Source organism: Rattus rattus, chromosome 9, assembly GCF_011064425.1.
Source record: "Rattus rattus isolate New Zealand chromosome 9, Rrattus_CSIRO_v1, whole genome shotgun sequence".
In the NCBI taxonomy this organism is placed as follows: Eukaryota; Metazoa; Chordata; class Mammalia; order Rodentia; family Muridae; genus Rattus; species Rattus rattus.
The window spans coordinates 60543378-60681344 of NC_046162.1; the positions used below are offsets into that span (position 1 = coordinate 60543378).

At 48.0% G+C, this 137967-nt stretch overlaps 10 protein-coding genes and 1 long non-coding RNA gene across 18 annotated transcripts; 9 read left to right on the forward strand and 2 right to left on the reverse strand.

Moving 5' to 3' along the window:
- Positions 1-7594: 7594 nt before the first annotated feature.
- Positions 7595-9769, forward strand: Ramp2 (receptor activity modifying protein 2). Its single transcript, XM_032913959.1, has 4 exons — positions 7595-8114; positions 8596-8661; positions 9100-9202; positions 9331-9769. The coding sequence occupies exons 1-4, from the start codon at positions 7739-7741 to the stop codon at positions 9584-9586; spliced, it is 801 nt and encodes a 266-aa protein (XP_032769850.1). The 5' UTR covers positions 7595-7738; the 3' UTR covers positions 9587-9769.
- A 5227-nt stretch (positions 9770-14996) lies between these two features.
- On the forward strand, positions 14997-20367 carry Vps25 (vacuolar protein sorting 25 homolog). Its single transcript, XM_032913178.1, has 6 exons — positions 14997-15091; positions 15314-15459; positions 16240-16293; positions 17057-17145; positions 17924-17999; positions 19725-20367. Exons 1-6 carry the CDS (start codon positions 15039-15041, stop codon positions 19835-19837), a joined length of 531 nt encoding a protein of 176 aa, XP_032769069.1. The 5' UTR covers positions 14997-15038; the 3' UTR covers positions 19838-20367.
- Positions 18006-18872, forward strand: LOC116909561. Its single transcript, XR_004389081.1, has 2 exons — positions 18006-18277; positions 18720-18872. It is a non-coding gene; the product is annotated as an uncharacterized LOC116909561 (long non-coding RNA).
- Positions 20368-21345: 978 nt separating the features above from the next.
- On the forward strand, positions 21346-38049 carry Wnk4 (WNK lysine deficient protein kinase 4). Its single transcript, XM_032912317.1, is given in 19 exon segments — positions 21346-22081; positions 23525-23697; positions 24549-24769; positions 25056-25213; positions 25766-25854; positions 25934-26066; positions 26068-26151; positions 29352-29616; positions 29832-29953; positions 30191-30249; positions 30346-30460; positions 30718-30834; positions 34991-35128; positions 35644-35686; positions 35790-36364; positions 36444-36504; positions 36598-37003; positions 37091-37290; positions 37457-38049. Coding segments are annotated over 19 exon segments (3858 nt in total). The 5' UTR covers positions 21346-21472; the 3' UTR covers positions 37747-38049.
- A 529-nt stretch (positions 38050-38578) lies between these two features.
- LOC116908872 (cytochrome c oxidase assembly factor 3 homolog, mitochondrial) lies at positions 38579-39578 on the reverse strand. The gene is made up of 2 exons (XM_032912316.1): positions 39327-39578; positions 38579-39060 (listed from the first exon to the last, which is right to left on the reverse strand). Exons 1-2 carry the CDS (start codon positions 39538-39540, stop codon positions 38948-38950), a joined length of 327 nt encoding a protein of 108 aa, XP_032768207.1. The 5' UTR covers positions 39541-39578; the 3' UTR covers positions 38579-38947.
- A 136-nt stretch (positions 39579-39714) lies between these two features.
- On the forward strand, positions 39715-48910 carry Cntd1 (cyclin N-terminal domain containing 1). 2 transcript variants are annotated; one of them, XM_032914037.1, is made up of 7 exons: positions 39715-40094; positions 44671-44746; positions 44999-45170; positions 46004-46166; positions 46984-47128; positions 47781-47877; positions 48350-48910. In XM_032914037.1, the coding sequence occupies exons 1-7, from the start codon at positions 39926-39928 to the stop codon at positions 48515-48517; spliced, it is 990 nt and encodes a 329-aa protein (XP_032769928.1). In that variant the 5' UTR covers positions 39715-39925; the 3' UTR covers positions 48518-48910. The 2 variants fall into 2 exon arrangements, with proteins under 2 accessions (XP_032769928.1, XP_032769927.1); XM_032914036.1 differs by lacking the exon at positions 39715-40094 and adding an exon at positions 42827-42907.
- Positions 48911-49401: 491 nt separating this feature from the next.
- On the reverse strand, positions 49402-64675 carry Becn1 (beclin 1). 5 transcript variants are annotated; one of them, XM_032914491.1, is made up of 12 exons: positions 64481-64675; positions 64078-64206; positions 60654-60721; positions 57179-57237; positions 56447-56537; positions 56208-56344; positions 55905-56099; positions 54944-55090; positions 52487-52636; positions 51508-51568; positions 50857-50999; positions 49402-50110 (listed from the first exon to the last, which is right to left on the reverse strand). In XM_032914491.1, exons 2-12 carry the CDS (start codon positions 64202-64204, stop codon positions 49942-49944), a joined length of 1347 nt encoding a protein of 448 aa, XP_032770382.1. In that variant the 5' UTR covers positions 64205-64206; positions 64481-64675; the 3' UTR covers positions 49402-49941. The 5 variants fall into 5 exon arrangements, with proteins under 5 accessions (XP_032770382.1, XP_032770383.1, XP_032770384.1 ...); XM_032914492.1 differs by having other exon boundaries at positions 64459-64675; XM_032914493.1 differs by having other exon boundaries at positions 56447-56757; positions 64459-64601.
- Positions 64676-75493: 10818 nt separating this feature from the next.
- Psme3 (proteasome activator subunit 3) lies at positions 75494-83220 on the forward strand. Its single transcript, XM_032914497.1, has 11 exons — positions 75494-75766; positions 76462-76494; positions 76603-76665; positions 76901-77005; positions 78977-79025; positions 79394-79506; positions 79895-79963; positions 80077-80144; positions 80282-80336; positions 80450-80536; positions 81502-83220. The coding sequence occupies exons 1-11, from the start codon at positions 75725-75727 to the stop codon at positions 81580-81582; spliced, it is 765 nt and encodes a 254-aa protein (XP_032770388.1). The 5' UTR covers positions 75494-75724; the 3' UTR covers positions 81583-83220.
- A 319-nt stretch (positions 83221-83539) lies between these two features.
- Aoc2 (amine oxidase copper containing 2) lies at positions 83540-89161 on the forward strand. The gene is given in 17 exon segments (XM_032914498.1): positions 83540-84700; positions 84703-85089; positions 85092-85153; positions 85155-85524; positions 85527-85612; positions 85615-85858; positions 85861-85935; positions 85938-86037; positions 86039-86235; positions 88054-88101; positions 88104-88155; positions 88157-88216; positions 88218-88285; positions 88457-88481; positions 88483-88585; positions 88852-88931; positions 88933-89161. Coding segments are annotated over 17 exon segments (2163 nt in total). The 5' UTR covers positions 83540-84672; the 3' UTR covers positions 89111-89161.
- Positions 89162-90129: 968 nt separating this feature from the next.
- Positions 90130-97520, forward strand: Aoc3 (amine oxidase copper containing 3). Of its 2 annotated transcripts, none has more exons than XM_032914489.1 (4): positions 90130-91808; positions 94053-94338; positions 94663-94792; positions 95669-97520. In XM_032914489.1, the coding sequence occupies exons 1-4, from the start codon at positions 90209-90211 to the stop codon at positions 96095-96097; spliced, it is 2445 nt and encodes an 814-aa protein (XP_032770380.1). In that variant the 5' UTR covers positions 90130-90208; the 3' UTR covers positions 96098-97520. The 2 variants fall into 2 exon arrangements, with proteins under 2 accessions (XP_032770380.1, XP_032770381.1); XM_032914490.1 differs by having other exon boundaries at positions 94053-94264; positions 94670-94792; positions 95669-96272.
- Positions 97521-122322: 24802 nt separating this feature from the next.
- Positions 122323-133763, forward strand: G6pc (glucose-6-phosphatase catalytic subunit). Of its 2 annotated transcripts, none has more exons than XM_032912858.1 (5): positions 122323-122630; positions 125329-125438; positions 127956-128061; positions 130364-130479; positions 132111-133763. In XM_032912858.1, exons 1-5 carry the CDS (start codon positions 122401-122403, stop codon positions 132620-132622), a joined length of 1074 nt encoding a protein of 357 aa, XP_032768749.1. In that variant the 5' UTR covers positions 122323-122400; the 3' UTR covers positions 132623-133763. The 2 variants fall into 2 exon arrangements, with proteins under 2 accessions (XP_032768749.1, XP_032768750.1); XM_032912859.1 differs by lacking the exon at positions 127956-128061 and adding an exon at positions 126762-126790 and having other exon boundaries at positions 122401-122630; positions 132111-132126.
- Positions 133764-137967: the final 4204 nt, after the last annotated feature.

Here is a 137967-nt window from a genome sequence, read left to right on the forward strand (position 1 = left end):
CAAGATCCCAGTGGGTAGCCTTGGTTGGCTGGGAACTTTCTTCGTAGACCAGGTTGGCCTTGAACTCTCAAGAGGTACACCTGCCTCTGCCTCTGAAATGCTGGGATTAAATGCCTGCGTCATGACACCTAACCACGGATGACTTTAATAGGATGCCCTTTGTGGCAATTCCTCAAAGAAATCAAATAAAAAAATGTGACTACCATATAATCCAGCTATATCACTCCTGGGAATATCCCAAAAAGATTCTGTCACATTAGCACAGTCATATTTGCACATCCATGTTTATTGCTGCACTGTTCGCAATAGCCAAGAAATGGAACCAGCTTTGGCTTTCGTCATATAAATGGATTTTTAAAAAATGATGTAAGTGTTGGCAAAATGGTAAAGCCCTCGCTACACAACCCTGACTTCAATCTTCTGAACCCAAGTAAAGGTGTAAAGAGAGAACCGACTCCCCAAAACTGTCTTCTGGCTTCCACATCTGTGCTGTAATAGGAATGGGCCTATAACCCCTGCCCCAATGATTTAATCAATGAAAGAAAAGAAAATGTCATGCCATGGCCACTCCTGAGTGACACCCTATCTCTAAAACAGCAACAAAACAAACAATAAAATAGAAGAAAAAAAATAATAAACAAGGAAATGTGATGCAATCACAGGGGAGTTTTATTTGGCCATGAAGAAAATGAAGGAACTTGTGTCACTTCCAGGGAATTGGAGATCATCAGGTAAAGCAAAATAAACCAAACTCAAAAAGACAAATTGTGGAATTGGGGATTTAGCTCAGTGGTAGAGCGCTTGCCTAGCAAGCAAAAGGCCCTGGGTTCGGACCCCAGCTCCGAAAAAAAGAAAAGAAAAAAAAAAAAGACAAATTGCATGTTTTCTCTCATTTATAGTATCTAGATTTAAACACACAGAGAGACAGAGAGACAGAGACAGGGAAACAGAAACAGCGAGACAGAGAGATAGAAGGAGGCAGAGAAGAGAGCAGGAGGGTTATGAAATTAGAAGGGAGACTTAGTTTTCTATGGCTGTGATAAAACGCCACAGCCAAAACACGTTATAAAAAGAAGCCTTTAATTTGGCTTATAATTGCAGAGGGATGGAGTCCATGATATCACAGTGAAGGAACAGGTCACATTCTGATTCACAACCCAGGGAGAACACACTGGGGATGGCATCTGTGGTGGTTTGAATACACTTGGCTCGGGGCTGGAGAGATGGCTCAGCGGTTAAGAGCACCCGACTGCTCTTCTAGAGGTCCTGAGTTCAAATCCCAGCAACCACATGGTGGCTCACAACCATCTGTAATGGGATCCAATGCCCTTTTCTGTGTCTGAAGACAGCGACAGTGTACTCATATAAATAAAGAAATAAATCTACACTTGGCTCATGGAAAATGGTACTACCAGGGGGTGTGGCCTGGTTGGAGGAAGTGTGTCACTGCGTAGGTGGGCTTTGAGGTCTCTGTGCTCATGCTCTGCCCAATGTGGACGAGAGTCTCTTCCTGGCTACCTGCTGAAAAGAGTCTCCTGAAGGACTCTCAGGTTCTCCAGCACCAAGTCTGTCCACATGCTGCCATGCTTCTCACCATGAGGATAGTGGACTGAGCCTCTGAACTGTGAGCCAGCCCCAATTAAATGTTTTCATTTGTAAGAGTTACCTTGGTCATGGTGCCTCTTCACAGCCATAAACTCCTAAGACGGCATGAGTATTTTGAAACCTCAAAGCCTCCCCTGACATTCCAGTGAGACACCTCCTCCAAAATGTCCACACCTCCTAATCCTTCCTAAACAGTTCCACCAACTAGTGACCAAGAATTCAAACATGTGAGTCTACAGGGGCCGTTCCTGTTCAGTCCACCACAGGGACTATTAGGGGGAGGAAGGGGATAAATGAAATGGAAGAAAGAAAGGAGATTAGATAATGGAGAAAAGTTAAAAATACACATTTTCAGGGGCTGGAAAGACTACTCTTGGTTTAGAGTACTTGTTGCTCTTGCAGAGGACCTGGGTTCAGTTCCCAGTACCCACATGGTGGCTCTCAACCATCTGTACCTCCAGTTCCAAGAGCTGAGACACCCTTTTCTGCTCTCTGTGGGCCCTGGGCACATACATTGTGCACCTATGTACATGTAGACAAAATGTTCCTACACATAAATCATAAAATAAGTAAATCTACATTTTTAAAAAATACTTCGGGGTTGGGGATTTAGCTCAGTGGTAGAGCGCTTGCCTAGCAAGCGCAAGGCCCTGGGTTTGGTCCCCAGCTCCGAAAAAAAAGAAAAAAGAAAAAAAAAATACTTCTTTTTGTGTGTTTTGTTCCTTGGTCACCATTTTTTAAGAGAGGGTTTGGCTAAGTAGTTCTGCTGGTCAGGGACATGTAGATCAGGCTAGCCTTGAACATGCATCCATCTTCCTTCCTCTGCCTTCTGAGTAAAAAATGACTGGCATGCACTATTGACATTTTGTCTACGTTCTGCCCCAACTGGGCAACTGCCAGGTATGCCTGACTCACTGTAAAAAGGACTGCTTGCGGGGTTGTGGATTTGGCTCAGTGGTAGAGCGCTTGCCTAGGAAGCTCAAGGCCCTGTCTCGGGTCCCCAGCTCGGGGGGACGGATTGATTGCCCTCTCCTCATTCACTTGCTCTTCTCCTGCCCCTTCTCCCCCTCTCTCTCTCCCTCTCTCTCTCTCTCTCTCTCTCTCTCTCTCTTCCTAGCTCTTCTCCTCTACCCCTCAACTCCTCTCCCATGCCCTAAATAAACTCTATTCTATACTATACCATCATCTCGTGTGGCTGGTCCCTCATGGGGAAGGGGTGCCTCAGCATGGGCCAGCAGAGGCACCCGCTTTCCTCCACACCACATGACACTTCCACCAAATGTATCCCTGACTTTCTCTCTCCCTTTCTCCTTCTCTCTGTTATAAAACACAGCATGCACCACCATGCCTAGCCTATAAAGTCATGTTTTTCTTTATTTAAGAATCTAAAGGTTGGGGATTTGGCTCAGGGGTAGAGCGCTTGCCTCGAAAAAAAAAAAAAAAGAAAAAAAAGAAAAAAAAAAAAAAAAAGAATCTAAAGGTTGGCAAGGTCCTGGGTTCGACCCCCAGCCCAAAAAGAAAAGAAAAAAAAAAGGTTGAAAAAAAAAAAGAATCTAAAAGCTGAGTGGTGGTCACATGCACTCTTTATCCTAGCGCTTGGGAGGCAGAGGCAGGTGGATCCCTTTGAGTTCCAGGACAGCCAGGGATACACAGTGAAACCCTGTCTTTGAAACAAAGCCAAAAAGATGCACAAGCAACCAATGAACCAACCAAACAAACAAAAAGGATGTGGATCTAGGTTGAATTGGAGACAGCTCAGCAGTTAAGAACACTTAACTGCCGTTGCCTGGTGTCTTTAATCCCTGCAGAGGTGGGTGGATCTCTGGGTTCAAGGCCAGCCTGGTCCACAGAGTGAATTCCAAGGCAGTCAGGGCTATACAGGGAGACCCTGTTTCTGCCCCTGCCCCCCCCAAAAAATTAAAAAAATAAAATTTAGATTTAACTCTGTATATAGGTGTTTGACATGCAAAGAATAGGATGGGGGAACCAAATGAAAAGGTGGCGGGGGACACAGTGTGAGCGAAAATAAATAAGGTATGACAGTATTTATTTATTTTAAAGTTATTTACTTATTTTATGTATGAGTTCACTGTCACTGTCCTCAGACACACCAGAAGAGGGCATCAGACCCCATTACAAATGGTTGTGAGCCACCATGTGGTCGCTGAGAATTGAATCAGGACCTCTGGAAGAGCAGTCAGTGCTCTTAACCACTGAGCCATCTCTCCAGGCCCAGGACAATATTTATAAAGCCCATTATTTTTTATGCTAACTTAAGTCTTTAATTTAAAAAAAAAGAAAAAAGAAAAAAAAGACAGTGGTGGTGCACTCCTTTGATCCCAGCTCTCGGGAGACAAAGGTAGTCAGATCTTTGTGAGTTCAAGGCCAGCCTGGTCTACATAGGGAGATTCAGGACTGTGTAGACAGACCCTGTCTCAGAAACAAACCCATCTCTCTTGCTCCCCCTTGCTGCTCTCTCTTATCCCTTCTCTCCCCATTCCCCTCCCCATGCTCATGGCCGGCCTCTACTCTTCCTCCCCCAGCCCCTCTGACCTACTACCCTCTTAACTCCCCTCCCCATGGCCTGAATAAACTCTATTCTATACTATATGTCGTGTGGCTGGTCCCTCAGGGGGAAGGGATGTCTCAGCATGGGCTGCTGAAGCACCTCCTCTCCTCAGAGCTCCATACAACATACCTCCCCTCTCTTTAAAAAAAAAAAAAAAAGTGAACTGTGGAGATATCTTAATCACAATGCAGATTTAACTCCAAGTCCCAGTGACCTTTAATACCAAGCTACCTATATTTTGACCCCTTTAGCTCTAAGATCATTTTACTAATGAAGGTGCTGAGCTCTAGTGATAGGAAAATATGTTGTTGTAAAAATATAAAAATAAATGGGGGCTGGAGAGATGGCTCAGAGGTTAAGAGCACTGTCTGCTCTTCTAGAGGTCCTGAGTTCAATTCCCAGCAACCACATGATGGCTCACAACCATCTATAATCAGGTCTGGTGCCCTCTTCTGGCCTGCAGGCATACATGCAGGCAGAAAGCTGTATGATGTATACATAATAAATAAATAAATAAATGTTAAAAATAAATGAGTATAGTTGTCTTTTACCCCGCTAGGTCTGCACCGTGGTGCCCCAAGATATCTGCTAGATATCTTGGTGGAAACACATCCCCACTCCTCAGCGCTAGATATCTTGGTGGAAACACATCCCCACTCCTCAGCGGCCCAGTGTCTCTTGCCGCCACACACTTTCCTATACTCAAACCCTCACATAAAAGAACACACAACACAATAATCTTTGACCCAATTGGTAAGATATAATTGCCCAGTTAAACATACAAAGCCCGGTACCATCCATCCCTTAGGAACATTGATAACAACCTGTAAATACACAGAGCAGAATCTTAACATCACCTGCCATGGCTTCTCCCCTCTCTCCTCTCTGTCTCCTCCTTCTCTCTCCTCCTCTCCTCTTTTTTCTTCAAACTTCTTTCCAGCCCATCCTTCCTCTCCTCCAATGACAGGCCTCCTTCTATCCGGTACCTGCCCCTCACCTGTACTTTACAAATTCAATGGGGAGAAGGTTCTGGTGAAGTCACCTGAGTTCTGAGTACTGATTAGGCAGCTGTCCTTGGGGCAGTGGAATTAGCATCAAAATACAGATAACTTCAGGGCAAACCACAACACTAAAGAAGGTGCTGAGCTCTAGTGATAGGAAAATGATATGTCTAAGACTCCACAGAGAGACAGAGGCTGGACCTGGTCAGTGTCCTCCTCCGTGTTCGTTGTTTTATCCATTACCCAAGCTACTCCATTTAAGATCACATTTGCTTTTGTCCCCTTTAACTTTGGCCCTGACTGCAGCCCCAGCACACAGTGGGGTCTGGTGCTTCTGGTCCCTCGGGGTGGAAATGTCTTCTATTTCCTTTCCGCTTCCCCTGACTCACCTCTCAACCTTTCTTCCTTTCTTCCTTCCTCTCAATCTCATGACCTGGACACCTCCTCCTTGGCCAAATGTCCTTCTTGACAAGGGCAGTGCGGGGCTGGGAAGGAGCTCAGTGGATAGAGGGCTTGCCTGGCACGCTTAAGGCCCTGCGTTTTATCCTCAGCATAGCATCAACTGGGTGTGGCTGTGAATTCTTGTGATCCCAATACTCAAAAAGTGGAGCGGGTAGATCACAAATTCAAGGTCTTCCCTGGCTATGTTGAGGCAAACTGGAGCTTCGTGAGATACTGATCCAGAAGGATGGAAGAAGGAAGGGAGGAGAAAGGAAGAAAGGAAGAAGGGAAGGAGAGAGGAAGGAAAGAGGGAGGGAGGGCAGAAGGAGGAAGGAGGGAGGAAGGAAGGAAGGCAAGCAGCTAGGGAGATCACTTATCGGTTAAGAGCATTTTCTGCTCCTGCACAGGAAGACGTTCAGTTCCCAGCACTCATATCATGTGGTTCCCACTCCTTTGTAACTTCAGCTCCATAGGACCCCCACCTCCCAATACTCTACTCTGGCTTCTTCAGGCACCTGCACACATGTACATACATACATGCGCCCCCCCACACACATATGTACATTGAAAAGCATTTAAGATCTAAAGAAGGAAAGGGCGATTCTTTGAAGAATGGGAGATATAAAGTTTGGTCCCCAGTTTGAAGCGTCTTGGAGGCTACTTGGCTCTCTGCACCTTTGAAGGAACGACTCTTACCAACAGAACTCTGAGGCGTTCAAAGGGCCACCACCACCCCTTATGCTGCCTATAATTAATTAATTCCAGCTGCCTGTCGCCATGATGCAGCTGAAGTCCTGAGATGCTTTTTCTTTTTCTTTCTTTTTTTTTTTTTTTGGTTCTTTTTTTCGGAGCTGGGAACCAAACCCAGTGCCTTGCGTTTGCTAGGCAAAGGCTCTACCACTGAGCTAAATCCCCAACCCCCTCTCTCTTTTTTTTTTTTTTTTTTTTTAAGAGACCATAAAAGATAACTTTGGTGGGCTGAGATCAGTAAACTGGGACAACAGCAACAGCTGAGTTCAAGGGTCAATGTCTGGGAGTAATTGGGAAAGTTTTGTGCTGACAGCTGTGTGCCTGGAATTGAAAAGTGCGATCAAACAAGCCCCTGGGCTAGTTCAGGCTAATGGATAGCTGGCCCAATATACAGCAACAGCTGAGTTGTGATAGCTGGCAGGATCCCTGGGGGCCCAGACTGAGCCTCGGGGCTTCCCAGTAAAATTCGACCTTAGCCAAGTCACTCAGGAAAGGGAAAAAAGAAAACCCGCTTCTGTGGAGTGAGTGCAGTCTCTTTCCACAAAGGAGGAGATTCCTCCAGAGCAGGAGGAGAACAAGGTCCTAATGGTGCATGAGAAACCGATGGCAACTGTAGCGTCCAAGGCCGGGGAGTGGGAAAATAGATTTAGGAACAGAACTTTTCAGTTCTAGCTGCCTCCTCCTCTATAAAACTGGTGGTGGTAAAAATATGCTTGCCTTGGGGCTGGGTTCCACCACCAGCAGCAGCAGCTCACCTCAAACACTAAGTGGCACATTGAAAGTTCTAGTATCAGGGGTTGGGGATTTAGCTCAGTGGTAGAGCGCTTGCCTAGCTAGCGCAAAGCCCTGGGTTCGGTCCTCAGCTCCGAAAAAGAGAAAAAAAGAAAAGAAAAAAAAAGTTCTAGTGTCTCCCTTCGTTCTAGCAACCTGGGTGGCCATTTTCCTGGAAATGTAGTCATCTTTCTTTTTGCACTCCAATATCAGGTTTGTGGGTGAAGGACCCAGAATTTACATTGAAGGAGGGTTATTTAGATATTACTACCTCCCTACCCTGCTTCCCTGACCGTCTTCTCCCTTTCTCAGTAGGGCCAGGCCCCTCTCCTATCCTGATTTTGGCAGACATCAGTGGGTGTTCCCTGGGAAAAGAAAGTGGGGCGGGCGCAGCTCTTGCCGCCACTTCCCACCCAAACCCCCTGCCTCAGACACCAAGGCATCGGAGGCCTTTGGAGCTCCCAACCGCCTCCTTCTTCCCCAGGTCTGGGACAGCAGCGGGTCCCCACCCCTCCGGTGCGAGAAGGAGGAAGCGACTGGAATCCCTCGGCTGATGCTGGCAGACTTGAGCTAGTCCGGGACGGGAAGTGGATCCCGGTTCATGGGGTACAGGGGGAGCTGTCCAGCCCCGCGGTCCGAGCTGGAAGCGAGAGTGGGCCAAGGCAATCCAGGCCGAGTGAAGCACGGGTGCGGCAGTGACTCCCACTGCAGCCCGCCCCCCACGTGGCCGCCGCCGTGCCAGCCCCTCCGAGGAAGCGGCGCGGCTTCCTGCGGCTCGGGCCGGGGATATAGGCGCCCCCGCCCGGGCCAGCTCAGCTCCGCCGCCCCTCCTCGCCATCTCGCCCAAGGCGTGATGGCTCCGCTCCGGGTAGAGCGCGCCCCGGGTGGATCACAGCTCGCTGTGACCAGCGCCCAGCGGCCGGCAGCGCTCCGCCTCCCTCCGCTGTTACTGCTGCTGTTGCTGCTGCTGCTGGGCGGTGAGCACAGCGTTGGGGCCCGGGTGGGAGATGAGGGAGGTCCGGGAGGGGAAGGGGCCTGGGCCATCGAGGCCAGCACAGGACCACCCTGCGAGTGCCAACCGACGTGAGGAGCAGCTCTGACCTGCACATGGGTCCTGAACACATCTCTGGTTTGGCGCAGGCCAGCTACTTCCCACTTAAGCTGCTTCGTATTTAAGAAAAGCTGGGGTGCCTGCTCCGACCGGGCGGAGAAGTCTTAGGAGGTTCAGGACTGACAAAGAGGGAGAGGGCTTTGGACTCGGGTGTGATTGGGACGCATCTGGTACCAGCCGTTCCCTTCCCTCAATAGGACAATCCCATGGGGGAGGAGGAGAGATTATTCTTTTTGTTCCAAAGCAGTGCTGACTTCCCAGGGCCTTGCTCGCTACCCATAGACAGGTACCACTGTTCAGACCTCTCCCCATATCACCCCACCCTTCTGGTTCATTTCTTTATACAGCTGTCTCAACCTCTCCGGAGTCCCTGAATCAATCTCATCCTACTGAGGACAGCCTTCTGTCAAAAGGTGAGTGCCTAAGTCTGCAGGAGAACGATCTAGTGGGAAAGATAAACCCAGCACAGGGGAGGAGTCCTTTCACAAGACAATCCTAGAACCAACTGATGCCCGATAACCTCTCTGGTGTCTCTTGGGGTTCCTATGGTCTTTCTCCCTATCATCCCACGAAGCCACAGTCCAGTGCCTTGGCCCAGTTGGCTAGGTAGAGCAAGACTAGGTCTATGTGAATATCTTGCGGGGCTAGACAATATAATTGCCATTGCAGGATTCCCGAGCCACAGAGTTCGGGGAGAGAATGCTCCTCTCGGCCACAAGTGTCCTGCTAGGGAGATTTTCAGAGGGATTCCCTTCTCTAAAGGCAGAGGACTGTACTCTGGAAATACCTGGATCAGAAGGCTCGGGGGGAGGGCCAGGGGTGTGGTCATTGTGAAGCCTCTGTCCCCACAGGGAAGATGGAGGACTACGAAACAAATGTCCTACCTTGCTGGTATTATTACAAGACTTCCATGGACTCTGTCAAGGACTGGTGCAACTGGACTTTGATTAGCAGGTAGGGGCAGTGTTGAAGGAGGATGGCTCAGGCCAGGAGTTGGATCTGTCCTTTGTGGGTGGGTGGGGGGGTCATCCTTCTCCCTGGACCCAATCCTTCCCTCACTCGAATCCCCTACTGCTCTCCAGGTATTACAGCAACCTGCGGTATTGCTTGGAGTACGAGGCAGAGAAGTTTGGCCTGGGCTTCCCAAATCCCTTGGCAGAAAATATCATCCTTGAGGCTCACCTGATACACTTTGCCAACTGCTCCTTGGTGCAGCCTACCTTCTCCGATCCCCCAGAGGATGTGCTCCTGGCCATGATCATAGCCCCCATCTGCCTCATCCCTTTCCTCGTTACGCTTGTGGTGTGGAGGAGTAAAGACGGCGATGCGCAGGCGTAGGGTCCGCCTCTCAGCAGCCATCTTTTCCCTGTGCCCTGCTGGAACCAGGATCTCTCCTCCCCTCCCTACCCACTTACTCCCATCCTTCCCACAGACCTTCGGATTGGTGGAAATGGAAGAAAGGGGAACTGATAGCACAATGTCCGTCGTCTTTAAAATAAAATATGTTTTTGTACAATAGTCCCTTCCTAGCGGGGTCTGTGTAGATGATAGTCCTACGGGGCATCATTACTGGGCAACGGAGCTTGAAGACGACCCTGCTGTTCAGTTCATTTCACCTGCCCTCCGCTTCCACATGAAGGCCATGTTCCTATACTCTTTCCTCTCAGGGAGAGGCCTTTCCTGCAGCTATCCAAACCCAGCTCCAGGAAATGAGCAGGAAGAGACTCCCTTCCGGTCTGGACAACAGCTGGGGGCCTGTGGTTGGGAAGGTGTGGGAGGAGGGGCAAGAAACCTCTACAATAACCCCTTCAAGGAAAAAAGGCTACCCAGGAGCCCAGCTTTGCCTTCTTCATGCCTCAGTTTACTCTACAGCCAAAAAGAAGAAATATGATTACCAATAGGAATTTGTCCATCAGCGTCTCAGGCTTGAGGCCAAGGCAACGGGGGCTTCCTTTACCGGATTCTACTGTTCTCCTTTATGTTCCTGGCCTTCATCCCACATTGTCTAAGAGATCCATCATGGCCACACACTGCCCCCTGGTGTCCACTAAAACCAACAACCAGACAATGTATAAAACCTGGAACAGGTTCCAGGCTGACGTTATCTCCATTGCAACCTAGTTGTGAGCCAGGCTCTTCTATTAGCTTTTTTGAGAAATATGGCTATGATATTCTATTAACGTATCTGCTTCTCTGCAACTCACCATTTCCGTGTATGAATTGTGTTTCCCGGACAGGGAAGATTAGTTCTCCTCACTGGGGAACTCTCATGTCCAATACTTCCTGGGCTACACTTGTCGGGTCCTCCCACACACAGGCAAAGCAACTTTGCTCTCTGTGAAAACACCTGATTACCTTCTGCACCCTCTTTTTTTTTCGGAGCTGGGGACCGAACCCAGGGCCTTATGCTTGCTAGGCAAGCGCTCTACCACTGAGCTAAATCCCCAACCCCTTTTGCAGCCCTCTTAACCTCTTCAGAGGCTTCTGTTCTCCCTGCTGAAATATCTGCTTGCCAAATATGTGCCTGTCTCTTCCCTGGCACATGCTTATCTGTCTTGTAGATAGATGTCTGCATTTCTTGGAACCTTCCTATTTGTTGTCAAAGATATACTCCTCTCAGGCCATATCTGTCACCAAAGGGATTTCGTTTTGTTTTTTGCAGACAAGGTTTCTCTGTGTAGCCCTGGCTATCCCGAAACCCAGAGATCTTCCTGTGTCTGCCTCCCAAGGGCTAGGATTAAATGCATATGCCATTACCAACCAGTAACCTAAGGATGGTTTCTCTGTGTAGCCCTGGCTGTCCCAGAATTCACTCTGTAGACCAGGCTGGCCTCAAACTCAGAGATCCACCTGTGTCTGCCTCCCAAATGTTGGGATTACAAGTGAGCACAACCACTGCCCAGCAACCTTAGCATATTTTAACATTTCAGCCAAGATAGATATCTGCTCTATTTCCAGGAATGCATGTGTGTCTTTATTTGTTTTACTAATATGTAGCAGGGACCTGCTGGTATAAAATACTGTGTACAGGATAGTGTTGGAAAAGAGCAATTCTGGTTTCTACCCTCAATGGCGTTCATCCCCTTAGAAACTTGACATGTGCGAATAAATTTAAAAAAAAAATAGAACAGACAATGGCAGTTATACAAAGGAGAAAGCCCAAATTAATATTCAAGAGGAGGGAGGAAGGGAATCATGCCTGGCCGAGATGATCACAGGAATGTGCTATTAGCCTTTCTGTAGCTTGTGATAAAATGAGGAGTAGTCAAAAGCAACTTAAGTGAGCAAAATTTTATTTTTTGCTTAATGTTCCGGAGCACCGCTATTGAGTTTCGTTGTTTCTAGGGTCATGGTAGGGTAAGAACATCATGGCAGGGAACACGTGGCCAAACAGAAGCCTCATGGCAACTGAGGAGCACAATCTAGCAGAGACCAGGGGCAAGGTATTGCTTTCCAGGGCATGTCCCTGGTAACCTATTGCTTCCCACCAGTTTCTCACTTTTAATAGTCCACTCAACTATGAATTTGTTAATGAATTACCTGTCGATAAAGTTAGATTCCTTGGGAGCTGAGCACCCAAACCATAGCAAACATAGGTAGAGCCCAAGCCTTCAACACATAAACCTTCAGAAGAAACATTGCACATCCAAACCATAGCATGTAACAGGAGAGGATGACTGCAGAGTTGGCGCACGGCAAGGCCTTCGTGCTCCCCTAGAGCAGACACTGTGAGTGAGCGTGAACTAGGAAGTCATTGCAAGACTCCAGGAGTAAAGACTGGTTTTGTGGCTCACACCTTTGACCCTAACACTTGGGGCAGAGGTAAGTCGATCTCTGAGTTTGAGGCTGCCCTGATCTATGTAGCAAGTTCCCGACCAGCCAGGCTTACATACTGAGATCCTGTCCCAATAAACAACAATGACAAAGGAATCCAGGAGTGAGAAGATCAAGATTTAGCCAAACTGTTGAGTGAAGAGGTAAAACTAATTATAAGCAAGAATTATGATTAAAATCAATAAAGAGAATCTATAGGATCATCCGTCATGAGGGGGTAAAGGAGAGGTGTTAGAGATAAGTCAGACTTTGACCTTCAGAGCTGACCTAAGGGGAAAATATGTAGGGGGGGGTGTAAAAAGATATCTCAGAGGTTAAGATTGATCAAAAAGTTCTATTCCAAGCATCCATGTCAGGCAAACTCACAATCACCTGTAATAACAGATCCAGGGGTCCTCTTCTTGTCTCCGTGGACACTCGCATAAATGCATATATACATGTAAATAAAAAGAAACGAAGGGGTTGGGGATTTAGCTCAGTGGTAGAGCACTTACCTAGCAAGTGCAAGGCCCTGGGTTCGGCCCCCAGCTCCGAAAAAAAAAAAAAAAAAAAAAAAAAAAAAAAAAGAAACGAATGCCTTCTTTAAAAAAGAAAGATGATACCAGGTGCAGTAGTGGACACCTCTAATCTCTGCAATCAAGAGGTGGAGGCAGGAGGATCAGAAGTTTAACACCATCATTTCTTGCTACATAGAGAATTCCAGAAGAGTTTGGGATACATGAGACCCTGTCTGGAATTTAAAAAGGAAGAAAGAAGAAGAAAAGAAACAAAGAAGAAAAGAAACAAAGTGATGGGAGCTGGAGAGATGGCTCAGCGGTTAAGAGCACCCGACTACTCTTCCAGAGGTCCTGAGTTAATTCCCAGCAACCACATGGTGGCTCACAACCATCTGTAAAGAGATCCGATGCCCTCTTCTGGTGTATCTGAAGACAGCTACAGTGTACTTATATATAAAAATGAATAAATCTTAAAAAAAAAAAAAAAAAGAAAGAAAGAAAGAAACAAAGTGATGTATAACATGAGGTTACAATGAGACAAGTCATTATGCCCCACAGAGAATCAAAAAGGGGATGGGGGAAGAAAAAGCAGGTGGATGTAGAAATATCATTTGGGGATTATTTCTGCCCTGAACTACACTATGAACCCATAGAATGTATAAGAGCTTTAAAAATGTATTGAAAAGAAGATAGTTGAGGTTTGACTTTAGGAAAATACTCACCTTTGGAGAATGTGAGAGAGCCAGGCAGTGGTGGCTCTCACCCCTTTAAATACCAGCATTCAGGAGGTGGAGTCAAGCAGATCTTGGAGTTCACTGCTAACCTGGTCTACAGAGGGAGTTCCGGGATAGCCAGGGTTACACAGAGAAACCCTGTCTTGAAAAGCAAAACAAAGCAAAAACATAAGAATGAGAGAAAACTAGGTGTGGTGGAACACACTTATAAACCCATCACTGGAAAAATTGAGACAGGGGAATAAGAATTCAAGGCCAGTCTGGTCACCCAATAGGACCTCATGATTTTTTGTTTGTTTGTGGGTTTTTGTTTTTGTTTTTGTTTTTTTTTTTTAAGACCACAGACACGTCACACATATATAATCTCAGTTCTCAGAAGGTTGAGACAGTAGGATTAAAGGTTGAGCCCTGGGATTAAAAGCATGCTCAACTAACATTGCTTTTAAATAGGAATAAACGGAGCTACAAAGAAAGGGAGAGAGGCATGAAGACAGTGATGTCCTGAAGAAAATGGAAATAGAGGCATAAGTGATGGCATCATGTTACAAAGTCTCTTTTCTTTTCTTTTTTCGGAGCTGGGGACCGAACCCAGGGCCTTGCGCTTCCTAGGCAAGGGTTCTACCACTGAGCTAAATCCCCAACCCCATTACAAAGTTTTATAAAGGAAGAATGACGCTTCTGAGTCCAAAGAAAAGGGAAGGATAATGGGAAGGAACTTTGCAGCTATGAATTAAACATCCTGACAGAGAGATTAAGGGAGTCTCTTAATCATTCTGCAGGGAGCAGAAAGATAGACACAGACAGACTATCTTGAATGAGGATAACAGGGAATCAATGAAAACAGCCCAGTTTCCCCTTACTCTTTAAAGGTGAGCATTTCCTAGCAGCACAAGGTCAGCCTTCTTTTCAATACACCTTTTGTTTAGCGCTCTCATCCCTCAAATGGGTTCATATTGCAGATCAGGTCAAAAGACTCCCAAACTTGTATTTCTAGATCCAACAAAGCTCCCCTGAGAGTCCAGTAGTGAGATTAGTCAGCAAGTCTGGGTCTCAGTAAACATGTGCTGGTCTTCAGCAATTTTCCATAGCACAGCAGTGGAAGTACTCAGGAGAATGGAAACAGTAGTTCTGGTTTGCGAACTGACCGGTAGTTTAGGCAGGCAAAGAGACAGACAAAGGCTGGGTATGAGTCAGATGAAGCCAAAGGGATTCCACATCTGGGGGTCTAGAAAGGTGAGATTGTGGGAGAGGTTAAGAACTAAATGTTAGTTTTGATTCTTTGGGGAAAAAACCCAGAAGTTTTGATCCTTTGAAAATCACGTATAGTGATGCAAACCACACAATAGGCTCCTGTGGTTCTACAGGAGTGAGGCCAATCTGGGTGGGAATGCAGGAGATTTTGGAATCGTGAGTTTAAACTGATAATTGACAGGAAGGTAAAGAAGCCTCCAGATGTGGATTCTACTTGCATTCGGCTGACCTCGCAGTTTGCATTAGTCACTATTTTTTCCTTTGTTTAACCAAAAGACCCCAGAGCTCTTTCTGCGTTTCATGGTGAAGTTTTTCTTTAGACAGCAGCAGATTGACTAGTGACAAGGACCACTCTCATCCTGCTGTGCTCCTCCCGAGAAGAGTCCGGAACCTTTCTGCTGTGCTGGCGGCCCGGACGTGCTGAGGCGGAGACCGGAAACCCCTTGTCGGTTCCGGGTTTTGTGGGCTACTACGATGGCGATGAGTTTCGAGTGGCCGTGGCAGTACCGCTTCCCGCCCTTCTTTACGTGAGGCTCAGACCCTGAGAAGCTCAGTATAGCTCCCTCCCCATCCCCGGGGCCCAGGGCTCATCCCTGATGATTCTCTTGGGGTTCCGGGGGAGAAAGGAGCCGCCGGCCGCCTTCCGTCCAGCCAGCCCATCACTTTCTTCCCTAATGTGCTGCTGGGCTGGTGCTGCTTCCGCCGTTTTACACTCTCTAATTCTGCGTCCCACTCCCTTCACCCGGCAGGTTACAGCCGAACGTGGACACCCGGCAGAAGCAGCTGGCCGCCTGGTGCTCTCTGGTTCTGTCCTTCTGCCGCCTGCACAAACAGTCCAGCATGACGGTGATGGAAGCCCAGGAGAGCCCGCTCTTCAACAACGTCAAGCTACAGCGTATCCTCCCTCAGGCTCTTCCATAGCCCACACGCACTCACTCCCACACTTTTCTACATGCCTGGACTGCATCTCCCTCCTCCCTTTACCCACAGTAGGCAGGTTCCTATTCAAACTGGACTTGGGAAAGAGCTATAATACATGGCAGACAATCATTTTTATATGCACTCTTGCAAACAGTCCCCCCCCCAACCCCACCCTAGTCAATGAGGCTGGGGTCTTTTAAGTCAAGTCCCATGCTTTACAAACTCGACCCTTTAAAACTATTTGTGTCTCCTCTCTGTGAGGCTCAAATCCCAAACCACCTTTAATAACCTTGTGCACTCAACCCCACCTCTCCCAGGAAGTGAGGGTCATTTATTTTTGCAGTCTGATTCATAGGTAAAATTTGTGGAGAAAAGGGCAGAGAGTGAAGGAAAGGGTAACACCCTTTATTTTCTAAAACTCTTGTTCTTTTTCGAGACCTGATCTCTACAGCCCAGCCCATCCTTGGGCTGGTGATTCTCCTCTGTCCATCCCATAAGAGCTGGTATTACAGGCCTATGGCTCCATACTTTGCTAGAACTCTTAGTTCTTTTTACTCTCCTTTCCAGAATACTGAGGAAATGCAAACTTCTGTCTTCTTCAAGAATTTCTTCAAAAAAAAAAAAAAAAAAAAGAATTGCATGTATGTATAGCAGGGAAAGGAGGGGCCTAGATGACTCTTCATCATGAGCCTAACTCTGAAATTTTTTTATTTAACCCAATTCACATGTAGCCATCCCCTTAACCTTAAACCAGGGAAACTTCCTGTGGAGTCGATTCAGATTGTGTTAGAAGAACTGAGGAAGAAAGGTGGGTTCAGTTCCTCAGAGACCTGTCTTTTTTTTTTTTAACACTATTTTTTTAAAAAAATTCATTTATTTATTTTTAATATATATGAGTACACTGTGGCTGTCTTAGACACACCAGAAGAGGGCTTCGGATCTCATTACAGATGGTTGTGAGCCACCATGTGGTTGCTGGGATTTGAACTCAGGACCTCTGGAAGAGCAGTCAGTGCTCTTAACCACTGAGCCATCTCTCTAGCCCAACCCTATTTTTTAAATGTGCAGTGGTATTGGCCTTCATATATATCTGTATGAAGGTATCAGATCTCTTGGAACTAGAGTTACAGTTGTGAGCTGACACATGAGTGCTGGGATGTGAAGCCAGGTTGTCTGGAAAAACAGTGTCCTTAACCACTGAGCCATCTATCCAGCTCTTTCCTTCCCCCTTCCCCCCATTTTTTTCTTCCTACTTGGGAGAGGTTACAGCAGGGCAACTCTCCATTTTAATGACTTGTTTTGTGTGTTTTCCCCCAGCTTGAAACCCCAAGTATTCTGAGATGGTGAGATGGCCCAGTTATTCCCCACTCCCTTAGTATACAAAATTAAAATCCCTCTGTGGCCTAAGAGAGATAGACTAAGGAGAGCAGGATGCCGTATAAATAAGAATGGTAAAATAAATATGGTATCTCTTGTTCTGAAAGCAGAGCCCTGTCCACCCTGTCCAATGTTGGCATTTGCCTCTGTGCCTTTTGAAGAGCATGATTCCTTCATAGGTATCTGTTTTGCAGGGAACCTCGAGTGGTTGGATAAGAATAAGTCTAGCTTCCTGATCATGTGGCGGAGGCCAGAAGAATGGGGGAAACTCATTTATCAATGGGTGAGGCCGCCCTGCTAAACACTGAGCAATGACCCATGGCAACGAAGAATTGTTGCCTGTGCCCAACAGAGAACGGGCGTTCTTAGATGCTGACCTGGCAAAGTGGGGAGTGGGCAAGAGGGGAAGCATGGGCCCCGCTGGCAACCGTCCTTCAGTGACGCAATGTCTCTCCTGCACAGAATCTCTCTTTCTTTGCCTGTAGGAGGCCAGAGGCTGCGTGAGGCCATGTTTGGAGAATGCAATACTGGGAACCATGAGTGCTATTGTTGGCCGGAGCCTCTGGCCACAGGAGATAAATGGGGAAAGGAAGGGAGGAAAAAAAAAAAAAAACCTGGGTTCCCTCTCCCACTGTGCGCTCATGGCGTTGTCCACATGAATGAGACCTTCTGAACCAGTGTGGGTGTGACGACAGAATACTCTGTCCCTCAAATTCCTACTTACCACCAGCTCCAAACATTCCCAAGAGAGGAGGAGGGGAGGAAGCATCAGCGGCCTAAATATAACAAATACACACCACCCATTCCTGAACAGAAAATAACCAGAGTGAGAGGTCACTTTGGAGACACGTGAAAGGCTGTGGTTTAGTGGTTCTGAATGTGTCTACACACATACGGATATAGCGCCTGTAGGGTTTACGGGCCTAGGACCCAGCAGAGGGGACAGTCCTGATTTGGGTACAGGCACCATTCCTGGAGAAGAAAAACAGGTAGAGCTGAAGGTCACCCTCTCCCAGGAGACTCTTGGTCCTTGCTTAGCCCTCATTTCTTTGTGCCCCCAGGTTTCCAGGAGTGGCCAGAATAACTCTGTGTTCACCCTGTATGAACTGACCAGTGGGGAAGACACAGAGGAGGAAGGTAATGCCTTTTTCTTCTTCCAGTTCTCTCATCAGAACCCTCTTTTTCTCCAGTGTCTTGTTTATTAAAGATAGGGTTTCTCTGTGTAGCCCTGGCTGTTCTGAAACTTGCTGTGTAGACCAGGCAGGCCCTGCTGGCAACCATCCTTCAGTGATCTGCCTGCCTCTGCCTCCCAAGTTCTGGGATGAAAGTGCCACCACCTCCCAACCAGTATCGGATTAAGGCACCTTCAGACTAACCATTTCTGTCTCGGAATTCCATAGTGCAAAAGTTCTAAGGTTTTTTTTTTTTTTTTTTTTTTTTTTTATTTTAAGATTTATTTTTTTACGTTATGTGCGTGTTTACCTGGATGTCTGTTTATGCACTACATATATGCCTGGTGCCTATCCATAGGGGCCAGAAGGGGTCATTGAGCATCCGCTGTCATGTAGGTGCTGAGAACTGAACCCTTTACCTGTGTAAGAGCAGCAAGTATTCTAACCACTGAGCCATTTCTCCAGCCCAGTGCAAAACTTTTAAACTCTCATCTAAACATTTCATACCACTTGAATGCACAAGCAGAACAACTCTGTGTTGGATGTTTGTGCGTTTTATACGATGTTTCAGGGGAAGGTTCAGAGTTGTTGCTGTAGAAGCCACTTGAGGAACCAGTGTGGGGGATTAAGCTTGGAATTTCATTCCTTGCTGACTCAAGCTCTCTTTCACTGTTCCTTCTTATAGAGAGCTCAAGATTTTTGGGTGTCAGCTGAAGGTATTGGGCCAACACCCCCAGCCCCACCCCCAACCCATTTAAAAACTTTGGGTTTGTGCCAGGCAAGGATTTGTGTGGCCTTTGATTTTTTGCATAGAGTAAACACCTTCTTAGCCCCTTTCTCTGTGACTCTTTATTCTGATCCCCAGGATCACCAAAGGTTTCAGTCTTTGCCAGGGTAAGGGGGTGGGGGTTTCTGCCAGGCTGTGACTGCTCCATCCAGCACTTTATACCTCTTGGCTGTCTCCCCTCCCTGCAGGCCTCTGCTTGCTGTTCCCACCAGCAAGCACCCCGTGAGTTCAGCATTACAGCTTGGCCCAGCCCACCACTCAGCCTGTGCAAAGCTGGAGGCTTCCCCAGAATGCTCACTCCCTGACTTGAGCTGGGCTCCCTCAGGGGCCGAAGTGAGCAAGCCTGTTAAGACTTGTCTGCTGCCTCTTGCATCTCCCAAAAGTATCATCCCATACCTCTGGTCTAGATACTCTGCTGGCCTTTGGCACCCTTACAATTAGGAAAGGGCAGGTGTTAGCTCTGAATTTCAGCAGACTCCTGGCTAGGGGTACCAACCACACGTCTGTGTATTAGGGTGGATCCTCCTGGTTTGTACAAGTATGTTTGGATAGGGTCCCTGTCCAGTGCATAGACACCGGCTTAGTTCTGATTATCAGGGTACTTTGTGTCCTAAAGGCAAAGGTGTCCCTGGCACATCAGATGTTTGGTGGGAGCAAAGGGAAAGGGGGCTCAGGGGGCAGGTCCTTCAGAATTGAGAAGGGTGACATAAGTCTGATTCATGCCATGCTGACACAGGCTGCCTTCTCCTCTGTGCTCCCCAGGAGTGCCCAGAAGTTGTGAGGTACAGCTGCAGCTGTGCAGATAGCATACACATAGAGTATCCTGGCCTTGGAAGGTCTCAGCTCCTAGCTCGACCACGGTGAGGACCGAGCATCCCTGACTGACCGTCTCTTCCTGTCTAGAGTTCCATGGGCTGGATGAGGCGACCCTGCTGCGTGCTCTGCAGGCCCTACAGCAGGAGCACAAGGCTGAGATTATCACTGTCAGCGATGGCCGAGGAGTCAAGTTCTTCTAGCAGAGACCTGTCTCCCTTTACTTCTTACCTCCCACCTTTCCAGGGCTTTCAAAAGGAGACAGACCTAGTGTCCCCACAGACTGGATCTGTCACTCCACCAGACTCAAAGGGCTCAAGTCCTGAAAGCTCAGACTTAGGGATGTTTCCCACATAACCCGTTCTATCTGTCCCTGGGATAGGGTAGCCCACAGTGCCACAGAGAAAGGATGTGTTGCCTGCCCTACCTCCTTTCCTATCCTGTACTGTCCCTGAGCCAGGGTCTATAAACCTGACACTTTACATGTGTTCTCACACATAAGTACACACCCACCTACATGCGCCTGCACAAGCTTCTTTCTCCTCCTCCTCCCACTCCTGTAGCTGCTGTTGCCTCCCTTCTCAGGCTGGTGCTGGATCCTTCCTAGGGATGGGGGAAGCCCTGGCTGCAGGCAGCCTTCCAGGCAATATAAAGATAGGAAGCCCCAGAAGGGGCCTGGCAGTGAGAGGCGGGCCCACTGATTTATGATATTAAAATCTCTACTCCCACTGTCTGCCTGTTACTACTGCTGGATTGGGACTAGGGAGGGCGGTGCAGAGTTCCACCTGATTGAGTCCCAGCCAAGGAAATAGAAGAATCTTTGGCCTTTGTACGGAAGGGCCTGGGGGGCTCCAGTGAGCCTGTGGTTTGCCATGTGCTGGGTGAGTTGTGTGGAGGAGTGCGGGTAGAACACAGCTTGGGGACAGACTGCTTGCTCTCTAAACTGGAGTCACTTCATTGCTCCCCCATGGAAGTCCTATTCTAAAGCCCCTCCCTCCACCCATGATGGTCTGGGTGGGGTAGTTGTGGCCAAGGGGAGCTGGTGGGGTAAACCGGATGTGGACTTTGGTTTATTGAAGACTTTGGCAAACACGAGGGGAGGAAAGAAAGCCCACAGCAAAAAACAGCCTTTCTGGCCAGGGGCAGGCTCCGGCCAAGGTGGGGTGGAGCTGATGGGTGACCAGTTCTTGGTTGGGGCCTGATGGTAGGGAGGGGCTTGTCTGGAGTAAACACAACCCATCCTAGTGCAGACCAGGGGGCTAGCTAAGTGAAGAAAACCTTACCTTTCCAACACCGATGTTAGGCCTGGGGCTACTTCTTCTGATTAGGACCGAGTAGTACTGCCTTATCAAGGGTGCGCAGGCTGGTGGTGCCCCTCCCCCTCACTGAAGCAAAGGAGTGGCGGTCACTTTTCATCTTCTGTTCCAGTGTTCTCCAACTCCCCCACGCCAAACATGTTTGCCCTCTCCTAGTGCAGGAGTATACCCGCTGCCGCCTCCCACTCACTCAGCTCTTGCTGGGAAGAAGGTTTAAAGGCCGGGACTCTGGAAAGCAGGGCACGCAGCCGGGGGCTAAGCACAGGTTTAGATGAGGGGCAGTACCCTACCTATCCCCACTCGGTAACACGTCAGGTTCACAAGGGGGCGGCCCTGGGGGGTGAGGACCGGTCTCGGCTGGGGGCGGGTTGTGGGGCGGAGCCGGGGGCGGGTCGCCGGGCAGGCCAGCCGGGGGCTGGGGCCCCAGCAGCTCAACCGGAGCGCTGCGTATCCAGCCGGTCTGCCTGTCAGGCTGCTGCCTCCAGCCGCCGGCTTTCCGTTCTGCGGCGCCCGGCCTTTCCCATGCTAGCACCTCGAAATACAGAGACCGGGGTCCCCATGTCCCAAACAGAGGCCGACCTGGCTTTGCGGCCATCTCCGTCTCTCACCTCCATGGGGCCGACCCGCCTGGGGCCACCTCCTCGCCGAGTGCGCCGCTTCTCTGGGAAGGCTGAGCCCCGGCCGCGCTCTTCGAGACCGAGCCGCCGCAGCTCAGTCGATCTGGGACTGTTGAGCTCCTGGTCTCAACCAGCCTCACTCCTTCCGGAACCTCCTGATCCTCCGGACTCCGCTGGTCCCATGAGGAGCCCACCTTCAAACTCTAAAGAACACCCCGAGGGCACATGGACCGGGGCAGCCCCGGTGAAGGCTGCAGACTCTGCCTGTCCTGAGCTTACAGTATCTTCCGGAGGTCCGGGGTCCCGGGAGCCACCAAGGGTTCCTGATGCTGCAGCCCGGGAACGGCGGCGGGAGCAGGAAGAAAAAGAGGACACAGAGACCCAGGCTGTGGCAACGTCTCCGGACGGCCGATACCTCAAGTTTGACATTGAGATTGGAAGAGGTTCCTTCAAGACCGTGTATCGAGGGCTAGACACGGACACCACGGTAGAGGTGGCCTGGTGTGAGCTGCAGGTGTGCCTGGGCACCCCATAGGTGGGATGGGCCCCTTTGGTGGTCTTAGGTTGGGGAAACAGGGAGGACAGCATCAAAGGAAGGATCACTTTTTTGTCAGATGTCCAGGCACTCTTGCTTTCCTTGGCGGCATGGTTTTACTGACTCTGGGTGGTTTCAGGAGAAACTGAGGCAGATGGTATCCAGTGGCTCCCAATGAGCATAGACAACTTCACTTTCAAACCTTCATACAAATCTGAGGGTTGGAAAACTGAGTTGCAGCGGGTAGCACTCCAGTCTCCTGCCTGGGGTATCACTGCCCCTTCCTCTCTTGCTCCTCCAAGTCCTGAAACCTTCTGCTGTGTCTCCTCCTCCTCCTCCTCCTCCTCCTCCTCCTCCTCCTCCTCCTCCTCCTCCTCCTCCTCCTCCTCCTCCTCCTCCTCCTCCTCCTCCTCCTCCTCCTCCCCTCCTCCTCCCTCTTACAAACTTAGAAATAATATGTGGGAGTTCAGGAGCTGAGGACAAGACCCTCTCCACCTCCAGAAGGGGATTCTCCAGGCCGTTTCTGGAGTTGTGGGTTTTACAGACTTCTCAACAGCCTCAAGGAGTGGGACAGGAAGCTCTAGTTCTAGCTGGAGTCCAGTTCAGTTTCTCATCCCTATGCATACCTGGAATCTCCTTTTCCATTGCCAAAGGAGCTGAGCTCTTGCAACCTTTGGACTTCAGGAGGATGTTGATTGGCAGTTTCTTCCTCCCGTGTCTCCCACTGTTAAGTGTGAGTGGTCCCGGAAATTTTTAGGGTATAAAACCAGGAGGAAGGGTCCTTCCACTTCGGCCCTGGCATAGGGCTCTCCGCTAGTGACTGCTAGTGCCGCACCCCAGGCTCTAAGCCAGGCCAGGAGAATCAGCCAGACTCAGGGGAAGGAGAGGGAGAGGGAGAAAATAGGGGTAGGGCAGCTCCAGCCATGGGGGGTGGGGGGGTGGTCTCCTGGCCCTGGATCTTTTCTTTCTTGGTGCCTTCCTCTGACTCTGTCTAGATTCTGCAGTTCCTAGTTTTTAGGGCCAACCTCTTGTCGGCCCCAATTCCCTGCCCGTGGTCTGCCGTCTGCCTGCTGCCTGCCGGCTGCCACCCCCCCTCACCCCACCCCACCCCTTCCACGGTCGGCTCTGGCGGCCACAAAGGCGCTATTGAGTGCATAGCTCCCAGACCTGGTTGCATAAAGGCGCTTGTGTCCAGCAGGGGGTCCGGAGTGCTGCCCCAGGCCCAGGGTGGGTGTGTTTTGGAGCAATAAGAAGGGATCAACCAAAAGTTGGGGGTCTACAGCCCTTCTGCTAGAGGTCTCGCCAACTATACCCTCCCTCATTTCTCCCCCCACCATACCCTAGATGTCCCATGTCCTTCTTGGAGGGAGGGGTTGGTCTGGATCTGATGTAAACCCCCCCCCCGTCACCCCCATCCCACAGACTCGGAAACTCTCTCGGGCTGAACGGCAGCGTTTCTCCGAGGAAGTTGAGATGCTCAAGGGGCTGCAGCACCCCAACATCGTCCGCTTCTATGACTCCTGGAAATCGGTGCTGAGGGGTCAGGTTTGCATCGTGCTGGTCACAGAACTCATGACCTCGGGCACGCTCAAGACGTGAGCTCTGGCCTGGGCGGGAGGGGGGGTGGAACGTCACCCGTCACTCCAAGGCTCTGGGAACTTCTCCCAGTCACTTCAAACTTCCACACTTAAACCAGGCTCTCTCCCACTTACCAGACTGTGTGAATGCCAGTGTACACCAAGCACACCAGTCAGAACTTTAGGTATCTTTACTGCAATGTACTCTCTTTCTCAACAGTGGGGTCACTTAAATCCTTGTTTAACATCCTCCCACTGCACCCCCCCATCTTTTCCTCTACCTTGCTGCTATACCACTGACCCCCTCCCAACTCCCAGAAGCCCTCCTAAAGGGCCTTTCCCAATCTGCCCTCCCTTCAAGTTATCCTATCTTCCTGCAACCCAGGGGAAGCCTGACTTGCTCTTTTAAACCCCTTCAGGATTTCCCACTCCCCTGGGGGTAAAGTGCGTTCACTCCCTCAGACACTCTCTTCTTGAGCTGAAGTTACAAACAACCCCAATTCTGTGATCCCTCCCATTCTGAACTGTCACTCCTGTGGCTCTCCAGCCTGGGAAATCTCCATCCCTCCCCATTTTCACCCTTGAATTTATATTTCTTCAAGACAAAAGTTATTCCTTCCCAACCCTTGGACCGTTAGTCATCCCTTCCGGTGCTCCCGGGCACGGGCCCTATCTTCGAAGTTACCATCAGAATTTTTTTGTAACCTGTTTACCTCACTCATTGACTCAGTTTCTTTCTCGCCCAGACTGGTCTAAATTAAAATAATGCTGGCTGGGGACAGCGGAGGTGTTGGCAAGGGTGGGATAAGGAATTTTCCAGCCTGGAATAGATATCCCCGCCCTGACCACGGTTATACACCCTCTCCCAGGTACCTGAGGAGATTCCGCGAAATGAAGCCCCGAGTCCTTCAGCGCTGGAGTCGCCAGATCCTACGGGGACTTCATTTCTTACATTCCCGAGTGCCCCCCATCCTGCACCGAGATCTCAAATGTGACAATGTCTTCATTACCGGCCCTTCAGGCTCTGTCAAAATCGGAGATCTCGGACTGGCCACGCTCAAGCGCGCCTCCTTTGCCAAGAGCGTCATTGGTGCGTCTCTCCAGCAGGACCCTGGCCATTGTTAGCTCCCTTGCATCAGAAAAGAGCACGGGACCCCTCACTCCGCTCCATCAGGGCTTTGGAGAGCTAGCGTACTAGGGCGACCCATTTTTCCTGCCCCCAGCACAGGCTTTGGGCAAGAGTTGGTCACCAGCACTCCAGAACTCCTGGGGTTGCTCTTGGGCTATTAAAGCTACCCCCAACCCCCGTGCGATATACCTAAGTGGAGGGGGGAGACCAGGAGAAAGAAGCCTGATCCTTTCTGTGGGTCCAATAGGGACCCCGGAATTCATGGCCCCTGAGATGTATGAGGAAAAGTACGACGAGGCTGTGGATGTGTACGCCTTTGGCATGTGCATGCTGGAGATGGCTACGTCTGAGTATCCCTACTCGGAGTGTCAGAACGCAGCACAAATCTACCGAAAGGTCACTTCGGTGAGAAGGGTGGGGTTTGGGGAAGAAGGGATCCCCAGTGGCCCTCCCTTTCTTCTACCCTCTAACTAGCCTGCTAATACGTAACATTAGCATACATTATATCAACATATGTGAAGGGTAGATATTATACATGTATCAAATTATATGTGTGTATATGTAACACACACACACACACACACACACACACACACACACACTTATCCTTAATAAAGCCAGGCCAGACAAAAAGATGCCCTAGAGAAACAGAAATATATATTGTATGTACATAAACCCTTCACACAAGCTGGTAAGACGATGTGTATGCTTACAGACAACTTCACATCCAATCTCAGTAGATCTTTCTAGTTGCCCTACCAGAAGAGCCAGGCAAACTTTCTACCCTCAGGCAAGGTCACACCAACAGAGGTGGAGGGAATGGGATCTGAAATCAAGTCTTTCCGTACCAGTATCTTCCCCCAACCTGAGCCCGGGCGCCTGCCTGCACTGCAGACTTGCTGAGCGAGGGGGGCGTGGGCAACGGGGGGGGGGGGCTCATGAGATCCCTTCTCTCAGGGCACAAAGCCCAACAGCTTCTACAAAGTGAAGATGCCAGAGGTGAAGGAGATCATTGAAGGCTGCATCCGCACGGATAAGAACGAGAGGTGGGGTCCGGGACAGAGACGGGATGAAGATGACGGGGCAGTGGCAGCGGGCTCCGCTCACTGCCCCCACGCTCCCCAGGTTCACCATCCAGGATCTCCTGACCCACGCGTTCTTCCGCGAGGAACGTGGTGTGCATGTGGAGCTGGCAGAGGAAGATGATGGAGAGAAGCCGGGTCTCAAACTCTGGCTGCGCATGGAGGACGCACGACGCGGGGGGGCGCCCAAGGGACAACCAGGCCATCGAGTTCCTGTTCCAGCTCGGTCGGGATGCGGCGGAGGAGGTGGCTCAGGAGATGGTGAGGAGAGTATAGATAATCCTACTTGGGTGGAGTGTGTAAAGGGTTCAGCCAGCCTGCCATCAGTCAACAGGAGGGGTCAAGGTGCAGCGCTAGAGTAGCGAGGGGAGGCTCCTACCCAGAGCTGCAGCTCCAACAGTGGTCTCTCCACCTCTTCCGCCCTAATCCACCAGCGCACGCCAGGGTTCTCCCCCCTCCCCCAGAACAAATCCTGGAAACCCTAACGTCACTTCTTTGCACGCAGATTCATTTTTCATTTATCACGGGAATGCCCTTCTTGGCAACTTATCTATTTATTTTTCCCTCTCCCCCTTCTTTGTCTCTATGCTTAGCACCATCCGTTCCAGGACGCTCACTCCTCCGGTGTAAACGCTGAATGCTTCTTTTCAAATCTGGGGGCGGGGGCGGCTCGAAACCACCTCAAACCTTGGGCTTTGTTTTATACCTGAATACATTTCCCGTCTCGCTCCTCTGCTAGACTAGAAACTATCTGTGGCCAGACAGTATTTTATTGATTTTTTTTTCCCCTCAGTCCTTTACTGTTTGGTAATTAGCAGATGCTTCTTTTTTTTTTTTTTTTTTTTTTTTTGGAGTTGGGAACCGAACCTAGGGCCTTGCGCTTGCTAGGCAAGCGCTCTACCACTGAGCTAAATCCCCAACCCCCCAGCAGATGCTTCTTAACATTATATGTGGCTTAAAAAAGAAAGCATTTTTCACGTGACCTTCTTTGGAGGGCTATGGAATGCATGCTCAGAGAGAGTGACTGTCTTGTCTAGAGTCCCAAGAAAACAAATGACAAAGAGGGATGTAATCTCAAGCTGTTCAGATTTGAAATCAGTTGGCCCTGCCACATTTCTTTTACTCACCCGGCAAAGCCCACGGCTAAATTGATTTGAAAAGGAGAGGGGGAGGTTAGGAGCAGAGATTCGTGGAAGAGAAAGTACTGTGGAGATAGAAGATGCCAGAGCACAACCTTGAAAGCTTATGAGGAGAACCTGAATGGGCAGAGGGTGAGAATATGGGATTCTCAATAGAGAAATGGCAGTTTCAAGGTCAAGGGTCATCTGTGATGAGTCAAGAAGCTGAGACCATGCTGGCTTAGTGGGGCACTTTTTTTTTTTAAAGATTTACTTACTTATTTTATGTATATGAGTGCAGTGTTGCTGTCTTCAGACACACCAGAAGAGGGCATCAGATCTCATTACAGATGGTTGTGAGCCACCATGTGGTTGCTGGGAATTGAACTCAGGACCTCTGGAAGAACAGTCAGTGTTCTTTTTTTTTTTTTTTTTTTTTTTTTTTTTTTTTTTTTAAAGCCTACCATTTATTTATTATTATATGAGTACACTGTCACTGTCTTCAGACACACCAGAAGAGGGCATCGGATCCTATTACAGATGGTTGTGAGCCACCATGTGGTTGCTGGGACTTGAACTCAGGACCTCTGGAAGAGAGCAGTTGGTGCTCTTAACCACTGAGCCATCTCTCCAGCCCCTTTTTTTCATTTTTTTTTTTTCTGGTTCTTTTTTCGGAGCTGGGGACCGAACCCAGGGCCTTGTGCTTCCTAGGCAAGCGCTCTACCACTGAGCCAAATCCCCAACCCCACAGTCAGTGTTCTTAACCACTGAGCCATCTCTCCAGCCCTGGGGCTCTTTTTTTTTTTTTTTTTTTTTTTTTTTTTTAAATCCTAGCACCCAGGAGGCAGAGGTAAATGAATCACTTATGAATCCAGCCAGTGAGCTCCAGGCCAGCCAGGCATACACAGCGAGACCCTTTGGCACAAAAGCAATCTCCAGAGCACTGCCCAGCTCGACTCAAGATTCAGTCCTTTAAGAGTGACATCTTGTTTATGTTGTGTGTGACCGTGCATGTATATGTGGGGTCACATGTGCCACAGCATGCGTGTAGAAGTCAGAGGACAACTAGTGGGAGTCAGTTCTCTCCTGCCATCATGTGGGTCCTGGGGGTTAAACTCAAGCCATCAGGCTTGATGGTAGGCACCTTTAAACACAGAGACATTTTGCTGCCCTCAAGATCAAGTCTTGATCTATTATCTGTGAGGCAGCAAGGGATTCCTGTGTGTGTGTGATGTACCTTTTATGCATGTGGGTATGCACATGAATGCATGTGTACACATGCTTTTGCATGGGTACTGGAGGCTGGAAATCAGGTCTTTCTGATTGCAGTATTATATCCAAAACAACAATGGCAAAGTTTATCTCATAATGTTATTGAGAAGACTTAAGGATGATGATGAATTCAGTTAACACACATGGTCATTAATCAATAAGTAGTTCCCTCCTGGGCTGGAGAGATGGCTTAGAGGTTAAGAGCACTGACTGCTCTTCCAGAGGTCCTGAGTTCAAATCCCAGCAACCACGTGGTGGCTCATAAACCATCTGTAATGGGATCTGATGCCCTCTTGTGTCTAAAGACAGGTACAGTGTACTTATATATAATAAATGAATTAACTCTTTCAGACACACCAGAAAAAAAATAGTTCCTCCTTATTCCTAAGAGGCCCTCTTAAAAAAAGGTGTCCTAGAGGGGGTTGGGGGGGATTTAGCTCAGCAGAAGAGCACTTGCCTATGAGCGCAAGGCCCTGGGTTGGTCCCCAGCTCTGGAAAAAAAAAAAAAAGGTGTCCTGATAGATAACTCCCCAAGTATGGATGTGTGTGTGCATATTTGTAAAGTCAGTTAAAGGTGTCCAGATGAATCTATCCACCCCCTCCTCCCTCCTCCCTTCTCTCTCTCTCTCTCTCTCTCCCCATGTACAGATGTGTAAGTATATGTATGTTGAAGCCAGAAGTTAACTTTGGGTGTCATGTCTCTGGAAGGAGCAACCTTGTTTTTTGAGACAGGGTTTCTCTGTAGTCCTGGCTGGCCTAGAACTCAGAGACTGCCTGCCTGTGCCTCCAGAGTTCTGGGATTAATGGCCAGACAGGGTTTCTTACTGGAATCTGGGGCTTGCTAAGGCTAGACTGACTGGCCAGCAAGCTCCGGGACTCTGCCTTTCTCTGCCTCCCCAGCACTGGGGTTTCAGGCGTGCATACCTGAAGCTTTGTGCGAGCATTGGGGACAGACTCATGCTTTATGCCTAATGCAGCAAACATCATACTAACGTAGACAGCGCCCACGTCCCTGCTCGGTCTTTGGTCTTTAAAAATTTAAAGCCGTCTCCCTAAATATCCTGACTCCAGGTAGCCTTGGGCTTAGTCTGCGAAGCGGACTACCAGCCAGTGGCCCGTGCAGTTCGAGAACGGGTCGCTGCCATCCAGCGGAAGCGGGAGAAGCTAAGAAAAGCCAGGGAATTGGAGGTTCTCCCACCGGACTCAGGACCTCCTCCAGCGACTGTGTCTATGACTCCTGGTCCCCCCAGTGCCTTCCCCCCAGAGCCCGAGGAGCCAGAGGCTGACCAGCACCAATCCTTCCTCTTCCGCCATGCCAGCTACTCATCCACGACATGTAAGTCACCCCAACTTTGAGTTCTAGGTCCCAGAAGTCCAGCCCAACCCAGCTTTTTAACTGGGTTAGAAGCCATGTACCTTCCTTCGGGGACAAACACTCCCACAATTCCCTCCTGGCTCCAGGCCCCTCTTTGCTCAGACAGGTCCCCCTCCCCTCCCACCACAGTCCTTTATTATTTTTCTTATTTTTTGATCCACTCCCTCCCCTACCAGCTGATTGCGAGACTGATGGCTACCTCAGCTCCTCCGGCTTCCTGGATGCCTCAGACCCTGCCCTTCAGCCCCCCGGGGGGATGCCATCCAGCCCCGCTGAGCCCAATCTCTGCTTGCCCTCGGTGAGAGGGGGTCACCCCAGAGCCTTCCAGCCATTCAAAGCCCATGACCTGTCCCTCTCTCCTCACTCCCAACCCCCTTCCCCGTTCCCTGGGTTCCTGGAACACACCATTCTTGTCCTTATGTCTCCAATTCTGTTTCCCTAGTATTCTCCCCACATCCTGACACCATTTCCCCCGGGTCTCTATCACCATCAGCAGCTATTATCCCCTGACCTCATGAATTCTATCATCTTTCAGGGTTTTGCCTTGTCCATTCCACGGTCTGGCCCTGGCAGTGACTTTTCTCCTGGGGACAGGTATGTTCTGGTTTCAGTCAGATGGCAGGGTGAGACACAGAATGTTCTGGGTCCCCATTGTCTACTTAAACCCTCTGTCTCCCTTCCCCTGTCCAGCTACGCCTCAGATGCAGCCTCAGGCCTCAGTGACATGGGAGAAGGGGGGCAAATGAGGAAAAATCCAGTGAAGACTCTGCGACGGAGACCTCGATCCCGGCTTCGGGTCACGAGTGTAAGGAGGACCCAGGAGCTGGAGAATAACCCACAGGACCAGTAGGGGACTGCCAGGGAGATGGGGGTGGGGCAGGGCAGAAAAGCAGAGTTGTGTGACTGGTGATGCTTTGAGGCATCTAGTCTACTTTCAATGCCAGACTCTGGGCCTAGGATCCGTTCTCAACGTCCACCCTGGCCAGCCTCTAGCAGGGTGGAAACACATGGCCGAGGCAGAGGCATTGACTTCTTCCCTTCTGCTGATTTTGAATCTGAAAGGTCTCAGACCAGAGCGACAGAGTCGTGGAGTGCCAGCTGCAGACTCACAACAGCAAGATGGTGACGTTCCGATTTGATCTGGATGGGGACAGCCCAGAAGAAATCGCAGCTGCCATGGTGAGGGGGAGAGAGATAAGGACTGAGCGTTTGGATTCATAGCCCGACCCTGCAACGAGGGTGTATAAACCCTGGTTGGCAGGGCGACTGTGAAGATGCTTTGGCCTTTGTGCGGGGGAGATTTCTGTGTATCCAGTCAGAGCACTCTGATATCAATATGGACTAGGAAGATAAGAGTGATGTGACTTCCTGCTAGAGAAGGTGACTGGAAGTAAAGGACGGACTGGAGCAGGGTGGGAAGGAGTGGGATTTACCCAGGCCGAGCAGATGAGTAGCAGTGGCCGGGAAGCGGGGAAAGGGCATGTCCTTTTGGAAGCATGGCATGAGTAACGCCATTAGTGCTGAGTGCTGGGAGGACTTTGTGTAGAGACCACTGTCCCTGGAGAAAGGGGATCCTACAGGAGTGTCCTGGGAAGCGGAATTCAGCACATATCATAAGAGCTAAAGAAGGGCAGCTGTGGGCAGTGCGTGCCTGCAATCTGAGCTCTTGGGAGGAGTTAGCCGGAAGATCAATGATTGGGGTCATCCTGGGCTGCACAGCAGTTCAGGGCCAACCCAGGCTACATACATGAGACTCTGTGAAGCAAACAAAGGAAGTTAGGCAGAGAAGGACATGATGAGAATGGTTTTTTTTGTTGTTGTTGATGGTGTTCGGTTTTTTTTAGATTTTTTTTTAAATTAGCTTTTTATTTTATGTATGAGTACACTGTCACTGTCTTCAGACACACCAGAGGGCTTCGGATCCCATTACAGATGGTTGTGAGCCACCATGTGGGTGCTGGGGGTTGAACCCAGGACCTTTGGAAGGACAGCTAGTGTTCTTAATCACAGAGCCATCTCTCCAGCCCGAGAATGGATTTTTAAGAAGACTGATCTGCTGTGGGATAGGGGAAGGTATTAGGAGTAAAGACTCTGATCAGGAGGTAGACACAAGAAACCAGATAGGCAGGAAGCAGAAATGAAATACGGGAAGAGAAGAAAGGCCGAAGCTAAGGGTTGTTCAGGAAAATCGCTATGTAGTCCAGGAAGCTCTTGACGTCATACAGTGTGGGTAGTGGATGCCCAATAAATATTTGCTGAGTTGATAGGCTAGGGAGGCAGGGGGAAGGGATATCAAGGACAGCCTGTATCAGAGGACCAAAGAGGAGCAGGCTACTCAAAGAGAGAAGTTGGAAATGAGAGCAGGGTTTTGTTTTTTTTTTTAAGAGTCATGGTGAGCTTGAGTGATAGATAGCTGAGTCAAGGTTCTCCATGGCAACAGGAAATGGCCAGGCCGAACTGGAGAGGGATGAGTTTGGGAGTCCTCAGTCTAGAGCTGAGGGTGAAAATAGACCTGTGAGGAAGGTGAGAGACAGGGAAGCTTTGAGGGTGTCTCTTGAAAACTTCCTGTTCTAGAACAGGAAGTGGGAGACAAGGTCCTGAGAGACAGGAAGTTGGAGCCAAAGAAGCAGAGGGATATTGGTGAGAACAGAATGAGTTCCAAGCAGGTGCCACAGAGCGAATCCTGAGGCAAGACCACTGGCTTTTGTTAGAAGTCTTGGTAGGAGACCGTTTGGACAGAGCTGGGTGGCAGGTGCCAGATGGTGGGGAAATATCCGCCTTTAGGAACTCTTCCCTAAAGCCTCCTTGATGCCATTCACCTAGTCTCCAGAACAAAGAAAAGTGTCATCCGGCCTCTGAGGCTTGTCATCTTCACTCAAGTCTCCTGACCCTTCCAGAGTCTTTATTAAGCTATACAAATCTCTGTGTAGTTCCTTGCAATGTCTGGGCACCTTCCTGCTTCTGCTTCTTCTATCTACCTGGGGGTCTGTAGGTCTGAATAACCTTTCCCCATGGTTTTCATGCCCACCCAGAAGTCACACAATCCAAGCGACCCACCTCTGAACCAGATCCATTTTCTTTTCTCTCCCCACTAGTTTACTCCCCTGGAGCAGGGTTTGAGACTTGGGTCTGATCTTGCTGCTTTTCATCGTTATTGGATATTTGTGACTCTAAAACTACGTGGCCTTTACACCACAGTCCACACACCTGCATCAGGGTCCGGTCTTCAGACTGTTCTGCCTTCCGTAAGGCTATTTTCTTGGCCCCAGCTGTCCTCCCTTCTCTTCTGATGGCTAGCTTGGGTCCAATGGAAGAAAGACTTGCCTAGCTGTGGCCCTTAACCTTCCTAATGCAGTTCCTTCTGTTACGGTACCTCCCCACCCCCCGGCCACACAAGTATTTTGTTGTTACTCATAACTGTAATTCTACTACTGTTTTGAATGTCGCTATCTGCCATAGAGGATACCTGATATAGGACCCTGAAGGGGTCAAGACCTGAAGGTTGAGAACTACCTGGTCCCTGGGCTTTTCTCTAGCACCCGAGTTCAAGTTTCATGTGTTGAAATTTGGTGAACTTGGCCAGGTTTCGTTTCTCTTCTATTCTTTCCCCTTCCCTTCCTTCTCCTCCTTCAGTTGTGCTGCAGATCAAATCCAGGGTCTTGTGGCAAGCGCTGCCTCACTGAGCTTACCCTAGCCTCTTGGGCAGGTTTCTTCACCTCTCTGAACCTCAGCTGTTCAGTGATTACTGTGTGGTTTTCAAAGACGTGATCTAAGACGGTAAAGCATGGAAGTGGCCGTCGACCCTCGGTGAAAGGTTGCTTTTCTTACTCCACATCTGTAAGGTTCTGCATCAAATATTCGTGGTACGATGCCATCCCAGCTGTTCCCATCCCCAGAAGTGCATGATCTGTTTCTCCACTGGAATAGCACTGGGGAGTGTGATGACAGACTTTTATTACATTCATTGTGTGCGGCGGGCATAAGAAAGCCAGTGAGAGTCATTTTTCTCCTCTCACCTTATGGTCACGTGATTGAGCTCATACAGTTGAGCGTGGTGACAAGCAGCTCTACCCATCTTGCTGCCCCAAGTACAGGTTTTTTTTTTTTTTTTTGCTCTTTTTTTTTTTTTTTTTTTTAAATTCTTTTTTTCAGAGCTGGGGACCGAACCCAGGGCCTTGCGCTTGCTAGGCAAGTGTTCTACCACTGAGCTAAATCCCCAACCCCGCCAAGTACAGATTATTAGCACTTTCTAAATTGTGGAGTTTTCTGTTGTTGGTGGTGGGTTGGTTTTTTGTTGTTGTTGTTGCTGTTTTTTTTTTGTTGTGATTTTCAAGACAGGGTCTCATTGTGTAGTTTTAGCTGTCCTAGAACTCACTTTGTAGACCCTGCTTGACTCCAGCTCAGAGATCTGCCTGCCTCTGTCTCCCATGGGACTGGGATTAAAGGTGTGCAGTACTATGCCTGGCTAAATTGTGGTTAAAAAAAAAAAAAGAATCCAAGCACATTGTAAGTGGGGCATAGTGGCATATACTTGTAGTCCCAGCCCTAAGGAAGATTTGGAAGGAGGATTGCCACCAGTTCAAAGCCCTGGGTTACGTAATGAGACCCTGGCTCCCAACCTCAGGTACTCAATGTTTATGGAGTGGAAAGTGACATTCATCACGGATGCATGGGCTTAACCTTGCCAGGTGTGAATGGGATCCCATGTGGTGTACTTTATAATCTTAATGTGAGTTCAGAAACTATGTTCAGATGCATGCAACCAGGGAAAGAACTGGGGCTCTTTCAGTGGACCTGAGATCAAATAGTGTAGCATTGGGGCAGCTGAACTTTTTCAAATAATAGTTTCAAATTACTAATTTGTTTCTTTTATGTGTAGTACTGTTTTGTCGGCATTTATGTCTGAGGATGTCAGGTCCTTTGGAACTACAGTATGGACGGTTGTGAGCTGCCATATGGGTCCTAGGAACTGAACTCTCAGGTCTTCTGCAAGAGCAGCCACTGCTCTTCACTGCTGAGCCATGTCTCCAGCCCTGGGCCACCTGAGCTTCACCTGAGCATTAGTTCTCTTCGCTGCAATGGGGGGATATTAATAGACCATAGCTGGTTATTGGTGTTAAACGTTATGAAAGACGAAAGTATTGGTGTATACAACACATGCATCCTAAGAATGCTAACTCCTTTCCTCCTTTCCTTTTCCTCATTGACCGTAAGTGCTGGCACATGATACACACTGACCACCTGATGCAGTGGTCTCACCAGTTGGGTTTAAATGTTGGGGGCAGGGCAGTATTGGTGAGATGACACCCTTCTGTCATCCCATAATCCCCGCCAGGTTTATAATGAATTCATTCTGCCCTCGGAGCGAGACGGATTCCTGAGCCGGATCCGGGAGATTATCCAGCGAGTGGAGACCCTGCTGAAGAGAGATGCTGGTCCCTCGGAGGCCACTGAAGATGCGCTGAGCCCTCAGGTCAGGCCTCTAGACATCTCCAATGGGGCCAGACTCTGCCCTCAGAGTTCTGCTTGGATTAACTTCTCTTGAGTTTGAGGACCTTAGAAATGCCTCTTACTTTGTTTGCGAGTGTAATGAAAGCCACAGACTTGTTCTAGAAAACTGTGAAGACTTTCAACTTGCTATTTTGAAATAAGTGCAGACTCACAGAGAGAAGTCACAAGAACTGTAGAGCACATTCCTAGATGCTGTTAGCCCAGATTTGTTGGTTGCTAATATTTTTTTTTTAAACTAGCTTTCCCATCCTTCCTCTGTTATGTTACGTTCTTTTGAACCACTTGAGAACATGTTGGAAGATCTCATACCTCTTTATCGCCAGATATTTTATTTAGCACATACACTTTTGAATCCCAAGAAGCACGTGTCTTGATTCCTAGAGGCTCATGGGTTGTAGCTTAAGAACCGCAAGTCTGCAACTTCCCAGCTGTGACTTGGCTTTCCACACTGTGACTAAGGGCCCCTTTCTCCCTCAGGAAGAGCCAGCAGACATGCCTGCCCTCCCAGGCCCATCCGATGGTAGGTTGTGTCTGTACCTGCTCACCCCAACCTCTGGGTTGACCTTGTGGAGGGTGGAGGGTATAGGGCTTGGTGGTCTCGAATCTCAACCCTTCCTCTTCAGCAGAGCTCCAGAGAAGCATCTCCCCGGAACAGAGGAGCTGGGCAGCCTTCTCTACATCTCCGTCTTCTCCTGGCACCCCCTTGTCCCCTGGAACCCCCTTTTCCCCTGGGACCCCTCCTGTCTTCCCATGCCCCATCTTCCCTATCACTTCACCCTCATGCCATCCCTACCCGTTCTCACAGGTCTCTTCAAACCCCTGTCCACAGGCCCCCAGCTCCCTACTTCCCTCCTCCTCCGGTGCTTCTCAGGTTCCATTCCCATCCTCTTCCCTTCCCACCAGCTCTCCCCTCCCATTCTCCCCTAGTTATTCCCAAGTCCCTCTTCACCCTGCTTCTCTTCCCACCTGCCCCTCCCCTCCCCCCCTCCCCTCCACCACAGCAGCCCCTCTCCTCTCTCTGGCTAGTGCCTTCTCTCTGGCTGTGATGACTGTGGCCCAGTCCCTGCTGTCCCCATCCCCTGGGCTTCTCTCTCAGTCTCCTCCAGCCCCTCCAGGTCCTCTGCCTAGCCTGCCCCTTCCCCTTGCTTCTTGTGACCAGGAGAGCCTTTCAGCCCAAACAGCTGAGACAGAGAATGAGGTGAGTGGGGTATGAAGAGGGATAAATAACAAGGTGGGCTTCTGGATCCTTCCCTTCCTCATGGTTCCACACTTCGTAGGCTTCCCGAAATCCTGCTCAGCCACTACTGGGTGATGCTAGACTGGCACCCATATCTGAAGGTGAGGCCGCTAATCCCTGACCTTCCCCTGCCCCAGTTCTTTACATCCTGCTAGATTTCTTTTATCCTCCTCACCTCCCTCATCTTCCCACAGAGGGGAAACCCCAGCTGGTTGGCCGATTCCAAGTGACTTCATCCAAGGACCCAGCAGAGCCTCCCCTGCAACCAGCATCTCCAACTCTCTCCAGATCCCTAAAGCTTCCAACCCCGCAGCTGACCTCAGAGAGCTCAGACACAGAGGACAGTGCTGTAGGAGGACCAGAGACCAGGGAGGCTCTGGCAGAGAGTGACCGTGCAGCCGAGGGCCTGGGGGTCGCCATCGATGAGGAAAAGGATGAAGGGAAGGAACCCCAAATTGGGGGCAGTTCCCCAATCTTGAGCCAGCCCAGCCCAGTGTGGATGAACTACTCCTACAGCAGCCTGTGTCTGAGCAGTGAGGAGTCAGAGAGCAGCGGGGAGGACGAGGAGTTCTGGGCTGAGCTGCAGAACCTTCGGCAGAAGTGAGTCTGGGGAAGATGGCAGAACTAGAGGTGAACTTGGGAGAACAGTATCTGACCAGCCCTTTCCCGCCCTCGGTGCATCCTCAGGCACTTGTCGGAAGTGGAAGCACTACAGACGCTACAGAAGAAGGAAATCGAGGACTTGTACAGCCGGCTTGGGAAGCAACCCCCACCTGGTATTGTAGCTCCAGCGGCTATGCTGTCCTGCCGCCAGCGCCGCCTCTCCAAGGGAAGCTTTCCCACCTCCCGCCGCAACAGCCTGCAGCGCTCTGATCTCCCTGGCCCTGGTGAGATGACAGCCACCCAGCTTTCATCTTTCCCTTGAGACTCCTTCCCCATTGGCACTGTCTTCTTGCAGGCCCTGGTGGTCTACCCTTGGTTCTGGGGGACTAGCCCCGCTCCTCGCTGCCCCTCCCTCCACTTAGTGCTCTCCCTCCCTCATCCTGCTCCCAGGCATCATGCGAAGGAACTCCCTGAGTGGCAGCAGCACCGGCTCCCAGGAGCAGCGGACAAGCAAGGGGGTGACATTCGCCGGGGATGTTGGCAGGATGGTGAGGGGCGGGCCCAAGGGAGGGAGAGCTGAGGGAATGGTGGCTGGCAGCAGCTCTGCCTTCCTCTTCTTTGGACATTTCTTTAGCACTTTTCTTTTCCCCTCCAGTGAATTCAGACCAGAAGTCCTATGTCTCCCCAACACCAGGGCCCCACCATGGCCCGTGGCCTCTCAGAATCTGATGTTTTTGTGACCATCTCAACTCAGCACAGAACACCCCAGCACTGAGGGGGTAGAAGGCCAGTGGGCATGGAGAGTGCGTTGTGTTATCCTGAAGAGTCAAACTCGAGGGTGCTCTTTGCTGTGTGGAAATCTCATTTCCGTACCTACCCCGCCTTCATTTTCTGTTCCTCCCCAGGCAAGGGCGGACCACTAAGCAATCAAAGTCAAGTCCTCATGCTTGTAGAAGGCCAGCTTCCAGCTGGGAGAGTGTAGGGGCTGTGTTCATGCTACCAAAGTTAACAGCAACCAATAAAAATACTGAGGAGAAGAAAGACTGTCTGTATCCGTCATGCCTTAGGGACGGGGGGGCAAGGACTTGTGAGAAGGGTGAGAAGGGTGAGGAACTGTTCCTCTCTCACAATGGGAGGCAGGATGGAAGTGGCCCAGTTCTCTGGCTTCTTGCCACCAGGTCATGAGGAAACTACATGACCAATGATCCAACGACCATGCTATGATCCCTCCAGGCTCCACCCGAGGCCTGTATAGGCAGGTACCAGTAAACGTTAAAGGAATGAAATTACTCGTTGCCCATCTTTTACCACAGGAAAAGGCTGTGACAGTAAGAGTCTGTTCTTGAAGGCAGAGAGCAGAAGAATGACCTTCTTCCCCCTGAGACCTGGTTCAGTCTCAAACAGTCCAGTAATCTCTCCCTTAAATCAGGTGGAAGGATCTCACGGAAAAAGTAATTCTAGTTAAACATTTACAGCTCCCTGGGGCAATGCCACTGCTGCAGCTCCTGCCAGAGAGCTTTGCAGTGTGAAGTGCCATGTGTCCCTCTCAGCCCCCAAACACTAGCTTGGCTAGGGAGAGATGACTCATTTTATTACTCTTTACTTGACCCTGTCTTTCCCACTTTAGGTTCCAACTCTGCAGTTAGGCCACACCCTCCCCCTTAACAGTTGGGCCTCTGGGAGGTGAAGAGGTAAACCACAGAGTTTGGGGAAAGGCAAGGTCGCGCATACCTCTCAAACAAGGAAATAAAAAGGGGTTGAGTAAATGTACAAACTGCATGTGATGTGAGCAATCTCCCCTTGGCAGTAGCCAAATGCATAGTCTGTGGCTTCTTGGGTTCAATCATAGTCCGAAGTTACTATGCCAGTGATGCTGTGAGACCACCAGGCATCATTCAACATGTACGGGGGGCTCCAGCAGTTTGAAGATGGTCCGTACAGTTAGGGTCCCGATGCTCGCTCTCTCTCAAGAGCGCGGGCTCGGGCAGCTTTGGCTTCGTCTTCCAGCTCATCAAGGAAACGCTCCTGGGCCACTGAGTAGAAGGTGTAACCATCTGGCGGGGTGGGTTCAGGAAACCACAAAGCATATGGGCATTCCTTTCTTCTGTCACTCTTGCTATTTTCCCCAAATTAATGATTCTGGAAAGCCACCCTTTTGCTCTTTTTGAACCCTTAACCAACTGTTATTACTAAGCCATTAAGCGCGGCGTAGATATAGTAAGATTAGGTATGAACTCTATTTTACCCGCACATTAAAATCTACACATCCTTTTCCCTTTTCCCTAACCCCATATGCGGTATACAAATATAGGACGGATACAAATAGCTAACACCAGGGCTCCGATGCCCAGGCCGGTCACGATGTTCCGGGTCCGCCGTTGTGGCAGGGTTTTCTGCCACTGGGCTAGTTGTACCTGGCGCATAAACTGCAGCTGCGCAGGGGTCAATTTCTCCCGCGATGGGTCAATGCGCTGAGCGAATGGGGCATTTCCACTCTTAGCATCCAGAGGGTCACCAGCTCCGGGGGCCGCCATGTTGCTGCTCCGCCCTAAGCCGAAGAGCGCGGAACTCGCCGGGAATTGTAGTCTTTGACTTCCGCGAGGAATTCTGGGAGTTGTAGTCCACATGGATTTTTTTCTGGGTAGAGGTAGGGTCTCTCCGCCCTAGGGGAGGGACAGGAAAGGTGAGAAGTGCCCTGTTTTCTGATTGGCTGAGCGTTCCGTGGCAGTTGGGGCGCGAAAAGCTGTTGACAGTTCGAGGCCGTGGTGGACATTTCGTTTTCTTCAGGTTCGAGGCGAGGACAGACTTATAGGAAGGGAAGGAAGAATCCAAGGTGTGACAGAAGATTCTGGAAATAAGCTAAAGAAGCCAGTTTATAGATCCCGTGAACTGTGCAAGTGCTCCAAAAGAGTTCTGAATATGGAAGGACCCTTGAGGCCAAGACTGGTTAACTGCAGTGACTTTCAGTTTGGAGTGGTTGCCACAGAGACCATCGAAAATGCTCTGCTTCACTTGGCCCAGCAGAATGAGCAAGCAGTGAAGGAGGCTGCGGGACGGTCAGGCAGCTTCAGGGAGACCCGGATCGTTGGTGTGGATGCAGAGCGGGGAGTCGGGTTTACGGGAGTCTTGGGAGCACTGACCTTTGTTTTTCACTCAAATATTTTGTTAGTACTCTTGTTATGCCAGCTCATAGGGCTTTAAGTGATGACGAGGCTTACCAGCAATCTTACTCTTGATTTCTCTCCCTCTCTTCACTGCCCCCAACTTTGCCTTTATTTATTTATAATTTTTTTTCTTTTTTCTTTTTTTCGGAGCTGGGGACCGAACCCAGGGCCTTGCGCTTGCTAGGCAAGCGCTCTACCACTGAGCTAAATCCCCAACCCCGCCTTTTTTTTTTTTTTTTTTAAAGACAAAGTCTCACTGTGGAGCCGCCCTGCCTGGAACACCCTCTGTAGCCTAGGCCCGCCTGGAATTCACAGGGATATGGCTGCCTCTGGCTCCCAAATGCTGGGATTAAAAGCACATGGCATCATGGGAGTCGTCCCCGCCTCCCCTTTTAATAAATGTATGTCTGTGTGACAATACATTTGTCACATATGTCTGGGTGCCCAGTACCTGGAACTGAGGTTGTAGACAACTGTGAGCTGCCATTTGGGTGCTGGGAATTGAACCCTGGTCTTCTAGAAGAGCAGTCAGTGCTCCTAACTGCTCCAGCCATTTCTGCACCTTTCTGTAAACGTGTTTAGAATGCTCATCGTTATCACTGGTGTAGACAGAGCTGCAGTCTAGCCATTGCTCTCAAACTATGCAGTCTTTAGGTGGGAATAGTTAACATATGAGCAACCAGGCAGAAACATGGCTGGAGTAATTGACATCAAGAATACAGGCTAGTATGAGAATTTAAAGGGGTGATAAGATGAGGTCCAGGGATTGAATGATACCATGAATAAAGCTTTGGAAGACAGGAGGGAGGAGGGGAGTGTAGGGTACAGTTGTGTAGCCCAGTGTGGCCAGAGCATATGAAAAAGCAATAGAGGGTTGGGGATTTAGCTCAGTGGTAGCTTGCCTAGCAAGCACAAGGCCCTGGGTTCGGTCCCCAGCTCCAGAAGAAAAAAAAAAAAAAAGCAATAGAAATTAAGACCAGGAAAGTAGTTTGGAGACATTCCAAGCAGAAGCTCGAATGTCTGTCAGTGGGGAGGACTTTTACTTCGTTTAGTAGGAAAATAAGAAGATACTAAAATTTGTTATTTTTTTTAAAACTATTTAGTATGTGTCTGGGTATTTTGCCCAAATGTATGTCTGTGTACCGCATGTATGGTTGGTGCTAGAAGAAGCCCCTAGAAGAGGGTGTCAAATCTCCACAAACTGGAATTATAGGTAGCTGTGAGCCACCCAATGCGGGTGCTGGGAATTGAACCCAGGTTTTCTGGAAGAGCCACCAGTGCTCTCAACTGCTAAGCCATCTCTCCAGAGTGAAGAAGACACTGAAATTTAAATGAGGAAACAGTGTGATTATAATTTTCCCCTGGTAAAAATTATTTCGTATGTGGCCTAAAGGATGGAGTAGAGGAGGTATAGCCAGGGGAGCCTGTGTGTAGTCAGAGTGATAACACAGTGGATTTAAAACAGCTCAGAAGCAAAATGTAGAAACTCGGGTTTTTCATTTAAGAGATAAAGACAGGAAAGATGACTGTCAAAGGACTGCACCTCAGAGGCTGACAGCATAATGGTGCCATTTGGAACAACCCACACAATGCAAAAAATAAGAAAATGTGATGTTTGTTTGGGAGGCAGTTGTTTTGATTTGGCTTTACTGAGTTTAAGATCTTTGAAGAACATCCAGAGAAAAGTTAATAGCAGACTGTTTTTTAAAGGATTAGAACTAGAAATAAAGGTTTTTAAATTATTCCCATGATCGTCCTAGAAGGAGAGAAGAGAAGCAAGTCAGTGGCATTTCCTTGGGAAACATTTTGTGCTCAGGGAATTGTAACAAGGAAGAGTCAATACAATGAGCTGCATGTGGTGGCTCACGCAGCAATCCCAGGGCTGGAAAGATGGCTCAGCACTTAAATGCACTTGCTACTTGTTCAGAGGACCCAGGGTTAGTTTCCAGCATCCACACAGGCAGGCCCACAACCACCTGTAACCCCAGTTCCAGAGGACCCAATGTGCTCTTTTTGATCTCTACAGACACTTGCAAGAATGTAGTTCATTCTCTCTCTCTCTCTCTGTCTCTCTCTCTCTCTGTCTGTCTCTCTCTCTCTCTCTCTCTCTCTCTCTCTCTCTCTCCCTCTCCCTCTCCCTCTCCCCCTCTCTCTCTCTCTCTGTCTCTCTCTCTCTTTCTCTCTCTCCCTTCCTTCCTCCTGCTCCCCCTCCCCCCCACACAAAATAAGGGTCTGGAGAGAAGGCTCAGTAGTTGAGAGCTCATGGTGCTCTTCCAGGGGACCCAGGTTCAGTTCCCTGCACCCACAGGGGGCAGCTCACAATTGCCTCTGAACTCCAGCTCCAGGGGTTCCAACAGTTACCAAAAGTGCTGCACTCATACACACATACACGATTTAAAAAAAATATTTTAAAAAGTAAACTAAGGGCTAGAGAGATGGCTCAGCGGTTAAGAGCACTGTCTGCTCTTCCAGAGGTCCTGAGTTCAATTCCCAGCAACCACATGGTGACTCACAGCCATCTGTAATGGGATCTGGGTGTGTGTGTAGATAGCTACAGAGTGCTCATATAAAAATAAATAAATAAATTTTAAAAAAGTAAACTAATAAAACCCCACCACCAACAAAAAATGCACCAATAAACAGTAGTTGGGGAGACATTTTTGAAGGCAACAGGAGAGTTTTGGAAGGACTGTGGTCAGCAGCTTCCGATGCTTCCAGGGTATCCACAGAAGTGAAGGTTGGAAGAAGACTGTGCTATTTAACAGTCTGCGATAGTCTCTGTCTTTGACGTAATCGTCTTCGCAAACTAGGAGCAGCAGAAGGCAAACTTCGGGAATGTCAGGGAGAGGGGTGGAATGGGAGCAGGAGTGAAGGCGGTGATGAGGTGGAGGGGGAGCTGTGTCTCAGAAGCTGAGATCTGGTATGCAGTTGTCCATTTTTGTATGCAGCCGAGCATGTAGTAGCAGAGGGGAGGCTAAGAGCAGGGCGTGACCATAATCCCTTCTTCCTAACCCAAATTCAGGTTCCTAGAGAAACTAAAAACTGAGTAAGTCTTAACAAATCCAAAAAGAAAATCCAGGATCTGGGGTTGGGGGAAGCTCAGTGGTGCATCCCTGGACGAGGGGGTCCCCAGCTCCGAAAAAAAAGAACCAAAAAAAAAAAAAAAAAAAAAAAAAAAAAAAATCCAGGATCTGGGAACATGCATCCCTGGACGAGGGGGATAAAGAAATAAAGCCTGTGGTCCAGCAAATAAAAAGGTCAAAGGTCTGGCCCATAAACACAGAGTTTCGTTTAATTCTCTTCCTCGATGGAAATGATCAGCCAGGGCCGAGGTCTTTGTAAGAAGACTCTGTGTATAGAACTATTTGTAATTCGTGTAAGTGTATTGCTAAGCTGTCTTGTGATAGCTTGATTTTAGCTTTTTTGTAGATTTAAAAAAAAAATATTTTTGAGACCGGGTCTCATGTAGCCCAAGCAGATCTTCAGTTATCATGTGAGGATGTCCTTGAACTCCTCATCCTCCTGCCTCCACTTGCTGAAATTATAGGCATTGCCAGTTACAGGCAATCCTGATAATTCGTTTTTTGTTTTTTTTTTCTAAGAAAGTCCAGTTTTTTCTCAGAAGACATATGACAGTATGATTATGTGCATACAGCCTGGGGTAGTTCTTTGCTGATCAATGATAAAGGTTCTTTGGTCTTTGGTTTTCTTTACTGAGAACTGACATTTACCCTTGTTTCCACCCTCTAATGATATTGCAAGCTAAATAGAATTTTATCTGGGGCTGTTCTTTCAAAGGGAAACAGAAGCAGGATAAAATCTTGCCAAGGTATCTTACACTCCCCACCTCCTAAGGATTCTTTCCCTCTAAACTGGGCTATGTTCTTTGAGTTAGGGGGTGTTCCTTCCAAACAAGTCAGTCCACAGTAACACTAGAGATTTACCCAACAAACTGGTGGTGGCGAGCTGGTGACCAGCTGCAAGGTGAATTGTGTTTGGAAAGCAATGGGAGTTCTGCAGAGGGTGGTTACTAAACAAACAGTGTCATAAAGACTATGGACACCCCAGGAGGGACCTTTCTGTTCCTGCCAACATTCCGCTGAAAATAGAATATAGGGGTCAGGGATTTTATCCATCCAAGAATCCTCTTGGAGCTAGGGGTTCCCAGCATGAGGTGGAGACCAACTAGGCCAGCTGGTATATGTTTGTGTGTAACCGACCAAACCTCTTGTCAGCCGAGACTCAAAGGAAGGCTCAAGGGTCCCAGAGGGGCTTGGTAAGGCCTTGACTTTGGCACAGAGTCAGCCTCCTTTCCATGCCTCTGATCTGCCTATTGGCAGCCAAGGCAGCTAAGCTCAGCTTCCCTTGCCCGGGGCTCATCTTTCCCACCTCTTGACCCTCCTCCCTCTGCTCCATCATGGCTTTTACACGATGCCAAGAGTTCACAGAGTGGCTTGGGTTGCATCTTGTGAACTAAGCTCTTCTTTCCTGTTTTGGCAGAGTTTGTCTTTCTCCTGTCTGAACAATGGTGTCTGGAGAAATCGGTGAGCTACCAGGCCGTAGAAATCCTAGAAAGGTAAAGCTCTTGCATGAGGCCTTTGTGCTGGCCCCCCTCAGAATGGCCGGCAGCCCTAGATCATCACACAGCACTGGTCACCTCTTTACCTAGAGGCTGGCTGGGCCTGCACTCTCCTTTTTACTTGCAAATGTAGTTCTCCTAGCCAGGATTTGATACCCAACAGGATAAGATGTGGCATGTCCACCACACAAAGTCCCGGTAGTGGGTGCCACTGTGAGCTACCCTCTTCTTTTTATTTCCCTCTTACAGGTTTATGGTGAAGCAGGCAGAGAACATCTGTCGGCAAGCCACACTCCAGCTGAGAAGTAACGAGACCGAGCTGCAGAGCTGGAGGGCTCTGAAAGAGCAGCTCTCCAACAAGTTTATCCTCCGTCTGGTGTCGTGTGTGCAGCTGGCCAGCAAACTGTCTTTCCACTACAAAGTAAGGAGCTGGGTGGCTCGTGGGCACCCGAGTGTCAGCGAGAAAGCAGCTCATTGAGGGTGCCTGTGGGGAACCCACTGCTAAGCGAGGTGGCACTACTCGTGTGGGAATTCCAGAGTGTAATTACGCCTCCTGAGCACACACCCAGTCACACACAGGCAGTTATTAAATAGCCCGGAGTTCTGTTCCCAAAGTATAATTGCTGGACAGGTGCCATCATTCATACAGGTCACCTTTCCTCCCCTTGGACTTAAGGACAGTTTACATAAGGTACCTGAACTACCAACACGACTATCAGCATCAAAGGCCAATGGTTACGCCTAAAAAAGGATAAAATGTATCCAGTGCCTGTGCAGTAAAATCATTCATTCAGCAAGTATTTACTGAGTCTCTTCCATGGTCTGGTGCTTCAGTGGATACCATAGCTTGGCTACCACAGTAAGAAGCATTGTCTGTGCTCTCAAGGGATCCCTTACCTAGTGGGAAAAGGCAGAGGTGTAAACAGGGTGGAAAGTAAATAAATAAAAATAGTGTAAACAGAGGGTAAGAATGGATCACATCAGCCTTGCTGAGTCAAGGAAGTTAAAGAGAATGAATTGGAATTGGTGGGTGGGATCTGATGGCTACAAAGAAAATCGAAACAAAAAGAGAGGGCAGGAAGAAAGGACCAGACAGAAGGGAAGGCAAGGGAAGCCAGCACTCGCCATGACTTGAAGGCAGAACTGGAGTTTAACAGCAAGTAATCCTGCTGGCATAACTCAGTGGGCTTGAAGTGCTTTGCTGCGAGGACACATGACCTGCATCCTGACCGCTCTCCCTCCGTCTTTGCTCAGATTGTCAGCAACATCACAGTCCTCAATTTCCTCCAGGCCCTTGGTTATGGATACACCAAAGAAGAGCTGCTAGAATCGGAGCTTGATATTTTGAAGTCCCTGAACTTCCAAATAAATCTGCCCACACCGCTGGCATATGTGGAGATGCTCCTTGAAGTTCTAGGTACTTTATTAAATGTGTCAGATGTAGGCTGGAGACTGCCATAGCGGGCAAGAAAACAAATATGCCCAGGGATTTGGGAACAGGGGACACAACCCTGAGGAACAGTGGGAAGGAAGCCTATGTTTCTGGACCACTGGAGATGTTCCCACCAGCACTAGTCAGGGGAGGGAGCTCAGAGGTCTAGCACCTCGTTTCTATTTGGGTTCATTAGACACTCTTTCTTCTGTGTAATAGCCTTAGCTGTTTTGGAACTCAATTTGGAGAGCAGGCTGGCCTCCCAAGTGCTGGGATTAAAGGTGTGCATCACCACCCCCCATCATTAGGCATTTTCTTTTTTTTTCCTTTTCTTTTTTTCGGAGCTGGGGACCGAACCCAGGGCCTTGTGCTTGCTAGGCAAGCGCTCTACCACTGAGCTAAATCCCCAACCCCAGGCATTTTCTTATTGCAGGATCCAAGGCTTTATGGGGAAGCATAAGACAGAACAATTGTACTATAATTGTATGTATGTATTTCAGATGGAGATCTATCCTTTAAAATTAACCTTCTGGTCAGACACAGGCCTTTAGTCCCAACAGTTGGGAGGCAGAGGCAGGTAGATCTCTAAGTTTGAGGCCAGCCTGAAGCAAAGTTCAGGTGAGCCAGGGCTACAAAGTGAGACCCTGCCTTAACAACAAGACAACCTGGCCTGCTGCTAGCAGACCTTTCATTGTGGGGCACAGCAATCAGGAGGAGCATTGGCAACTCAACAGCTTTATGTCCTAAGATTACGATCAGGGAACAAGACACATGTTCCCTTCCATGTACCTACCCCACATAGGGTACAATGGCTGTTTGGTCCCGGCCACACAACTACATGCAACGTGTCTGACCCTCCTCGACCTGGTCTATCTTCTGCACGAGCCCATCTATGAGAGCCTCTTGAGAGCTTCAATTGAGAATTCTCCACCCAGTCAGCTGCAGGGGTAAGAAACTTCTTGGGCAGGGTCCTTCTGGGGATGCAAAGCAGGGGACAGAGCATATGAATGGGGGTTTGGGGTTCGGAGCTCAGTGCTGGAGCACTTGCCTAGTAAATCAGTACCCGGCACTGAAAGCCAACACAGGTTAATTGGTTTTTTATAAACTTCCATTATGTGGTTCCGATGCAGACGAGTTAGCTCAGGAAAACTCTAAAGGTTTTTACTATAAAATGTAAATTACTTCAAATAATTAACATTCTTTTCTAGTTCTTCCTTTGCAACTACGTAAACATTGACAGTGCTACCATGCTTTTATAGTCACCTGAGTGGGGAAAAGCCGGTCACACGGCTGCAAGTTGGTCAAAAGTATTTGATTACTGTAAAGTCAGACTGGCCAAAGCCTCACAATTACATTTGTTAGGAAGGCAGATGGAACAACAAAAGGCCTATCAGCCACTCAGGACACAAGGTGCATGTTTTAACCTCGGTTGAGCTGGGGGACATCGGGACAGCAGATCAGCAATTGCCTGACCATTTTTTCTTCTGTGTTTAAAAGTACATGATTAACATGAACAACTCATAGTTGAAGTTCTACGACCCTAGAATTTAGGATCACATTTTATACTAGTTCCAAAATTAATATGGTTTTAATTATCAGGGAAAAGTTTATCTCTGTGAAGGAAGACTTTATGCTGTTGGCAGTTGGCATCATTGCAGCGAGTGCCTTCATCCAAAACCATGAATGCTGGAGCCAGGTATGCACGACTGAGCAGGGCCAGCATGGTCAGAGTTTAGTAAAGCATTCCCCATCAGTTAGAGAACACGGAGACAGTATGCACTAGAGGTGCCAGGACCCAGGAGCTGCATGGCCAATCGAGGAGGGAGGGTTGGAAAACCAGAGGAGGATGCAAATGTTTCCATTTTATGAAATTGGAAATAGAGGCCCATGTTCCGTTTCCATTTATCATTCTGACCCACTGTTCTATCCTTTATGGGGGAAACAAGTGACTAGCAGAAAGAGTACACGTTAACGCTATCAGGGAAATAACACTTGGCCATCGACATAGGAATCTGGATTTAATTTTCCCTCTACGTTCAGAAAAATGAAAAGCTTCTGAGGCTTGAGAGAACATCTCAAGCAAGTATTTATGTTTGTGTGTGTGCACGAGTGTTTGTGCACTAAAATATGTTGAGATTATATAGTAATAAACCCGTGTCTTTCTGAAGGTCATAGGGCATTTGCAGAGCATTACGGGCATTGCCTCGGAAAGCATTGCTGAGTTCTCTTACGCAATCCTGACTCACAGCGTGGGAGCAAACACCCCTGGGCAACAGCAGCCTGTTCCCCACAAGGCCGCCAGAGCTCTGAGGACTGCTGCTTCCTCTAACACATGAGGCTGGCTGACCTGCACCGCCTTCTGTCACTGAACCCCCTTCCTTGTTTACTTTCATACTCAGGGAACAAAAATTCCAAGTTTCCTTTGAACAGTGTTTTGTATTTCAATTTCAGGCATGTTATTTTTTTCTACATCAGAGATAGTTATGGGAGACAAACATATCTGTTGTGTCATGGTAGGCTAAAAAAAATCAAAGAATTGGACAGAGTTAGATTGTGAAATTGGTCCATTTTTGTTTGACAAGACTTTTAAATTTTCCTAATTTAATCTAAGAGGTAATATCACATAGAAATAAGTATTTCTGAGGACTTTAAAACACTTTTGAATGACCTTGACTGAGTGTCTCTGAGGTAGCCTTTCTTCCCTTGCTCCTGCTACAGCTGGTTTTTTTGTTTTGTTGTTTTAAAGATTTATTTATTTTATGTATATGAGTGCAGTGTTGCTCTCTTCAGACACACCAGAAGAGGGCATCAGATCTCTTTACAGATGGTTGTGAGCCACCATGTGGTTGCTGGGAATTGAACTCAGGACCTCTGGAAGAGCAGCCAGTGCTCTTAACCACTGAGTCTCCAGCCCTTGTTTTGTTTGTTATTCCCCCCCTCCCCACTTTTGTTTTTTAAAGACGGGGTTTCACTATTCAGCCCTGGCTGTCTTGCAACTCACTGAACACACGAGACTGGGCTGGAATTCAGAGGTCCCCTCGCCTTTGCCTCCTGAGTGCTGGAGCTAAATACCCTCTTCTGGCTCTTTTTTTTTTTTTTTTTTTTCTTCTTTAAGCTAAGACATGTTTCAACAGAATCTCTACCGAACTGACTGAAACTCAGTTCTTCCAAAATACAAAATACTCAACTTTAAGGAAAAACATCCTGGCATACCACTTGGTAATTAATAGACCATAGCAAATCCTTTATTACAAATAATTAAATCCTTCCACATCTCAAACAGTATCAAACAGCATTTTGTAATTCCAATAGTTAGCACAGTAAGTGTTCAATACTAGAAGTGAGGACAGAGTTAAACCTGTACCTCTTGTCCCTTCCCCACATTCCCCAACTGTGTGCCACGGGCATCTCATCTCAAAACTTTTGTTTCAAATTTTAAGTACAGGAAGTTGAGAGATAAAATCCAGTGAAAACACATTAATGTCAATTCGACTTAAAAAAGAAAACAAAGCAAATTTAAATTAGTTGTTTCCAGGGAAGAGGGAAAGGACAGCCTGGGGTTGAGCCAAACTACGGCAGGGCTCTTTGCTATACATGGCGTGCTGTGCTCTGGAAACTGTCATATTGTAAAATAAAGTAGCTTTTGTGGATTCTGGTATTGTAAACATGTGGTTTAATATTACCCAAATTTAATTTAAAGCATCTTTCCAAACCAAACAAAATGTAAAACCTTAAAGGCAAATATCCCCTAAGGAGCAAGTCACTTGTTATAGAACTGTGAGGACACCCAAGCAAGACCCCACTTGAGATTCGTCAGCATGAACTTGAGCGCCTTTGTCCACTGCTCCTCAGAGTTAAACTGGGTTTTGATGGAGTAGGAGCCGCCACTGCCTCCAGTGTCTTCAATCTTGCCTTTCTCCACGTCCATCCTGCAGGTGCACACAGCTCATTAGTAACAGAGCCAACCTAAGTCGGTTCAGGCAAGTGGGCAGGGACTTGATCATGAGACCATTCACGTCATTTTATCTAATAAAGAATGCCTGGCAAAGAACTACTGCTCGTGTATTTTGGATTTGCTTGAAAGCCTAAAATCAAAGGCTGTCACAAGAGCCTCATTGTCATGGCAGAGTGCAGGACAGGAGAGGACGCACCCACACAGGAGGGAGTGAAGGGTATAGTACTCTTCACTGTCTGCCTAGGCATCCCGAGCTCAAGGAGCAGAGAGCTTTGTAGGGTGAGAAGATTCAACTTCCCCCGTCTTTTCCTCACAGTGAAACAGATGATGTGGAAAATCCCACTCTTCCTGCCTTAGCCCCGAGTACTAGGTTATAGGGTGCCATATCTCACCTGGCATTGGAGCTTAGGTTCTTGACCTGGTTAGTCTCTGCGCTGGGCTGCTACACTGACTGAGAGAAGCATTCTTGTCTATTTCTAAGGCTGCAGGAAAAGCCTTTCTGAAATGAGGCTGCAAGCATGAGCCTCTGCCAAGGGAATCCCCTCCGCACCCACTCGGGACCAGGGGTCACGCTGTTCTGCTTGCATATTCATCAACGCCATGTGACTGCAGACTGTCCTTTTTTGCCATTTTTACTGTCTGTTCTCATTCACTGGTCCTTTAATTCAGTTAGTCCTTGCTACAAGTGTACTGAGCCCTCGGGATACAGGGCACACTCACCTGTACGGAAGACAAAAGCGAGTCTCTCCTTTTTCCACCTCTTCTTTGAACTGCTGCACACAGTCCAGAAAAGCTACCATTGCATGGTCAAACTTGTTGTCCCAGAAAAACCGCAAACCCCCAGAACAGTACAACGGCAACTCCTGCCCAAGAAGAAAGAACTGGCTATGGCACGTCCCCGGTCATTCCCTGGCCTCCACGCACCCAAGCTTTGTCTGCGCCCACCAGAACATGTATTATAGCTGACCAATGTCTGCGACAGCTCTCAACTCCAAAGCAACAGGCACACGCCAGCTCCTGGCAGCTTCCGTCCCAGTGGAAATGTACCGAACTTCCGTACGCTCCCCACCCTCTTACTCAAGCTCTCCCCTGATCTGCCAGACTCTTTCAACAGGATATAAAAAACCAACTTTTCTCTGTAACCCCCAAAGAGCTAAGTCTGAACAAGATGTTGGCACCTTATGAGAGAGTCTGAGAAAGACACTGACAAGTGTCAGCTGATGTAAAAATTATGCCTTTTTAAAGACACAAGGCCTTTTGTACTTTAGGCAAGTACTCTATCTCTAAGCCTCCCCTAGGCGCCAGCGAACCCATTTTGTTAGGATAAGCACAAACTCTGTAAGCCGATGCAAATAGGACCTCCCGGAGTACCTTAGATTTGTCTGTCAGGGACTCCAGATACGAGTGATTTCCATAGGGAACAAGTCGGTACCTAAAGTGGACGCAGAGAGATGGGTACAAGACTCCTCCTCCAGCTATTATTATTATTAATTATTATTATTATTATTGCTGAACTGCAACCCAGCCACTTTTGGGTTTTTTTTGAGATAGAGTTTCTGTGTAGCCCTGGCTGCCCTGGAACTTGTTCTGTAGGCCAGGCTGCCCTTGAACTCAAGAGATCCGCCTGCCTTTGCCTCCCGAGTGCTGGGATAAAGATGTGAGCAACCCCTGCTCGGCTGCAGCCCAGTAACTTCCAGTCTACATCCACATCTTTCCCAAAGACTTGACTGTTCCCTCCCACTCCCAACTCCTAGAGAGCCCATGTTTAAAGCCTTAAATGATTCCATCTACTATGTAACGGCAGAGGGGTCCATCAATGTACGTATATTGTAGCTTACTTTTTCTTTATTTTTTAAATGACAGAATCTCTCTATGTAGGCCAGCTGACTTTAAATTTTTGATCCTTCTGCCTTAGCTTCTCCAACACTAGGATTACAGGTATTTGACATCATGTCTGGTTTTTTTTTTTTTTGATTTAGAAGGTACATATAACTTTCAGCCTGTGGGTTACCTTTGTCCCAGGATAGCTATGAATGAGGTTCAACTCATTTGGGGACCACAAATATCAAACGGTTGGATACGCTGGTAGAGTTTTACAAACAAAAACTGAAACTTATTTTAGGAAAAAATTAGGTTCTGAAAACTGTTGGAGAGCACTGCTAGTCATACACTTTGATGATTACTGCATGGCATCGCGGGCGAGAGCCCTGTGATGAGGGAAACCACACACAGGCCCCTCACCCACAGGAAACTGTCTGCTGGCAGCAAGGGTTCTTGCCACAGTGGAGCAGACAGATTACATCGAAGACACACCTCACCCAGGGTTCCATGGAGAGCTGCATTTTCTCACCTCTGAAATTTCAGACCCATCTTATTGGCCAAAGCATGGAGCAACAACACTGTCTGGCCCCAGGCAGCATTGATTTCATTCCATTCCACAGGAACACTGGGCAAGCGACCCAGTCTGAAATTATTGATTGTGCCAAATTGTCCGCTGTGCCTACAGAGAAAGACAGAAAAGGTCAGGGGAGAAAAAGATTAAAACTTGAGATTTTCCACTTCCACCCAAGCCTAGCCCGAATCCCTCTCCTCTCCTTCAGATCCATCTACCTCAGCTCCCCTTGGCGTTTTAAATGAACGCCCCAAACACCCAAGGCAGCACCTTTTCCATCTGCTCCGATGCCAGAGTGGAAGCCTGAGAGGCACTGAATTCTCCCCTGCTCCTCCCTGACAGACACACAAACATCAAAGTCACCCAGCTCCACTGAGTCTGCCTCCTGCTGCCTCTCTTCTAGACTCGTGTATGCGTGTTTGTCTTCATGTATGAATGTGTACCAACCATGTATGAATGTGTACCAATATGCCTACGGAATTCCCTCGAACCACAGGTATGGATGGTTGTGAGCAACCATGTGCTAAAATCTGCACAAATCCTTCGCAAAAGCAACGAGTCCGCTTAGCCACTGCTGAGCCATCTCTCTAGCACCTTTCTACTTGTCTTAAATCTGCCTACTTCTGCCAGGCGAGTGGTGCACGCCTTTAATCCAGCACTTGGGAGGCAGAGGCAGGCAGTTTTCTGTGAGTTCCAGGCCAGCCTGGTCTACACAGTGAGTTCCATGTTAGCCAAAGCTGTTATCCTTAGGAATCCTGTCTCAAAAGAACAAAAAACAAAACAAAAACCCACAAAAAAAACCCAAAACACACACACACAAGAAAAAAACAACAAAACAAAACTCCATCTACGTCCCTCTATCTCCAGACTGCTATTCTTTTCCAGTTTAGATTCCCAGCCACGTTACCTCCTTCCCAGATCATTTCTCACCCTGTAAGTAAAGCTATCATTCACAAATGTACTTCGGTCACTTCCCTGTGTGAAATGCTTCAATCATGCCCTCTTTGGGGTCAATTCCAAATGCCTTAATAATGGTAACTCTCCAGTTTCATATCCGGCCACTTGCCTCTTTACACTCAGTTTGAGTCACAATAAGATCCTTTCAGTTCTTACAATTCACCACTCCCTTGCTCCTGTTTCTGTGCACACGATGTTCTCTGCCAGGAACAACTCCTTCTCTGTAGACATCTACTTCACCTCAGTCACATCGGCCTTGTGGGGGGAATTTTCCATGCATCTCCCCAAACTGGGAAAGATCTCTTTCCTGCCCTCACCCTGGGCCTCTCATCATCACACTGCCACACACCTGCCTACTATGTACGCATTCCTTCTAGGTCACAAATAACTGCCGACTGACTCTGCAAGTGTTTGCCTGACCCTCCTGGTTAGCACAGTGCCTTCCACACAGCATCGCTCAATAGTTACTAATTCAATAATAAATACCCAAACGAGCCTGGGGCTAGCAAATCAGCAGGCGGGAGAGATGGCTCAGCTGTTAGGATCACTGGCTGCCCTTCCAGGGGACCCAAATTTGATTCCCAACACCCACACTGTAGCTCACAACTCTGTTACTCCAATCCCAAGGGGTCTACTCCCTCATCTGGCCTCTGTGGGCACCAGGCATGCATGTGACATACTTCATACATGAAGACAAACACGCATACACGAGTCTAGAAGAGAGGCAGCAGGAGGCAGACTCAGTGGAGCTGGGTGACTTTGATGTTTGTCTGTCAGGGAGGAGCAGGGGAGAATTCAGTGCCTCTCAGGCTTCCACTCTGGCATCAAAGCAGGTGGAAAAGATGCTGCCTTGGGTGTTTGGGGCGTTCATTTAAAACGCCAAGGGGAGCTTAGGTAGATGGATTTGAAGGAGAGGAGAGGGATTCGGGCTAGGCTTGGGTGGAAGTGGAAAAATCTCAAGTTTTAATCTTTTTCTCCCCTGACCTTTTCTGTCTTTCTCTGTAGGCACAGTGGACAATTTGGCCTGGCTAATAAAATAATTTAAAAGCAGCACCAGGATTTGGTAGGCAGATACAAACACTAAACTCTAGAATCCTGCTTATGTGTCATGCACACTCTCTCTCTCTCTTTTTTCCTTTTTTTCTGGAGCTGGGGACCAAACCCAAGGCCTTGCGCTTGCCAGGCAAGCGCTCTACCACTGAGCTAAATCCCCAATCCCTGTCATGCACACTCTCATGTAGACATCACACACACAGCCTGCATTATACCTGTCCTACTAAGAGGAATGACAGAAACCCATTGTAAACCTGGCATAGGTGAAGAGACCTACGACGCCTCTTCCAGGAGGAGGTGGCCACCCTGATGTGTTGCCAACACAGCTAAGGTCCAGATATGAAGTGCTTCCCAGATGCCCCCCCCACCCCCACCCCCGCACATACACACCCTTGCCCTCATTACCAGATATGGAAGGTTGCATTGAAGACATTGGTTTTCTTGAGCTTGTCCAGCTGCATCTGGGCATAGCGCATCTGGTTCTCTACACTCTTGAGCTCATCATCCAGCTCCAGCTGCTGCCTTTTAAATTCACTATATTCCCGCTGGTACCTGTGGGCAGCCAAGGGGTCCAGAAAAGGCTGACTGTGGAAGCCCGGCTCCTCTCTCCTCATTCCTCTAATGGATTTACCCTAGTGATATAGTTACATCTAATTACACAACTCTCTACAGTTGGCATTGATTCCTCTCAGTGGAATGCTCTGAGTACAAAGTATAGAAATGTCTCAAATTCCAGATGCCTATATTTAAAATATAAGAGGACTCTTGTGAACTATGACAAAACAAATCCTGTATTTTGGGTTAATCTTTTTCAGAAGTGAAACAAGTTAAAAGTGTGTTTCTCAGACAGACTTGATGGCAAACACCTTTAATACCAGCACCCAGGAGGCAGAGGCAGGTGCAACCCTGAGTTCTATACTAGCCTTGGTCTACAGAGTGAGTTCCAGGACAGCCAGGGCTATACAGAGAAACCCTGTCTTGAGAAACCAATAGTGGGTCTCTCATTGCATTTATTTGTTTGCGTATGGGCAGAGTTGGGTCTCTCCTGCTGTGTAAGTCTCAGGGACTGGACTAAAGTCATCAGGCTTGACAGGAAGTCCTTTAACCCACCGACCCAACCTGACCCAAGCAAGTGGGTTTCAGAGCCTTGATGCCATCAGTCCACCCAGCTAATATCCTTGCTTCACCTCTCCTGACAAGCCTTCCTCCACAGCCCTCTGACACGCTACTGGAAACAGGTCCAGAAACAACATGCAGCATTTGGAGCAGACACTGTACTGTCTGACAGCCGATCTTATCTGGCATATTCACCTGGAACCACTTCCGTTTCCTGTGCTCAAGGCAGAAGAGCAGGACAAGTACTCACTGAGCTTCCTCCTGGTCCAGTCTCTCCGCCTCAGCCTGGACCTTCTCCAGGTTTTCTGCCACCACCTTTCGGTTTTTTTCCACATCTTCCAGCTCCTGGATCAGCCTCTCCTCCTCCAAGGCCAACTCCTTCAGCTCCCTCTGTAGCTGTTCACTGTCACCCTCATTCATTTGCTCCAACATCTCCAAACAGCGTCTGCCGAGGGCACCAACACAGTCTCGTGACTAGAGGGTACCTGTTGCCCCACGTGCCTGAGGGGAGCAGAGCTCTTGTCGCGCAGGCCCAGACCCTGGAGGTACTCACTTGTAGTTCTGACACTCGTTTTCAGTAACATTGAGCTGAGTGTCCAGCTGGTCTAAAAGAGTATCCGTGCATTCCTCACACAGCGGGTGATCCACATCTGTCTGGCCAGACATGATGTCAAAAAGGTCTCCAGTGACCTGGAAGCATGGGGCAGTCAGGACAGGGCCTCTCCTGGGCTGCCCGAGTCACAGCCTGTAATAACTACACGCAAGTCTTGACAGTGACATGAGTCTACTTGCCTTGAGTCTCCGGCTGAGGTTCTCCATGGTGCCACCATCAGATGCCTCCCCGATCAGAGTGAAGCTATTAGCACTTTCTGTAGACATCATCCTGCAGACAGCCCCCCGCCCATGGGCCACATGAGGGAGCAGAGAGGTCTCCTCCACCTACTGTGCTGCCAGTGGCAGAGACTCTCAAGCCCCTGCTGAGGGGCCTCAAGGTGGACACCCACTCCTAGCTCGAGCCGACCTCCCAGGGGTCCCTCTCTCCCACAGGAAGGCCATGCTGGTCTTCACAGGGTGCTACCCAGCACCAGGTTAGCCTGGGTGGACTGAGGAGGGAGACAGGGCGTCAGAGATGGGAATGTATGTCTACAGCAAAAAGGAAGGGGAGTAGGGGCCATTTTTTATATTACACTCCTTGACAGCACCTTTTACCTGCGACATCAATGAGAACTAAGAGCCTACACAGCTAACAAGTGCTACTAAAAAACGTCTCAAGAACCCATCCCACTCAGTCCCTGGGCAGCCTTCACTCCTTCAGCAATATGGGTGTGACCTCCTCACTGTGTAAAGGACCACGGAGGGAAAAAATGAGTGCTGAAAGGAATGGGTCGGGTATAAGGGAGCACAGCTTTCCCAAAAAGAGCCAAAAGGCTGGAGGATAATTCATCACCTAGTCCCATGTCCTAACTCCTAGGTTTTTAATTAAAATTCTTTTGGCAAGAAACGGGACTGAGGGATAGTAAGCACCTGGCTGGGGGGATGAATCTTCGAGAGACACCATCCTGGCGAGTTTCAATAAATGGCTCCTGAGAAAGAAATGAGAGAGTGTTAGAATTCTGGCAACTTAAGAGTGGAACCTATTTCCCCCAAAACCTGAGAACCATTTGGCTTTAGCCTAGATTGTTAACCACAGAACCGGAGCAACTTAAGAAGTGGGTAGTTGGGGTTGGGGATTTAGCTCAGTGGTAGAGCGCTTGCCTAGGGAGGCGCAAGGCCCTGGGTTCGATCCCCAGCTCAAAAAAAAAAAAAAAAAAAAAAAAAAAAAAAAAAAGAAGTGGGTAGTTATCTGGGCTGGGAGATGGCTAGGTAGATAACATTCTTTCTATTCAAGGAACAGGACCTGAGTTCAGATGCCCATGGTTCAACAAACAAACAAATGGGTCATGGTGGGACAAGCCTTTGATCCCAGGACGCTGGGAGGCAGAGACAGGTAGATCTCTTGAGTTTTTTTTTTTTTTTTAACACCAGTCTGGTCTACATAGCACAAGAAACCAGGGTTATATAGAGACCCTGTCTCAACAACAAAAACCAACTCCCCAAAAAAGTGAACTAAACAAAAAACAAAGGGTGATCAGGGTATGCACCTTGTTCATGGCAGAACCTCGAGGACCCTATGAGCCTCCCAGCTTAAGCTGCCAGCCTAATCTATAAGCTCTGGATCAGGTCCAAGTTAGAGACTGCCTCCAGAGTGAGGTGGAAACCTAGACAGTCTTTGTACACATGACCTAGGAAAGGTCTCACGGCACAGACAGTTCCCTAGTACCATCTGATGACTGCTTTCTTCGATGGGCAACCACATTTCCTAAGGAGATTTTGTGGTTCAATTTGTATTTTCTCAACACTTAGCAGTCAGAGAAGCAAACACCCTAAGTCAGCCATGGTACCAGGGAAAGGCCAGAACAGGCCGTAATGAAACTTACCATAGCACAAAGCAGGCTACTTATGTATTTTTAGGGGAAAAAAATGTTTCTTCAATGCACTTTAAAGAAAGCAGTGGGTGGGGTTGGGGATTTAGCTCAGTGGTAGAGCACTTGCCTAGTAAACGCAAGGCCCTGGGTTCGGTCCCCAGCTCCGAAAAAAAAAAAACCAAAAAAAAAAAAAAAAAAGAAAGCAGTGGGTCTGTCAGGAACAGAACCGTATGCCTATTATCAACAGTTCTAGAAGATTTCTTTTATGTTCAACATTTTGTAACATCACCGGCTTCAGCCGCCTGCCACTTCTGCGTCTTTGCAGATTTTCTCTGGCTGGCAACCTAGACTGCCTAAAGAGTATGAGGCCAGAATTAACAGCCCCCAATCCACTTAAGGTTCGCTTTTCTCAATGTCAGCCAGCCAGGTGGAGAAATACTCCCTTATTAGGAAGGCAAGATAAGGGCTGGAGAGATGGCTCAGCGGTTAGAGCACTGACTGCTCTTCCAGAGGTCCTGAGTTCAATTCCCAGCAACCACATGGTGGCTCACAACCATCTGTAATGGGATCTGATGCCCTCTTCTGTAATGTCTGAAGACAGCAACGGTGTACTCACATATATAAAATAAATAAATAAATCTTTAAAAAAAAAAAGATTACCCTCCTGTAATATTATAGGAAGGCAAGATAAGGAAGGCATAAAATCAGGGCCCTTCACAGGGCATTGCTCCACTGGGCATAACCATGCCTCCCTCTGAGGCTTCCTTCCCTTTCTATCAATCTCTATTTTTTGTACTAGAGCCCCCTGGATCCTTTCCCAAACCAGTAACTTCTACTTAACAATGACTTGCTTCCTGCAAAAGAAAACAATTTATAGCATCTATCTTTGGTAATGGAAACCACCATCACCTCCTCCTCCACCACCACCTCCTCCTCCTCCCCCTCTTCCTCCTCCCCCTCCTCCTCCCCATCATCCTCGCCATTATCACTGTGCAACCCTAGGGACGGAGCCCAGGGCCTTGCTCTTGCTAGGCAAGGGCTCTACCTCTGAGCTACACCCTCAGCTTCATCACTGAAAGAACCAGAGTTTAAAACGACATTTCCTAACACTGCTAATCTTCACGTCTATCCAACCCCCTGTCCCAGCAAGATGTTTGTGAATGGAGAGACAGAAACTCTAGAGAACCAAGGATGCCCTGGAGTAACTGAACACAGATCATCTCATCTCTAACCTTATTTATTCTCTAAGTTATATTCACTCATTTATGTGTGAGTCCACGCACATGCCAAAGGGCAAAGGACGACTTATAGGAGTCTGTTGTCTTTCCATTGTGTGGGTTCCAGGGTTTGAACTCAGATTGTTAGGCTCTGGCTGGGAACTTACAACAATCTTTCTGCTTCAGCCTTCCAAGTACCTAGAATTCCAGGCATGAGCCACTATGCTGGTCCATAATCACATCTTTAAACACATTTTTTTTTAAATTTTTTTTTTTAAAGGAATTATTTATTTATTCTATGTAAGTACACTGTCGCTGTCTTCAGACACACCAGAAGAGGGCATTGGATCCCATTACAGATGGTTGTGAGCCACCATGTGGTTGCTGGGATTTGAACTCAGGACCTCTGGAAGAGCAGTCAGTGCTCTTAACCGCTGAGCCATCTCTCCAGCCCTTTTTAAACACATTTCTAAAATGCTTGTCTCTTTATTGGCATGCGTGTGTGTATGTGCATGCGCATGTGTGTACACGAACATACAGTGTGTGTGCATGTGTGTGCATGTGTGCATGCTTGTGTGTGTACGAGCATACCCAGAAGCCCAGGTGGTGAGGAGGAGTGGCCAGCACCCTCACCACTGAGGCATCTTGATGGCCTTATCATTCCACCTTTTAATTGATGCTTTACTCAGTAATCCTGTGCCTTGGGGTACACTTTGGTACCTCCAATGACCTGCAGTAGACTCTGTGAACAACTTTCTTTCTTTCCTTTTCTGGGGTGCTGGGGATTGAAGCTTGTACCTTGCACCTGCTGGCAAGCACCGTCCCTGACCACGACCTCAGCGGTCAGCTTAGTTTCTTCCTGCTTGCCGTTTATCTTTAAAGGTAGGATCTCAGAATAGCAGGTCAACATCAAACCTGCTGTATATGTACAGAAGATCGTGAACTTCTGATCCTCCTGCCTCCATGCCCAGTTTACTATGATGCTAGAGCGCAAAAGCAAACACGCACTGAGCTACAACCCTAACCCTCTCTTTGTTTCCTTTTTCATATATGTGTCTCAGGCTGGTCTGGAACTCACCACGTCGCCCAGGCTGGCCTCAAATCTGTGATCTTCAGGGCCTCTGCCTCCTATGGCTAGGATTACAGGCAGGCAACACTGTCTGGCTAGAATGTCTCTTATAAACCACTTGTTAGTATCAACCCCCAGAGTCTGGAGGCGTCCAACACTGAGGAGATCCAGTCTGTACTGTGGTGTTTTCATATCAAGCCTCTCGTTTAGGTATGATGAGAAGAAGGGGGGGAGGGCACTTCTTTTACCTCTCCTGAGTTAGACTCTTCCTCCTGGCTCTCTCCTGGTTTCGCCTGGGCTGTGGTAAGTAATGGAGCTAAGGGCAAGGAAAATCCTGAGTCAGAAACAGTCTTATCAGAAGCAGAAAGGCTTAGCAAAGCACGGGGAAGAATCAGAAATCGCCTCATTACCAGCCCCAACCCTACCACAATTCTTGTCTGTCTGTCTGTCTGTCTGTCCGTCCCTACCTCCAGGGTCTAACTGTGTAGTGTTGGCTAGCTTAGAACTCAATTCAGATAGACCAGACTGGCCTTGGACTCCCAGAGATACATTTGTCTCTCTCCTGAGTGCTGAGATTCATGATCTGTGCCACCACTCCTGCCCCATCTCCCCTTTTAAATTCTTTACACAAACAAAAATCTCCTTTCTTCCCCTTCTTCTTGTTACTAGAATGTTAAAATCCTAAAAGAACAATGGGTACCATGACTTTAAGAGTCATACAGAAATAGTTTTATTTTTGTTTTTTGGGTTTCTTTTGTTTTGTTTTTTAAGATTTATTTTCTATACATGGGTACACTGTCACTGTCTTCAGACACACCAGAAGAGGGCATCCAATCCCATTACAGATGGTTGTAAGGCACCATGTGGTTGCTGGGATTTGAACTCGGGACCTCTGGAAGAGCAGTCAGTGCTCTTAACCCCTGAGCCATCGCTCCAGCCCAAGAGTTAGTTTTCATGCTCTAGGCATTCACTTCAAGCTATTTCAGAGTAGAGAGCAGTGACTGGATCTCGGGACCAGACGTGACAGAAGCTGTGTTGGTAACTGCTGAAACTGCGGGATGGGCATGCGGGATTCGTTATATCCTTAAAACTTTTAAAACATTTAGGACTTTTTAAAAAAGTGGGTGTCTCTGTGGTATTTCTGGGTGTGGCTGTCCACATGTGGACAGAAAGGTGTCGGATTACCTGGAGCTGCGGTTGTAGGCAGTCGTGAATCACACAATGTGCACACTAGGAGCTAAACTCGGATCCTCTGGAAGAGCACTAAATGCTCCTAACCAGTGAGCTCTTTCTCCAGCCCTACACTGTAAGTTTTTCCATCCCAAAAGTTAGCATCCCTTTTCCCTAGCGTAACTGGGAAAGAATAAAAGAATTTTCTGGGAAGCTGTAGTCTATCTGTACCTACATATCAAGGATGTAGGGTTGGGGATGTGACTGAGGGATAGAACGCTTGTCTAAGCCGAGTGAGGCCCTCGTCTCAAACTCTGGCCCTGAGAGAGGGCCTGAGAGAGGAGAGCCAGGTACAGTGAGGTAGTAATGTGGCTATAATCCTAGCACTTTGGAGTCTGAGGAAATTCAGTCACGTGTCTAAAGCCAGACTCCTGTTATATAATAGCACTCTACCTCAAAAACAAAACTTCACAAACGAAGACAAAGCAGATATACAAACAATGACACTCTATCCATATTATTTTTTTGAAAGCTTGAACTCCTGTCATTTAAGACTGAAGGATGGGCTGGAGAGATGGCTCAGCGGTTAAGAGCACTGACTGCTCTTCCAGAGGTCATGAGTTCAATTCCCAGCAACCACATGGTGGCTCACAACCATCTGTTTTTTTTTTTTTTTTTTTTTTTGGAGCTGGGGACCAACCCAGGGCCTTTGCGCTTACTAGGCAAGCTCTTCCACTGAGCCAAATCCCCAACCCGCTCACAACCATCTGTAATGAGATCTGGTGCCCTCTTCTGGCCTGCAGTCACATATGCAGGCAGAATGCTGTACATAAAATAAATAAATAAATCTTTAAAAAAAAAAAAAGGGGCTGGGGATTTAGTTCAGTGGTAGAGCGCTTACCTAGGAAGCACAAGGCCCTGGGTTCGGTCCCCAGCTCCGAAAAATAGAACCAAAAAAAAAAAAAAAAAAAAGACTGAAGGACACTCATTAAGTGAAATTATCCAGGCCCAGAAAAGCCACGCTCTCACACATAGGTGGTACATCTCACTTAAACTGAGAGGAAAATGATGGTTTTACTCAACAGACTGGTTAGACAGGAGAGAAAGTTCTGCGGTTCTACTGTACGGGGTTGCCTATGGGTACCAATGGTGGACTGCACAAAGGGGAAGATTAGGAATGCTTCCACCACAAGGAAACCAAAAATGTTGAAGAGACAAATATGCCAACCCTGATTTGAACACGATTATAGGTGTATTCAAATATCACGTGGCACCCCATAAATGTATCAGATTTTTTTTTTCCCGGAGCTGGGGACCGAACCCAGGGCCTTGCGCTTGCTAGGCAAGCACTCTACCACTGAGCTAAATCCCCAACCCCAATATATCAGATTTTTAAATTGTATAGAAATAAGGTTAAAAATGTGTAAAGCTGGGCAAGGCAGGGAACACTCCTCCTTCGTTCCAGCACTTGGAAGATGAAGGATGGGTCCTGCCTTTACCGTTTCATACCGTTTTCATACTCCCAACGCACAACAATTAACCTTTAAAACTGTGAAAAACAAGCCAGGTGCGGTGGACGCACGCACGTCTTTAGCCGCAGAGCTCTGAAGGCAGAGACAGGACAATCTATGAGTCTGAGGCCAGCCAAGGGCTCCAAACTGAGATTCCGTCTAAATAAACAGCAAGAATAATAAATGAATCAAAACAAATGTTTTTAAAAGGAAGAAGAAAAATAGAGCTGGACAGATCATTCAATAGTTTAGAGCACTTGTTGTTCCTGCAAAGGACATAGGTTCGATTCCCAGCCCTCACGTGATGGCTCACAACCACCTGTTAATTCCAGTTCTGGGGATCTGACACCCGCTTCTGGTCCCTTCGGTCATCATGTATTCATGTGGTGGGCAGACATACACTTAAGCAAAGCACCCATACGCTTGCTTAGTTAATACTAATAATGAGTAAAACTAAGCCAAGGTCTAGGGAGATAGATACAACAAAGCCAAGGTTAACATGCTAATGCCAGGCCCGGGAACTTGTTTAAGCTCCCTAAGTAATGTCTCTCACTTCTTCAGGCTTCAAGACTTCCTACACTTAACTGGACCCCAGGTATTCACATGACCTCTCTAAACCTCAATTCTTCACCTCCAAGAGGGTGCGACCATGGCACTTCTCTTGTTCTTTTAATTGTTGGAAACAGGGTCTGGTTCTGTAGCTCAGTCTGGCCTGGAACTTGAGGCAGCTCCTGCTTCAGCCCCCTGAGTGCTGCAATTATAGATGTGAGCCACCAAGCCTGGTTTCCACGGGGACTGTTACAGGATACCTGGCACACTGTTAAGCCCTCAAGAAATTGTTATATGTGGATACTCCTTCCCTCTGCAGACAATGCCAGAACTCTCTTCCTAATGAGGAAACCAAAAACCGGAGACCGCCGCCATCACAATGTTTCTAAAGTTGCCCATTTCCCACCCTCTTGACCACCCTCTTCCCTCGGGTCCTGCTGACCTGTGAGTTCCTGAATGGTCACTCGGTCCAGGATCTTGAAGCTCGTGTCCAGTTTCAGAGGCTGGCTACAACGCTGGCACACGAAGCTCACCTGCATGGTGCTGCTGGACGCCTTAGACCCCTCCATTCCTGCGACAGCGGGGAAAAAACGATGTTAAGAAGAATCAGAGCCTTTGAACCTCGGGCCCGAGGCTACTCGCTGCCTAGATGGTGGAGGTGAAGAGGAAAGCCCGATCCGCGCCATTCCCTCTGGGAGTGGAATGACACCAAGAGGACCCGCTTCCGGGGCAGAGCACGGCTAAAGCAGTTTGGATTCCCGGGCGGGAGAAGAGGCCACCAAAGTGGCCGCCAGGGATTCTAGGCTTCTTTCTAAGGTCTCACTTTAGGCCCCGACGCTCTTCACCTCAGGACCCCGGAGCCCGCCACCTAGGCTCGCTCTACCGCGGGGGAACGGTGGCCTCGGGTCCGCCCCAGAGCGAGACCTCCAGAGTTCCCATCGCCCGGTCTTCAGCTACTTCCCGGTCGGCTAGCTGAAGACTTCCGCCCGGGCCCAGAAGTGACGCCTTGACGAGAGCTGACGCAAGGACCCCTGGTCCAGATCCATGCTTTCCCGGCTCGGGGCACCATCCAGAGGCTGAGCGGGGAAGCGCAGCATGCGCCGGCAGGTGGGCCGAAACCGTCCATGCTCTCCTGTAGATTTAGAGGGTTCCCTCAAGATTTGTTACTTCCAAGTGGAGCCACTTCTATATTCCTTAGCTGTCAAGGTGTTCCTTGTTTGTTTGTTTGTTTGTTTGCTTGCTTGCTTGCTTGCTTGCTTGCTTGCTTGCTTGCTTGCTTGCTTGCTTGAGGGGTGGTTTTTGGAGGCAGGGTTTCTCTGTGTACCCCGGGCTGTCCTGAAACTCGCCCTGTAGACCAAGCTGGCTTCGAATTCAGAGACCCACTTGCCTCAGCCTCCCAAGTGCTGTGATTAAAGGCATGCACCACCTTCTTCGAGCAGTGTCAGTTTTTAAAGTGTATTTTTGGGAGATTCAAATTATCCAAACCCTTCTGAGGGAGTGCGGTGGGCGGGATGGTAAATTTTATCGTTATATGAATGTATGTATATAATAAAATATATGTATGTGTGTATGTATGTATATACGTATGTATATAATAAAATGTAAATGAATAAAAAGGTGACAGTGGGGTCTGGAGAGATGCTCAGCGGTTAAAAGCACTGACCGTCCTTCCAGACGACCTGTATACAAATATTCAAATCCATACGACCACATGGCAGCTCACAACTGTCTGTAAGAAGTGTCTCCAGGAACTGACACTTTCACACAGACATGCATGCAGGCAAAACACCAATGCATGTAAAACCATATATATTATATATGTATATATGTATATGTGTATATATGTATATATGGAGAGAGGGGGGAGGGACTGGCCTTCATGGTTCTGGAGATTAGGTAAACTTTGTTTAAAAGTTCAATTGTTGGGGTTGGGGATTTAGCTCAGTCGTAGAGCGCTTGCCTAGCAAGCGCAAGGCCCTGGGTTCGGTCCCCAGCTCTGAAAAAAAGAAAAGAAAAAAAAAGTTCAATTGTTAACTAGGAAATGCACAGGATTTAGTCTTATAAAATTATAAAGCTAAGTAATTTAGAGGTAAGCGAGATGTGGTTCAGGTTCAATCCCTGTCCTCCCACCTCCTACAGGAACAGATATGCTCACACTCATTTGTATGTTGGTGCAGGAAGGGACTAGTCAATAAACCAGAACAAAGTTAAAATATAGAAAAACGGATGCAGGTAGGTTTAGTCCGTGATAGAAGTGGTATTTCAAAACGGCAGAGTGGAGAAGTGTTGTGAGTGCAGATGCCTGGGGAGTCTCAGAGAGGATGCTGGAACCCCTGGAGCTGGGCTTACAGGCATTATGAGCCGCCCAGTGTTGAGAACCTGAACTCAGATCCAGTATGCACTCTTAGCCACTGAGCCAACTCTCAACGCTGTTTCTTTTTTTTAAAGTATTAAAAAATAATGGGATTGTTGCAATTGTAGAATAGCTTATTCAATATAAACTATGTAACTATCAAAGAGAATGGAATAAACACCTAAGTGGGGAGTATTGTTTATTCGTTCAACAAAGTTGTTGAGGCTTGCCATGTTCCAAGAAATATTCTAAGCATTGGAAATTTAGCAGCAACAAAAAAACCACTACCAATACCATCAGGGCTTTATTCTAGTGGGGAAGAAGGACATTAAATAAGGTGACAGAGGCTAAGTTTTTTTTTTAAAGATTTACTTATTTATTTAGTGTATATGTGTACACTGTCGCTGTCTTCACACACAGCAGAAGAGAGCATCGGATCTCATTACAGATGGTTGTGAGCCACCATGTGGTTGCTGGGAATTGAACTCAGGACCTCTGGAAGAACAGCCAGTGCTCTTAACCACTGAGCCATCTCTCCAGCCCCCGAGGCTAAGTTTTTTAATTTTACGTTTTTAAAGTCTTTAAATTTATTTTTATTTTATGTCCAGGGGTGTTTGGTCTGAGTGTATGGATGTGTGTTCTGGTGCCTTTCGAGGCCAGAAGATGCCCTGGAACTGGAGTTATATATGGTTGTGAGCTACCATGTGGGTGCTGGAAACAGAAGTCAAGTTCCTGGGCTGGAGCGATGGCTCAGTGGTTAAGAGCACTGGCTGTTCTTCCATAGGTCATGAGTTCAAATCCCAGCAACCACATGGTGGCTCACAACCGTCTGTAACAGGATCCAATGCCCTGTTCTGGTGTGTCTGAAGACAGCAACAATCTACTCACATACATAAAACATCGTTCCAATGTTCGTATATGTGCTGCCAAAGCCAGCACTGCACATACATAAAATAAATAAATCAATCTTTAAAACAAATAGAAATCAGGTTCCTCTGGAAGAGCAACAAGTACTCCTGACTCCTAACTAACTGTCCAATCCAAAGTCTGTAAGTACAAAATAGTGAACTAGGTAGAGATAATTTCTTTTTTTCTTGACATTAATGGGAACTGAACTAGAGCTTCACCCACGTGAGACGAGTACACGGAGGAAGTGCTGTGGCTGCACCAGGTCACATTTCCACCAGGAAGGTGTGTGTGTGTGTGTGTGTGTGTGTGTGAGTGAGAGAGAGAGAGAGAGAGAGAGAGAGAGAGAGAGAGAGAGGAAGAGAGAGAGAGAGAGAGGGAGAGAGAGAGAGAGAGAGAGAGAGAGAGAGAGAGAGAGAGAGAGAGAGAGAGAGAGAGAGAGAGAGAGAGAGAGAGAGAGAGAGAGAGAGAGAGAGAGAGAGAGAGAGAGAGAGAGAGAGAGAGGGAGAGAGAGAGAGAGAGAGAGAGAGGGAGAGAGGGAGAGAGAGAGAGAGAGAGAGAGAGGGGAGAGAGAGAGGAAGAGAGAGAGAGAGAGAGAGAGAGAGAGAGAGAGAGAGAGAGAGAGAGAACGAGCACGAGTGCACTGGCTCCTGTGAGTATGTGTGTAGTACTTGGAATCATATCCAAGGCCTCTCATATACTAAGCATGTACTCCACCATTGATCTGTATGTGCAGCCCTGCTTTATAAGTTTAACATACGTGAGCTGTCATGATGGCTTAACCTGTAAAAGTGTGTGCCACCAAACCTGAGACCCTAAGGTCAATTCCTAAGAACCAGAGTAGGAGGAGACTATCGATTCTACAAAGTTGACCTCCAAAGGTATTCCAGGGTATGGGCAAGCCTCCACCGCCACTAGGTATAATAAAAATAATCGAACGTTTTCCGAGTTGCTCCAGGTTTGGTAATTAACATTCTCATTGCTGTAAGTTATTACTGCAGAAACACACAGATTACAGTGTATTTCTTTATGGATGGAAATTTTCATTGCTTCCAACCTGGATGGATACAGTAATATCACAATGAAGAACTGACTGCCTCCTAGGACAGAGCCTTAGCATTGGGAGTACTGAAAACTTTGGAACCTTCTCTTCATTAACATGGGCAGTTGTTTTCAAAACAATCGCTCACATTATATTCTACCTTTTGCAATCCATTAGAGGGCCAGTTTTATGATGCCCTGACAGGTATTGGGTAAGATGCATTTGAGGGACAGTAGCAGAGAATGGCATTTCTCCGTTCTATTAATCAATATCACTGATTACTGATAAGGTGGAAGAGTTTGTCCTGTGATCACCCATTGCGGTTCCTCTTACAAATTATGTTCATATATTTGTATTTTTTTTATTGGATCCTAAATGTCTTTCTCAGGTTTTAAAATAATTTTTTTTTTCGGAGCTGGGGACCGAACCCAGGGCCTTGTGCTTGCTAGGTAAGCGCTCTACCACTGAGCTAAATCCCCAACCCCTAAAATAAATTTTTATGACAAGGTATGGTGGTGCACGACTTTAATCTCAGCACAATGGCAGGAAGATCTTCACGGGGCCAGCCTGGTCCTCACAGTGAGCTCCAGGCCAGTCAGGGTTGCATGGTAAGTCTTTGTCACACAGATGCACACACATACACATAAACAAACACAGACACACAAATACACAGACATACATGTATACACACACACACACAAGTAAATAAACTCTCATGAATGGTCTAGCTAATCTTCCTTCTTTCCTCCTATACTTTTTTAAAAATTTATTTATTTATTATATATAAGTACACTGTAGCTGTCTTCGGACACACCAGATGAGGGCATCAGATCCCATTACAGATGGTTGTGAGCCACCATGTGGTTGCTGGGAATTGAACTCAGGACCTCTGGTAGAGCAGACAGTGCTCTTAACCACTGAGTCATCTCTCCAGCCCCCTCCTATACTTTTTTAAAGGGGGTCTCATGGATCCCAAGAGTGACCTCAGACTCACTAGGCAGCTGAGAAAGACCTTGAACTTCTGACCCCCTGCCTCCACCTTCTGAGTGCTGAAATTACAAGTATGTGACCCAGGCTTTCATACACTCAACCAAGATACATCCACAGCCCCTAAGATATTTTCTAAATGTGCAGACATTTTTCACGTTTTGTTTTGTTTTGAGAGCCAAGATCCCATGTGCCTCGGGCTATTCTCAAAATAGCTCTCTGAGGCTGGAGAGATGGCTCAGCAGTTAAGAGCATCATAAGATGGTTGCTCTTGTAGAGAGAGGACCCAGGTTTAATTCCCACCAGCATCCATAACTCCAGTTCCAGGGAAATTCAGTGGCCCTTTCTGGACACTAGGCACACCCAAAATAAAATGAATAAACGTAATGATAGAATGTTGTCTTGGTTTGCTTTCTTTTGGGAACAGGATTTTACCGTGGAGCCCTGGACGTCCTGAAACTCACTCTGTGGATCAGGCTGGCCGTGAACTCACAGAGTCTGCCTCTGCCTTCCAACCGCTGTGCCACTTAACGCTCCTCACCCCAGTGAAAAGCAGCTTTGTTTCTAATTTTTTATCCCTGTATTTTATGTGTGAGTGCTTTATCTGAATATACACCTACATGCACCAGATCATATAACAGAAGTTTGTGAGCCTCTAAGTGATTGCTGGGAATTGAACTCAGGATCTCTGGAAATGCAGCATTAACCACAGAACCATCTCTCCTGCCCTAATTTTTTTTATCTTTGCTTATATTTATGTTTATGAATGTTTTACTCTCATGTATGCACACCACAGGTATGCCTGGTATCCACAGAGGTCAGAAAGGTGTGTCAGATCCTATGGAACTGGGGTCACAGAAGATTGTTGGAGCTGAGAATCAAACCTGGCTCCTCTGGGAGAACAGCCTGTGGTCTCTCTTACTGAGCCATCTCTTCAGCCTCTGAGAAAACAGTTTTTGTAAGTTGCCATGTTACTGGCTTGGGAGATTACAAATATGTATGACGACGCCCAGCTCTAGAAGATCTTAAATCCTTACCAAGTCAAATCTATCTATTTATGGGCTGGAGATCTGGCTCAGTGGTTAAGAGCACTGACTGCTCTTCCAGAGGTCCTGAGTTCAATTCCCAGCAACCACATGGTGGCTCACAACCATCTGTAATGGGATCTGATGCCCTCTTCTGGTGTGTCTGAAGACAGCTACAGTGTACTTATATATAGTAAATAAATAAATCTTTAAAAAAAAGAAAAAGCAGAGCATACTAGTACATGCTTAGAATCCCAGCCCTTGGGAGGCAGAGGCAGGAGTTTTAGGCCAGCCTGGGCTACACAGCAAGTTCCACGTTTCCCAGGGCTATCTACTGAGACTTGTCTCATAAACAAAAAACAAAATATTATTTAAACCCAAAGACAAACTACAAAGAGGGACTTGAGAGGCAGAGGCAGAAGAATCAAGATGTATAGGCTAACCTGAGCTATATCAAGACTCTATCCTCTTCTCAACAATTGTGTTTATCCATCCTATGTTGAAGGGCATTTGGTAGCTTCCAGTTAAGGCTACTGTGAATAGCATTGCTGTGAACATTCTTGTTTGTGTCTTTGGGTGAGCATATTTTTTGGGGGCATGATCCTAGAGAAGAGATTTCTGGGGCACAGATACATATATTTAGCTTGAATAGATACATCAAGGATAGTCTGGAACTTGCTAAGTATCTCAGAATTTACCTTGAACTTACCACCCCCCCCATGCCTATCTCAGCCTCTCCCGTTTTATTACATAAATTACAGCTGAAGTTATTATATTAAAAGATGACTTTATATATATAGATGTTCTCTTAGTTAAGATTTCTATTGATATGGTGAAGTGCCAGGATCAAAAGCAACTTGGGGAGGAAAGGATTTATTTCACTCAGAGCTCCATGTAACAGTTCATCATCAAAAGCAGGGAGGGCAGGAACTCCAACAGGGCAGGAACCTGGAGGCAGGAGCTGAGGCAGAGGCCATGGAAGGGTGCTGCTCCTCATGGCTTACTTAGCCTGATTTCTTATAGAACTCAGGACCACCAGCCCAGGGATGACCCCCACACCAGTGGGCTGAGTCGTTCCCCTTCAGTGGCTCAGTTGTCAATATTCACTGAGTGTGTATGAAGCCCTGTGCTTAATCCTCAGAATTTACATAGTGGAAGGAGAGGACCAGGTCCTACGAGTTGTCCTCCGACCTTTCCGTGCACACTGTGGCATACAGCTGGGTTGGAAATAAATAATAAATAAGTATTTTAAATTATTTTAAGCATAAGTTATCCGACTGAAGGAGGAGGCTTTTCCTGGAGACATTTGTCACCAGGCGGTAGGGCTTCAGGTTAGTCTCATCCCCAATAGTCCCAGAGAAATTCTAGCTTTATGATCGACTTTTTCCATGTTTTAGGGTTCCTTTTTCTTTTCTTTTTTTTTTTTTTTTTTTTTTTCGGAGCTGGGGACCAACCCAGGGCCTTGCGCTTGCTAGGCAAGCGCTCTACCACTGAGCCAAATCCCCAACCTCTAGGGTTCCTTTTTCAATGGTCAGATTTGGATTGTTCATGATATTCGGTCGCTGTTACTCGGCCTGGCCTTGAACTCCTGGGCTCGAGAGGTCTTCCTGTTTCACCTCCCCAAGCAGCTGCTTTCCTGATCAGGCTCAAGGCTCACAGATCCAGCCTCGGGCCCACCCTAGTTTGGAGTTAAGCTGAGATGTCTATGTTGGCTCAGCTGTCAATGGAAGATTCAGGACAGGAAGTGATGTCATCAGAGAGAGGAAGGGCTGGGGTGCTTGTAGGAATGGCCAACCTCAAGCTAACTGTGCTTGTTTCTGTCCTTTGGTACCTATCTAGTTTAGGCTATGTTTTCAGTCCCTTCCATATGGCAGTAACCAACCCCCATCAGGCTAGACCAATGAATTTCTGATTTAAAAATTAAAAGTAGGGCTGGAGGGCTGGAGAGATGGCTCAGAGGTTAAGAGCACTGACTGCTCTTCCAGAGGTCCTGAGTTCAATTCCCAGCAACCACATGGTGGCTCACAGCCATCTGTATTGAGATCTGATGCCCTCTTCTGGCCTGCAGGCATACATGCAGACAGAAAGCTGTATGATGTATAAGTAATAATAATAACAACAACAACAACAACAATAATAATAATAATAATAATAATAAAGTAGGGCTGGAGAGATGGTTCAGTGGTTAACAGTATTGGTTGTTTTTCCAGAGGACCCGGGTTCAAATCCCAGCACGCAGATGGCGGCTCACAACTGTCTGTAACTCTGGAATCTGACGCCTTTATACAGACACACATGTAGGCATACATGGGCACCCATGCACATAAATAAAATAAATTATATTTTTAAGTTATTTTTAAAAATTAAAAATGTACTACAATTTTGCAGTACTCAAGTCTTCTAGTTTGCTCTGAAATACAAACCTTAACTTCATTAAAAGCGGTCATTCATTTCTTCAAAAATTATAATCATCAAATGAGTGGTTTCTCTCCCTTGCCAGGCTGTACTCTAGGGCCAGAGCTCGGATTTTGATCTTGGCATACTTCAGACTTATTAGGAAAACTTCCATTTAATTCATTTAAAACAATTGTATTTCATACAGCAGTTGTTAGAAGGGAAGAGGCAAAGAGAACCACGCCAGGAATCGTTAAAGCCCAATTATTTACAGTTGTGTGTGGCAGTGCACTCGTGTAATGCCTTCCATCCTGTACCTGCCTCACCTGTGACATCATCCTACATAATGCCAACCCTAAGGAGGTAGAGGCAAGGGGATGGGGAGTTCAAGGCTCGTCTAGTCTAATAGTGAGTTGGAACCAGGGAAGAACGTTGCTTCTGAGTGGTTCCTCCTGGCTTGCTCAGTTTGCTTTTTTTTTTTTTTTTTTTTTTTTTTTTTTTCGAGCTGGGGACCCAACCCAGGGCCTTGCACTTCCTAGGCAAGCGCTCTACCACTGAGCTAAATCCCAACCCCTTCAGTTTGGTTTCTTATATACCCTAGGACGACCTCCTCGGGAATGGCACTGCCCACAACAGGCTGGATCTTTTCATATGAATCATCAATCAGGAAAGTGCCCCACTGGGTTGCCTACTGCTCAAGCTAATGCAGATACTTTCTCAATTGAAGTCCCCTCTTTCTAGATGACTCTGGCTCATGTCAAGTTATCATCATCATCATCATCACCATCAACAACAACATCATCATCATCACCATCAACAACAACATCATCATCATCACCATCAACAGCAACATCATCATCATCACCATCAACAACAACATCATCATCATCACCATCACCATCATCATCGTCGTCGTCGTCGTCATCACCATCAACATCATCATCATCATTATCATAATAATAATAACCTGGGCAGGTGATAAGGAACACTCCATTTGCTTCCGTCTTTTCAATGACATATGATTCATGAGCATAAACTGGAGGTGAAAGGGAAAGAATTGTGAAGTTCTTAGGAAAAGAGAAAGAATGACAGTCATTTGGCATATGAGAAACTTGTCAAGAGCATGGAGAAAGAGCCCATGAGGTATCATATATTTGATGGAGATTTATGGACATGAATTTAAAATAAGCCAGTCATCCTGAAGCACACAAAACTGAGTGGCATTTATCATTGCTTTCTCGATACAGAGATGGGTCAGTGTTTGGAACATTTAGAGAAGGGAGGAGCAAAAGGTGTATCTTTCTTCTTACAGTGTGTATCTGAAGACAAAGCAAGTTCTTTTCTGAGAATGAAGCCATTATTTCAATAAGCACGAACACTAGTTTTGAAGGTAGAATTCTGAAAGACACACAGAAGAGTGGCCCACTGACAGTACAAGGAAGCTAATTTGAGAGAGAATTCTGATGTTAAGTATCTAGAGACTAGTGTTAACAGGAAGTAGTGTGAAGATGGCTCAGGGATTAAGAGCACTGATTGCTCTTCCAGAGGTCCTGAGTTCGATTCCCAGCAACCACATGGTGGCTCACAACCATCTGGAATGAGGTCTGATGCCCTCTTCTGGTGTGTCTGAAGACAGCTAGAGTGTACTTATTTATAAGTGAGTAGAGGAGGAGGTTGGGAGGAGGGTATTTGCACTGGAATAAGTGGGAAGACTATCTTAGATCCCTGCTATTGTCTGTCTGCCATTTCTTTGCTCCCATTTGCATTTTGGTCACTTTATTTTCTGGTGTTTTTCCAGTATGAAGCACCAATGGCAACCAGAAACTTTAAGCAGATTGTTCACTTTCTGTACCCCAGAACTGTTGTTTTCCATAGAAGAGTCACTGGCTATGCCGGCTATTGAGTACTACAGCGTATCACATTTTCTGTTTTTGGTTGTTTTGTTACAATTTATATATGGCCTTACTTTGAAGCTCAGGCATTTAAAACCATTATCATTTGCTCTGGATGGGCTTACTTATTTTCTTATGTGTGCACAGAGGTCAGAGGGCAACTTGCAGGGATTGGCTGTCACACCTAGGTGTCTAAGGATTGAATTAACGTTGGTCGGCTTAGAGGCGAGTGCCTTTAATACCCACTATGTGGTCCACCTTTTAGCTCCTGGTAGCTCAAGCTTTCCTGAATATTTCCCATTTAGTTGGTTGATGCGGTGAATTGGAAATCCAGACACGAGGGGCTGACTGTATTGCAATATGTAAATTAACACTGGCTAAAGTTATTTATTTATTTATTTATTTATTTATTTTTTGGTTCTTTTTTTCGGAGCTGGGGACCGAACCCAGGACCTTGCGCTTCCTAGGCAAGCGCTCTACCACTGAGCTAAATCCCCAACCCCTAAAGTTATTTTTTTAATGCGTCTGCTAGAAGACCTCACCCTACATACATGATGCGCATATTTCTAGTCTCTCCAGAACACTGTTCTGGGGTCTAGCACATCCCCCTACTCCATTTTATTGCATGGAATAACCAATAGGAAAAGATACACCGAATAAACTGTTGAAAGAGGAGATTGCTGTCTCGGACTTCCAGTGGGAAAATGGTAACCATTTCCCCCTAGAACTGAAAACTTAAGTCTAATGAAGTCATTGAAAACAATGTGTTGTGTCTTAAGATAAGCCACTATCCTCTTTTGAGAGTGAATTTGCCTTAGGTACTTGATATCTGAGGTCTGCACGTTTATGATAACTGTACCAGGAAAGCTCGGTGCAATGGAACTTGTCTTGTGTTTGAGACTAGTCGTCAGGAGTAAGGGATGGGTGGCGGGAATCAGTAGTCACAGCCCGGAACCTTAAACTAGGGACCCGGGCCGCGGGCTTCTCCAGCCGACGTCACTAGGGCGCGACGCCTACTCTTCCAGAAGCAGTGGCACGTGAGGTACCACGGTGAAGTCGAGTTCCGGGACAATAAGACACATCACTCTTGAGTCCCTGGGAGATTTGGGTCTCAGCATCCCTGTCCTAGGTTTGCCACCACAGGTCACAAGGCCTGGAGTTCCATTATCCCCTCCGAGAACCTGTAGAGTTCAGCATCACAGCGACTGCGCAGGGCACGTGCTCATCCTCCCCAGGAGTCCCGGCGATTGGCTGTGACGCAACTTCCGGCGTGAGCGGCGAAAGCCGGGAGGGCGAGCGAGAGAGCTAGCAGGCAGCAGGCGGGCGGGTGGCCGGCCGGCACGGAGGGAGGGAACGAGCAAGCGGTGAGCAAGCCAGCGAGGGCGCCCGGGTCCCGAGGGCAGCGGAGATTCCTCAGGCCCCTCCGGTGCCCTCCCCGGAGCCCACAGCACCTCCGGCACCCAGCGGAGCGGACGCGGTCCTGCCCGGCCATGGCCTCGTTGCTGAAGGTGGATCAGGAAGTGAAGCTCAAGGTAGCGGCACAGCTCCGGCCTCCTCATCCCTCCTTTCGAACCCCTAGCAGTCGGATCTGCTCCCCACTCCCCAAGTCGTCTTTGTCTCCCTGGGGACACCAGGTATGAGCTTCCGCCTGGCTCAACCCAGCCCCCCACGCCTGGAGACGGCATTGGAGAGGACGGTATAGGGTGGCTTTCTGCCCTGCTTCTGGTGATGGAGTGCACCAGTGACTCCTCCTTGGACACGTGTTAGACTCAGTGCTTTAGGCTAGTGACAGGTGGAAGTCCCCGGCCCAGGAACGTCCCCGCCCCCGACCCTGCCACTGACCCTGCCCTTGAGGCTGGCCTACTGCGTATGATAGGCCAGGTCTTGGGGGGAGTTGGCACGTTTGTGAGCTCACTTCTTCCAGTCTGGCTTTTGTCTGCCTATGAAATTGAGACGGTTTCAGACAACACGGAGGGAGGGACCAAGGGGGGTGAGGGGTGGGTGGAAAGGGAGAGAAGGGGTAGAACTGACAGGTGCCGGCCTGCAACCCCAACATCTTCTCCCAAGATGGAGAAATGGATCCTCAAAAAAATGAAATATTTGCAGTCTGGGGGCCTCTCACCTTCTAATTATAATTTTAAGGTGAGGGTGAGACAGCTGGATTTGGGGTTCCCCATCCACACCCTTGTATCAATAGGTATTGAATTGCTCTCTTTGTTAATCCTAGGTTGATTCTTTCAGGGAGCGGATCACAAGTGAGGTGAGTGCTGGTTGTAAAAGAGAAAAGGGGCATTGGTTAATAGCTTGGGGTTTCCCAAAAAGATATCCATAGGGAGTTTATTAATTCAGGTGTATTTTCTCTGCCTAGGCAGAAGACTTGGTGGCAAATTTTTTCCCAAAGAAGTTATTAGAACTTGATAGTTTTTTGAAGGTGAGAGACGCTTTTATTTCTTTAAATTACTTCTCTGGTTCCTGTCTTTCTGACAGAGGGGGCAGACTGTGTGTTGATTCTGTTCTCTTGTGTACTGTAAAGGATTCGTTTTGCTTTTACAAGAAATATTCCTATCTTTCCCCCGTCTCTCTCCTTTTCTTTTCTTTTCTTTTTTCTTTCTTTTATTTTTAAACTTAACACTAATACTGTTTTGGGGTGAATGCCTCTCTTTCAGGAACCAATTCTAAATATCCATGACCTAACTCAGATCCACTCAGACATGAATCTCCCAGTCCCTGACCCCATTCTCCTCACCAATAGCCACGATGGACTGGATGGTGTGAGTGTCTTGCATTTATGTTTGTGTTCTTAGTATTTTGTTTTTTGGTAAGCTTGGGGACGTACGGAGATGTGGGATTTGCCTGTGGGTTCTGGGTTCTGTTTGAGGTGTGGTGACTCCAGCTATACCATACTACCTTTTGGACCATTCGCTTTGTTTTGGGCGAGGTGAGTACGTTAGTGCTGCTCTAGTTGTTAACCCAGGTTTTAATTAATTTGAAGCTGGCTGCAGGCTTCCCTCCACTACCTGGCTTTCCACACGCTTGGGGGCAAGACTGTTCTGTTCAGCATGCTGTCCTTATAGATGGCAGAACAGCTGTCCTTGCTGCCTAGCCTCAGTCCCAGTCTGCAGTCACTGTGCTTGCTGTGCTGAACTGTGCTTTACTGCACTTGCACTGTGCTTCTGAGACGGCATCTGATTATGGAGCCCCTGGCTAGCCTGCAACTCCTTATGCAGACTAGACTGAGTTGACCTCATACTCAACAAGATCTGCCTGCCCCTGCCACCTAAATGCTAGGAAGGAAGGTGCGAGCCGCCATGCCAGCCAGCACTGCTACTATATTAGTTGCAAGTCTATATTGAGTTATAACACCAGGAATACTATAGTTCCATCTAGATTCCTGTGGCTTGGTACTTTGTTGTTGTTGTTATTATTATTACTGGTTTTTGTTTTTTTTTTTTCTGTCCTAGAAGTCAAGCCTAGGGTCTTGTGTACCTATATAAATGCTGTACATCTGATTTATGTTCCTAGCTTTCAGAACTTTCTTAATTATAATTAATTAAGCTGGGGATGGTGGCTCAGCATTCAGCTTGCCTGGAGAAGGAGAGTTGTGTGTTCAAGATCAGCCTGGGATACATAGTAAATTGAAGGCTGGCTGGGACACATACTGGGAGCCTTTTTTTCTCTTTTTTTAAATAAGATTTTTTTTTATAAGTACACTGTAGCTGTCTTCAAACACACCAGAAGAGGGCATCAGATCCCATTACAGATGGTTGTGAGCCACCATGTGGTTGCTGGGATTTGAACTCTGGACTTCTGGAAGAGCAGTCAGTGCTGCTCTTAACCACTGAGCCATCTCTCCAGCCCAGAATCCTTTCTTCAGAATAAAACAAACTTGAAGTTAAGTCAGGGGACATCTCAGTAGTCTGCGTCCTTAGCTCCCAACATCACATATTCCTAGTGTAGAGAAGGCACTGTTCTGAGTTTGCTGAATGACAGATTTATCTTAGAATCAAAACACTAGTGCACACTCCCTCAGTTATCTCCTACCTGCCTTCTTGCTTTCTTCTTCTTTTTGTTTTTTTCTTTTCTTTTTTCGGAGCTGAGGACCGAACCCAGGGCCTTGCGCTTGCTAGGCAAGCCCTCTACCACTGAGCTAAATCCCCAACCCCTTCTTATTTTTTAAATGGAATTTTTCCCTGCTTTTCCACTACTTAAAAAAGTACTTTATTGTGTGGGTAGGGAGCTCTTTCCTTCTGCCATATTGGACCCAGGGATCAAACTTGGGTCATCAGACTTGGCAGCAAGTGCCTCTCCCTGCTGAGCCAACCTACTGACCACTTAGGCTGCTTTTTGTTCTATTAGTGGTAACTTTGACCTTCCCAACCAGAATGTAAGTTTCTTTTTGACGAGAACCCCTTTTAAAAACTTTATATGTATGTGTGTGTGCATTGAAATTCATATGATAGAGGGTTGGGGATTTAGCTCAGTGGTAGCGCGCTTGCCTAGCAAGCGCAAGGCCCTGGGTTTGGTCCCCAGCTCCAAAAAAACAACAACAACAACGACAAAAAAAAAAAAAAAAAAGAAATTCATATGATAATCTCTGGGGTCCAGAAAGGAATTACACTTCCTTATACAGTATCTTGTAATGGGCATGCTTGTTGAATGCAAAAATTAAACTTGTTTGTATAGTGTCTGTGATGGGCATGTGTGTTGAATCCACACTAATTCTTGCTTCTTTATACCTTTAGCCCACTTACAAGAAGCGCAGGTTGGATGAATGTGAAGAGGCCTTCCAAGGTAAGAGCTGCTGTCTAATCAGCTCACTTCAGCCGCCCTGAGATGTAGGATGGATCTGGACTTCATCAGCTCAGGAACTGAGGTCTCATTTAATTTCCAAGGTTAACAATCAGCAAATCCCCCTGGCTCAGTCATTTAGTCTTCCGGAACGCCAAGAGGGTCTGGTTGTGTGGATACCAGGGAGGATGCTTAGAGGCCCATATTCCGTGCCTTAGTTCCCCCGTAGGAGTAATTGCTACCTGATACATCAGGGGTGGTGTAGTCACTTAGAAGAGGTTATTACATCCAGGTCGAGGGAAGAAGGAAAAGGTGGAGGCTGCTCTTACTTTTCCACTGCAGTGAACATGTGTCCTTGACATATCTTCCAGGAACCAAGGTGTTTGTGATGCCCAACGGGATGTTGAAAAGCAACCAGCAGCTTGTGGACATTATTGAGAAAGTAAAACCTGAGATTCGGCTGCTGATCGAGAAATGTAACACGGTGAGGCAGGGGTTCGTGCCCAACGAGCGCCTCTAGAACTGTGGAATGATGGGAGGGGTTGGCAGGCTAAGGCCTTTGATTCCTTTGCCCTGGCATCAGTCCCCACCAGCAAGAATCATGTACTTCGGGGGCCGGAGAGATGGCTCAGTGGTTAAGAGCATCGACTACTCTTCTAGAGGTCCTGAGTTCAAATCCCAGCAACCACATGGTGGCTCACAATCATCTATAATGAGATCTGACGCCCTCTTCTGGTGTGTGTGAAAACAGCTACCGTGTACTTGTATATAATAAGTAAATAAATCCTTTCTAAAAAAGAATCATGTACTTCCAAGCCTGAGTAGGAAGGACCAAGGTCCTTCTACAAGTATTTTGTCTTCTCATGCTCTAGGTCAAAATGTGGGTTCAGCTCTTGATTCCCAGGATAGAAGATGGGAACAACTTCGGGGTGTCGATTCAGGTAGTGTGCCCGTGTTGCAAACTCAGCTCCTTCCCTGCTTTCTTTCTTTCCCTTGCTCTGTGGTGCTACAGTAGATGGTGGGGAAGTAACTTGGCTCACCTGTTTATCCCCAGGAGGAAACAGTTGCAGAGCTAAGAACTGTCGAGAGTGAAGCTGCGTCTTATCTGGACCAGATTTCTAGGTAAGGTGGTTTGTGCTGGACCTAGGAACAGGGGATGGTGAAGTGGGAGGCGTGCTCAGGGTCCAGGCCCAGGAATGTGGTTGGTGAAGTGGGAGGCGTGCTCAGGGCTCCCTTCAGCTGCTTTTTTTTCCTTCCAGATATTATATTACAAGAGCCAAATTGGTTTCTAAAATAGCTAAATACCCCCATGTGGTAAGTAGGGTGTTGTGGTCTGAGGTGGGGTGGCAAGATAGAGAAGAGACTAGGACTGAGCAGTCTGTGGGCATTTGGGCCTTGGAAGACGAGCCTCCCTACTCCCCATGCAGGAGGACTATCGCCGCACTGTCACAGAGATCGATGAGAAAGAGTACATCAGCCTCCGCCTCATCATCTCAGAGCTGAGGAATCAGTATGTGAGTACATCAGTCCCTGCCCAGAGTTGTCCTGCTTCTCATAGGCCTGTGGTGATTTCTATAAATCTGGGGTCGGAATGAAAGGAGTCCAGAGATGGTGTCTGTCTGCCTATAGTGCCATCTTAGGAGGTTGAGCAGTAGGATCCAAAATTTGAGGCCGGCCCAGGGTACAGAAATAGCTGTTTATGAGCTGGGAGTAGAGAGCATGAACCTCTGAGGGAGTCGAGTTGGGTGTGTGTGTCCTAGCTAGGTGGAGGTGCTGCACCACACATGGATGCTTAAGCACAGGCCTTGGTGCCAGAGGTGGCTTTACAACCAAGTTCTCCTGCGGGATTCATCTTGTTTGTTCTCAGACAAGGTCTTACTACGTATCCCTGGTTGCCCTGCAGCTCACTGTGTTGGTGACAGACTTTAAAGTTCCACTGACTCTGTCTCTCAAGTGCTGGGATAAAAGACATCTTAATATGCTTGATTTTTTGTTTTTGTCTGTGTGTCAGTGTGTGCACATTTGAGAGTGCAGGCACCTGTGGTCACCAGAAGAGGACATCAGATTCCCTAGAGCTGGAGTTATGACAGTTGAGAGTTGCCGGACATGGGTGCCAGCTCAGCCGTGCTCCTCTGCAGTGAGAACTCTGGTTCCTGCTGATGAGCCAGTGCTTCAGTCCGGAACCTGATCTTGATCGTGTTTAAGCTCAGACTTCAGCTTTTTTCTAAAATGGGAGAGTTTGATTACTGAATTTAAAAACAAAACAAAACACATAGCAGCAAGGCATTGTTGTACTTCTTGTACTTCTCAGTGTAATCAATGCTTAGAGCCAGCTTAGGAGGACAGGAAGTGGTGTTGCGTCCCCTTGCCCCCAGCTGGGTCAGGTGATGAGAGTGGGATAAGGCGAGCAGTTGCATCTCAGTCTCTTGGTGAGGTAGAGTTGAACATGTGAGTGATCTCCTGATCCTTCCTGTCCTAGGTCACGCTCCATGACATGATCCTGAAAAACATTGAGAAGATCAAACGGCCCCGAAGCAGCAATGCAGAGACACTGTACTGAGGCCAGGGCCAGGGCTAGGGGACTTTGTGAGTCTGGCTCAAGACCGACATTGCCTTGGTTTGTTATATGACTATCGTGATGGGGAAACTGGCTGGAAATAGTAATCACACCTCTCTGTTTTTAGTTAGAGTCTAATGAAACTCTCATCTAGTTCTGTGACGTGTTTACCTCTTTTTTCAGGCCTCAGGAACTCTTCTATCTCCTTCCCCAACACCCCCACCCAACCTGTCCTAATTTCTGGAGAACTCCAGGTTTGTGCAGCATACTGGCACAAGAAGAATTGTGGGTTTTTGTTTTTTCTCCCCCCTCTTTCCCGTTCTAGGTTTTGTGTTTTCTTCCTTTTGATGATTAGTTGGTTAAAAGCTGGAGGAACTATAGGGAAAGTGTTAGGTGTCTTTTAGGAACAGGGGAGTGGATGTGGAAGGGACATCTCTTTTGTCACAAGGCTAGTGTCTCTTGTTTCTGTGGGACTTTGGTCCCTCCTGTCTGTCCTGGTGAGCCTTAGGGTTTTCCTGCATCCATCCCACCTGGAGCCTGGCCATGACGAGGGAAACCTTAGGCTTTCAGCTACATCCCTACAGCTTCTTGGATGTTTTTATAACTGGGGTTTTCACATACACATGTGGACACATGTACATACGCATAGGGACATGTATACATGCTTCCTGCTCCATTATAGAACATACCTTCCTTCTTGTACCACACCCCCTCAAGCCCCTGTCACATACAACACCTCAGCAGGTGATAGTTGTCTCAGTCATCCACCCAGGCAAAAGTCCCAGGCCCACCCTCTCCTGATAATGTAGCCGCTGGTGCCAGGGTAAGTTGAAGGAGAACAGGAGCCGAGCAGCAGAGGCTCGTGGAGGCCTCCCTCTGCGACTCAGGTTCTTTTTGGTGTTATGCAAAAGCCGGTCCTCTGGCCCCCACCTGCCCTTCTCCTGGGCTAGCGTGTGCGCTGGCTAGGGAGCGGTCAGCTGTGAGGCCCAGAGGCTGCTGCTCCTCGCTATGCTTTCCCTTTGGGAAATGTTTCTCGTATTTATAGTATTGTGCTTCCAGGGAAAGCAGTAATTCATGTGTATATGTGTGTGTGCACATACACACGTGCACATGTGTGTGTGTGTGTGTGTGTGTTCGCGTGTGTGTATAAATATGCTGCGAAGGTCAAACCCATAGAAGAGTTGCCTCCTCTTGAATCTTCCAGAGATATCACTTGTTACAGCGTTTGTATTAACCCCACCAGCCCCCAGCTTTTTAAATGAGAGTTGTTCTCTGCAGTTAGCCTGCCAGTGACTCTCAGTGTCTATTTGACTTTACTCCTCTCCGTCTTCCAATTCCCAGTCATTTTTCCATCTGGGTGCATCACTTTCACTCCCAGCATTCTATAGAGCAGGAGTTGGGATGCGCTCTTCCCATGAGTAGTGCTCAGTAACAAACCAACTGCATTTTCATTGGGCAGTACACCTACCCACCCTCAGATCCCTTCCAGCTGAACCCCTTCCCGCCCACCATGTGTTTCTCAGTTTTCCTTTTTGTTTGATTGTTCCTCTGCCCCTCCCTCCTTGGATTGTAATGTAAAATTCTTTTACCATGTCAAGAAATTATTAAAAATACAGGTACTTTGACCTCTTTCTAAAGCTGCAGACCCTGGTGCCATACTCTGGTGACTAAGGGACATGGTGGTCTTCAGATGCTCCGGCCGGCTTGTGTGTGAACTTGCTAGTTGAACTGCTTCCTTTCTTCCCAGAGGGAAGTGGTTTGTTCATGCTGTGTTATTGAAGCTGCCTCTTGCCATCAGATCCCAAGTCCTTCCCAGTGATACCCTGAACTTCCAGCAGAGGCTGCTGTGGTTACATGTGGGAAAGGCAGCTCAGGCTGACCCTGTCCATCCAGTTCTTATCTCCATACTAGCTTGCCTCTCTACATAATGCTTCAACTCTTTTGAGGGAACTCCTAGTGTTGGTTTATAATAACCCAAAGTACTCATAGGAGGCTTAGATCCCTCTGAAATAACATGTCCTCACTTCTCTCCAGACAATGAGACTGATTGTCTGCAGAGGTTTAAGGTCCCAACTAGGTAGGGACATCTGTCCCAGAGCTTAGAGCCACTAGCTAACAGTTCTGCCTGCCCGCCTCCAGGGTTACTAAACACTTGCTGAGCATGACTACATTTTAATCAAAAGCAGTCTGCAGAGTGCTTTTATACTTCTTAGTTATTCATTTGGATGTTTGTTTTCCAAGACAGTTTCTCTGTGTAGCTCTGGCTGTCCTGGGACTTGCTCTGTAGACCAAGCCTGCCTTAAACTCAACAGAGATCTGCCTGCCTCTTGTCTCCTGAGTGCTGGGATTAAAGGCATGTAGCTTTTATTTTTTAAGGCAGAGTATCATCTTGGTTGACCTATAATTCACTCTGTAGCTTAGTTGACCTTGAACTCACGGTAGTCCTCTTGAGTGTTGGTATAAATGACCATGCCCCATGTGCCTTCATAGGGAAGAAACTCAAGATAGGTGGGTAGCTCCATTAAGGCTACACAACTTGGTGGACTGGATCATTGTATAGACCTGAACACAAAGCTCAGAAACTCAACCCGTCTTTTCACTGACTGGATAGAATAAGGCCTGGTCTCCCAAGTCGGGCACTCACTTTGTTAGGTCCCAGGTAGCACCGACTGCTCAATGCTGAGTCAGGCAGTGGGTCCAGGAACTATTGGCTGGGGTGTAATTTTGCTAAGAGGTGTTTTGTTTTGTTAGTACTTGTGTGTTACACAGGGAAAGTGTATCAAAACTGCCTTCTCAGAGCTGTTGAGGTACAGGGGAGTTTAGCATCATTACCTACCCTATGTCTTCTCACCTGGTCTTAATGATAAAACTTAGTAATTAGTGGCCAATAGCAGTCAAAGTTTAGGGATAGGAACAAGCTATGTAGGTGGAAGTAATGTGTTGAGCAGAATTACTTAAAGCAAGATCAGAAATTTACTATCCAGCCCACAGGGAGGAGTTCAGTCCGTTTCTCTTCATCATCCTGAACATAAGCCTGCCTCAATGTCAGAAACAGAAAAGAACCATTAGGACCGGTGCCGCTCAGCATCAGCCATGAACCACAAGGTGCTGCTGATATTTCTGGTGCTCTCTTGTTGCTCTTTGCTCTGGCCTATGTCTCGCTGACTAGGCAAGGCAGTTCCAACCAGTCTCCTCAATACCCTTCCATGCCTCCCAGAATTCATTCCTGGACACACCCTGGCCAGAGCCAGCCGTTTGCAGACCTGAGCCCTGAGGAGCTGACAGCTGTGATGAGCTTTCTGATCAAGCACCTGGGGCCAGGGCTGGTGGATGCAGCCCAGGCTCGACCCTTGGACAACTGTGTCTTCTCAGTAGAGTTGCAGCTGCCTGCCAAGGCTGCAGCCCTGGCCCACCTGGACAGAGGGGGGCCCCCACCTGTGCGGGAAGCACTGGCCATCATCTTCTTTGGTGGACAACCCAAGCCCAATGTGAGTGAGCTGGTGGTGGGGCCCTGCCTCACCCCTCGTACATGCGGGATGTGACTGTGGAGCGTCATGGCGGCCCCCTGCCCTATTAACCGTCGTCCCATGCTGAAAGCTGAGTTTGTTCAGATATGGAGGCATTTGAAAGAGGTGGAGTTACCAAAGGTACCCACCTTTCTGGCTTTTGTCTTGAACTACAATGGTTCCACCTTGGCACCTCTACATTCTACTGCTAGAGGCTTCAATTCCGTAGCATCTCCGGTCTGGAGTGTCCTTCACCCCGTGGGGCTAGAGCTATTGTTGGACCGTGGGGCCCTGGACCCTGGCCACCAGGTAGTCCAACAGGCCTTCTACACTGGGCATTGCTATGCAGACTTGGCCCAGTTGGAATGGGAGTTTAAAGCTGGCCGCCTAGAAGCGATTCAGGTCCCTCTACCCACACCAAATGGGGCTTCCTCCCTGAGGCTAGAGTCACTCCAGACCCTCCTCTTCCCCTTCAGTTCTCACTCCGGGGTCCCCAGTTCAACATACAGGGAAGCTCAGTGATATCAACCCCTCTGGACGTTTTACCTTTGGTCATGGGGTATTTGGTGACTTAAGAATTTTTGATATTCGGTTCAAGGGTGAGTGTGTGGCTTATGTAGTCAGTGTCCAAGAGTGTCTGACAGTTTATGGCGCCGATTCCCCCAAAACAGTGACGATCTGGCACTTGGACAGCAGCTATGGGCTTGGTCAAAACAGCTGAGCCTAGGTTCGGGGGCCGGAGGGAGGAGGTGGATTGCCCTCATAAGCGACAATGCTGACATCCATGTACTGGTAGGTACAGGATCAGTCCTGCTGCTCCCAGGGGCTGTGTGTGTATTTGAGGAGGCCCAGAGATACTCCTTTGAAGGCATCACAATGGGATCGGGGGTCATTTCTGTGGTGGTTTGGCCAGCTCAGACCTCCTGGTCAAGTTGGTGTCATCAGTGGGCAACTGATTACATTTGGGACTTTATGCTGCACCCAAGTGATGGGGCACTTGAAACGCGTGTCCATGCCACAGGCAATATCAACACAGCTTTCCTGAGTGGAGGAGCTAAAAGTCTCCTCTTTGGGAACTGTGTGGAAGGAAGAGTGCCGGGGGCAGTGCACGCACATTCTTTCCACTTCAAACTGGACCTTGATGTGGCAGGTGAGTTCTGAGGTTGAGGCTTGAAGGTTGGGAGTGGGCCACAGGGCAGAAAGCCCCCAAATGAAGGTGTGACCTGAAAGGTTCCAGGGCATTCTAATCCCTCTGGGTATGGGAAGGAGGAAGGATTGTCTGAGTGCACCTGCAGTCACAACTGGGGGTCTGGACAAGGTGAAGGGGATCTCTTGCCAACTCCTACCCTCTGACCCCCTGCCCCCGGATTGCAATTGTAAAATTAGTTTTAGTATAATGGCTGCCTTAGCCTTGAGGGACCCTCTGGGGAAATGAGTTGAGCTTAGAAACTGAGTGGAGCTACAGCCAGGCACTTGTTACTTGAGCTTAGAGTGGGTGGAGAGGGCAGGGAACTGAGCAGAGGTAACCAGAAGACTGGCTGAAGAGCTTTCAGTAGGGCAGGGGTGTGTGTGTGGGCACATGGGGATATCGGGGCTGGGGTTATCTGCAGTTAGTGCTCCTTAAGTGGTATGAGGAAGGCCACCCTACCCTCTGGTCACTATGAACTGTCCACTATTACAGCCAGCCTGGGACAGGCAGGGTGTAAGTATGGAGGACAGAAAAGCTCATAAAAGCACAGACATGGACCCGGAAAGAAGCCTAGACAGGAAGTGGCTGCCCAAGGGTGTCTACGTGTGTCTTGTGAAGTCCGGTCTTGAGTATGAAGTCCTGCATGTGCCCGGCCACTGCACACTGTACCTGTGTTTGTGGTCTTTTTCCTGGGAGCGGAGGGGGTAGAAGTAAGACTAACATGATGGCCATAAAGTCTGACCTGTGCACTGTGACTCTCTAATTGGAAAGTTCTCCTCAACAGCTCAGTGTAAAAGAGCCAGCCTCTAGGTACTGAGTTTATAGTGTGCATCATGGTCACATTTGAGGGAACTGAATGACCTGACATTCAAGAAAATGATCAAGGACTGTACGGTGTGGCAGGGTTTGGGTGTAAAGGGATTTAAGAAGCTCCTCGGTGATGGGAAGCAATGAATCAGACTTTTGAAGGAGACCGGCACTAGTGTCCCCTGTGCTAGGAGTGCTGGAGTCCTAGAGCTAGGAGGAGTATATATAGGGACTGTGGGGGTGGAGGGTGAGGGGATTGGTTTCCAAGTCAGTTCAAGACAAGTCTCTGTCATAGTGTTTCAGTCGGTGTGTGTGCTTTCCCGTGTATGAGTACAACCATAAAACAGCATTAATTAGATTTGCTGTAGAAAGTGGGGATCAGAAGCAAACTGTTCTAAGGTCTTCTGGGTAGGCTGATGCCAACAGAACCTCTATGAGGGCAGAGATGTTTCGTATTTAGCCATATGTGGCGGCCAAGCAGTTTGCTTGCTTGCTTGATTATTATTATTTGTTGTTTGCTTATTCATTTATTTGAGGCTGAGTTTCACTATATAGTAGAGCCTTTGGATTCCCTTTTATTTATTTACCTATCTATTTATTTTAAGACAGAGTCTCCCTGTAGAGCCCTGATTACCTTGGAGGTCTCTATGTAGATCAGTCTGGCCTTGACTTTGCAGTCATCTCCTGTCCCTGCCTCTCAAGTGCTGGATTGCAGGTATGTACAATTATGCCTGGCAATATTGAGCTCTTTAAATATAGCTACACGATTGGAGAGCTGCATTTTTAATACACGTAGCCACACACGACTAATGGTTATCCTATTGAAATATGGTAGGTTCGGAAAAGCCAGGCTAGCACTTGCCCAGGCCCATGCCTCCCAGCACAGGGTGTTCTCTGATGTCTTTGGCCAGGCCAGTGCTATAGGCACCCAACCTCACTCAGTATAGAACTCCCCTTTCCTTAATCTGACAGGTTTGAAAAACTGGGTGGTTGCTGAAGATACGGTCTTTAGGCCTGTTGCGGCCCCTGGAACCCAGGGCTTCAGCCACAGTGCCCTCAGCTGACCAGGCAGGTCCTGGGGGAGCCCTCTTCCTCCATAGCTTTACCTGGCTGCCAACTAGCCCAATGCCTGGGGTCCACAGCCCTCCTAGTGTGGATGTACCGTTGGGGAGCAACACGGAGAGGGCTCTCAGCTGGGGGAGGTGAGAAGGGCCCTGAAGAGGGGGTAAGGGAAGACCTACCCCTCTCAGCACTCACAGATCCCGAACCTGCTTTCAAGTAGATGGTGGAAATGGTGTCAGTCTGACCCAAGGGGTTCTAGGCCTGTAAAGCTCTTCGATTGTATTCCAACACTGCCTTTCTACAATCCCTGGCCGGAAGCTTGTAGTAACCCAGAGGAAAGGCAGAATCACACAGCAGCAGCATCCAGAATGACATGTGGATCCACACTATGGTCTTTGCTGACTTCATCAACAATGAAACCCTCTTAGGAGAGGGTTGGTGGGTTTAGAGATAATGGAGAAAGCCTTCTCTTCTGGTGTCTTGGCTGTCCAGCCTCTGTCTAAAACACCAGGTTATCCCTACTGGGGGAAATTAGTGGCAAGAGTGGCGTCCCTGCCCAGCCTAATAACCTATACAGGTTATTAGATATTCGATGTAGGAATGAGGGTGGCAGATGCAGAAACCAGGCTGAAGCTGGAGGTTGGGAAATTGCAGCTAAGAGGTGATTCTTTGCCTCCAAAGGCCTCCAACTCTTCTCTCCTCCTACAGGATCTGGTGGCTTGGGTGACAGCCAGTTTCCTGCACATTCCCCCATGCCGGGGACATACCAGCACAGTGACTGTGGGAAACAGTGGGCTTTTTGCTCCAACCCTACAATTTCTTCAATGAAGATCCCTCTACTCCCCTGGCAGCATGTACATAGAGGAACCAGGACGCGGGGCTCGTTAGCATCAACCTTGTGGCCTACACCCAACAGCTGCCGGACTGTGTTCCCATCTTGCTCTCCTTTTCCTATGAAGGCTTATAGGCCTCAGGCTGTGGGGAGCCCCCAGGATAGGAGGATACAGCGCACACACTCCTGTTCTGCTCCTGTGTTTTTATCACCAGGTTCCCATCCTCTGTTCCATAGAAAACATTCTTTCTGGACTGAAGACCTGGGTATCCCCCTGTGTATTGATTTTTTTGCTTCCTGCCTGTCTTTTGTGTGTGTTTCTACTTAAGACAGGGTTTTTCTGTGTGGCTCTGGATGTCCTGGAACTTGCTGTGAAGACAAGGCTGACTTCAACTCCCAGAGATCTGCCTGCCTCTGACTCCTGAGTGCTGGGATTAAAGATATACACCACTACCCCTGGCTTCTGCTAGTTACCGAAATGATAATTTATAAAAAATGTTTTGGAATACACAATTACCACAGGTTCTATCATTTCAAACTCACTGGTGTTCACAATATCATACCAGGCTGTTTATGTGTGTGTATCTGAAAGGAACGGTAGTTATGTATGATTGATAATAAAACGGTTTGCAAAATTTTGAGTTTTATTCTACTTGGCTTTTTAAAGCATGTAGAGCTTTATCCCAGGAGAATATTAAGGACTCAGGCCAAGGAAATTAGTAACAGAGCCACAGGGCAAGGGTGGGGAGGGTAGGTAGATCTGGCCAAGGAATGTTTCTTGGAAAAGAGGCTGGAAGTGAGGGTTTCCTTGAAAAAAAAATACTTCACAGGGAATATAAAGAAAACAGCTGGCCTTCAAAGGGTGGGAGTTGGGGAAGAAGTTAGTCTGCGGGCCCAGGGCGATGGGGCAGACCCGGCTACTTTCTGGCAGTAGAGTTCCATACACAGACTGGATCCCTCCCCCTTCCCTCAACTCCAGTTCTCCCCAATCCCAACCCTGACCCAGAGACCAGAGTCTGATTTGGAAGCTGGAGGACAAAGCCATGTAAGGTCTGTGGATATCACTACAGCCAGCTCAGACCCGCCTCCCAACCCCTGGCTCTGGCCTCCCTGCTCCTTCCCATCCTGGCAAAAGCGTCAGACTGCAGAGCTGCTCTGTTCGGCCTAGCGCCTGGGCGACCCCAGCCAGGAGGAGTCCGTTTCTGGTAGAAGCCTGTCCAGCCTCAAGGAACAATGACCCAGAAGACCACCCTAGTGCTCCTCGCCCTGGCTGTCATCACCATCTTCGCTTTGGTTTGCGTCTTGCTAGCTGGCAGGAGCGGAGATGGGGGCAGACTGAGCCAACCTCTTCATTGCCCTTCCGTTCTTCCTAGCGTCCAGCCCCAGACACACCCTGGCCAGAGCCAGCCGTTTGCAGACCTGAGCCCTGAGGAGCTGACAGCTGTGATGAGCTTTCTGATCAAGCACCTGGGGCCAGGGCTGGTGGATGCAGCCCAGGCTCGACCCTCGGACAACTGTGTCTTCTCAGTAGAGTTGCAGCTGCCTGCCAAGGCTGCAGCCCTGGCCCACCTGGACAGAGGGGGGCCCCCACCTGTGCGGGAGGCACTGGCCATCATCTTCTTTGGTGGACAACCCAAGCCCAATGTGAGTGAGCTGGTGGTGGGGCCCCTGCCTCACCCCTCGTACATGCGGGATGTGACTGTGGAGCGTCATGGCGGCCCCCTGCCCTATTACCGGCGTCCTGTGCTGGCCAGAGAGTATCAGGATATCCAGGAGATGATCTTCCACAGAGAGCTGCCCCAAGCATCTGGTCTCCTCCATCACTGTTGCTTCTACAAACGCCAAGGACACAACCTGCTAAAAATGACTACAGCCCCCCGTGGTTTGCAATCAGGGGACCGGGCCACCTGGTTTGGCATATATTACAATCTCTCAGGGGCTGGGTTTTACCCTCACCCCATTGGCTTAGAGCTTCTGGTAGATCACAAGGCCCTGGATCCTGCCCTGTGGACCATCCAGAAGGTATTCTACCAAGGCCGTTACTATGAGAGTCTGACTCAGCTGGAGGACATGTTTGAGGCTGGCCTGGTGAATGTGGTTTTGGTCCCAGACAATGGCACAGGTGGGTCCTGGTCTCTGAAGTCTTCAGTGCCACCAGGCCAAGCTCCTCCTCTGCAGTTCCATCCTGAGGGACCCCGGTTCAGCGTCCAGGGGAGTCAAGTGACATCCTCCTTGTGGGCTTTTTCTTTTGGTCTTGGAGCTTTCAGTGGCCCAAGGATCTTTGATATCCGCTTTCAAGGGGAGAGGGTGGCCTATGAAATCAGTGTCCAGGAGGCCATAGCCCTCTATGGTGGTAATTCCCCGGCATCAATGTCGACCTGCTATATGGACGGTAGCTTTGGCATTGGCAAATACTCTACCCCGCTGACCCGCGGGGTAGACTGTCCATACCTCGCCACCTATGTGGACTGGCACTTCCTTCTGGAGTCTCAGACCCCCAAGACACTACGTGATGCCTTTTGCGTGTTTGAACAGAACCAGGGCCTCCCGCTCCGGCGACACCACTCAGATTTCTACTCCCACTATTTTGGGGGCGTTGCGGAGACAGTGCTTGTGGTCAGATCCGTGGCTACCTTGCTCAATTATGACTATGTGTGGGACATGGTTTTCCACTCCAATGGGGCCATAGAAGTCAAATTCCACGCCACGGGCTATATCACCTCGGCTTTCTTCTTCGGTGCTGGCGAGAAGTTTGGGAACCGAGTTGCCGAGCACACCCTGGGCACGGTACACACCCACAACGCTCACTTCAAAGTGGATTTGGATGTGGCAGGTAAGACATCATGTGGGTTACTCACAAAAGAAAGATTAAGGGGTTTATGCTTTCCTTCGGGCGGGCTGGCAGAGAAGGGGCAGTTGAGTTTGATTTGCATCTTAGCTTTCTGCGAAGCTACCAGATTCTATACATGTGACCTCCTTACAACATCTTGGGAAATGGCTCACCCCAGGGAGAAGGCTAGGTCTGGCTTCCCGGGGTCCCTTGAGTTTATGTGGGCCTCTGTACAAGCAAGCAGGTGTTTACTTTCCAACCCAGCTCTGTACCGCCTTGCTGCAGCCCTGGAAGGTCTGTTTGGGTCCGTCGAGTCTCTGTGTATGGAAGCCAGTCTTGGAAAAAGCATTGATTTACATTTTCTCAGGGGAGACTCTCCCCTTCCCTGGTTCCTCATCTCTTTCAGTGCAGGGGTACACAGGGTACTGTGGGGAGAGAAAAGTTCCAGACGGCTCCTGGAGTTTGTGCTCACAGCCAAGGCTCCGTGATTTCCTGAAGATCTTCTTTCTCTTTTTAATTCCCTACCTACATTGAGCCATCACCCAGTTGGGTTGTTTGTTTGTTTTTGTTTTCTATTGTGATGATGAAATCCCTCAAAACTATTACTAGGTCACAGTGTTACCCTCTGTCCCTGTGAAGCCACTTTTTTTTTTTTTTTTTGAGGGATTTTGAGACAGGGTTTCTCTCTGTAGCCCTGACTATCCTGGAATTCACTCTGTAGATCAGGCTGGCTCAAACTCTCAGAGATCTATCTGCCTGCCTCTGCCTCTAAAGTTAAAGGGATTAAAGGTATCTGCCACTACCACCCAGCAGCAGTCCCCTCTGAATGATCTCAGTTCCAGGGTCTACTGTGTACACAGAGCCTTCCACTTGTGCTAACATGCTGTGTCCACATCCCACAGCTGCTGACTTGCTGACACCTGCAGGATGTAACCTCCAGAAGGACTTCCCTTCTGCCTGCTCTGACCCACTCCAGTGTACTGCTGTAGCTGTACCAACATGCTCCCACGTCCTGGACACATAGCCCATGGCGTCCCTGTCCCTACCTGTGCCTATATTCCTGGAACACTGACCCTGTCTCACTCAGGCCTCCTCACCCTGCTGGCCCAGGCTGTGGGTTCTCTGACCCCTGTGAGCCTGGGAGAACCTGAGAGGAAGGATGGACTTGGAATATATTCAGCTCTGTCCTCAGGGACAAGGACAGGTTACTCCAAGAAAGAAAGAAGGAGAAAAAGAAAGAAAGGGGAGGGGGCTGGAGAGATGGCTCAGGAGTTAAGAGCATTGGCTACTCTCTCAGAGGTCCTGAGTTCAATTCCCCAGCAACCACATGGTGGCTCACAACCATCTGTAATGGGATCTGATGCCTTCTTCTGGTGTGCATGAAGACAGCTGCAGTGTACTCATATAAGTAAAAATAAATAAACCATTAAGAAAGAAAGAACAAAATAAGCAACAAAAACAATGATTGAATTATGTCTTAGAGCCTTTTCCTTAAAAAAAAAATTTATTATATATGACATACACCTTTGATTCCAGCACTTGGGAGGCAGAAGCAGTCCGATCTCTGAGTTTGAGGCCAGCCTGGTCTAAGCGTGAATTGCAGGACAGCCAGAGTAAACAGACAAACCCTGTCTCAAAAAATGACAAAACAAAACAAAACAAACAAAAAAATTACCCTTTCATTCACACATTCACTTGTGTGTCTGTGGGTGTGTGCACCTGAGTTGTACAGGCCATTGGAAACCAAAGGTGTTGAACCTTCCTGGAGCTGGGGTTCACAAGCTGGAGCTTGTGGATGGCCCAGTGGGGTTCTGGAAGATAATCTCCAGTCCCGCAGAAGGACAGTATGCACTGTTTGGTGGTTGGTTGGTTGGTTGGTTGGTTGGTTGGTTTGGTTTGGTTTAAGAGCTTTGGCTGTCTTGGACTCTCTTTGTAGACCAGGCTGGCCTCAAACTCACAGAGATCTGCCTGCCTCCGCCTCTCGAGTGCTGGGACTAAAGACGCGCAACACCACTGCCCTGCAACAGTATGACTCTAACTGCTGAGCTTTATCTCTCAAAAGCCTCTGAATATGACAATTTATAGGTTAATCGCTTTGTCTAAACGATTGGGGAGACCTTCGGACAGGGAGAGAAGCAAAGAACACAGTCAGTCTTGGGCTGCTCTTTGGTCTCCACTCTGAAGTCAGGTAGAGGCCAGAAATCGCCAGAGTGGTCGAATGACTAGCTGCTTACACACTTCACACAGGGTTGAAGAACTGGGCCTGGGCAGAGGATTTGGCTTTTGTCCCTATGAATGTACCTTGGCAACCGGAGTTCCAGATGCAGAGGCTGCAGGTGACTCGGAAGCTGCTGGAGACAGAAGAGGAGGCTGCCTTCCCACTGGGAAATGCCACCCCGCGCTACCTGTACCTGGCCAGTAACCACAGCAACAAGTGGGGTCACAGGCGAGGCTACCGCATCCAGATACTCAGCTTTGCTGGGAAGCCACTGCCCCAGGAAAGCCCCATAGAGAAAGCCTTCACCTGGGGCAGGTGAGTGGTGGGTGATCAGAGGGCTTGGGGAGGTGAGCGCGGGAGGAGCAGCGGAGGACGGATACTTGGAGACAAGTGGGGCTGGGGTAGGGGTGTCACTTCCCCTTGGGGAGCTAAAGCCAGGAAAGGAGAACTCTTTCCTGTTCGGGGGTGTGGGTGTACTGTGAAATGGCAGGGCTGTGACATGGCCCTCCAGGGTGGTGACAGCCTAGCGTTGCTCTGTGAGGAGCTATGAAAGCTGGGGTGAGAGCACTGAGTCTGCTTCCATCATAAACAGGCATCATGGGCTTAGAGACGATGGAGACCTAACCAATGCTCTTCTAGGTATCACTTGGCTGTGACCCAGAGGAAGGAGGAGGAGCCCAGCAGTTCTAGCATCTACAACCAGAATGACCCGTGGACCCCCACTGTGGACTTCACTGACTTCATCAGCAATGAGACCATTGCTGGCGAGGTGAGCTGACGGTGGGATGAACAGAGACAGGGCACGGAGATGAGCTTCACTTTCTCACCAGTGGGTCCCTGAAAGCCATCGGAACTCCGGAGGCGGGGCTGATGCCTTGCCTTTGCACTTTAGCCATTGTGACCATTTCCTTTAGAGCAGTGTTCTCAACCTTCCTCACACTGTGACCCCTTTAATACACTTCTTCCTGTTGGGCTAAACCCCCAGCCATAAGATTATTTTGTTGCTATTTCATAACTGTAATTTTTGTTACTGTTATGAGTTGTAATGTAAATATCTGGTAGGCATCATATCTTACATGCCACCCTGTGGAGGACAAGACCCTCAGGTTGAGAACCAATGCTCTAGGAGAATCTTCTAGAGCCGAGAAGTCACGCGCAAAAAACTGCGTCCTTAAGACCTACAGCCCTCAAAGTGCCAGCTTTGTAGACTGAGCCCTTTCCAGGCCCGAGGACTCCTACAGGGCTGGAAGTTACCAGAGAAAACCACAGACCACAGCTCCCATCCCTGACTTGATGGGTGTATTCTCCTTCTAAGGTTCCACAATTCTCTGCATTACACTTTGAGGACTTTTAGAGAATGAGCAAAGAAAGAAGAAAGCCTGAAGTGGCCCGTAGCGATCACCCTCCAGGGTGGGTAGGCAAAAGGCGTTGTGATGGGAAGCATCCGACATGGAGGTGCAAGCCAGCCTCTGGGCTCAATATGCATTGAGCTTTCAATGTTTACTCTTGTAGGCAGCCAAAAGAGACAGTGCTTAAAACAATTCAAGATCTATGGGCTTGTGGATAGCTTCTTCCCCGGGAGGCCGCTGTGTAGAGAGGGTGTGTCTGGCCCACCTCACCATCCTCGTTTCTTCTCTCCTACTAGGACTTGGTAGCCTGGGTGACAGCTGGCTTTTTGCACATCCCACATGCGGAAGACATTCCCAACACGGTGACCGTAGGGAACGGAGTGGGCTTCTTCCTCCGGCCGTATAACTTCTTTGATGAGGACCCCTCCTTCTACTCGCCCGACTCCATCTATTTCCGGAAGGACCAGGATGTCACGGACTGTGGTGTCAACTCCCTGGCTTGCCTGTCTCAGACTGCCAACTGTGTCCCCAACCTCCCGGCCTTCTCCCATGGGGGTTTACTTATAAATAAGTGTCCCCAAGATGGACAGTCTAGCCAAGAGCTGGGGAGTAGAGCATCAGCTGGGCTGTGCACAGGACAATCTGGTTTCTTTTGTTCCCACATCTCTGATGTCCCCTCTCCTGCTGCCCTCCTTGTCTCTCCCTCCCTGCTTGGAGCATCCTGAGCCCATGGATGCCTGACACACAGGGACATTGAGTTTTGTTGGTCGTGCCTGTGCTGAGTTCCTGCCTTGGGAGAAGACTAGCCTTGTTAGGAGCCTGGAGTAATGGCTATGGGGTTTTGTTTTGTTTTGTTTTGTTTTAAAGATGGTCCCCCACCCCCAATTTGGCTTTCATTAACAATTTTATAATAGCTTTGAGATCTCTGCAATGAAGAAACTCTCTAGAGACCCAAAGTAGGGTCTCCCTGAGTCTTGCACATCCACAGATGAGCTTGGACCCAAGTCTATGGAAATCTCAAAGATGTGATGGAAAGTCTCACTGGAGAGGACCAGGCTTGTTTGTCTCCTAAGGTTTCTCACATATCGGACAGGAGTAGGACTTGTCCCTGCTACAGCCCCGCCTTGCCCTCTTTACAAGCAGATAGTCATAGAGACAGCCGGTGGCTTGACTGGTTATTTTATCCCACTGCTCTGCTCGACTGTAGCTCTGGCCTCTGTGCAGTAGCCTGCCTTAGCCAGTTTGTGACAGTGAGCTAAGAACCATGTGTGGGCATTAAAGGTGAGAAACTGAAAACCTTGGGAACACCGCCCCCACCACCTAACTCTGGGTCTGTCCAATCAGAAGCTAACTCGGGGTCTGTCCAATCAGAAGCAGGCATGCAAATGAGCCTGAGTCTGTTCCAAGATGGGTTTGGATTGGTCGGACCTGCTTCAGCATTTCTGGTTGCTGCTTGTCTTTGCTGAGATCTGGACAGGGAAGTGAGTGGTACAAGTGTCTAAAAACAACAGACACATCATTCCCTAGCAGTCTGGCCAGCCCCATTGTTAACTAACGTTATTACTGTTATTACTGAAAGAAGGGTGCTGGAAAAATATAAGTGCGTATTGCTTTTGTAGGGAACCCAGGTTCCTTTCCCAGCATCATTATTAGGTGCTCACGACTATCTATAAATCCAGGAGATCCAATGGCCTCTCAGGGGCACCTACACTCAAGCACATACCTTCACACAGACACAGACACACAAATAAAAATAAAAGAATTTAGCCTGATGTGGTGACACATGACATTAATCCCAGCATTGGGAGGCAGAAGCAGGAGGATCTCTGAGCTTGAGGCCAACCTGGTCTACAGAGTGAGTTCCAGGATAGCCAGAGCTACACAGAGAAGCCCTGTTTTGCAAAACAAAACAAAACAAAAACAAACAAAGAAGGTTCTTTAAAGACAAAAAGAGAAGCTAACAATGAATAGGCTATAAGTGTATATCTGTTTATTTCTGCATTCTTTGAGAACTAACACCGGTTACCTCTGGGGAGGAAGACGGGTGAGAGAGAGAGAATAGGGTTCTGCGTGTCCTTCTGGACATCCTGAATCTGAATCATGTGACCATATTGCCCCGTCAAAATAAATAAGTCAGTTAAACACAAACTGTCTTTTCTTTTAAACATGCTCTGTGTGGCAAGGGAGTGGATGGCTTAAGTTCTTGAGACCAAAGAAGTAGGTGGCCTACAGTATGGTCCTGGCCTTTCCTTTCTTGTATAAATTGGGGAGCAATGTGAAGCTTCGGTCAATAGCTCCCTCCATCCCTACTCTTTCTCTTGGAGGAGGGGATAAGGAGAAGCAATGGACATAGGGACTTCTGCTTGGCCAGATGTCCAGGCTAGACCAAGAGGTGAAGTGGCAGAGACAGTGTTGGGTGCGGCTCAGTTTCTAATCAGAGAGGCGACTCGTTCACGAGCTCAGGCACCTGGAGCTTTTCACCGCCTTCTCTCTGTCCCGCCCCAATCCCTCGCTCTCCCATAGGTTGATGCGGAACCATGGATTGGGAGGGAGCCAGTCAGTGGAGAGAACGCGGACTCCGAAGGACAGGGAGGAAATCTTCCCTAAGGAGCAGGGCTAACCGTGGCTCGCTGCATTTATAACATGGTCTGGGGTGGGTTGAGAAGGATGAAGGGCAAGTAGATGCTGTGGCGTCTTGAGAGCCAAAGGGGAGGATGTGCGCTCAGTTGTGAGTTCTGACTTCGTTACTCCCCATTCTTCCAACCTAAAGAATTTTTTTTCTTTTTTCTATTTTTCCGGAGCTGGGGACCCAACCCAGGGCCTTGCGCTTGCTAGGCAAGCGCTCTACCACTGAGCTAAATCCCCAACCCCCAACCTAAAGAATTTAAATCTCCTTTAAACGCACATCTTTTTGTTCCCATCTGGGCTGCCTAGTTTTATGGCTACATAAGCTAGAGTCATTGGAGCCTCAAATAAGAAAATGCTTCCATAAGACTGGGCTGTAGGCAAGTCTGTATGGCATTTTCTTAATTAGTGATTCATGGGGGAGAGCCCAGCCCACTGAGGGTGCTACCATTAATGGGCTGGGTCTGTAAGAAAGCAGGCTGAACAAGCCAGGGGAAGCAAGCCAGTAAGCAGCACCCCTCCGTGGCCTCTGCATCAGCTCCTGCCTCCAGGTTCCAGCCCTGTTTTGAGTTCCTGTCCTGACTTTCTTCGGTGATAGACTATGCTGTAAAAGTGTAAGCCAAGCAATCCTTTTCTCTCCATTGTTTTTTGTTTTGGCTGTGGTGTTTCAGCACAGCAATGCTATTCCCAACAAAGACCCTTGGCCCCTTCCCAAGGTTGGTGGCAGCATTCGGCTCCTGGGAAGAGAAATAGAAGAATGCTACTTGCCATCACCAGGTTCACTTGAAATTCATTCCCATGATGCCCAGCTCTGGACTGAGGAGCTACAATGTGAATATGTGGTAGTGTGTGTGTGTGTGTGTGTGTGTGTGTGTGTGTGTGTGTGCGTGTGTGCATGTATGAGTAAGCACACAGTTCTATTTGAAAACGTGATCCATGTGTCTATGTCTCGCCACCTTCCTGAGCTCACCAATGGCAGTGGGGGTGGTGGGAGCAGACATCTAGATCATTGGAACCTCAGCCCAGCTCAAGTCAGGAGGGTTGCAATGGGATTCCAGTTCCCTACCGTATCTAGTCTCTTCTGTAGGCCACTGCCATTGTCTACAGTACCCGCCTTAGACTTATCAGATGGCAAGGAGTGAATAGTGGAGATGGATATCCTGGTGGATTGAATGAACCAACCAGTGTTCAGAGCTTTAGGATGGATTCCTGGGGTCCTGAGAAGAAGCTGGGCAAGGGGATCCCCGAGGCTGAACAGAGAGAATGACTAGGCCTTCTCTGGTGTCTTAGTCAGGGTTTCTATTCCTGCACAAACATCAGGACCAAGAAGCAAGTTGGGGAGGAAAGGGTTTATTCAGCTTACACTTCCACATTGCTGTTCATCACCAAAGGAAGTCAGGACTAGAACTCAAGCAGGGCAGGAAGCAGGAGCTGATGCAGAGGCCACGGAGGGATGTTACTTACTGGCTTGCTTCCCCTGGCTTGCTCAGTTTGCTTTCTTATAGAACCCAAGACCACCAGCCCAGGGATGGCACCACCCACAATGGGCTGGGTCCTCCTCCCTTAATCACTAGTTGAGAAAATGACTTACAGCTGGGTCTCATGGAGGCATTTCCTCATGTGGGGCTCCTTCCTCTGGGATAAGTCCAGCTTGTGTGACAGCCACATCTGGGAAGGAAGACTCAGACACCTTCTCCGGGGCATACAAGATGTGCCAGATGCCTCTCTCCCAAGTTTAGTTCCAGACTCCAGCTCCACCTGAAGGAATTCTTTCTTGCAGTGAAGAGTTTTACGGAATTCAAGCAGAGTGCTGTACACCTGTAATCCCAGCACTGCAAAGTCAGTGGGAAAAGGATCATGAGCTTAAGACCAGACAGAGCTACTGCAATGATTTGAATATATAATGTCCCCATGGGTTTGTGATTTGAATATTTGTTTTTTTAAAAAAATACTTATTTATTTCATGTATGTAGGTACACTCGCTGTCTTCAGACACACCAGAAGAGGGCATCAGATCCCATTACAGATGGTTGTGAGCCACCATGTGGTTGCTGAGACTTGAACTCAGGACCTCTGGAAGAGCAGTCAGTGCTCTTAACCACTGAGCCATCTCTCCAGCCCAAATATTTGGTTTCTAAACTGGCGGTGCTATTTGGGGGGGAGGGGCTCTAGAAACTTAGAACATGGAATCAAACTGGAGGAAGGAGGCCACTGGCGAGCCCTTGGGAACTGTAATCTCTGGCCACTTCCTGTCTTGCTGTCTGCTTCCTGGTCCACCATGATTCACACCACACTGTCCTCACCATGAGAGACAGAACCTTCTGAAACTATGACCTGAAACAAGTCTTTCCTCCCTGAATTGGTTTTGTTAGGTCTTTTCCATCATTTTCCCCGTCTCTTGCACACTGGGACACTCGCGTGCACGCGCAGACACCAATGCAACAATTAAAAACCTGTCTTGGTTAGGGTTTCTACTGCTGTATAAAACACCAGGACCAAAAGCAGCTTGGGGAAGAAAAGGTTTATTTTAGTTTATCGTTCAGAGAAGTCAGGGCAGGAACTCAAGTTAGGGACACGGTGGTCAGAACTGACAGAGCCCATGACAGAGAGGTGTTTACTGGCTTGCTCCCCCCTGGCTTGCCATCAGAAACCAGACAATTGCACACGATTCATAACAGTACCAGAGTAACAGCTGTCAATTAGTGATGGAAATCACTTTCCTGTTGGGGAACACCCCAACATGAGGAACTGTATAAAAGGGGTGCAGCATTAGGAAGGATGAGAACCACAGTCCTAGAGGATGGGATGTCTACATTGAGCTTACCGGAAAATAAAGGTTGCCTGGGGTTGTCCAGGACAGACAGTAAGTAGCGTGTTCAGTTGCTGACCAGAGAGTGACTCCCCCCACCAATCAATCCCCTTTCTAGGAAGCTGATTTCCCAGTAAGTGGTCAGATCGCTTGGGTACACTTACACAATGCATAGGGTGACTAGGGGGGAAAAACACATGAATAAACCTTGGGACATGTGGAGGAGTCCCAAGCCCCGCCCCCTATTTTTTAACTTTTATTTTTGACAGGCTCTCACTATGTAACACGAATAGCCCACAACTTACCACATAGAACAGTCTGGCCTTGAACTTACAGAGCTCCACCTGCCTCTGAGTATTGGGATTAAAGGTGGGTGTCATTATGCCCACTGGTTTCTTTTCGTTAATTCACACCTTCCCTTCCCTTCAGCAACCCAGGAATACTCTGCTGTCTTCCTTCTGTATTTGTTTGTTCATTTCGGTTTGTGAGAAAAGGTCTCAGTAGGCCGCTCAGGGTGGCCTGGCTTGCTAAATAGCCCTGGCTGGCCTTGAATGTGTGGTGGTACCGAGCCAGCTGAAAATCTGTTCTTCAGTCTCCAGATACTGACTGGATCTTGCCTAGGGACCTGAGTCTTGTCAAGCCTCTGCCTGGCCATGCAGCTCCTGGAGTATCTGTCTTCACCTGCACAAAACCCTTCCTCCAAAGATTCATCTACACTGCATTGATCTGGTTGTGGTTCTCAGGAAATCACTCTTCCTCCTCCTCCTCCTTCTCTCCTCCTTTTTCTAAAATTAATTTATACACTGGAGCTGTCTTCAGACACACCAGAAGAGGGCATCAGATCCCATTACAGATGGTTGTGAGCCACCATGTGGTTACTGGGATTTGAACTCAGAACCTCTGGAAAAACAGTCAGTGCTCTTAACCGCTGAGCCATCTCTCTAGCCCAGGAAATCACTCTTCAAACCACTGTCCTTCCAGTGGTGACCATGGATCATGGGTACTGCCTTGGCAGATGTCAGAGTGACATCTTCAGTGGGAAACTGCTGAATGCTTCCTGCTGCTTCCGGAGCTCCTTCCTGCCTCACAGTCCCACACTCCCTCCTCCTCTGCGTCTGTTCTTTCTAAGAAGACTTTCCAGGGATTTCTAGACTCTCTTCCCAGGTCTGTGCTCTTGGCCTTCTGTTTTTTTCCAGAAATTGTCCTGCGTACTTCAGACTGTGGATATTAGGTGCTGACTTTCTTAGATGTCTTTGAGTCTAAAATAGCCTATTTCACAACAGCACTTTGCCTGAACCTCCTTACATGTGCTCATACACACTCATACACACACACTCACATACACACACACAAACACACACACACTCACACATACACACACTCACACATACACACACTCACATACACACACTCACATACACACACAACTCAAACACACACACACTCACACACACACTCACACACACACTCACACACACTCACACACACGTACACACATGCACACACATATATCCACCCACATGCACACCAGGCATGTACTTGTATAAGCACACAAATGCAAACACAGAGACAGAAAGAGAGAGAGAGAGAAATATGCAGACACATAGAGGCAGAAACATGTACACACATGTATATATGAATATATGCACATATAAGCACACATATGTATAAGTAAACACAAAGAACACACACAGATGTGAAGATAAATATGGGACCAAGCACGCAAACATGCATGTACACACAATAAGTACAATCCATACTGTGAACAAATGGCCAGAAATATAAATGTATGTGGTATATACACACATGTACTTATGCATATAAAATAGGTGTGTACACATACAAACAAACATAATCACATAAAAACATGCAAATACATACTCACAGATGTACACAATATGTTTACTCACACATGAACACACACAGATGTACATGCACACTAAACACAGGTGCATGCACACACATAAACTTGTACACACACACAAATACACACACTTACATGCACGTATGCATACCCTCAAACACTAATACACACAAATACACATGTATGAACACATAGAGTCATAACACACAAACAGGCATACACGCTCACACACATAACCACAGATATACAAGGACATCCGTGCACACACAAATACATGCCTGAAAAAACATGCACAATCACACATGCATAGCGCGCACACACACACCTTTTCTTTCTTCCTTCTCTCTCTCTCTCTCTCTCTCTCTCTCTCTCTCTCTCTCTCTCTCAGGGTTTCTCTATGTAACCCTGGCTGTCTTATAACTTGCTGTGTAGACCAGGCTGGTCTCAAACGCACAGAGATTCTGCCTCTGCCTTCCAAGTGCTGGGATTAAAGGTGTGCACCACTATGCCCAGGCACTTTCTTTTCTTTTTTTTCTTTTCCTTTTTTAAGATTTATTATATTTATATGAATACACTGTAGCTGTCTTCAGACACACTAGAAGAGGGTGCCAGATCCCATTACAGATGGTTGTGAACCACCATGTGGTTGCTGGGAATTGAACTCAGGACCTCTGGAAGAGCAGTCAGTGCTCTAACCACTGAGCCATCTCTCCAGCCCTCTTTTTTCCACTTCCTTCCTTCCTTCCTTTTTTTTTTTTTTTTTAAGAATAAGAACACAAAGTAAAACAGGGTCTTACCCTGTAGCTCAGACAAGCCCAGAGTTGATGAGTTGATGGTGTCACCCAGATTGACTGGACGCTCATGGCAACCATGCAGCCTTAGCGTTGGGATTACAGACCTGCACCCTCAAACTCCCAGCTCTGAAACCTTTTGGTGGTGGTAGTGTTAGTGGTGGTGGTGGTGGTGGTGGTGTGTGTGCAGGTTCATTCAGAGGCCGGAAGAGGGTGTCTGACCCTTGGAGCTGGAGTGACAGGCAGGCGTGAGCTGCTGTGTGGGTGCTGGTAATAGAACCAGTGCTGTGAGCTGCCAGGCGGTCCCTCCAGCCCCTAAAACCTTTTCTCAATAAATACCAACTCCACTTCAGAAGCACACGTCCTGAAGCTGGTTTCCAAGGCACTGTGATGGTTTGAATGAGAAATGTCCCCCAGGTCCCTGGCACTTCAGTGCTTGCTCCCCAGGCGGTGGCCCTGTTTGGGGGAGGTTTAAGGTGTGGCCTTATGGGAGGAAGTGTGTCACTGGGGACGGGTTTAGAGAACATAATGACTTGGGACATTTTGAGTCTACTCCCTCTGCTTCCTGTGTGTGCTTCAAGATGTGAGCTCTCAGCTGTAGCTCCTGCGACCATGTCTGCCACCTGTTGCCATCATTATGGACTCTCTCTGGAACCATAGCTTAAAGTAAAACCCTTCTTCTTCTTCTTTTTTTTTTTTTTAATTTTATTTATATGAGTACACTGTAGCTGTCTTCAGACACACCAGAAGAGGGCATCAGATCCCATTACAGATGGTTGTGAGCCACCATGTGGTTGCTGGGAATTGAACTCAGGACCTCTGGAAGAGCAGTCAGTGCTCTTAACCACTGAGCCATCTCTTCAGCCCCCAGCAAAACCCTTCTATAAATTACCTTGGTCATGGTGTTTTATCACAATAGAAAAGGCACAGGGGCAGGGATTTAAGTCACTAGTCACAGCTTCCTCTGGAGGGGAAATTCCCTGGGGGAAAAAACAAAGCCACAGCTACAGTTAAGGATTCTAATTAGAATTTCACAGTTGTGGAGAGTTGGAATGTTGCAGATCCAGAGCTAAGCAATCCTGGGCTACCTCAGTCTCTTTAATAGACACCTGTTGCCTGCTGGTGTGTCTGACCTAACATCTTTGGAACTATGAGGTAAAACCTTTTGAATCGTAGTATGGTTGCTCCATCCAGTAATCCCAGCCCTTGAAGGGTAGAAGCAAGAGCTTCAGGAGTTCAAGGTCATTCTCCATCACACAGTGAATGCAATACCAGCCTGGGATATATGAGACCCTGTCTCAAAACAAAAGCCAACGAAACAAACAAGCAAACTCTTTTAGCAAACCACTGACAACAAACTACTCAAAAGCTAAGAACAATATCGCGGTAAAACATCTGAAACCTATACCAGAGATCTCCTTACTTTGCTGAATCCCCCTAACCCGAGACTTCCACCGATGTATTAGAAAATGTCATGCCTTATGACTTTCCTTAGGTTTGAAACTCCATGAAATGGTTTCCGAGTTCGGATAGGCTACTTGAGGCAATATGTGTTCCGGGGCCAGGGTCGCGGACATTTGGCCCAGGAATAAACCCTTCTTTCCATATTTTGTATTCACACCTAAAGAGAGGTCTCTGATAAAAGAATGCGAGCTGCCCCTGTTCTAGATGACACCGGGAAGGCCCCTTTCTGAAGCCTTGATGATGACGTGGTGAGGAGGGGCGGGGCTACAGGCTCCTCCCTGAAGCTGGCCCTTCTCCAAGCTTTGGGTGGCTGGGAAGAAGGCAGAGTTCCTCATCCGCCAGGGAATGGGCACACACACTCAGTCTTTACTTGGGAGTCCCATGGAATTCCCCAGTGAGCTGCTCTTCCGGTGTTGGGGAAGCTCTCCAGCATCTTCCCCCACCCCTCCTAACCTTCCCCTTTCTTCTCCAAGGCTCCAGTCCTCTCACCACATCTCTCCTCAACTCCGGACCTCCCTGGAAGGAGAAACAAGAGGAGTTAAAGGACTGTTCATCAGAGATGACAGAATCTGTCTCGCACACTCTCCCTGTCTAGTACATTTTGTTTTGTTTTGTTTTGTTTTACCAAGAACAAGTATTTTGTAGCTCAGGGTTCCCTTGAGTACTCTATGTAGCAGGGGATAGCTTGGAACGCCTCATTCTCCTGAGGGCTGGGGATACAGGCGTGCACCACCGTGCTGGCTGGCTTTCTGTGCTGTTTTGGATGGAACCTGAGTTTCGATCATGCTAGGCAAACGCCGCACTAACCAATGCAGTACCACACCCTCGGCCATGTTTTTAAATCATTTATCGGGGCTGGGGATTTAGCTCAGCGGGGGGCTGGGGATTTAGCTCAGCGGTAGAGCGCTTGCCTAGCGAGCGCAAGGCCCTGGGTTCGGTTCCCAGCTCCGGAAAAAAAAAAAAAATCATTTATCGAATGATTTGTTTGTTTGCCAAATGCTCACCAGAATGTTCGAAAAATGTATTTTCTTTTTTTTTCTTTTCTTTTTTTCGGAACTGGGGACCGAACCCAGGGCCTTGAGCTTGCTAGGCAAGCGCTCTACCACTGAGCTAAATCCCCAACCCCGAAAAATGTATTTTCAATGAACAATATTTATCATACAGCTGCTGCAGAAGTCAGGTGAGGAAGACAGAAACCAGGTCTCAGCGTCCTAAAGAACAGGGAGGGCTACTCTGTGGAGAGAGAGGGGGACTGTGTGGAAATCTCATCCCATTTGAAGTTTCTGTTTCTCACTGCCTTGAAAGGAGCTCATACCCACAGTTCTCAAGAACAAGGGAGAGGATCTGCCATTAAATTTCCTAAAGTCCAGCTAGAGACATAGGCTTCTGGGAGGCCTTATCTGTAGAATTTTAATCCAGCAATATGGCTGCTCTGGCAAGGGATCACGTCCAAAGACCCAGGCCCGTGTGATCCTGCAGAAATGCAGACACAGCACACACCTGTGATCCCTCTGGCTAAGATATAGACACGTCCTTAGTGCACATCTTTGAGGTAAATTTAGTTTATAGGAGGAATACCCATGTTTGAAAGATGTCTAATTGAGAGGCAGACAAAATGACAAATCAGAAAGATTTGACAGAAGAAATCAGAGATAGGATACACCCAGCTCTCATAAAAATAGTAGAGGAAAGAGAAGCTATTTAAAAGAATCGGGGTGGGGGGGCTGGAGAGATGAATCAGTGGTTAAGAGCACTGGCTGCTCTTCCAGAGGTCCTGAGTTCAGCTCCCAGCAACCACATGGTGGCTCACAACCATCTGTAATGGGATCCAATGCCCTCTTCTGGTGTGTCTGAAGACAGCTACAGTGTACTCACATACATAAAATAAATAAATAATTCTAAACAAAACAAAACAAAAACAAGAGGAAGGAGAAGATATTCAAGAACAGCACGGGGAGAGTGAGTTGGGAATCAGTTCAGTCAGTGCAGTTCATTCATGAGTTCTGTTCAGTCAGTGCCATTCATTCATGAGTTCTGTTCAGTCAATGCAGGTCAGCAGAGGCAGTTGAAGTCAGAGAATAAGAAGGAACCAGAAGAATAGAACAGATTGTCAGAGTTAGGTTGAGGCCAAGCACGTAATTCAGTGAGAAGCTGAGAGAAGCCAGATCGAATCAGTCAGCTTGGAGAGGAGTTTGAACCAGAACAGCTGAGTTGAACCAGCCAGCCAGAGTTCAGAAAGAGCTAGGAAAGGGTGAGCAGTAAGCCTCAACATTTACATCTGGCTATTTTAAAAGTTACTTTTACACTCATTCTCCAGAAACAAGCATCCATGAAGGCTTCCCATGATCTTATGTCCCCTGGCCTCTCCTGCCCTGCTCCTCTTACTTTACAGCCATTAGGTTGACCTCTTGTCTCTAACTAGAACAGTCTCCCATTCTGTACCCGTGAGACACGTTATGTTTAAGGTCCCCTCGACATCTTTTCCTGGACATGTTACCAGGTCAAAAATGAAGAGTCCTCCTCCCCCACCCTCCTCCACCCCCAGGATGTGAGGAAATCAGGTCCCATCTCTGGAACCCTCAGCCCCTCTCCTCAGGATGTGTTTGTCCGGTTGACAGGGGTGGTAGAGCTAAATTTGAGATCCAGGGACAGAGGGTGGAAAGGACCCAAGAGACTTCAGAAGATGCAGGGCTTTGCTGGCAGACGACACACACACACACACACACACACACACACACACACACGAATGCACACGCATCCACACGCACACACACACACACACACACACACGCATGCACGCACACACACACACACACACACACACACTCTTATAATAAATGAATGGTAAAATTAGATGAGGTAGCCAGATGTTATGGTTCACACTTGGCATCTCAGTATTTGGAGCCCTGAGGTAGGAAATCGTAAGTTTGAGACTCACCTGAAGTTTGTACTAAGTACCAGGCCATCCTGAACCACAAAGGTAGGTGATGTCAGGGGTGGAGAGGTGGGAGAGATGGTTCAGTGGATAAGAGCACTTACGGCTGTTGCTAGAGGACGGTGGTTCAGTTCCCAGCACCTACATGGAACGCTAGTTCCAGGGGATTTGGCGCCCTCTTCTGGCGTCTTTAGAAACTGCATCCATGTAGTGCGCACATACATTCGTGCTGGCAAAAACAAAAACAGAGAAAGTTCATACATATAAAACAAAAGAAAAAAAAGTTGTTTTTTTTTTAAAAGGAAAGAGATGTTAAACTAAATATCCCCTGTGCCTGGCAGCAACCATAGCAGTCAGTGGGGTCACTGGTGAGTTTTGCTGCTGAGCTGCTCCCCAGAACAGCTCCACAGAGAAAGCCTCTGTCTGGGGGAGATGAGTGGTGGGTGGTCACATTAGGGAGGTGGACTGTAAAAAGGTCCTCACACTGTTTTTCCTCCTGTGGGAGGAAGGGACATATCCTGATTTGTGGATCTTGAGCTGCTCAAACTAAAGGCTATCCGATGTGTGGTGGAGAAATGAGGTATGTTTGCTGGGTAGATGGTAAGAGAAGTTTTGTGGCAGCCTCACTAGGAAAACATTCCTGGTAGAATTTAGATTGTACTCTCACGGGTGTTTGTAATCCAAAATCCATCTGCCTGTCTTCTGCGTGCTGGATTACAGACGTGCACCACCATGCCTGATCTATATCAGGCTGGAGATGAAACCAGGGCCCTGTGCATGCTCCACAAGCGCTGTACTGACAGAGACATCCCAGTCTCGTATATTGACAACGGTCACAATGAAGAATAGAGTTAAAAAACAGGAGACAGAAGAGACACAGGAACCGGGGGAGGGCTGCAGTAGGCAGGCACAGCAGCTGGAGCAGAAGCAGTCCACGTTTGGATCCCTAAGCAGGAAGCAGACAGAGCAAACCAGGAGGGGCGCATGGTTTTTAAAACCCCAAAGCCTGTTCACAATGATACACTCCTCCATAACAATGATAACTCCTCCTAAACCTTTCATAACAGCAGCACCAAGTGTTTAAATGGCTGAGAATATGGGGAAGAGCACATTTAAACTACCAAGTGTGAGCGTGTGAGCAAGCATTCAGAGTGCATATATGTACATGTGGGAGTCAGAGGAAAACTCCATGGAGTTGATTCTCTCCTACTTTTATGCTGGTTCCAGGGGTTGACCCAGTCTTGGGCAGGGAGTACTCTGTTAAATGCTGGTCCTAGGCCTTGCTTTTCTCTTGGAAATAAACAAACCGTTTCTTTATTCTTTTTTTCTTTTTTCTTTCTTTCTTTTTTTTTTTTTTTTTTTTTTTTTTTTTTTTTTGGTTCTTTTTTTGGAGCTGGGGACCGAACCCAGGGCCTTGCGCTTCCTAGGCAAGCGCTCTACCACTGAGCTAAATCCCCAACCCCTCTTTCTTTCTTTCTTTCTTTCTTTCTTTCTTTCTTTCTTTCTTTCTGTCTGTCTGTCTGTCTGTCTGTCTGTCTTTCTTTCTTTCTTTCTTTCTTTCTTTCTTTCTTTCTTTCTTTCTTTCTTATTTTTCCAGAGCTGAGGACCAAACCTTGTGCTTGCTAGGCAAGCGTTCTACCGCTGAGCTAAATCCCCAACCCCCAAACCTGTTTCTTGTGATCAGTGTGTTAGCTCCGTTGGTTTCGGTGAATAAACAAACTGGCCTTCAGGTGTCACTTCCGGCCAATCCAGATTCTCTCTAAAAGACAATCCTAGATGCACAGATGGATTCAGATTGCGACCCAGGGCTTCCTCTAAACTGAAGTGATTTCATCCAGAAATAATTGAACTGTGCTAGCAGACATCAAGGGACCTATGCTGACATGCGAGCCCAGGCACAGTTCTCACACCTAACTTTCCGATTCATTTTTCAGGTTTTAATTTGAGGTCTCGTGCAGTCCAGGCGGCCTCCCATTCACTAGGTAGCTTCGAGCAACCTTGAACTTCTGAGCCTACTGCTACTGCCGCGCCCCCCAGAGCTGGGTGCAAGCGTACACCACCACGTCTGGTCTATGCAGTCCTGGGGACTGAATCCACAGTTTCATGCACATTAGCCAAGCAGTCTGCTACCTACGCTACATCCCAGCCCCAGAGGCAGGTATAATGTAAATGAATTCCTACCTTCCTTCCCTCCTACAATCTTTCCTTGGCCAACTGTTCCTTTAAATCTTCAGCGCTTCCCACACATGGGGGCATCGGTCCCTTACTCTCCAGTCAGGAAGCCTGATGTCCTGACTCAGCACATCCTAGACCTCATGCCTTTACAAAGCAGATCCTTCTGTCCACTCACCTCTGCCCAAGTGCTCCCCCTACTCTATGACACCTTCCTCACCCAGTAAAACTCGACTCAAACATTGATCTCTCCTGCCACTTTCTCCCGAGCACACGGCTGCCAGCTCTCCCTGACTCCTGCCTGTGTCGTTCTGAACATTACAATGGAGGTTCGTAAGCTGAACTGCCTACCTGTGTCCCCTGCTTACAAAGCATGGAACTAGAGTTCCGCAGGCTGAGGAAATGCTTGCTCTGCAGGCATAAGGACCTGAGTTCTGTCCCCAGGATCTACACAAGAAGAAGGGTCACAGTGGCATCTAATTCACTTATTTTAAAAGAGATGTTTATTTTCATTTTATGTGTGTGAGTGTTTTCCCTGCATGTAAGTGTGCCGCATGCGTGTGTCAGCTACAGAGGCCAGAAGAGGGGTTACAAACTGAAGGGGCTCGAGCATGCAAGCCTGCTTGTCCTTCTGCCATACCCCTCTGCCTTGCCAAAAATCATTAGATGATATCCCTAAAGCCAGCCACCTCCAGTCTACTCCCTTTTGGCCACTTCCTCCTCCGGAGACAGACTACCAAGGTCCAGCTATCAAAGTACTGAAGTCCAGCCATCAAAAGCCCCTTTGGCTCACCTAATTAACACGCCCAATCAAACATAAACACCTCATCTTAACACAGGTTTCCCCCTTTACCTTTATTTAGACCACCATTTGCCTACAGCCCAGTTCTGTCTCCTCTTTATCCAGAAGTAATCCTTTGTCCCTGAGGCAAATATCCCGGCCCCTGCCCCTTGCCCTTTTTCTCCCTCCTCATTGGTCCTTTTCCCTTTCCCTCATCCTCTGTCTCCTGTCTTTGTCTCATTCCCTCCCCTTTGTCCCTCAAAATAAATCTCCTTTATGCTGAGAACTTGCCCTTGAAGTGTCTTGTGCAGCCTTAGATGTCCTTTAGCAAGCAGTTGTGAGCTGCCTCGTAGGTTCTGGGAATCAAACTCCTGAATTCCTCTGCTAAGAGCGGCAAGTACTTTTATTTATTTGGTTTTGGTTTCTGGGTTTTTCGAAATAGGGTTTCTCTGTGCAGTTCAGAGTTCCAGGCCAGCCAACTCTGTCTTGAAAAAAACAAGATTCATTAATTAATGATTAGATTAATAATTAATTAAATTAATAACTAATTAATTTAAAAGCAAGGTAGATGGTGCATAAGGTAGTCTCTGATCCACACACACACACAGAAAGAGAGGGAGAGAGAGAGAGAGACTTGCGCACATATGCACACACACACACACACACATCACACAGAAGAGTTAGAGGTTTTGGCCTTGGGACTGGTGGCCAGCCTGGCATTGCACTCATACAGAAGCTCAAATGCATCTCTATTGAAATTGAAACAGGCAGCCATCGTCCTCATTATTATTAGAGTCACATCACTTCTTTGTCTTAAAACTTAAAAGCCATTTCACATCTATCTTCTGATAGGACTCCCTCAAAAAGAGTGGAAGTCCAAAGAGCCCAGGTGAATGACCCACTCTTTGCACTGTCAGCCTGGGACAGGACACAAGGCCAAAGGGCAATACTGACATGGCAGGCCCAAACACTTCCTTTCCAGGGGACACTGCCATTACCTAAACTCCTGGCCAGCAAAGGTTGCAGGAAGGAACTGAGGACAAAGGATCCTGGGAGGGTGGATATGAGCAAGTCAGAAAAGCAATTCCCCGGCTCAGAAGGAACCCAGAACTTGGAGATCAATCCCACAGGCCACAGAGTAGGGGCAGGGACTGAGGAATTGGGCCACAGGGTTTTCTCTTCTATCTCCTGGAGCCTCTGAGGGGAGGGAGGGAATGGTTCGGAGGCAGCAGTTCACTGTGTTGCTGTTTTCATGCCCTAGGCAAGCAGAAGCAATGGGGCTCGGTGGTTTACGTTAGTGGTTAGGCTGCCTCTGGGATGACACCGCTGGGATTTGATCCAGTCCATGGGACCCCTAAGTCGTTCCAAGTTACTCGACATCCCCAGTGCCTCAATTCTATCACTGAGCAGTAGGGAGAGTAAGAAAACCTGCTTCAGGGTTTTTATGAGAATGAAGGGGGTGGAGAGATGGCTCAGCACTGACTGCTCTTCCAGAGGTCCTGAGTTCAATTCCCAGCCACCACAGAGTGGCTCACAACCATCTGTAATGAGATCTGATGTCCTCTTCTGGTGTATCTGAGGCTAGCTGCAGCATACTCAGATACACAAAATAAGTAATATATATATGTGTGTATATATATATATTTTTAAGAGAATTAAGTAAATTTTTAAGCTAATTTTAAAAAAAAGGTTTATTTATTTATTTCATGTATGTGAGTACACTGTAGCTGTCTTCAGACACACCAGAAGAGGGCATCAGATCCCATTACAGATGGTTGTGAGCCACCATGTGGTTGCTGGGGATTGAACTCAGGACCTCTGGAAGAGCAGTCAGTGCTCTTAACCGCTGAGCCATCTCTCCAGCCCTTTATTTAACATTTTTAATAACAGAATTTATAGACTTCCCCCCCTCTTTTTGGTTTTTCAAGGCAGAGTTTCTCTAGACCTGGCTGTATTGGAACTCACTCTGTAGACCAGGCTGGCCTCCCAACTTAAGAGATCCACCTGCCTCTGCCTTCCAAGTGCTGGAATTAAGGATGTGGGGCCACCACCACCTGGCTATAAGCTATTTCAGTAAGTGTGGAAGCAATCATTTTAAAAACCTAGTATTACGGCCAACACACCAATTTACCTTGCCCACAGAGGGTGAGCAGCCCGGGCTGAGCTCAGCCAGGCAGTTCTTCCTCCTGGATTCTCCTGGCAAGGCTGCAGCTGGCTATCTGGCTAGTGGACAGGATCTGTGTTGTACAAAGTAGCTTTATTTATTTATTGTCTAGGGCTGCGGTTATAGCAACATGTTTCTTGTAGGCTTGCCACTGTGGTCTAGGAGCCCAAACCACAGCCCAAAGTGAGGAAGCTGTAGTGAGAAAATGTTTTCTAGGTCTTTTCCTGCATCAACTCAGCAGTATGTGCGTGCGTGTATGAGGTGTGTGTGTGTGTGTGTGTGTGTGTGTGTGTGTATGCGCACGTGCGTGCATGTGTGTACATGTGTGTGCATGTATGGTGTGTGTGCATGCGTGTACATGTGTGTATGAGTGTACATGTGTACATGTGTGTATAAGTGTATATGTGTGTGCATGTGTGTTTGTGTGTATACATGTGTGTACATATGTGTACATGTGTGTACATGTGCATGCAGTATGATGTGTGCGTTATACATATGTACATGCACTTGCCTGTGGAGGCCAGATGACCAGTGTCTTCCCCGATTACTCTCTACCTTTTTTTTACATTTATTTGTTTTGCACAGGGGGTGGGGGTGGGATGGTGGACACATGCTGCTCTGTGCATGTGGAAGTCAGGGGTAATTTTGTGGCAGTTGTTTATCTCCTACCAACATGTGGGTTCCAGAGGTCAAACTCAGGTCTTGGGTTTGTCAGCAAGCACTTTAACCCAGTGAACCTGCTAGCTGGTTTTATTTTTGAGATGGGGTCTCTCACTGAAATTGAACCTTATAAATTGGCTTCTTGTCCCTGGCTCTGCCCCAGCTCTGGAGTTACAGACGCGTACCATATGGCTGTCTTTTTACAAGAGTGCTAAGGATCAGAACTCATGACCCCACACTTACTTGCCCAACAATCATTTTACAACTAAGCCATCTCCCCAGCCTCCTGCCTCCCTATTGCCAACGTACCATTAGCCCAGGCAAGTCACAAGACTAGACTCATATTCAAAGGAAAAAGATGTGACTTCATGTCCTGATAAGAAGCGAGGCACTGTCAAAGGCGAAGGGGCCAGGGCCAGGGCTAAGAGCACGTTCTCCCCCATCCCATCAACACTCACACTGAGCAGCTGATAGGTGAGCAGAGCTCAGTTTTAGAGATGAAAAGAGATGCTGTCTTGGCCCTCAAGGCTCAGCGTAGAAGGAAAAGACTCGAGTCATAAACAGAACAACTTCAATGCAGGCTTCAGTGTGATCCATGCTGAGAGACTAGGACCAGTTAAGTGCTATGGGGGTTTGGGTCAGCTCCTTTAGTCAGAGGTCAGAGGTCACTATGTTGAGAAGGCTTATGTAGCCTGACATTGAACGTTGTTAGAATCAGGACATGTGCAGCAGAAGGAAGTGACAGTCCCGGTGCAAAGAGGAGCAGAGCTAGGGCACATCAGGTGTCTATGGGGTGCAGGGACCAGGAGGAGAGGCCATTAGGGAACAAGACTGAAAAGATAACCTGGGATCTGACACTGTGTGGACTTGACCTTGAGCTTCCCTCTGCTGGCCACGGAGTCATTGAACGGCTCTGGAGTGATGAGTAGAAAGAGAGAGCTACTTTATAAAAGGCCTGTCTTGTTACCAGGTGGATGGCTTGGGGTGGGGCATGAGAGGCGAGTGGACACTCAGAAGGCGGTGAAGGAACTAGGGGTCTGGGTAGAAGGATTGTGCAAGCATGAGTACGGGAGACCCAGACCCAGTCTCCAGCATCCATCCAAGCTGAGATTGCTGTGATCCCAGCACTCAAGCCCAGAATGACTACAGGTGGATGCTGGGAACCGTCCATGAGCCAGTGCAGCCTAACTGGCAAGTAGAGCATTCGGTAAAAACCTGTCTCAAAAAACAAGGTGGTAGGGGGTAGGGCTAGAAAGATAGTGCGGAACTTGAGAGCCCTTGGTGCTCTTGCAGAGGACCCAGGTTCTATTCCCAGCGCCCATATAACAGCTCTCAACCATCTATAATTCCAGCTCCAGGGGATCCAATGCTCTCTTCTGATCCCTGTGGGCACCAGGCACACACATAGTACACATACACACCAGCAGGCAAAACAGTCAAGCACATAAACGAATATAAATTTTTAAAAAAAATCTTTTAAAATGTAAAATAAGGTGGAGAGAAGTAGAGGACGCCTGACATTGACCTTTGACCTCTGGCTTCCACATGCACATGCATGGGCTGGTGCACACTCGCACACCTATGTGCATACACATGCGTGTGCTACCCACCCCAAGATACAATAAATAAAATGAAGGACGACAGGGAGTGCAAGAGGTCATGAGGAGATGTGGAAGATGAAGACAAGAATGTCAAGCTCAGTATTCACGGGAGGGCGATGAAGAAAGGTCTCCCTTCCAAAACAGGGAAGGCTGGAGGAAAATCAGATCTGCAAGGAACCTGTGGTGTGGGGGATGTGTGGGACATCTGGGCAGTGTCTTCCGAGAGGCTAATACACACAGGCTCCAGAGGCAGACTGTGGAGATCAGTGGGGCATCCTTGAACACAGCAAACAGGATGTCAGCCTCGTCCCGTGTGGCTAGGGGATTAAGGAAGAAGCCGATGCTTGGAGGTCAGTGAGATCTGACAACAAAAAGGTCACAGTCGACTTCCCTTGGAGCAGATGAAGTCAAGGTCACTTGGGGTTCAAGGTGAGCGGAGCAGGAAGCTTCTTGCCTCTGGGTTTCTGGTTGGAGAGCTCCCCTGGATTCTTGTGACCTCTTTCTGGTTCCAAACCTTCCAAAGGGAAAGTGCTTCAAATGTCACTCAGTCCCCTGCTCCCAAGGCGGGCCTTGTGCTCCAAGGCTTTGTCATGGAGCTAAAAGGTAGCTAAGTGCATCCCAGCCCCACAATGTTTAAAATGAGGGGATGAGGGGGACAAAAGGGAGGCCCTTTTCCAGTCTGCCCTTCCAGAAGGGAAGCAGGTTAGACTCTCCTGGCCCTGCTTCCCCCGCTCCATCCACACCACGCAGGGTGGAGACTGAGGACTCACTTGCTGCTTGTTTACTTCCTAGCTGAGCCCTGCTGTGTTTTTCATATCTAAAAATAGGTGTACACCAGGCGCTCACTTCACAGGGCCTCCCTAACCTCAGCGTTTGTTTTCATAACAACTCGGGACCTCACCTCTTCCTGTCTTAGCATCTGTGAACTCTCAGGGTGGTGAAGGTGTTAAAGTTCTCTGAGACTACTCATCTCCTAATGTTTCCAGCTAGAAAAGAGGAGGATAGCCTGCACCATAAGACAGGGGTACCTGGAGCTTGCTCTGTAGACCAGGCTGGCCTTGAACTCAGAGATCCGCCTGCCTCTGCCTCCCAAGGGTTGGGACCGAAAGGCACGTGACACCACTGCCTGTGAATTTGTCTATTGATTGTGAATGCATGTGGGCATGTGTGGGAAGGTCGGAGAACAACTTGCATAGTCACGATCTCTCCTTCCACTCTGTGGGTCCTGGGGATTGAACTCAGGTCCTCAGGCTTGGCAGCAGTCGCCTTTACCTTTTGAGTCATCTCACCCTGAATGAATCATTAGGGTTTTTTTGGGGGGGAGGGTGCACAGTTTTCACAATTTCACAATTAGACAGGGTCTTGCTTTGTTACCCCGGCTGGCCCTGAACTACCTGAGCTTAGGCAATCCACCTGCCTCGGTCTCCTGAATAGCTGGCACTAGAGGTACATACAGGTCATTGTACCCAGCCGACACTACCTCAGTTTTCAAAATTGAGCTCTTATCTTTTCCTTTAGCTCTGCGGCAGAGGACTTGCTGCGTATGCCCAAGGCCCTGGGTTCTAAAAGAAATAGATGAGGCACTTTCTCCTGGAAGACACTTTCAGAGGGCATTACATGGTCAGAATGGGAAAAGCAGTTGGTGTGCCACCAACCCGAGGGCTAGCAGGAAGGACCAAATTTGACAGAAGGAATGTTCCCAAAACACTGGAAGGTTTGGCATCACCAAAAGTTGTATTGGGAATGAGAAAAGAGTCTGCCATCTGTCCCTAAGGGAACTGGTTGTGCTGGCAGAAACAGCCACTTTTGGGGGAGGGGGGGGGGACTCAGGAAGAATTGTTTTTTGATTTGGAGAGAAGGTAGATCCCGGGCTGGCAGGAGGAAGGGAGAGAGCAAGGAGCGCTCCTAGTTGTTTGCCGTGGGGCAAGATACCTTCGGGTATTTTTACAGTGAACAAAATGTCCAGTCACTCCTGAGAGCCAGGCTTCCGCTGCCTGGTCAACAGGTGCACAGTTCAAGGTCCTCAACCTGAACTTTCTCACCGAGCAGAGATAAGTCAGCCATTTTTACCGGCTAACAATCATTAACCCACCTCCACCTGGATGCCTAACTTGTTTTTCTATCGAATGAACTGGGTCACTCGCTCTGAAGGTGACAGCCGCTGAGCCAGCTAGTTTCCACAGGCCAACATGGCCTCCCCCATCGATTGCTTGGGAGGAGAGAGGAAAAGGAAACCAACTCAAACTTGTAAAGAAAGGGAGTACTAAATTAAAATTACACGGCTGGGCCTGTATTGTGCTTGGCTAGCATGCCCAAGTGGGTTCCTATAAACCAGGAGTTGTGGTACAAGACAGTAATCCTAACACTTAGCACGGGAGGTCGGTCAAGGTTATTCGTGACTACAAAGAGAATTTAAGGTCAGCCTGGCTGGAGACACTGTTTTTTAACACACACACACACACACACACACACACACACACACACACACGGGGGGGGAGAGAGAGAGAGAGAGAGAGAGAGAGAGAGAGAGAGAGAGAGAGAGGTTTATCTTTCTGTTTTCACCTGATGCACGCACCTCAGGGATACCTATGTGCAGCTCAGATCCAGCTGTGCAGTGTATCCTGGTTACAATTTGTAAACAAAACTTACTCCAGCAATAGTAACTTAGAAAGGGCAAGAAGCCCCGCTCTCCACAGAGCCCGGAGTCCCAGCCAGAATACAGGCTTGAGCCTCAGATAAAATGAGACTTTCCTCCTGGTAGTAAATGCAATGTCTGCTGCCGTGCACAGTGAATTACACTCCCTTCCTCCCTCAGCTCATCTGTGCTGGCGAGTAAACAAGAAGGAATGAGTGGACTCTACTCTGCAGAAGGTGGTAGCCTGGACATTGTGCTGCTTAAGGGTGGGACAGACTGTACTTTCTGGCCCCTTTCCCTCATGTTCTCCCAAACTCCTGGATATCTGTCTGTGGAGAAATGTCCGGTGACCTCGCTGGTTAGTGTCCCTCCCACTGATATTTCTCAGGCTTCTCTGGAAACCCCCCAGCAGCCATGTGTGGTCCCAGAGTCTTCCCGGCTGAGGACTCATAAGGGGCTCGCTGGCATTTGTACAAATAAAAAGACAACTTCAATACAAGGAGCTCCCAGTTTTGGTCCCTATGCCTGGCTCCCTGTGCCCCCAGCGCCCCAGAGATCAGTTGGGATTTAAGTTGGAATGTCTGTGGGTCCATGAAGCATCGTGCTCTGGAAATGTTGGTTAAACTGAACTGGAGGGTTTTTTGTTTTTGTTTTTGTTTTTGTTTTAGGCAGGGTTTCTCTGTGTAGCACCTGCTGTCCTGAAATTTGTTCTGTAGACCAGGTTTTGTGCTGCCACTGGCACCCCTGGGTGGAGAGCATGTACTGCAGACCACCCATGTTCAGGCACCACACGGTAGCCCACAACTGCTGTTAACTCGAACCTTATACTTTGCAAACAGACACACAGACACACACATACACACACCACACACATACAACCACAACCACATATACACAGAACTATATACACACAACCACAACCACATAACTACACACACACACAGAAACATACACATACACACCACCACATACACACAAACACACATACAAACACACACAAATAAACATTACAAATAAATCTTAGACAAAGAATCATTTTTTAAAAATTATTTAAACAATAATGAGAGGTAGATGGCGAGATATTTATCTTTGAAGATAGATTTTTATCATTTTGTTTGTGTTGGCTGCTTGTTTGTTTGTTTGTTTCTGTAGTGCTTCTGATCAAACATGGATGCACATGCTTACCACACAACTGCTACATCGCTGAGTTACCCTCCCCACCCCCAAGATAACCTGTTTGTTCTTTTCGAGACAGGGTCCCACTGTATAGCCCAAGCTGGTCTTGAACTTATAGCCTTTTGGGTTTGCCTCCTGCTAGGATTACAAGTGTGCACTGTCATAGCCCGTAGCTGGTGGGATAATCCCTTAAACACCCAGATCCTTCACGGTGCCTCTAGAAAACCATCTGTTCTGTGCACAGGATTTGTGTTTTGTGACCAAGAGACTAGGAGAAACCACAGCTTCTCCAGTCAGTTTCCCAACAGGCTCGGCTCCTCTGGGATTCACCTCTTTCTGCACATGATAAAAATTTGCTGGAAGCAGCAAAGAGTTGGGAGGTCAAAGATGAGGGTTAGCAAACAGCCTCATGATGTAATCCACACGGCCTACGGGGCTCCCCCCCCCCGCGCAGCAGGCAGGCTGCGACTGAGGCTGCCACAGCCTCTCCGTGATCAGAATCAGACGGCATCAGCCCTGTGTGAATAACCCTTATCAGCGCATGAGCAGGCAGTCCTCCAGGGAGTTCCTCTGAAGATAGCGCTCTGGGTTCGCTCTCCATATGCTGAGCACATGGCAGAAACCTGCCTGACACAGACAGCCCAGCTCCTCATCCTGCGCAGACCCAGACAGTGGCCTTTGGATGCTTTGTCAGAGAGTCTGCTCTGTTTGCCCTCAACTCACCTCAAACCACAGAAACTCCAGTCCTACGAACACAACGGCTGTTACTCAATAATGTCTAGGACGACTTACCTGGTAGAGCGAAGGGGCTGTCTCTTCTGTCGAGACGCGTTCCCCATGGTCCCCAAAGTCCTGACAGGGGAGGATACTGTCCACCATGTATCCCAAGACACGGAGCATTTGCTTCCTCTGTGGCCACGCAGAGCCAGCACCACCTCGCCCTCCCTCCACGTTAGCGACAGCCGGTGTAGAGCAGAGTCTGCCTGAGATAGCGGGTGGAGATGAGAAGCCAGATCTCACCTCCAGGTGCAAGGAACAAATCCCGGAAGACGTGCGGGTGGATCGTTTCCAGTGTGGGATGCTGTCAGCGTTTTCTACACATTTACGAACTCTGAATTTCTTCTCACTGGCCCCAATCTAATCCCTATGGGAAAACCAATACGGGTTTAATGCTGGGGAAACCATGTGTGTTTTAAAGTGTCTTGTTCCTATTTCAGTCCTTGAAAAATGCATGATCTGTCACCGAATCCACTTCCCTGTTCCCCTCTGAGTCCTCTGTGACCTGGGAGTGAGGCTTTTGGTCTGTTCCTTGCTTGAGTGATTGATCATATATGAAAGAATAAACAAGAAAATAAAGCCTTATTCTTTCCTTCTTTTCTTCTGTTTTCCCCTTCCTCTAGCATGCTTGAGGCCCTACATTGGATTCCAAGCAACACACATGTATTCATACACACAGACACACATGCACACACAAAGAAAAAGCCCTCACATCTTAAAATTCAAAATGTCTTAAGCTTAAGGTAACTGAGTGAATTGACCACTGCATTAAAAAGTGACTGATCATGGCTGTTAAGAGCACTGGCTCTTCAGAGGTCCTGAGTTCAATTAGCAACCACATGGTGGCTCACAACCATCTGTAATGGGATCCGATGCCCTCTTCTGGTGTGTCTGAAGACAGCTACAGTGTACTCACAGGTCATGCTGGAATCTGGCCAGTAGTTGACAGCATCCAGCACCCAGGTTCAATTCCCAGCATCCACATGGCAGCTCACGGCTGTCTATAACTCCAAGATCTGACACCCTCACACAAACACACATGCAGGTAAAACACCAGTGCACATAGAAAAATAAATAATTTTTAAAAGGATTGCTATAGGACTACACGAGATGACTCATGGAGTCCATTCCCCAGTACTCACAAGGTGGGAGGAGAGATAGGAATGAACGTTCTCCGTGACTTTGGGATCCAGTCAACTCCCTACTTCCAAGTGAATTTTTTTTTTTTTCGAGCTGAAGGCCGAACCCAGGGCCTTGTGCTTCCTAGGCAAGCGCTCTACCACTGAGCTAAATCCCCAACCCCTCAAGTGAATTATGAAGACTCCCAGGACTGGTTTGTCTTAGTAAATGTGATCACTGACCTCAGGAATTCCTTCTATGTCCTCTTTCCTACCTGGAGTCGTCCCTCATCTATCTGTACAGACGTTTGTCCCCTGCACACACGTGTACACACATAGATGAAAACCATTTTAAATACATCTTTTTTTAAATGCTTTTTAAAAATATTTTTATGGGGCTGGAGAGGTGGCTCAGTGGTTAAGAGCACCGACCGCTCTTCCGGAGGTCCTGAGTTCAATTCCCAGCAACCACATGGTGGCTCACAACCCTCTGTAATGGGTTCTGATTCCCTCTTCTGGTGTCTGAAGAGAGTGATGATGTACTCACATACATAAAATAATCAAAATCTTTTCAAAAAATATTTTTAAATTTTTTAAAAATTTCATGTGCATTGGCGGTTTTTGCTGCATGTGTATCTGTGTGAAGCTGTTGGATCCTCTGGAACTGGGTCAGTTACTGACATTTGTCAGTTGCCAGGTGGGTACTGGAAACTGACCCCAGGTCCTCTTGAAGACCAGCCAGTGCTCTTAACCACTGAGCCATCTCTCCAACCCAATGTAAAAACATTTTTAATAATTGCTTTTCTTGCCCTAAGACATATAAAAATCAATATTGGAGACACTGTTGGCTTCCTCCATTAACCAGAGGAGGACCCCAGACCCTCGTGAACTTGATGAAAGGCCAAGAGAGTGAGGGTTTCCAGGACAACAAAATCCAGTGATGCTCATTTTGTATGTTTTAAACTAATAACTTAAAACATCACTCTCCACAGTAGCAAACTTCCCTTTGTCTCCAAACAAATACAATTGCAGGCTTGAAAAAGCAGACGCCCTCGCAGGAGCCACAGTTGAAACAGACTCTGCCCTGAGCCTCTGGCCTGGCTTCGAGGACCAGGAAGGAGGGCACCCCTTAGCACTGTCAAGCCGTGTGCCCAAGTTAATAATTTGCTCCGCCAATGGCCGATCAGGCTGTTTTTGTGTGCCTGTTTTGCTATTTTACGTAAATCACCCTGAACATGTTTGCATCAACCTACTGATGATGCACCTTTGATCAATAGATTTTAGACAAAAGTGTTTTTTTGAGTCCAAAGATCAGGGCTGGGTTGACCTACAGACTGAATCCAGGGCATATAAAACGGGCAAGGCACAGAGTGATAGCAGAGGAACCGGGGCCAGCCAGGCTGGACTCACTGCACGGGCTCTGCTGGCAGCTTCCTGAGGTACCAAGGGAGGAAGGATGGAGGAAGGAATGAACGTGCTCCACGACTTTGGGATCCAGTCGACTCGCTACCTCCAAGTGAATTACGAAGACTCCCAGGACTGGTTTGTCTTAGTGTCTGTGATCGCTGACCTCAGGAACGCCTTCTATGTCCTCTTTCCCATCTGGTTCCATGTTCAAGAGACTGTGGGCATCAATCTCCTCTGGGTGGCAGTGGTTGGAGACTGGTTCAACCTCGTCTTTAAGTGGTAAGAATCATCCAGAGGGCTGACGGGTAGAGAAAGAGGCTGCGTTCTCTGTAGAAATGACTGTCCTTTAGCAGAAGTACCCCCATACTGTTCACTGAGCTACAGGTCAGTCCTATTGGCTTGAGAGTCTCTACAGAAAGAATAGAGGTCGTGAGAATCCCACCAGTGCCTGGAAACGGGGGAAAGTCTATTTTGTCAGACCCGAGGGATGGAAAGACAGCTGAATTTAATGAAAAGCCTGAGCATAGGTTTTACGCCGGATTATTTGACTTTATTTAGAGTTAGGGTCTTGTGTAGCCCAGGCTGGTCTCATGCAATGTAAGAGACAGTGACCTTGAATTGACCTTAAATTCCTCTCGTCTGGACCTCCTGATTGCTGGAATTACAGACGTGTGCTCCCACATATAGTTTAGCATGCTGAGTATTGAACCTGAAGGCTTGGAGCATGATAGCAAGGACTGTCCCATGGGGCTACATCCCAGTCCCTGAGCACAGGTTTTAAAGAAACCCTGTAATTACTATTTTGTTGCTATTTCTATGGGTGCCATAGAAACCGAGGTGGAAAAGAAGCAGGGAGGGTGTGTGAGGAGGAGGGAAGCGATCCCTCACCTTGTGGTTAGGTGGTAAGAAGTGATCCAGACAGCCAGGACCTTCCAACTGGTGAATTATACAAGCTCGCTGAGCTTCTGTTTTAGACTGTATAAACTTTGGTTCTCTCCAGAATCTTAATAATCCAATCATCATTTATTGAGCAACTACTATGTGCCAGGCACACACACACACACACACACACACACACACACACACACTCTCTCTCTCTCTCTCTCTCTCTCTCTCTCTCATTCTCTCTCTCTGTTTTTCTCTGTCTCTGTGTCTGTTCTCTGTCTCTGTGTTTGTCTCTCTGTCTCTGTGTGTGTGTGTGTGTTTGCACATGTTCATGTGTACACATATGTGCCTGTGTTTGTAGAGGCCGCAGCAGTTGTTCCTCAGAAACTTTTTGAGACAAGGTCTCTGATTGGACTGGAGCTCCTGAGTAGATTAGACCAAACAAACCCTGGAGATCTACCTGCCTGTGTCCCCATAGCTATATGCCACCATGCCTAGGATTTCTTTTGATAGGATGGGGATGGATTTAGGTTTCCCTGTTTCATAGCAGACACTTTAATACATCCATTAACCAGTCCCCGATTCCTGGATTTCTTGTGGATTTTGTTTGTTTGTTTGTTTGTTTGTTTCAAGACAGAATCTCACTATGTAGCCCTGGCTGTCCTGAGATTTACTGTGTAGACCAGGCTAGCTTCAAACTCACAGAGATCTGCCTGCTTCTGGGATTGAGGATGAACACCACCAAGCCTGGGTTTTGCTTGTGCTTTTTCTATTTTTTTTTTTTTGGAGCTGGGATCGAACAGGGGCCTTTAAGGGCAACAGCGCTCTACCCTGAGCCAAATCCCCAACCCCTTTGCTTGTGCTTTTTAAGATGGGGGTAGGGTGGGGGGGTGGGGTATCTTCTCACTCTGTAGCCCAGTCTGGCCTGGATCTGATTAAATAGTCCAGTCTGTTCTCAACTCATGCCTTTTCTCAAGTGCTAGGATTTCAAGTGTGAGCCACCATGCCTAGCATGTGCGCTTTTAAGTTCTAGATCCCCAGTGCTGAGCCTGTATACGCTCTTTGTTATTGAACTGTACCCTAAGCCCCATGGGACTTTTTTTCTAATAAGACAAGGTCTCTTACTGTGCAACCTAGACTAGCTTCCAGTGTGTAATCCTCAAGCTTTAGACGCCAGAGGCCTAGGATTAGAGGTGTGGACAGCTGTACCCAGTTCCCGGGCACTTTCGTTTTGTTTTTGTTTTTGAGTCAAGGACTCAGGTGACATGGGTTGGCCTGAAACTCAGAAAGCAGCTGATAATCACTGTGAATTTTCAATCCTCCTCTTTCATCAGTCACAGACTAGGATTACAGATGTGTTCCTTCCTGCCAGGTGTGTGTGTGTGTGTGTGTGTGTGTGTGTGTGTGTGTGTGTGTGTGTGACTGCATGCATAAAACAGTTCAGAGGACCCTGTCATTTCTTTCCATCATGTGAGAACTCAGGACATCCAGCCCTTTACCTGTTGAGCCATCCCGACCCTCCAGTTTCTCATATTCTGTGGTAAGTAGGTCCTTAGAGAAGAACAAATGGGGTTGAGATTGAGATCTAAAGCCTTCATTAGTCTGTGCCCCTGGCCTCTTTCAATTTCAGTGCGTTCTTGGGGTTGAGGGGTGTGGCTCAGTTGTCTTATAAGCCCAAGGGAGTTCTTGAACCGCTGGGGTGATGACTAATCTGATTTGAAGATGTCCTTTCTGAGCTCTGGCCTCCCCACTTCTACATGTATCGTTCACGTTACATGGGGGTTGGGAGGACAGGATCTGAAGCTAGCCGCTGAAGTCTTGTCTCAAGTGATCCTTCTGTGTGCCTCCCAAATGGCTAAAACACCACTGCACCCAATTTCTGAGGCCATATGTCTATGTTTGAGTAGATAATACATCCATTGACCTGTTCAAATTTTAGAAGTCATCTACCTATCATACATAGTGTCCCAGACCTCTCCAGGGGACCTCCAAAGGCAATAAGCACTCAAGCTTCTTTCTCTCCTTTGAAAGTGTGGACTTCCGGTAAAATCATGCACTGGCTCACTCCAGACATTGACTCTGCTCTCTGCAGGATTCTTTTTGGACAGCGCCCGTATTGGTGGGTCCTGGACACCGACTATTACAGCAACAGCTCCGTGCCTCTGATAAAACAGTTCCCTGTCACCTGTGAGACTGGACCAGGTGAGCATCCCAGCCCTCACTGAGGTGGGGTAGACAACGTTCTTCATAGTCTCGAGCTAACATCCTTTGTGGATCGGCGTTGACCTTGAAGACAGCCTGCTGGCTTGAGGACAGCCATTGCTTCCTTCTGTTGTCACAGTCAATCTGTCTTCCATGTGACACAAATCTACCTTAGATCACAGCACCTGAGCCTTGCCTTGCTAGTTTGGAAAGCTAAGTGATGCCTCCAGGATTAAAGTCTGAGAGGGGCAATGGTATACTCACGGGCAATGGCAGGTCAGAGTAACTGAGCCAGAGCCTTGTATCCAGAGAGGGGATAGTGGTTGGCAGAAGCCTGAGGCCTTGATGGTCCCTCCTAGCAGCCTGGTCCGGTGAACAAGTTCCTCTACGTGGACTGTCCCAAACCCAATGCTACTTAAGTTGTTTTCTTTTTAAACGGATTTATTTAATTTGTATATATGAGTACACTGTAGCTGTCTTCAGACACACCGGAAGAGGGCATCAGATCTCATTACAGATGGTTGTGAGCCACCATGTGGTTGCTGGGAATTGAACTCAGGACCTCTGGAAGAGCAGTCAGTGCTCTTAACCACTGAGCCATCTCTCCAGTCTCTACCTTCAGCTTTTGTCTTATTTGAGAAAGCTTGTTTCTTTGTTTGAGGGATGTCCTCACATAGGCCAGACTGGTCCTAAACACAGTATGCAATTGAAGATGACCTTGAACTTTTTTTTTTTTTCATCTTTATTAACTTGGGTATTTCTTATTTACATTTCAATTTTATTCCTTTCCGGTTTCAGGCCAACATCCCTAACCCTCTCCCTCCCTTCTCTATATGGATGTTCCTCCCATCCTCCCCCATTGCCGCCCTCCCCCAACAATCACGTTCACTGGGGGTCCAGCCTTGGCAGGACCCAGGGCTTCCCCTTCCATTGGTGCCCTTACTAGGCTATTCATTGCTACCTATGAGATTGGAGCCCAGGGTCAGTCCATGTACAGTCTTTGGGTAGTGGCTTAGTCCCTGGAAGCTCTGGTTGGTTGGCATTGTTGTTCATAGACCTTGAACTTCTGATCCTCCTTCCTCCATGACAAATTAGTAAAGCAAAGTATTAGAAGATTGCTGGCACCTACGTGGCATCTCACAGCTGTCTACAACTCCAGTTTCAGGAGATCTAATTCTTCTATGAATACTGCATGCATGTGGTAAACAGACATACATGCAGGGAAAACACACATACACATGATTTTTTTAAATAGGAGAGGAAAAGAGGATAAATGGGGGGCGGGGAGATCAGTCAATGCCCTCCAGAGCCACAATTGTTCAGGGAAGGAATGTGCTCACAGGCAGATGAAGGCCAGTTGGGACTAAACCTCACACGACTCCCTAAGACTGCCCAAACTAGAGACGTCTCTTCAAAAATTGCCCTGAACAGGTCGAGGGGACCAGGCTTTATAGCATAATACAGACCAGTCATGGGAAACAGCCTATACTTAAGTACAGAGTATATAACATTGACCAAGTTGACTGTCTTCAGCCCAAAGACATGCCCATAAAAGGCTAAGAGTTAGGGACCACCTACACTCTTTTTTTTTTTAAGATTTATTTATTTGTATATATACTCTTAGCAGCTGTCTTCAGACACACACCAGAAAGGGGCATCAATCCAGGTGGTTCCAGGTTACTGGATTTGGGGACCTCTGGAAGCAGTCATTGCTCTTAACGTAAACCATCTCTCCAGCCCACAACTACACTCTTAGCAGCTGGAAAACTATCATTCCATCCAGGAGTGGGGTGTGGATGGCAGGGCCAGGGAACAGGAAGCGACTGGAAATTGGTTGGCGTAGGTTGAAAAAGTGAAATCTGAGTCAAGACATGAAGAGGCCAGGGAGCTGACCAGAGGACCTTTGGGAGAAGAGCATGCCCGATACGTTTAGGGGCCAGAGCAGAGAGAGAAGGGAAATATAGGGGAGCTGAGGGTGGACAGATCAGTAATAATTTGCACCCCCAGTGTCCTGATTCCTATGTAATCTGCAGACCATCTGTAAGTTCAAGAGCAATGGAGGACCTCTCTGTTTTTGCTGAGCACAGCACTCCCACAGCCCTGCATTAACTCTTGGCACACAGTGTTAACTTGTTAAACAATTGAACTACAGATAAGGGAATGGATAGTGAGGTGGGTGACTAGATGGAAGGAAGGATGGATGGATGGGCTGATGGGCGGGTGAATGTGCGGCTGAGACCTTGACAGTCTCTCAGAACAACATCTTTCCATCTTTAGTCCATTCATCTCTCTCTTTTTTTAGATTTATTTATTTATTTATTTATTTATATATTTATATACACACTGTAGCTGTCTTCAGACACACCAGAAGAGGGCATTGGAGTTCCTTTACAGATGGTTGTGAGCCACCATGTGGTTGCTGGGATTTGAACTCAGGACCTCTGGAAGAGCAGTCAGTGCTCTTAACCACTGAGCCATCTCCAGCCCTAGTCCATTCATCTCTTTTCTGCCATTTAGGGAGTCCCTCGGGCCATGCCATGGGCACAGCAGGTGTATACTACGTTATGGTTACTTCTACTCTCGCTATCTTTCGTGGAAAGAAAAAGTCAACGTATGGATTCCGGTAAGAACTCACCACTGGGGCTGGGGGTGAGCAGGAAGCTGAATGCTCTGTGGCTGACCCAGAGGGGTTCTTCCCACCTCGCCAGATCACACTAAGAGGTGTTGCATTTCTGCTGTGAGTTAACATCACGGATGCTTAAGACAGAAGGATCCACTAAGGTAGCCTTGTTTTTTTTTTTTTTTTTTTTTTTTTTTTTTTTTGTTTTTGTTCTTTTTTTTTTTGGAGCTGGGGACGAAAGCTTCCTAAAGCGCTCTACCACTGAGCTAAAAACCCCGTAGCCCTTGTTTTAAACAAAGAAATAAAGCTCACCACCGTGAACAGACATTCTGAAGATTGTCTAGAGCAGCGGTTCTCAACCTGTGGGATGAGACTCCTTTGGGGTCACATATGAGATATATTGCACATCAGATATTTATATTATAGTTCATAACAGTAGCAAAATTACAGTTATGGAATAGCAATGAAATAATTTTATGGTTGGGGGGTCACCACAACATGAACCGTATTAAAGGGTCACAGCATTAGGTGGATTAAGAACCACTGCTCTGGAGAGTGGCAGGGCGTAGATTAAATTAATTATATCATTCACTCATTCATGGGTTTAGTTCTAGGTATTGAACCTGGGGCTTTGTGCATGTTGTATGACTAGCGATGTGTTTATAAAAAGATGAGAGGATATGTCCTGGGTTTCAGCACTAATGCTGTGTTAATAAACACAGAATAAAGGGGAGGATTATGTTCTATGGGGGTCTGGGAGTAGGGGGTGCCTCAGCAGGTCCATGCTGAGACATCCCTTCCCCCTGAGGGACCAGCCACACGATGGTATAGTAGAGAATAGAGTTTATTCAGGGCATGGGGAGGGGGGTTAAGAGAGTAGTAGGGGCAGAGAAAGAGAGAAAGAAGGAGAGAAGGAGAGGAGTAGAGGAGTAGAGGCCGGCCATGAGCATGTGGAAAGAAGGGGGGAGAGGAATGGGGAGAGAAGGGACAAAGGGGGAAGAGGGAAAGAGCAAGAGCAAGAGAGTGAGGAGGGGGCGAGCAGCCCCTTCTATAGCATCAGGCATAACCTGGCTGTTGCCAGGTAACTGTGGGGGTGGAGCTTAGACAGAACGCTAACAACCAGTCTATCACAAAGCTATGTGTCTAGCATTAGAAAAAAAAGTCCATTTCTGTAGCATCCTGGAGTCACCTCATAAAGGTTAAATAAATAGACACAAGTTGTTCCTTATGTGGGGATCCAAGGTATGAAGACCTCAGTGTAAATCCTCAGTTATCAAACGGAAAAGGATGGGCAGCTAAGATGCATATAAAGGGGAGCTAGAAGGATGGCTCCGTAGTGAAGAACGCTGGAGGCTCTTCCGGAGGACGTGGATTCAGTTCCCAGCACCCACTTGGTGGCTCACCCCAGTTCCAGGAGACGGAGGCCTGATTCCACCTCTGTGGACTCCAGCTCCAGGCACAGACCTGGTATATAGATATCCATGCAGGCAAACACACACACACACACACACACACACACATGGGTGTAAATCATCAGGTGTGATGGCTGCCACCTGAGAATTGGCAGATCAGGCGTTCAAGGTCTCCTTGGTTACCGAGTGAGTTTGAAGCCAACCTAGGCTCTTCTCAAGGAAAAGAAACTTTAAAAACAGAAGAAAAAAAAAAAGAACCTCAGGACCGGAGAGATGGCTCAGTCAGTAAGATACTCGCTCGGCAGCCCTCATACAGGTGAAGGAGAAAACCATCCCCACGATGGTCCTCTAGCTTTCGTGCCTGTGCTGTGCACACGTGTATGCATCCCACACCCCCTGTGGCAGAGAAGGCACGGGAGAAAGAACAGCTGAGAGGTCACATGCTAAACACAAGCACCGAACAGAGAGCAGACTCACACACACACACACACACACACACATACACACACACACACAGACACACACACACACACACACACACACACACACACATACACACACACACACAAACCCACACACACACACACACAGAGGAGACACACAGAGACACACACAGGTCTTTAAATTCTGGAAACTTGCCAAGACCACACCTACTAATCCATCCCAAACAGGGCCACTAACTGGAGAGAGAATGGGGGTGAGGGGAAGAGAGGAATCCCATTCAAAACACGACAAGCACCATGCATTGCTGAGCTTTTCAGTAAGGTTTCCAATTTCTAAAAATTCCTCTGATGGAGCCTCAGTTTGCCAGGTTCCACCACTCCCACCAGTACTGTTTTCCTTGCCAAAGGATCCCCATCTGGGTTCTGGAATGGTTGCCTATTGTCTTGCAGGTGTTTGAACATCATCTTGTGGTTGGGATACTGGGCTGTGCAGCTGAACGTCTGTCTGTCCCGGATCTACCTTGCCGCTCACTTTCCCCACCAGGTTGTGGCTGGAGTCTTGTCAGGTATCAGCAGCTCCTATTTCTTCCCCACCCACTTCCTACTTCCACTGGGTCTTCCTTGCATGACCTCCTGCCGTCAACCTTTCCATAGTTTCAGAGTCAAAGGCGGGTGGCTGGGAGAGGCTAAGGGCGTGGTTTTGTCTGTAAGTCAGCGTGAGGACCTGGTTTGTAGGTTTACCTGAATTTGACTCCCAGCACCACATAAAAAAGCATCCACAGCAGAGACTGCCTGTATTCCCAGGGGAGGCAGAGACAGGAGAGTCCCCAGAGTTCATGAACAAGACAGCCTAGACTAATTGGTGAGCCCCAGGTCTCAGTGACGGACGATACAGACAGAGATACGGATACAGTTCAGATACAGATACTTACCTGAAGCTGACCTCCAGTTCTGCATGCATTCCTGTGTGCGCGCGCACGTGCGCAGAGACACACACAGACACACAGACACACACACACACACACACAGACACACACACACACACACTTTGAAATTAGTAGTTTCCACAGCATGCCCAGAGTTGTACAGCTTAAGTGTCCAGCTAAACTCATCCAACCGAGTTTATTTAAAGTCTCCAAGCATCTTACAGTCTGTGTTTCTCTCTGATCTTCGATTTGAACCGGCTCTCAGTTCCTTTTCAGAGAATCTACCAAATGCCCAGTGCCTTGGGGAGAGCTCATTATGGAAACACATTCATCTGCAGACCTAACATGTCTGCAGCTGGCGTTCCCTCATAGAGAGAACATTTTGTGCATTTGCTATTCCGGAGATCCAGTTAGGAAGAGAAAGAAAAGATTTACGTTAAGCATTGAAGAGACAAGCAAAGAAACCCAACGTCTAGGTGTAGGGCTGGGGGGGGGGGCAGATCAATTGCAAGCCTGAGGATCTGAGTTCGATCCCTGGAACCCACATGGCAGAAAAGAACCTACCCCATGTAATTGTCCTCCGACTCCCACATGTATGCTGTGGCACGTGTGCCCACACACATACACACAAAGACAGAACAAACAAAATGTGTAAATAAATAAATAAAAATGCCTAGTGTGTGAGCATATATGCTTAGAGAAGCTATGTCACACGACAGATTTGGGGATGCTCTGGTTAGAAAGAATAACATCATCGACCGTGTGGCAAACTTACTAGCTTCTGTGGAAGGAACCAAGAGAGCAATGGGTGGTGTTAAAGGAGATCTGGTCTGATGGCTCAGCAGGTTACCACATTTGCTACCAAGCCTGACAACCTGAGTCTGAGCCTCAGACCCACATGACAGAAGGAACCAACTCCTGTCACTTGCCCTTTGACCTCTACGCAGGTGCCGTGTCACATGTGCGCCCACCCACACAGAGACTTACTTACATACCCATATCCACTAAATATATAGATGTGATGGAAATTTAAATAAATAGGATAAGTCCGTTCAGTGGGGTCGTCTGGCGGGAATGCTCTGCCCCTCTCCCCACCCCCAGTATATGCAAGATGAAACAGGACCCAACACACACAACAGGAAAATTAAACTCGGTGGGAAGATGCATGTGATAGACTCCTCCACTTTGCAGTGTGATTTAGCCTCATCTGTGGTATGATGGCAGGTTACCCGTAGCCACCCCCATTCCTCACCGTTCTTTCTCCCACACAGGCATTGCTGTGGCTGAAACTTTCAGCCACATCCGGGGCATCTACAATGCCAGCCTCCAGAGGTACTGTCTCGTCACCTTCTTCCTGTTTGGTTTCGCGCTTGGATTTTACCTGCTGCTAAAGGGGCTCGGGGTGGACCTCCTGTGGACTTTGGAGAAGGCCAAGAGATGGTGTGAGCGCCCCGAGTGGGTCCACCTTGACACTACACCCTTTGCCAGCCTCTTCAAAAACCTGGGGACCCTCTTGGGGTTGGGGCTGGCCCTCAACTCCAGCATGTACCGCAAGAGCTGCAAAGGAGAACTCCGAAAGTCGCTCCCATTCCGTTTGGCCTGCATCGTGGTCTCCTTGGTCCTGCTGCATCTCTTTGACTCTCTGAAGCCCCCGTCCCAGATTGAGTTGATCTTCTACATCTTGTCTTTCTGCAAGAGTGCGACCGTTCCCTTTGCATCTGTCAGTCTTATCCCCTACTGCCTAGCCCGGCTCCTGGGACAGACACACAAGAAGTCTTTGTAAGGCATTAAGTCTTTGACACTTCAAGTCAGCAGCCGTGCAAAGGACTAGGAGCAGCCCAAGCCTTCTGCAACCCAGTGTGGGGCCAGAGGTGTTCACATCCACCCTGGTGGCCCTGGTTGCCATCGTAACCAAAAAGATGAATTTTTAAAAGCTAACAGGGCTGTTTGAGGAAAGCTTGAATGCTGGAAGTTGGGTCTGGATGTTTCCCTGACGACTCACTTCCGGTCTCCTGTCCGACACAGAAGAGAAAGCCCAGACTAGAGATCCTGACTGAGACTGCTCTCACTGTGCAGAGTCGTCCTGGCCGAGGGAAAAAGAAAAGAGCGTTGTGGATTTGCTAGGAAGAGAAGGAAGGATTGGGAGGAGGGGGAGTGTTTGGTGGATTGAGCAAACCATATGCAAGCCATGTCTAACCGGCTTCAGTTATGCCTGGGTCTTTAGATATATAGGACACTCTCAATAATGATAGGCCAGCTCGTGTAATGAGTAGCCAGTTAGAGGCAATCATTCTGCTCCCAGATTTTTTTCTCTACTGTACATGGAAGTCACACCGTGTGCTTGTATTCCTGAATGGTAATGGTGACTGTCACTCAGGAACCACCACCTTCTCTGTCACATCACAGCTTTGTCCTCCTCGGCCCAGGTCTGCGTGCCGTAGGACTCATCACTGCTTCCCTGACCACGCTGCTGGACCCTGCATTGCTGAACCCCGCGCTGCTGGACCCTGTGGTGTCCGGTGGGCAATTGTTTGCTGGTGCTTTTGTAGGGTTAAGTTAAACTCTGAGATCTTGGGCAAAACGGCAAGGGGAGAGTCAGGATTCCTGTCTCCGAAGGTCACTCCGAAGTTACTTTTGATTCCTGGAGCAGAAATGACTCCTTTCTCCAACCCAAGCCAGCCAAGAACTCATTCTTAGAGGCAAAGCAGCCCGAGCCCGACTGTGCCTGTCCTCCAGCCTGGGCTGGTTTTGCAGAGTGTGTCTTCAAGAAGAAAAAATGGTAAAGCTATTTATTCAAAATGCTTTGTTTTTTGCTATGAATGATGCCTGTGTTTCCATCCACGCCAAGCACTTTGTTCCTATTGTCTTTGATAAGAAAACTACATGTGTGCAGTATTTTATTAAAACGACATTTTGTTTAAGAATGGAATCTTGGGGTTGATTTTATGGTAGCGCTTGCCTAGGAAGCAAGGCCCTGGGTTCGGTCCCCAGCTCGAAAAAAAAAAAAAAAAAAAAAAAAAAAAAAAAGAATGGAATCTTGTTTATTACTCTATTCTACTTCGTTTTTATCATTTTTCTTTTTTTTGCTTTGTGTGTCTGGGCTATTTCGTCTGTACATATGTCTGTGCACCACGTGTGCGAGCCTGGTGCTTGCCGATTCCAGATCTCCTGGGACTGGAGTTACAGCTGTTGTGAACTGCCGTGTGGGTGCTGGGAACTGAACTCAGGTCCTCAAAACATATGTAAGAATACCAGGCATGGTAGCGCCTATTTGTAATACCAGCAGTAGTGAGACAGAAGAGGGAGGCAGGTTGTACCTGAGCCTAGCTTCTGAGGTGATGTTCCAGGCCAGTGAGAGATCCTGTCTTAAAAAGTGGAAGGTGTTAAGAAACAACAGATGAGGACACACACACACACACACAGGTTGGGGAGGGCGGAAAAGAGCTTTATCACAAGCTAGCTAATCGGGGCTTAGAGGGCCATTTTCCTGGGAGCCTGGGTTAAGGGCAGTTTATATAGGAAGTAGTGATTGCAGACTGGTGGGCAGACAGCTGGAGACTTGTATTTAAATAACCAACCCAGGGGACTGGAGAGATGGCTCAGCGGTTAAGAGCACTGGCTGCTCTTCCAGAGGTCCTGAGTTCAAATCCCAGCAACCACATGGTGGCTCACAACCATCTGTAATGAAACCTGATGCCCTCTTCTGGTGTGTCTGAAGCTACAGTGTACTCACATACATAAAATAAATAAATAAATATATTTAAAAAAAAGATTTATAAATAACCAACCCAGGTGCTTTTCAATTCTTCAAGTCTGGGGACAAAGATCAGCTGAACCCAGTTCTCAACCGTAATTCCCGACACCTTTGGGGGCTGCATATCAGATATCCTGCATATCAGACTTTTCATTACAACTCATAACAGTAGCAAACTTACAGTTATGAAGTAGTAATGAAAAAATTTTATGGTTTCGGGGTCACCACAACATGAGGGGCTGTATGAAAGGAGCGAAGCATTGGGAAGGTTGAGAACCCCTACTTTAATCCCTGCCACTCAGGAGGCTGAAGCAGGAGGATTGCTAATTCCAGATCGACCCCAGCTGCAGAGCAAACTCAAGGGCAGGCTGAACGACTTAATGAGACTCTGTCTCAGGGAGACACGGCTCAGTTGTCAAAGTGCTCGCCCTGCACGCATAGTGGCCAGAGTTCAGTCTTAGTATCCAGGTAAAAGCCAGCGGCAGCGGCACAGGACTGTAGTCCCTTAGATGGGGACGTGGAGACAAGGGGATCCCTGTGGCTTGCTGGCTCTCAGGTCCAAAGGAAACTGCATCTCCCCGGATTCTAAAGGGAAGAAGAGACCAATGCCTATCTGTGGTGCTTGTGAGCACATCAAAGTGTACGTCATCTTCCGGGCTCCCTCGGCATCACAGGTACATGTTTCACATCTCAAAACCCATGCTAGCACCCCAACCTTTCTCACCTCCTCCCCTACCCTAAATTCTCTCCAGCTCTCGGGCTCCCCTCCCTGCGGTACTCACCCTCCTTAAAACCTGGCAATGCTGGCTACGTTTACTTTCTGTCTCCCTTCTCCCCTCTGCTCTCCCATGGATTCTCATGATCTCCCCCTGTCTACTAGGTCTCCTCTCTCTGCTCTCTCACAGTCTTCCCCCATATCCCTGTCTGTCTTTTGCTCTCTGTCTCCCTCCCTCCCTCCCTGTTCTGTGAGGGCGACTGTTATGTTTTAAGTTTAAGTTATTGTGCTTGGGAGATCTAGAAAACAAAAATGCCTCGAACCGGTAAGGTTTCCTTTCCCAGGGACAGAGGACTTTCTGGAATGCTGGGAGCTGCTGTTCATGGAGGATAACAGGCTGGCCGTGTGTTTTCACTTTTGTAAACAAGCTTGGTTGCCCCAGCTGCACAGGATGTGCTTGATCACACATGGAGGAAGGAGGAACATGGGCAAAGGGTCTATCAGGCTGTATGCTTGCTTGCTCCCCATTAAATGAAAGCAGGAAGTCCACAGCCTTATGGGTTCTGCTGTTATACATACAGAACTAATGATTCGAAACCAATCTCTGGGAATCCCAGGTATGGACTTTGCCAGTGTCCATTGTCCTGGTCAGAATTCAATAAAACTTGCTTCAAATTTGGTTAAATAAATGCGGCAGTGGTCTGATTCTCTCCAGGTGGGATTAACAGTTCATTGTCATGCCCCCACCCCACCCCCATCTCTCTACTCCTGCTTCTCTCTCTCATGGTCAGGTTCAGTGTGCTGGCCATGCTCAGCCAAATTCTCTGCTCTGGACTCTTCCAGATGCCTCTGAATGTCTCTCTCTCTCTCTCTCTCTCTCTCTCTCTCTCTCTCTCTCCTCTCTCCCCTCTCTCTCTCTCTTTCTTTCTCTGTGTCTCTGTCTTTCTCTCTGCCTCTGTCTTTCTCGCTCTCATCTACAATAAAACCCTCCCTCCTTTAACCAAGTCATGGAGTGATCATGCCATCAGTTTATACACTGGCTACCCAGTCTGAGTTTGGTAAACTCCAGATTCAATGAGAGACCGTACCTCAAAATATAGGGTGGAGAGTAAGCGACGAAAACAGTCAACACTGACCACACACATACACACACTTTGGGAATGTGACTCAGTGTCTAGAGTGTCTTGTGTAGGCCCTAGGTTCATCCCCCTAATACCAAAGGCAGTGAAGGTAAGATTTTTTCTTTGTTTTTATTTCCTGAAACTATTCTTGCTCCCATTTTCCCATGTGCAGCTCCTGACGTGTTACACAGTCAACAGACTAGGGCAGGGTGGGGGGGGGGGTCCACCTGAAGGCTCTCTTGCTGATCTCTAAAGTCACCGTAACAATTACTGGGAAAGACAAGGGTCAGGAGAGGTTAAATGGGCAGGCAGACTACACTCTGGCCTCAGTGCTGAGCTTCAGGCCAAGTGGCCAAGACAGCACACTGGTTACCAGACCACAGGTCAGCAGGCATTGCTCTGGGATTACATCGCAATTTGGAGGAGCAAAGTCACTGCTAAGTGAAGCAATTGCATGCAAGTTGGGAGCAGGGGTTGAGGAGGAGAAGTAGGACAAGACAAGTTACCCGCTGTTAGCAAGGGTTGGGGTTATAGGTACAAAAGAAGCCCAAGGAACCTCGAGGCACCCAGGAATTTTCAAAGAAACTACTTCGAGCTTCTGCTAAGCAATGTATTTCATCCTGGTTCATAACCCCACCTCCAAAGCCTCGCCCGTTCCCTCTTCACCATAGCCCTACAGTGCATGGGGCAAGAGCTGATTGATTGCCCCAGACTCTTGGGAATGTGTTTATTTCAGGGAGGGTGAGCGTTCATACCGATCTTGAGAGTTTCAGCAGTGGCCTAAGCCTGGCAAAGACTCTAATGGGCCCACACAGGAAGAAGGGTATTGGTTGTCAACTAACTGAAGCCCACAACTCGGGTCGGGGGCCATGCTCGATGCCCCAAACTCCGGTTCTTTGCCAAAGGATTCTAACCAAATGGAAAGCATTTACCCTTCCAGTTGGGCTACTGATAAGCACCCCACTAACGAAAACACTCGTTCGTTTGCTGTATGAGTTCTCGCTCCAGTTTACGCCATCCATGTTATAGTAATTATTTAATCTCAGTCAGGGGGTTTCTAGTTCTCAGATAAGACCCAACCTTTTTTTGTTTGTTTGTCACTTTGTTTTCTTTTTCTTTTTTTCAGATAAGACACTCTACCACTGAGCTAAATCCCCAACCCCACAACCTTTTTTTTTGGTTCCTTTATATGAATAATAAGACACACAACCTGAATAAAAAGCACTAGAGCTGGGCAGATATCAACCCTTTATGCTGTTACGTCTACTTCCTGTCAATAACGCCGAGATATGACTTGCCATGTTCCACCTGGGCTGCTCTTACTCCAACTGGCCAGCCCTCATAGCCAGTTCTCACCTTCCCTTACCCCATGGCGTCTTCCTCTCTCTCCATTCCTCTTCTCCCCATTCATGGTCCTGCCTCAGTCCCCCCAGCCTGGGAACCAAAACCCCACCTATCTCTCTTCCGCCCAGCTATAAGCTGTTGGCATCTTTATTCAAACAATAGTTTTGAATCAAGGAGCAAGGGCACATAGCATC

Excerpts from the sequence above, each read along its gene's own strand:
- Psme3 (XM_032914497.1), top strand. The coding sequence starts at position 75,725 with ATGGCCTCGTTGCTGAAGGTGGATCAGGAAGTGAAGCTCAAG. Across the intron at positions 77,006-78,976 it reads GCCACGATGGACTGGATGGT|CCCACTTACAAGAAGCGCAG; the intron begins GTGAGTGTCTTG and ends TTATACCTTTAG. Across the intron at positions 80,145-80,281 it reads TATCTGGACCAGATTTCTAG|ATATTATATTACAAGAGCCA; the intron begins GTAAGGTGGTTT and ends TTTTCCTTCCAG.
- LOC116908872 (XM_032912316.1), bottom strand. The coding sequence starts at position 39,540 with ATGGCGGCCCCCGGAGCTGGTGACCCTCTGGATGCTAAGAGTGGAAAT. Across the intron at positions 39,061-39,326 it reads AGCCCTGGTGTTAGCTATTT|ATGGTTACACCTTCTACTCA; the intron begins GTATCCGTCCTA and ends CCACCCCGCCAG.
- Becn1 (XM_032914491.1), bottom strand. The coding sequence starts at position 64,204 with ATGGAGGGGTCTAAGGCGTCCAGCAGCACCATGCAGGTGAGCTTCGTG. Across the intron at positions 57,238-60,653 it reads AAGAGTCTAACTCAGGAGAG|GAGCCATTTATTGAAACTCG; the intron begins GTAAAAGAAGTG and ends TTTCTTTCTCAG. Across the intron at positions 56,100-56,207 it reads AACGAGTGTCAGAACTACAA|ACGCTGTTTGGAGATGTTGG; the intron begins GTGAGTACCTCC and ends TGCCCTCGGCAG.
- Vps25 (XM_032913178.1), top strand. The coding sequence starts at position 15,039 with ATGGCGATGAGTTTCGAGTGGCCGTGGCAGTACCGCTTCCCGCCCTTC. Across the intron at positions 16,294-17,056 it reads AGAAGAACTGAGGAAGAAAG|GGAACCTCGAGTGGTTGGAT; the intron begins GTGGGTTCAGTT and ends TCTGTTTTGCAG. Across the intron at positions 17,146-17,923 it reads GGAAACTCATTTATCAATGG|GTTTCCAGGAGTGGCCAGAA; the intron begins GTGAGGCCGCCC and ends TTGTGCCCCCAG.
- Ramp2 (XM_032913959.1), top strand. The coding sequence starts at position 7,739 with ATGGGGTACAGGGGGAGCTGTCCAGCCCCGCGGTCCGAGCTGGAAGCG. Across the intron at positions 8,662-9,099 it reads GGACAGCCTTCTGTCAAAAG|GGAAGATGGAGGACTACGAA; the intron begins GTGAGTGCCTAA and ends CTGTCCCCACAG. Across the intron at positions 9,203-9,330 it reads AACTGGACTTTGATTAGCAG|GTATTACAGCAACCTGCGGT; the intron begins GTAGGGGCAGTG and ends ACTGCTCTCCAG.
- G6pc (XM_032912858.1), top strand. The coding sequence starts at position 122,401 with ATGGAGGAAGGAATGAACGTGCTCCACGACTTTGGGATCCAGTCGACT. Across the intron at positions 122,631-125,328 it reads TTCAACCTCGTCTTTAAGTG|GATTCTTTTTGGACAGCGCC; the intron begins GTAAGAATCATC and ends TGCTCTCTGCAG. Across the intron at positions 125,439-127,955 it reads CACCTGTGAGACTGGACCAG|GGAGTCCCTCGGGCCATGCC; the intron begins GTGAGCATCCCA and ends TCTGCCATTTAG.
- Cntd1 (XM_032914037.1), top strand. The coding sequence starts at position 39,926 with ATGGAAGGACCCTTGAGGCCAAGACTGGTTAACTGCAGTGACTTTCAG. Across the intron at positions 40,095-44,670 it reads CAGGGAGACCCGGATCGTTG|AGTTTGTCTTTCTCCTGTCT; the intron begins GTGTGGATGCAG and ends CTGTTTTGGCAG. Across the intron at positions 47,129-47,780 it reads CCACCCAGTCAGCTGCAGGG|GGAAAAGTTTATCTCTGTGA; the intron begins GTAAGAAACTTC and ends TTTAATTATCAG.
- Aoc3 (XM_032914489.1), top strand. The coding sequence starts at position 90,209 with ATGACCCAGAAGACCACCCTAGTGCTCCTCGCCCTGGCTGTCATCACC. Across the intron at positions 94,339-94,662 it reads AAAGCCTTCACCTGGGGCAG|GTATCACTTGGCTGTGACCC; the intron begins GTGAGTGGTGGG and ends ATGCTCTTCTAG. Across the intron at positions 94,793-95,668 it reads ATGAGACCATTGCTGGCGAG|GACTTGGTAGCCTGGGTGAC; the intron begins GTGAGCTGACGG and ends CTCTCCTACTAG.